The sequence below is a fragment of the Stegodyphus dumicola genome, chromosome 1, assembly GCF_044657685.1.
Source record: "Stegodyphus dumicola isolate Sdum_Otavi_A_Nest chromosome 1, ASM4465768v1".
NCBI lineage: Eukaryota > Metazoa > Arthropoda > Arachnida > Araneae > Eresidae > Stegodyphus > Stegodyphus dumicola.
This window is the reverse complement of record NC_140768.1, coordinates 84,940,008-85,059,263: the sequence shown is the minus strand read 5'-3', so window position 1 is coordinate 85,059,263 and position 119,256 is coordinate 84,940,008. Positions and strand designations below refer to the sequence as shown.

The 119,256-nt window shown below is 32.2% G+C and overlaps 2 protein-coding genes across 5 annotated transcripts; both read left to right on the top strand.

The window, feature by feature from the left end:
• The first annotated feature begins 1,513 nt into the window (after positions 1–1,513).
• LOC118196440 (N-acetylglucosamine transporter UNC93A-like) lies at positions 1,514–117,586 on the top strand. 4 transcript variants are annotated; one of them, XM_035367893.2, is made up of 3 exons: positions 1,514–3,059; positions 100,878–101,145; positions 112,167–117,586. In XM_035367893.2, the coding sequence occupies exons 1-3, from the start codon at positions 2,061–2,063 to the stop codon at positions 112,397–112,399; spliced, it is 1,500 nt and encodes a 499-aa protein (XP_035223784.1). In that variant the 5' UTR covers positions 1,514–2,060; the 3' UTR covers positions 112,400–117,586. The 4 variants fall into 4 exon arrangements, with proteins under 4 accessions (XP_035223784.1, XP_035223801.1, XP_035223793.1 ...); XM_035367910.2 differs by lacking the exon at positions 1,514–3,059 and adding an exon at positions 29,308–30,488; XM_035367902.2 differs by lacking the exon at positions 1,514–3,059 and adding an exon at positions 34,952–36,182.
• LOC146999131 (UNC93-like protein) lies at positions 41,496–42,531 on the top strand. Its single transcript, XM_085812099.1, has one exon. It carries the CDS (start codon positions 41,632–41,634, stop codon positions 42,529–42,531), a length of 900 nt encoding a protein of 299 aa, XP_085668225.1. The 5' UTR covers positions 41,496–41,631.
• Positions 117,587–119,256: the final 1,670 nt, after the last annotated feature.

Here is a 119,256-nt window from a genome sequence, read left to right as displayed (position 1 = left end):
CAGATATCTTGAGGCAGTCAGATATCCAGTCATCCAGTTCAAGTATACGAATACGGTTATTACAAACATAATCGACAGACAATATAAATAACAATATAAGTAAAAGTCTGGACGTAGGAATTCCCTCTGGAGAGACTAGGATCGAAGAGGGACATCCAGGTATTTGAAAGTTGGTTGGTTAATTTGGTTTATGGCAAAGTGCTCGAAGGCTATATACCTAAGGAAGGGATGCATTCATGAAAGACATTTTAAGGGAAACTGGCTCATATCCACGTTATACAAAACCACAAAAACGCCCCTGCAGTCAGCCCGTTCGTTTAGAATGAAACCCAAGTCGATCTACCAGTGTTCAATTACTTTACCGCTCGGCCGCTAGTGGGCATTACCGAAAAGGAAGTTTTTCTATTCAACGAGATATAGCACCTGTCAAGAAGAGCGTTTCTGAACTCTGTACAACGCCAGTAAGAATGCAGTCCAACACCTTGAAGTGTCTGCAATTAAAGTTTTAAAAAATATTAAGTATTAAAAATAATATGAAAGGTCATATGATTGAGAAAAAGTCTTATCGTAGACAGATTTCAGCTTACCTGAAAAAATTTTAAGCTAAGCAGTTATGACAGCTCTAATAATTTTTGAATTAGTCTTTGAATTTGTAGAACAATTAGTCTTTAAAAAATTGTAAGACGTAGACCATAAAATTACATGTCTAAACTAAACTGTTCAAAGTGACAAAACAAAACAATAAATAAGTAAATAAATTGCTATGATATTAATTTATCTTAACTTACCACCACATGCAGATATGAGCACTATTTAAAAAAGGTACCTAATTGTTCAAAATGGCAACATTATTAATTATGCTTTACTCAATCATTAATTATTTTTTACTTAATTTTCTAAGACATAGATGCGACTTTATTTCACGTAAATGATTCAGTGAAAAATCCTTTTTGCAATCATAAGAGCAATGTTTTCTGTTTAGCTAGAACACGAAATCCGCGAACTGGAAGCAATAAACACCTCAATGAGAAGCTTTTACAAGATGTTTTTTTGTTCTTTCTTTTCTTAAAAAACTTTTTTCCGAAAAATAAGAATATTTGTCTATTTCTGATTTTAAAAAGAATCGTCTTGCATGTAAATTCTTGAATTTATCTTCTAAATTTAAGACTTTTTAAATTAAAAGGAAATCTGAAATCTTGCACTTTACTGCTCACATTTACCCACTTTCTTGCAGAAGATATTCACGTCAACAGGAAGAAAAAAAAAATAAACTAACATTTTCTTCTGATATCAGTTCTTAAGAAGAAAAATAAATAAATAAAAGAAAAAGTGATAAATAATTCATGCCCCAAACAAGTATTAAAAGCACATTGCACGTGACAAAGAAAGAAAGTCCTTCTAAAAATTCAACATATTTCGCGCGGAAAACCACTTTTTAGTTGCTTCGAAGCGTTTCTATGACGTCATGAATGAATGATCGTACGGTCTGAACGAATTTTGGCGATATGCCAAAACGCTTCACCTGCGTGAAAGAGAGGTGGAGAAATCCCTTTTGACCGTCACTATTCAGAAGCAGAGTATTTCTTGACGAGCCTAGTGGCTGAGTTTCTTGGCTTGCAGTGGTGTAATACCTGTGATAACTAAGTTTCATTTGCTGGAATTTTATACCGGTTAAACCAGAAGCCTTTACAATTCATTTAAAAAACAGATGTTTCGATGATCGCTATTCTCTGAGAGATGCATGTGCTCTTAAAGATCTGCTAGAACAATTTTCCTTTACAGATGATCAATAAGCATATAGTGGGGAATTTGCTGAAAATCGTGATAAATTTAAACGGTTTTTCAAAAGCGAGTTTAATATGCTGATTACCTCTTTTGTTGCTTCTGTGTATCATTCTGAAGTTAAAAGTGCATACTAGGAACAGAAATAAATTCCCTTTGTGTTGCATATTTCCTAACCACGTTAAAAATTATCCATTTAAATTAATTGTTGAAGCCTGACTATTGCGGACATTACTTGCTATGAGAAACGTTAAGTACATTTTATTCCATTTCCGAAGATGATGGAAGAAGTATTTGAACCTTCACCATGTAATGAGGAAGAACAAGCTCATCATCCTTTGCTACAAAGCACATCCAGCATTAATTACGATCCTCCTCAATCTTCAGAGCTGAAACTTTACAGAATGAGGCCGAGAATACCTAAAAATATAAGCAAATGCCGTATCATCAAGAACTTAACTGTTATGAGTTTTTCCCTGTTCATTTTCTTTCTGGGATTTCAGGCACTTGCGAATTTACAGAGTACTATGAATTCAGCGAAAGGTTTAGGCATGGATTCTCAAGCTGCTATCTACGCTTCGTCCATGATATCTGCTCTTCTGCTACCAGATCTGATGATTAAGCGTTTCGGATGCAAAAGGACTCTCGTTTCCATGATCATCTGCAGCATTCCTTTTATTGCTGCTAACTTTTATCCAACTTGGGAGACTCTCATGCCAAGTTCTGTTCTGATCGGTTTTGCTGCTGGTCCTCTTAGCACATCTCAAGCTCTCTATATAAATGAAATGTCTTTGCATTATCATAAACAGTCTTTATCCGCAAGTTTGGAATCTGTGATGGCCAGATTCTATGGGACATTTTATTTCTTTTCTGAAAATACTCAAATATGGGGGAATTTGATATCTTACTATGTTCTCCGCCCTGGGATGGTACCGATTCGGAACCATAGCATAATACCATGTGGCATAGATTTCCATAAATATGGTTCAGGAAACAATACTAATCCGAACCTTCAACCTCCAACAGAAGAAAAAAGGTTCCTGTTGGTCGGCATATACGTGGCTTGTGGACTTCTTTCTTGCCTTCTTTTAGGATATTTTGTGGACCCGTTAGATAACGATAAAGATACTGATGAAACAAGCAACAAATGCGAGTATGTAATTGACCGATTACTTTCTGCTGTTAAACAGACAACAGTGCCAGACCAAATGCTCTTGTTGCCTTTGACTGTATTTTGCGGCATGCAAACAGCATTTTATACCAGTGATTTTACCCAGGTATGTGCATTTTGTTATTTAAAATTTTTAGTTAGAAAATATGAGAACTAAATAAAGCTCCAATTACCGAATTTTTATAAAAGAATTATAACCATTACTATATAACATAGTAAACTATATGCGGTTATTTAAAAAAATAGCCGTTTAAATTAGATATATGTTTGCTATATGGTCTTGCTTTGTATTTCTAGGTATGCATAGTTCATCGCGTTTAAAACTGCACCCTCTAAGTCGAAACAAAAAGTTTTTTCTAAGATGGACTGTTCTCATTTTGCCGAAAAGTTAAAAATTAAAAAATTAATTTTACATGGCTTTAAGGAGCTATTTTTAAATTAATTTTCTGATCTATATTTTTTGTTTCAGAAATTAAATCAAAATAAAATTTGGATTGTAAGTGTTCATGTTAAAAATTTTAGCTCTACTACTAAATTTTAGCGGAAATTTAGAGTTACTACAGATTTAGTAAAATCCTAGTATACGGTGCAGCCTTGGCGCGATTTTGAAAATTATCGCCAACACCAAACATGATCCAAAGAACGTCTAGGTTTAATCCTAGTATCCGGTGCACACAAGATTTGGCTACTTTTGGCGACTTTTATGATGAGCAGTAAAAACGGGACATATACGTCCCGTTTTTACTGCTCATCATAAAGTCGCCAAAAGTAGCCAAATTCCGTGTGCACCGGATACTAGGATTAAACCCAGATTTATGCTTTTTAAATCAATGACTTGAAATAAATTATTGAAAAGTTAATATAAATATATATTGAAATGTTCAGAATTTTATGTATTATTTTAGAGAGAAAGAATCATGAAAATTACTTATTCAGGGCGATTAATATTTGAGTTCAAGGTTTTTGTCTTATTTGCCTTAAGGCAATGCTTAATATTAATTAATGAAACTAATAACTTTACATTTAGAGACTACTGTGCTCTCAAGAGCCAGAATTATGAAAAATGATTTGTGAACTCAAACACGGACCTTCTTGTTACCAGCTGGATGAACCAACCGCTTGTACCACCAAGCTTGTAAGAGGAAATGCGATAACTCCTTACATTCTCCCCCACGTAACACGCTACGAGAATAATCGCAGTTGGCAAACTTCATTTACTTGTCAGCTACGGGATAACTCGTATTGATCACATTACCTAACGACTGATTACGAGCATTGTTGTAGTAAATGCATGCAATGCTTTGGTGTTTTACATACAGGAAGGGTCTAATTAATACACTTGGCTTACTGCAATAGATCATTTATTTCTCAGAACTATAATTAAATGTTTAGAGGACAAAATCTTTTTTTTTATTCTTTACTTGGGAAATGTTATAAGCCAGTTGCTCAAATTCTTGTTTGACAACTCTTGTAATACTAATGGAAAATAACATATCGTACTTGAGGAGTTTTAGAAAGGAGCACATGAGGAGTGTATTGCTTATCTAGTTATTAAATTTTTCCGAGTTATCTCAAAGTTGCCGCTGAGAGCAAAAATGTTAGTTCATATACCAACTAAGAATGTACTCATGTGAATTCAGCAAAAGAAATCTGTTAAGTTAATAAATAATAAAACAAGACAAAATGACAAGTTCCTTTGCGTATAGGAACGGATGCACTTAATCAACTTTGACAACGAATGTGTTAATAAAGGACGACTGAGAATAGGTGCGAAATCCATCAGAACAAATCTAAATGATGAATTATCATCCAAATCATAGTTTGCATTCCACTGTAGAGAGACTATTAGGCTTTTTGGAGAGAGAAATGTAAAAAATCATTTGCATCTTTGCCGAGACTCAAACCCCAGATTTTCCAGCATCTACCTGTATGTACTAATCACTTACATCACAAGGAATTACTGAAAATTTAACAATTCCTTACAATCTTATCTGTTTACATATATCAAAGAAAATTTCACTTAACAAAATATCATATTGGAATAATTTTTTCCACAGTGGTCACGGGAAAAGAAAAATATGTGATGTAAAATAAAGAAATCTGGTCACTTCAGCCATTATCTAAAAACATAAGTCTGTCTGTTGGAAATCTGGCGCATGTTATTGACCAAAACCTTATTATACCCACATTTTTTTCAACAAATTTAACCGATATCCGCTTTTCGAAACTGAATTAAATCTAGTTCAAGTCGAATATTTATGATAATAATTGTTTTATTATAAGTTCATGAACTTATAATTCCACTGTATGTTTTGCCCTGTTTATTGGCCGCAAAGAAGCTTTTAATTGGCCGCAAAGAAGCTTTTAATCTTTGTTGCGCATTTCACTGTCACTGCTTTCAGCACGCGGAATAGCAAATAGAATAGGATTACTGGAGTAAATAAGCATATCAGATAGACGATGACCTGAAGTCATTTCGAACTAAAATTTGTTTATTACTTCCTTGTAAGAAGTAAAGAAGGATTCTAACCGCGAACATTTTAGGCTATCATATTTCAACGAAAATATTCATCCATTTTGACCTCTCTTGAATCCATTTGAACAATGTTTTTGCGTGACATCTGTACGTGTATGGACAGAAAAAAGGACTTTTTTTCCCAAAACGAATTGTAAAATAGATTCAAAATGGAATCAGTAGAGATTTTTTTCGTGACGGCCGGGAGTTCGTGTGGTGTACCTCGTATAACTCAGAAACGAGTCGTCCTAGAACGTTGAAATTTTGTATATGGGACTGCTATAACATGTGGTTGTGTACCTCCATTTTTGGTTGCAATCATCGGCCGTATGGTGGGTTGTGTATATATATATATATATATTAATAAATATGTATATACGTAAAAAAGCAAAATTAAAGTTAAAATAATGTGCAAAAAAATAAAAGATTTAATTTGCGAACTAATCTACAATATCATTTAAATTCAGATAGCATAAGTAAATCAAGTGCAAAACCAAAACATGAAAATAAATTCACCAATTTAGCAAATTAAAATTAATCTATTTTTTTTTTTTAAATGCATAAGTGAATGACCGTTGAGCAAGCAGGAGACAGACTTATCAAGGGGAAATTGCCTTCAAACCTAACTCTTCAATCATTCAATTCGTGTTTCGTCATTCGTGCAAGCAAGGGTAAAAGTCAAAACCAAAAGTAGTGAAGAATGTCCAAAAAGAAATACCAACTAAGTGGTAATTAGCAATTAAAAATTAAAAATTGAAGGTCTAAAGGAAAATACCAATAATGAAGTATTTTGAGAAATAAGCAATGTGAAGCTTAGTATTAAATTAAACTTTTTAAAAAATTAAATTTTCCAGAAAAATTAATTTAGAAAACAATGCATTTTAGAAACCCTTGTTTACAGAAACCTCCCCGACACGAATATGCATATTAATCAAAAAGAAACTAAAAAGGAACTAGACAAATTAATATAAACCAAAAAGAAACTAAAAATTAATTCATAATTTATAAAAAACAAATATATACTTAAAAATATAATTAAATATAATTACATATCTAGAAAATACTTATATACTACATAAAAAATACTTAAAAGCAAGTAAATAGTAAGTTTTAATTCTAACTTACCTACCATATAAGCGTTGGGGTCTGCAAAAGTATTTCCTAAGTGATGTAAGTGTGTTCTGCATATTGTATGCTAATGTAAGTAAAGTTGAGTGCCAAGTTGTTATCTTTAATTAAATTATTTAAATATTATAAATCTAGAAAAAATTAAAGAATATCCTAAAAGTATGTAATTTAAGTTTTAATTTTAACTGACCTATTATTTATGGTAGGGAGTTTAGTAGCCAATCAAGTGGTTATTGTGAATTAATAAATGTAAACCTGTTTGTAATGCTAAATGTGTGTTCTGTTGCAAAATTGTGTAAATAATGCAAATAATAACGTTAAGTGAAAAAATTATTTTTTGTGAAAATTGCAAATTAAAAAGTAATAATTAAGTAAAACTAAAATGTTTTAAAATTTTAAAAATGTTTTAAAGTAAAATTTAAATTTAAAAAGTCTTAAAAAATGCCCCTAATTTTTTCAAGTAAAATTTAAATTTTGAAAAGAAATCCTTAAAATTTTTTTTTTTAATTTAAAGAAAGAAAAAGTAAGTTAAAAAAGAAAATTACCAGAAATTTCCTAGAAATTTCCCAAAATTTTTTTAAAAAATGTTTATTAAAAGCTAAATTTAAAGAAAGAAAATATTGAAAGTTTTAATTAACTTGATTACAACTGGTATATCAAAACTTGGCTAAATACTGGCTAAAGTATAGAAAATTAGAAGAAGATTAAAATCTTCACTCAATTCGGGCTATAATTGAGACTTTTGAAAAGAGTTGGCCCTTTATTAGTAAAAGGAAAGAATCCAGTATTGATTAAATATACATATTTACAAATTTCTGTGAGCTCATTTTTTTTATTCTTAATAATGTATTTTTTGCTTTTTTTGCTTTAAAAGAGATTGAATTATATTCCGGTTAAGGTTTCTATGCCTTTAGTTAATCTTTATGGAATAGTTGTAGAATTATCAACTATTTAAAAAGTTGTTTAAGTGAGCTAACGAAGGCTCCATTTGTTTACATTTGGAACTCTTTGTAGAACAGTGAATTAAGTCAGTTTGGGCTACAACTTTAATCTCATTTTGCCGAGTGGGATCAATTGTAAACTTTTCAGTTTTGTGTTCCGAAAACGCTGTCTTCCTGCCCGCTGGCCGAATTGCTTGTTTTTGCATAAGCACTCCAATTTTAAATGTAAAAACATTTTTAACTGTGGTCGGTATTTTATGTACTTTACAATTTTTAATAAAGATGTTTTGTGTTTTTATGTATTTTTTTCTTGCCGCGAAGTGCAAAATGAATTAATTGAATGAGAAGTATATCTCTACTGAAATTCAAGGGAAAAAGTGTAAATGATAATAATATATATATATATGTATTAAGAGCGTCTGTTCAAGAACACCGCTTTCGGGATGAAATTTATTCTAGGATAACTAGAAGTTATCCTAGAATAAATTCTTGTAGTCTAATTCAATGGAATAAACTGACTTGGTGCGTTATCGAATATTGGACACACAAGTTTAGACGCTTTCTAGCCATTTGCGACAATCTTTACTGCCTTTCAAGTGGAACCAAACCAAAGACCTTACGATTTCTTAATGTTTTTGATCCGCCTCTTTACTAATAAAGCAGATTTTCGATTACCTAAAAATCGATGATCCAGAAGATTGTTTATCTGAATTCTTTAAAACTCGCTTAGATAGATTCAGCAAAAATTTCGGAAAATAATGGACGTACAGATGTAGACAACGAAATTCCTTGAAATGTTCTCGTCAATCTTCTCCTAATATTCGATAATTTAGACTTGTTTAACTCTGAAACATGCTGGTATTCAGTTACTTTATCTCGATCTCATTATTATTTAATTCAGATCTCCATAATCGTTTGAGCTGTAGAAGAAAATCTCTTTTATCCAAATACCGCATTTAAGTGGGAAAAGAATTGTGTTTAAATGAAAGAAGAGCTAAAATTAACATTTTTTTTTATAAATAGATGAAATAGTAATAGTGTTATCTGCGGTTGGATATTTAATTATTAAAATAAAGACTACAAACGAATCTATCTACAAAACGAAAAGGAAGTTTTAATGGATAATTTTCCAGGCGAAACTGTCTCGTACGTTGTACAAACGGAAATTCGTGAAAACACCTGTACAGCCATCAAGATGTGAACAAAGATCGAATTACTAGAATTCACTGTTATTATCCATTTGCCCACTGATAGACGCGTTAGCTACTGGTCATAAAGTGGAAAAATGAGTATTCGCGCAATTTACTGCGATTGTTTGCTGATAAATAAGATTTTTTTATGCCTAAATAAAATTACTAATAGATTGAAATTAAATTAGTTGAAATAAATGAAATTAAATTAGTTGAAATAAATCGTGTGTTATTATAGAATAAATACTTTACTTGAAATAATAATTTTTTAAAAAAAGCTGATAGTCGATTATCCTATTATGCTGATTATATGAACTCATTATGGATTCCCTAAATTGCAGTAATACGAGGCTTTACTGTATTCTCTTGAAAACAGTTAGGGATAATCGAGGATCTACTGTGCTGTCATTCAAAACCTTATGGAAAATGTGGGGGTGGAGTACAATTTTTTTTTTCTTTCATACCGAATTTCAGAGCCTCGATATGGATAATCAAGGTTTTGATGCGCTGCGCTGTCTTTCAACAATGCATTAATCAAAGTTTCAGTATCCTGGTATCTCAAAATATTACTTAGGAAATCATGCTTTGTAGTTACATGAAATAACTCAAATCCACTTCATTGCTTTAAAATATCATTTACAGAATATTACAGGTATCTAGGGATTTCTCGACCGCACTTGCAGTTACTTAGTAGCCGTAGCATTTGCCCAGACATCGAAGTGATTCGATAGAAGGAATTTTAAATTAAAAAGAGTCTTGTAAAATGGATCAGGATGCAATAAACTGTCTATATTAACAATCGAATATGTTAGAAATACGTAAAAGTAATTTCTAGCATTTAACTTTCATTTTGCCTGTTAACACTTACGGATTAATTTGAGTGCCAAATGCTGTAACTTAAGTTCTTATAGAGGGTTTTGCTTTATAAGTCATATACTATTGTATAAATCATGTACGACTTTTCTCTGCTCGTCTTTTCCCATACTTTGAAAATCTGGGAGATGTAAATGTTTTAGTAATCACGAACTACGCCGTCGTGTATATATTGTTGAAATTATATATTGTTGAAAAAGCCGTTATTGTTTTATTGTTCAGTTAATGATTATGAATAAAAAATAATGAAAATATTCGTAGAAATGAAGAAACTTTCAGCAGCATTACAGTCCAACAAACTGAAACCATTAAATCCGTTTGATTGTCAAATGGATCAGGATGCAACCTCGGTTTAATGATTAAACTAAAACCATTAAACCATTAATACCGTTTGAAGGTAAAAAATGAACCACTGTATAAGTCATCATTTCAATGTAAATATGGATGAACTAGAAATACATAAAAATATTTGCAGAGTTAAGAACAAATCTTTTCTATTTTACTTCTATTACTTAATTGAGATCAAGCTAGAAATATATTCGTGTTGTGGGAAATTTTTATGAATTTCAGTGAACATAATTACTTTACATGATAAAGAAACTATTAATCGTTTTTATTTTTCTGTTAATTATTTATACTATTTTATTTACGGTCTCATCTGGCTTCACTAATTACGCATTAGTGTATCTCTAAGCCAGTATGATTAATTTTTAGCACCTCGAAAAAGGAGTTGTAAGGTATTTTCACCCTCCTTTCCACATGCCTTCGTGTTGTAACGATAGTATACTTGATGCGTATTCGAGTGCCGGATAGGACATTGCACATTTTTCACATCTCCTGCTTGAAAATAACCTAATAACTCTACACAGTATATCGACTGGAAAAACATATTGCCTTAACTTTTCTTGCGGGACATGTTTATTACAAGCTTCATGAGCAAGTGAGCTGGTAAGAAATATGCATAGTGCATCTAAAATGACTAAAAACTATCGTTTGCGCAGCCAGTCGCTTAAAATAGCGTATACGTAATGATTTTAGTGAGTTCAACTAGTATAATTTCGCCGGTAAATGTAACTGATGATAACAGAAATGAACTGATTTTACTGCTTTTAAATCGCTTACTTTAGTTTACTAATCAATAACCATAGATATAATAATATTATTTTTAGCTCAATAACAGAGAAATTAAATTTGAAAAAAAAATTAAATATCTTACGCTTTGCCGAGTTACAATATACTGGTACGTGGAAGATACAAATAAATACATTTTCTTTCAGACAATGTCAACTGTTAAATCATTGTGTTTCTTGATTAAGTTTGAAAGATAAATATTATATATACTTGGACGATTGCTTTTAAATAACCGAGTTTGTTAATTAAAATTTTATCAAGTTCATAAAAAATACGAAATAAATAAAAGAACAATAAAAATTAAAAATTCTGCCTTTGAGGTGCACATGTTCGGCTCAAGACTGCAGTCTTGCTACAGTGCGTTCAAAATTGGTGGCTCTAGGTGCTGCATTTTTCCACAGTACGAGGAACATACATGCAGGTTCTTCATTGTTCAACAACAAAGACAATTTGAACATTTTTCATTGTTTAAATAATAAAGATAAATTCTAATGGGGTAATGCTATTTTGAATAGTTCATTTTAAATATATGATTTTTTGTTCCGCATCTTGAATTTCCGACGGTTAATCCTTGAATTAGTAAGCGTATCGTAACCAGCCTAAGGCTATCTCAGGTATTAAGTAGGCATTTGAATATGAAGATTAGTACGTAATTTAAATTTTTTAATGATTATTTCCGTTTCATTTGAGTAAAATTTTGAAGTGAACAGAAATCTCTTAATTGCAGAAGCTTAAGAATCGTAATCTTTAAAATTACGTTGATTTGAAAGTTTCCAAGTTACTCTAAGTTTAACTTTTATTTGTCAACATGCAAGGAACTCCTTTAAGCATAGCGATTGCGCCACGGATAATGATAACAAAATTAGCGAGTCATTTCCATCCCGTTCAATGTCCTTGATTATAGACATATAGAGTATACTTCCTCATCCTGTATCGAGAAAGCGCTCCTTACTTAAATTCTTTTTATCGCTTGAATAGCTGGTATGTAACGGCATGCTTGGGCTACCGAAATTGCTTTAAAAATTTTCTTAATTACAAAAAACACTGCTGGTTAATCACTATAATACCTCCGACTTAATGCTTACGGTTTTATGCTTTGTAATTATTTTAGGCTTTGTAAAACTAGTTTAAACTTCTCAATTACTTGTTTTCGTAATATAGCAAAAATTTATATAATACGTTATTATATTATTGATATATATCTTAATGTGGTATCGTGTTTAATATATGTTATTATCTATTTGAATAAAAATTATTAAATTAATTTAAAAGCAAAAAGCTGCTATTTTAAATAACTGCAAATAAATGTTTTCTAAATTCACCTAAAACGTACACTTCGCTGAAAATTTAATTTTAGATAATTTCATATCGCGCATCATTTAGCCTTGTATATACTAAATTCTGACATTATAAACCTTTTATATAACCGATTAGAATAGAAAGGCAAAAGTGCTATTAAAAGATACTTCACGTGTCATCTGACGTCACTTTCGCCTGACAGTTATCTTGGCTTACTAAACATGATTGTCTCATAGACCATTCCAGCTGTCATGTTGTTTAGAATACATAATGTTCTATTTCAACTAACCATTTACAATTTGAGGAAATGGCCTCAATAATTCAAATGACAATGCCTTTGATGCTTCTGTTTCTCAGACATGTCGGCTTTCTCCAAAAAATTCAGATTAAATTATATTTTGTTACTTTAGAATCAGAATTTTAAGGCCATTTCTCCCTCTAAATTACACCTCACAACTATAGGAACGACTGCTGCTGAAAAAAGGTTGATTTCTCTAATTTGCTAAAATCTCGTAATCCCTTTGTGAGATGATGACGACACATATGCTACGATCGTAAATGAGGGGAAAGTCGCTGCGACCTTGAAACGCCTATTTTAAAGTAACAGATTACAGAATAAGCACATTGATAATAAATATGGCAAATATGACAGCCATTATTCTTGCCTCAAGCACCATTTTAGCTGATCAATAGCTCATTGTATAAGATCTTTGAACGCTAATAATTAACCTCGTCATCAGCTGCCTGTGACGAAATACACTCGTTACACGGAGTTTATATCAATTGAGTTATAAGACAGTTTATAATAATTAGATTTAAAATGTGAGTTAACTACAAATCTATCTAATTTACAGGAATTTAAATGAAATTTTCGAATAACTACTGATATTTATATTGATGATTTTTGCTATCAGTAGAGCTTCTTGTGTATGTAAGCATAGGCATTACATATGCATTACAATTTATGTGCACGTAGTTACTAAACAATGTCATAAGCGCCTCTTCGCAACTCTCCTGCTCTCAAGATAAGTCATTTTTCAAATTAGTCTCAACTGTCTTGTTTATACCATGTACTTGCCCTCCTTGTTCCAGTCCTTCTTTCAGTATTTTTGACTTAGAGTATTTTTAGTATTTTTGACATAAGCAAGTCTTAGAGGACATAGCACTATGCGGGATCCAGCATGCTTAAGAGCACCTAATCCAACAGACCAGCTGTTCTATCAATGGGGGGGGGGAAACTCCTAGGATTCAAAGGAGATACACTGGAATATACTTTTTTTTTTAAATTGACTTGTGCGATGTGACATTTGTTTTGTTTATGTAGTGACCATGTGTTTCTTATTTCAAGGAATAAAGGACTGCTGTGCCTAGAACAGGAGTTCTCCCACGGAAAGAAATGTTACGGTTTATGTTGGAATGCAGTCATGTTATTCACCTGTTAACAACTGAATTTTAACTTAGCAATATAAAAACTACTTACATTTGAGTTTTGGTAGTTATCAACATTTTAGCATTTTCTATGCTTGTGTAATATTAAATTAAATATATTAATTAATATTAAATATATTAAAATATAACCTAAATTTAAATAATTGTATATGTATTTTTTGAGTTCTAGAAAGGAATAGAGGGGAGGTTGATTGTCTAGCAATGATGAAAGGGGTACATGGGGCGTAAAAAACGCTTAAGAACCATTTGTCTACAACCGTTTCTGTTATTATCCCTAAATTTACGAGTGAACGGAATGGGTTCCTCCTGATCGTTATATTATTTTCCAAATATGTTTTACTGATAACTTTTTAGTTATTGTACATAAATATTATCGCCGATTACTGTAAAAAAATAAATTGCGTAAAGGGATACCTGTCGGTTTAATGGTGAGCATTTCATTATTTTTTAAGGCAGTGATGGTTGCCTGCGTTGGGTACGTGACGTGAGCGCTCGTGGTACTATTTATTATGACTAGTCCCATTTAGATTTTTTATGTGCCAAATCTATCGTTTGGATTTGAGACGCGGATCGTTTGCTATAGGGTACTTACGTATTTAAACTGTCAGATCAAACGCGCACTTGAGTTTTAGGATGTGCTGTTGAGTTTCGATTATGGCAAAAAAAAAAAAAAAAAAAAAAAAAAACATTAGGGATATGTTGTTTGCCATAAGTTAGTTCTTATAACCAATAATAATAATGCCAAATAATGCGTACATGCATAAATAACTGAAAATAACTAAACTTAGTTTACATTAGCAAGTATTTATATTTATTTCAAGATATTTATACTTTATTGCAGGATATTTACTATCATAAAATTTCAGTGATGTTAATATTTAAATACGAGATGAATGTAAAGCAAAGCTTTAAAATAACAGACATTTATACTTTTTCATTTACCTGCGTATCTATATTTTGCCACATCCATTCTTTTTTCCTTCCTTCCTCCTACATTATACATCTTATACACCTCTATCATATATTTTACATCCTCATATATTAGATCATTCATGCATTCCATCGTACATATATCCTCACATATAAACATACATAAATACAGCGAAAAACATTAAATTCCAGATTTCTAGAAACGGAGCTTGAAAAGTTTACAGATTAAAATTTAACTAATGATTTATTTATATTTCTGTATTGCATTTCTGCTTAGGCAGTGAAAACTGTAGATGCCTTTAAAATATAAGACATACAGCATAATGACAAAAAGAAGTATTTTCTTTTAGACTGAGTAAATATTTTATATCCAGTGCTTTATTTCAATATTAAATATGTATTTTAAAATTTAGTAGTAATTTGGTTCTTAAACTGCTGAAATTCTTGAACATATATAACATATAAACTTATCTTTAAGATAAGCCATTTGATTCCCTCTTTGGGGTTAGTGTACTCTCCTGATAGTGCCTGTTTACTGTACGACTTGTTCTCAATGCTTCATTATGCTTGCATTGCCATTCGACTTCAGCATTCGGGCATGCGCTTATCCTTTCTTTAGGTAGTCAAAGTGTAGTTTCTTCTCTGATTTTCATTTCTTCAAGCACTGAAGTTTCGTAGAACCTTTTTCGACAAAGCATCATTATGTATATGTACTGTTCATAATAAAAGATCAAGTATAGTCGATTTTACCTTAAATCGGTGGTGAATTAATGACATATAAGATAACTGTTCTTAAGAAAGCAATTTAAAAAATGGTTCTTATACTGAATAATCAAGAATTTTCTATTCAGAGTAATGCTTATAATACCTTATCAGATGGTACCACCAATACAGTGCTTACTCAATGGAGCTTAAACCAAGTGCCGGGAAGTCAAGATACATCTGAAATATGTTCATCAACTATGAGCAAGGGAAGAATTTTGAAGAATCTCTTTGTTATGAGCGTATCTTATTTCTTGTTCTTCACTGGGTTCTGGGCGCTGTCTGATCTCCAGACCACTATGAATGCAGACCAAGGTATAGGCCCTTATTCTTTGGCAGTAATTTACGCATTTTCCATGATTTCTTGTTTGTTCATGTCAGACATTCTCATAGCAAAAATTGGTTCTCACAAAACGTACATTTTATCTATGCTCGTGAGTCTTCCGTATATTGCATGTAACCTCAGCTTGAAATGGGGCACGATGATGACTGCTGCCGCACTTTTTGGATTAGTAGCTGGTCCTCTAAATACATCTCAGTCCTCATACACGGAACAGCTTGCAGTTCTGTATGAAATTACGACAAGTCATAAACTGGAGAGCGTGATGGCATACTTTTTTGGTATTTTTACCTTTTTTGGAGAAAGTACTCTAATCTCAGGAAATCTAATATCCTACGTTGTCTTAAAGAGAGGAAAGCATGCCATACCTTCAAGCAATTCCTCCATCCAAACCCACTGTGGAATTCAATTCGTCAACGGCAATGATATGAATACAAACTTAGAATCGCCATCTGATGATGACAGATTTCTTTTGATTGTCATTTTTTTGGTTATGGCTGTTGTAGGAGTGGTTTTGGCAGGTTCGTTTATGGATTCTTTAAATATCTATGAGAAAAGGGAAAGTAGTTGGCAAGATGTGAAAAACCATGTCATGAGTGCTTTAAATCTTCTAAAAAATCCGCATCAACTGTTGCTGTTACCTCTCAGTATTTTCTGCGGGCTTCAGTGCTCCTTTTATTCAAGTGATTTCACACAGGTAAGTTTAATTTTAAAAAAATTAAAAAGTTGACATAATGTTAACTTATCTCTTTTAATGAAACATAATATTTTATACAATGCGTGATGGCTAAACTATGACTGCAGTAAATAACAAGATGTTTTTTATCATGTTCTCATGTAAAGTTATCTCACACAATGCTAACCGAAACTCAAATAAGTTTCAGTTAGTAATCTGTGAAACTTTCATAATTTCATGTGTAATTATGAAATTTATATCATAATGAATATTGCTATGCATAGCAATAATCATTTACATATATCTGTATATGCAGAAAATTTTAGAATAATAGATAAGTGATGAAAATACGAAAGTGATTCGCGATTATAAATTTATATGAAAGAATATAAAAAAATATGAACCTAGAATAATAATTATTATTCAATAAACTTTAATGTTTAGGGAAATTAGATGAAAAACGAAGTATAATCGATACAGAGTGAATTCGAAATTCGAATTTTTGTACATTTTCTGTCATTTAAATCTTTCGAATATAAATTATCTGTAAAATATCTTAATTCAAAGTTTTTGAAAAATTAATATTATTGACTTTCAGCCGAAACCTTTACCAAAAAATAGAATTACATTGCTTTAAGTTAGGTTAGACTCAATCGCTAATTCCACTTCTTAGCGATTCTGTATACACTCTGAAATTTTTAGTATGTCAAATCTTGAAATAATTTTCTTCCTTTTACATTTACTACTTAAAAAGATTTTGGGACAATGAGAAAGCTTTGAGTTGTTACTCAAATATGTCAAATTAAATTGAGAAAATAAATATGACAATTCAAGAGTTTTAACTATGTAAATCGGTTACTGGATTTTATTTTTTATTCTTATTAAATAGAACTTTACTTCTAAAATCTTTATTCTTAAATTCGTTTTTGATTAATTGTATAATCGAAATTATACTTCTTTTAAAAACTCTAACTATTAAACATTTTCCCCCTTCTTTTTCTTATTTTTATTAAACGTAATAAAAATAAGGATTCGAGAGACCTGAGAAATTTTTTAAATTCGCATTTGAGAATATTTAGATCTCGTCCCATCTTCATATTTTATTCAATGTAATTGAATAAAATTGTCAACATAACTATTGTTGAATAATTAAAAAAAATTGAGGAGAAAGAATGTAATAAATAGACGCAGCACAAAACAGGTCTCAGTAACAAAATGCATGATGATATGGTTTTATACTTATTATAATTATAATATATTATATTATATTATAATTAGTGATCGTGTTTTAGCTGTGGCCTTTTCTAAGTCGAATTCTTAATAAAGAAATACATAAATAAGTGAGTAAATATATAAATAAATATATTTAGAAGGATATTTAATTTTCAATCGAATGCATTTTCAGTGTAAAACAATTCCATATATAATTTTGTTGAATATTTTTTATTGATTATTTATGTTTCAAATACCGAGAAACTTCCCCAAGATGTTTTCTTATGATTTCAGATAGCTTTTATCTTCTATACAGAGAGTGAGCTACGAGAAAGTACTGTCTGTAATATTTTGCATTATTATTTGTATTTTTAGAAATGCTGGTCACTTTTAGAGAAAGTGGTTCTTAGGAAGATGGTCGCCATGAGAAGTTTGACTTAAGAATTTATGAAAAATGAATTTAAATAGTGACCACATTTTTCATGTAATTATGATCTAATTGCCTTGACTGGGATTCAATTGTGTGGCCTCTCCCAACTAGCTAAGAACAAAATAAGATTTGGGACAAAATATGAATTCAAGACTTCACGATTTTAAGAGGTTTCTAATAACTTTCAAACTTGTATTTTTTTTATAAATATGGTTGAAGGCAGTAGTTGTAACTGCTTAGCTCTCGTCTGCAAATTTTGATTATGTAATATATCATTTGTATACACACGTCGCACAAAGTGCAAAGATGTCATGGATACATATTCTTTAATTTTTGTAACAATTTACTTTGGCTGATACAAAATAAGAATCGCTGATCTGGCAGTCCAACTAGTTATGGTGGCTGCTGGCAGTACAAGTACATTTTATCTCCGCTCGGAAGCCTGTTCGGCGGCGAACGAATTGTTTTTTAATCAACAACGGGATTTTTCTTCAATTAGAAATAGTGTGTGGTTATTGACTGTTGTTATCAGTCTAAATTGAGGAACGCTTGTTTTCAGCGATGGAAAGCACACCAGCTTTAACTTCTGTTACTCACGCTTGTTTTCTTCCTTCTGATTACCGATGTAGTTGATCTTGAATCAGATTTACGATAATCTGAGGATTACTTTGAACAAGTTATTCATCTTGCAAATAATGTGCAGAATTTGTTTTAGAGATTCTCTGATAATTTCAGTTAATAGTTCTGTAGTAAAAATGTTCTTATTCGAAGGGCGGAAAAATGGCGTCCATAACCTAGATCAAAATATATATAGTGCGGAAAAGGTTTTAGAAAACATAATCATGAAGTTACATTCTTTATTAAGTTAAACAATTATTCAGTGGACAGTGATCTGCCTATCAGTAGTGGTTGCTCGACTTGGTTTCGAATCCTGGTGAAAAGGCTATCTGCATGACACTTCGTAATTTTCCTCAAACGTAATGTAGATACGAGCTTTTTCTTTTGCGGATAGTCAAACAAATAATTTTCTCCCCTGAGACTGAGACTCAGCTTCTTCAAATATGCACCTCGATCCTGCGCCATATCCATAATTTTCTTACCTAAGTTATCCTCAATGTGGAGGCGTTGCGTGCAGCTGGAAAATCATATTTTGCTGCCCTAGTTTCAACTAACAGAAAAGCACAATTAAGTTTTACTGATGAAAGCTTTTACACCCTGAGGACATGGGTTAATCGTAGTGGCATACGATTCCTGTGGGGAAGGAGGTACTAACACTGTAGATTCACTAGGTTATTTCGAAGCAGGACACATGAAAAATGAGCAATGCCCTCGCCGGGACTCGAACCACAAACCTCTCGAATACGCGTCGAGCGTGCTGACCACTACAACATGAAGGCGTGCCAAGAAGACGGGAGAAATATCTTATATACTCCCATTTTTAAACGGCGACTGAGGTTTAGGCGACTCAGTCGTCAAATCCTGGTGGTGAAGAATCATCATTCAACGCCTTTTTTAATAAGGGCGCCACTGTAGGGTCATTAGGTTATTCGAAACGGATAAAATATTTATGCTTTCTTCTATGTGTTCATTTACGTAGAAGAACTTTAAATTCTGCGTTCTTATTGTGCTTGTCAGCAATTTTTCTGCACTGTAACTTTCTTTAATTATATATATATATATTGTTGTTTTTACTGCTGTTAAATGGTGTAAATACACTTATTTGCACACTCAAAAAAGTAATCTTTCCTTACCTTGTAAGTAGGTATTTATTTCACGAAAATAATTATGAAATGGTGAATGACACATTCTATATTTGCCTTACTGTACGCATCCTCTAAGGGATGTAAGCTGTTATTTTAATTTTAATTAAAGAGTTATACGTTTAATTAATTAAAGAGTTATACGTTGTGAAATCAATGCTATACTTTTTTTCGTCTCCGAAACTCACCCACTTTCTTCTGAAAATGAAAGAAGACTTACGCTTATAAGAAGGAAAATATGCTAAAAATATAGAGTACAGCAGTGACGGAGTGTTTTTAACTTTATATCTCCATAGCTAGATTTACAATGAATTACAGCCACTATCTGCGTAGATTAAGTTTTAGGAGCGAGCCTATTGTCTTAAGTTCGCTGAATTATTGTTAAATGAGAAGTTGTTTTCGAGAGCTAAAATTAAACTTGAGAACTTATAGTCCTTTCACTGCAACAGTAACTACTTGATCTTTCAAGCAGTTTTCAGGCATTTAGTTTCCCTGCCTGATCTTTTATTCTTAACATTTCTCAAATATCTAAAATCTATATCGCGTTTTATAGCCCAATTCATGTAAAAAACTGATAAAGTTTCTGCATCGATTTGCTAGAGATCCGGTATTAATACATTGTTTATCTAATATGAAGTGAATAGTGTTACCTTAATGCCACAGTAAATACTTTAAAAAATAAGGTTTCATAAAAAAGATATATATATATATATATAATGCAGTATGTTTACAAAATGTAAGAAAAGAAGCTTTTATACTCCAGCGAACAGGTATCTGAAACTAGCTACTTTGAGAGAAGTCGATGATCTATGAACTACAAAAGTTTTTGTGAAATTAATCATAATGTTTTTTTTCCAGAATTTAGTGCTGAAACACAGCAATAATTTAATTTTTTTCTGTCAGCTCTTTTCATACGAAGTATTTTCTTGTACGTACCTTTTCTAATATGAAAAGAGCAGAGAAAGGTGTCTATCAGCTCAGGTTTTTCTATCAGCTCTTTTCATACCAAGTGTTTTCTTGTACATTTCTTTCTATCAGCTCTTCTTTCCATAGAGCTTCATATGAAAAGATTCGATAAAAAAGTTTTTTTTTTCTTTTTTTTTCTATAAACTTTTTTCACATAGAGTGCTTTCTTGTACGTATATTTCTCTCATATTTTTTTCTGTCAGCTCTTTTCATATGAAGTGTTTTCTTGTACCTACCTTAGCTGTAGTACAGTAAGTAATTAAGAAAAAATCTCTAACACACTGCCAGTTTTTATTTGCTACGTTACAATAAAAAGTATTTACCTAATTATAGGTTACATTAAGTTTTATCGTCGGTGATTTCCCACACGGAATCTTAGAAACCAGATGGAAAGAAAGTATTTTGTTTGGCTTAATATTTTTTGTGAAAGGTTATGTCATTACTGAGGTCATTCTTTGGAACTGTGTGTTTTATGCTGCAGTTTGTATTTGGATTTGAATTTTTGTTACTTGCAGGTTAAGCTTCTTTTAAAGTTTCTTCTACTTTAGAAATGAATTATTTGGCTTATCATGGATATTCTGTATGTTGATGTCATGTAGTAGATTTTGAGCGTTGAAAGTGAAATCATCTGTTTAACTTCAGGAAAATCATAAAATCCTATAAATGTAAAAAATAATTTAATAAATGTTAAAACTAAAATACTTCAAACAAGTAATACCGTACTTAAAAAAATCAATGAAATTTAAAGAGTAAAGAATATAAAAGAAGGGGAATTGAATCAACTTCAATGCCACTTCGTCAGGAGGAGGAACATTAAAATCAATTGAAATCTGTCTTCCATAAAATTCCTTGCCATTCTATGTCCGAAATTAGCCGATGAACCGTTCCCATGTATTTTAATTATAATAGTTTACCCGGAAATTCTGGCCCTACCCCAAAGCAAGGAAAACCAAAGTCAGTTCTACCTTTAAACAAAGAGAATTCTATCCAAAGAATTGAAAACGTAAGTGAATTTATAATTTTATTTTATTTTAAGTATTTTAGTTTATTAAAATCTTTTTTACATTTATAGTATTTTGTGAAATTTATTACTTATAAATTTCAATTTTTGGTTTCTTTGAATAAAAATGTCAGCTGTTTAACGCGCGAAAACACTATGCATGATTATATTATGTATTTTTTAAACTTGTTTTGTCAATATATATATATCCAATTTTCGATATATTAATACAATTTGTTATTTATTTGCACCCATATTTGTGGAGACAGAAACACATTACCATTACCTACTCCTGCGCTCACTTGGTCTCTTATATATACTTTTCTACGTCCTCTACAGGCATCTTTTGAAGCAGTACTATATATTGGGAGGTTACAACATTTTCTTGCTGGGTGTACTATAAAATAGTAGCAGGACCTAAGATCAAATCAGTGTTAGTTGTCTGAAGATTTATAATGTATCTCAATATATGATTAAGTTATTATTAACTACTCCCTTTTGTAGAAAAAGTTAAAAGTACTGTCGTTGAAGAGAACGTATCATTGTTATGATAGTGTGAATAAACGTTTATTAGTAATCATCACAGCGATTGGTTTAATTAAGCACATTGTTTATTATTTAACGCTGAAATAACATTCTAAAAGTCTCTATACTGTAATTTATGTGAAGTGTTTTTATCTTTGATCATTTTAATTACATTCACTACCATATTATAATGTTTAACAAAATAATTATTTTTCAACAATTCACCCGAATATTCATTGCATTTTAATTTATGGAGACTGTTTGATGCTGAAGACTGTGCTATAATTTGATGCTGAAGAATTGTAACTGGAAAATTTGTCTCAATGCCCATTTTCAAAAATATTGCAATTATGAGTATTACACGCCTTGTGAAAAGCTGTAGCCTTTCTAAGCAATTATACCTAATTCTAATTTTAAAAATAATAAAACCAAGTTTTGATCACTGATAAATTAAATCTCTAACAGATTTTTCTCACTAAAAAACTCGTTAAAAATATGCTAAGTTTTTTTTGAAGACATTTTATGTTATAAAAACATTTTATGGCATGTTATGGAATGAAATTTTACTTAAAAAAGAATGTAATGAATTATATGGATCTTGCTAGGGCTAACTACCCTTAAATTTATGAAAAAAAGACTTCATAGCAGTTTACAAAATTTCTGAATGTACTTCCTCAGTAAATAATCCCTATGTTTTTTAGTGTGTCTTATGTGTTCTTGAGAAAAGGTAATTTTAAACGAGTGCAGTAGTTAAGAAAACTTTAGAGGACATCTGTTACGTTGATCCATTTTAAACGTTTAAAATAAAATATGCAATGAATTAATTCCTTTAATTCTGATGTTACAAAAGTGGCAAACAGAATAAACTTAAAAAAAAAAAAAAAAAAGTTTGCAAAGTCGAAAGAAAGGGAATACTTTTTTATTATAAATATTAAAAATAATTATTTATTAATTTATTAAAAAAGAATACTACTTTACTTCTAGCCTACCAGCGGCCGAGTGATAAAGTCTCTGAACACTGGTAGTTCGGTCCGAGGTTAAAAATCTGCGAACAGACTGGCTTCAGGGGCGTTTTCGTGTTTTCCCCATGTGTGACGTGTTAATACGAGCCAGTTTTCCTTATAAAATCCTCCACGAAGGCATCCCTCCCCTCCGTGTAGTGACTTAGGGCGGAACACGTGAATAATAATAATAAAATAATAATACTTTAATTCTAAGGAAAGGAATTTTTTTTGATGGCATTATCTAAATTTAATAACAAGTATAGATTGTGTCTTTTATTTCTATATTACAATTCAATTTCTTTCTTTAATATGTGAAAACATATGAAACTGATCTTATTTCGTTTTCAGCTTTACTTTTTGTTTAATAAAATGAAACAAAATTAGAAAAAACAGTAAAGTATTACTCGTAACTAAATAAGTCTAATATATTTCGAAGTACTCATTGTAAATATCATTCTTCATGCACTGCTTTATCTATAAAAGTTACTGGAAAAAGTTTTCAAAAGGTATAATTTTTGTTTCTTTTATGACGAAATGCACCTATAAAGCTTTTATTCATGATTTCGGGGCGATTCCGTTTTTTTTTCTCCCGCTTTCTCTATTTTATTAATATTACATGTGTTTAATTTTCCCACAAAATTACTGTTTCTCTTGTCGAATCCCGAAAGTCCGGGAAGAATTACTTTTGATAAAATTGTACGTATTATCGCTGCTTAGACATCTTGGGCACCAATACGGATAGTTAGATATCTGCTCAGTAAAATCCACCTTGTGCAATACCTTGGAGATCGAGACTATCCAAGATATAGTACCTGAAAGATTGGCTCCTTGTATTCTACAACCAACCGCAGAAAAGGAGTTTAAATCCATGCAGTTTATCCGCCCTTAAGTTCGAGGTTGCACTGCTAGACAAGGTAAACACAAGCATCGAAGTTGCTTATCAATTAGAAGTGGTGCACCATCAGAATACCTAGCACGACAGTTTGCCTCCATCGAAGAATAGTCCTTCCGAACCTATTACTTAATTCGAACTCAAGTGCAAAATTTGGGAGTTCTTTCTTAGAATCACTATGCTAGTCAAGCAGCTTTCAATAGCATAATTCTTTAGAACAGTTGTGAGGAAAAACACAATATGAATATAGTAGTACTTCATTAGTAACAAAATGCTCCAAATGTTCATAAAAATTATCAGTTGTATGTAATGACATTTAAGTATATTAATAAAAATAAATTAACTATATATGTTATCAAGAAGCACACGTCTCTGTCGCTTAATGTGTTCGCATTTGCAGTTATATCATAATTTGACAGCATGCGACTTGCGACATTATGGGAACTGACTATTTGAATACTGCCTGGATCGTTTTTGGTATATGAAAATCGTTATCAAATAGCGCGGATGAATGAATGGCTTGGCAGCGTGATGTAGCGTACAGTAATGGCCTATAAAAGACTCTGACAGGGACGTTTATATATCAGAATAACTATATAGAAAGTATGCGGATGAAATTAATTTTTGCTACACTAGTAAATAACGCTTGCAAAAGTAAGCTATAAAAGTTACTGGATAAAAAAAAAGTAAAAGTAAGCTAAAGTAAGCTATAAAAGTTACTGCAGTTAAAAAAAAAACATGTTTGTATCTATCAGTTATTTTTTTATTTATTTATTTTATTTATTTTTTTATTTTTATTTTTATTTATTTATTTATTTATTTATTTTTGCGATATAATACTTACTGTAGCAACTTCTTATCGTTATCTTCGTGAGCATATGAAAGTAAATATGATAATTTGATTTATTAGTTTACCTTCATCTGTTATGTAAAGACTTGATTAATTCACTATTTGGTGCTTAAAATAAGTGAACTATTACAAGCATAAGTGGAATTTGAATTTAATACTAAATGAAAGTAAGATTAGCCGTCTTATTATTAAGGTATCCTAATTAGAAGCTTAATTAGAGCTGTTGCTATTGATTTGTAAATAAACATTTTTGTTTGTACTAGCAAAGTAGGTGAAATTACCTGACTTAACTTTATACCCATAATTAGAAAGAAAAATATATTAGTTTGCAAACCGGTTAATCTAAGCGAAGACATTAAATACAGTTATGATCAAGAGGGATCTCAAAGCGAAAGCACAAGTATTACGGAAAACGGCAAATTTATTTACAACGTACAGTAAAATACCATGTTGTTTAACTCTTAAATGTGTAATTTCTTAAAATGTATTAAAGTAAAGATTTAGTGTTGAGTCATAGATTGGCGGAACTGTATAAAATACCATATCACACTTTTAATATATAATACTTTTGGGTAGTACAAGTATATGAGATACGAAAAACAGAAAATTTCTTTAGTTGCTCGGTAAAATGCATATTTTAACTTTTAAAATGTTTTTCAAATTACATCTTAAATGTGTAAGTTTCTAAAGTTAAGTATATTTAGACATTGATTCAGTCAGAGACAGATGGAAAATTTTATTAAATACCATATCATAATTTTAATGTAGATTACCTCTGGTTCCACAAATAATATTGTCATTTAATTCTCACATTTAGTAGAGCGGAAAAATAAGCACTTATTCAGTGCAAAAGTTTTATTATAAATAATCGCCAGGTTACAGTTGATCTGAAATTTAATCAATTTGTTAAAAATTAATTTACTGGTTTAGGAGAGTGTTTAGAATTATAATGGAAATGTTTCAATAAACAGTTAGCTTGAAGTTATCGTGTTTAAAGATAAAGCTAAATTCAGTAACGCAAAGCATTAGTGAAAATAGCTGCAGTGTTATTCCGGGCAATGTGTATCGAAGCTGCGTCTTATTAATGAGAACTCATAATCTAAATAGAACGCTGCAACCGTTTCTGATCAAAAACTGCGGATATATATGTGCTTGCTTGTTTATATGTATTGGTCGTTCAGTAATGATTCGCACTAAGAAGAGTAAAGTGAGAAAACAGGCTTTAAAAGTTGGAATACATTACAGGAGATTGCTACCCAAATGGAAGAAAGGTTTTAATTTCTCAGGAAGTTTTCGAATATATCCAATAAACCATTCCTTAGAAGTACTACGGAACCACTCATGCATAAGCTGTTGCAGCTAGTCGTTTGCTGGCAGATGGTCAGTCATAGAGATTTCCCTCCATCTTATCGAAAGGGGCGTAGTCAAATGCAACACTGTCCTGGGACATTATCAGACATTACTGTCTCTGTAGGTCAGTGAACCTCTGGGACAACTCTCAACACAAATGTCATGCAATTTCAAAACTTTATACACTGTCGTTTATAGAGTTCCTCGGCCAATGCCTCTATTTCAAGTTGTACCTTATCGAAGGTTATGCTTCGATTTGTCAGTATGAAGTTGGACACCTGCTGTACCCCTCATTAGTGATTTATCAGTACTCATTCGTTTCACTGTATTTTTATTTCCCTTGCTGGATTTCCTAATCCAGTTAAATACAGAGGAATTTCGTGCGGAAACTTACTCACCACATACAGCCACCAATAGCTTGTTCTGCTAACTGCACCTCTTTTCAAAGAAACCCTGTTCTCATTTTAACCCTTTGCGGCACAGTGGTCTGGACACACCTAAAAATTTCTTTCTGTACGCACAGAAAAATTGAATGAAAAAGGATTTATAGGTTACTCTGAACCTTGTTTATTTATAGTAGATGGCAGCTTTAAACAAACCAGTCCATATATTTTAGCCATGTTTAGTTTTTAAGACCTTCATTTTTTAAAGAAAACTTCCAGATTGTTTTAGGGTATAAAACGAATTGCTTGAAAAGAAATTTCTATGTTATTTTTTTGGCTGTATGCTAATCTCCTTATTCTATATTATTACCTTGAAATTTTTACCTTGAAATCTTGCCTAAAATCAAACGGCGAACCCTAGGTTTCCCCAGACCGGGCTCACCGATAATTATTTGTTTATTATTTGTTTCTCCGCATCTCATCGGTCAGTTCATTGACAACAATGCTCGTTTCAGCACTCTTTTCGAAGCTATATTCAATCAGTGTGCCACTTTGGGCACACCCACAGAATTAAAACGATAAGTGCTATCTTCACAAAATTTTACTTGTGTACTCCTTTAGGCCTAATTATACTGCCTACCTTTTTTTTTTTTTCATCAAAACTCCGACTTTAAAAGGTAGCGTGCCGGAAAGGGTTAACCATATGCATTATCTTTCACTGAACCTCATATAAACTTGTCTTCGGTCGTCTTCCCCCCCTCCCCCATTTTACGTTACGTCTCGTAAGTGCTTCTGTACTGGGAATAAGCGAGCCATTTTATGGTAGAATTTTGAACTCATACCACGATCTGAAACAAACATCTACCCGATGTTTAATAATGTTTGTTATACTAGAACAGCAGCATGAGTCTAGATCATTATAGAACAAACTAATGCATTAAAGAAAGCTACCAATTAATGCAGTACTATTTTTCTTTAAAACCTCCTTTCATACCCTTAATGAATTTAATGTTATATCAAAGCATCAACTAATTTGACTCGCTCTGCAGTTAAAATACCACAAAATATAATTCTGTCCATCGCTCAAAAATCTGTAATATATTTTATCAGTGTTAAGAGTTTTGCACTTTAGCGATTTCTCGCTGCCTTCTCATAATGTTCCACTATCATCTCGACATTAAAATATCAGCATGTGCACTGTCTTCCTGCTCCTCTAGGTGCAAGTTCTATTTTAATGATATCTGGACTATCTGTAGGAGAAATATTGCATGAAATTTCTGTATCTTTTATATGTACTGCTCACGTTAAAAAAATAGTGAATTATAACCAAGTGTTACAGATTCCCTTCGGATGATGCAAAATCTAGAAAGATTGTAATTTGGATGATCTAAAAGACAAGAGATATGGTGAAAGAATTTTTAAATTCGTTTGGTCTGTTTTTGTTTCTGGTATTTGATTATTGGATCCATTTAAAGCTTTTAATTTTTATTCTTTTATTCAGTATTCTACCTGTTGACGATGTGCCTTATTCTGGACTCGTTTCTTTTTATTCATTTGGCACAAACGAAACAAAGTGGTTTTGTAAATATACTACTCGTTATTGTGACATCAACAATAAAAGAAGTGCGCTTTCAGTAAAAGACAGAATTATCCATTGCTTTTTAAGAAAAGAAAAAATCCTAGTTCAAAAGCTGCGAATCATACCGTGAGAAAATTAACATATAAGGATTTTTTAATGGCTGTCAGATTTTTTTCTATTCTTTTTGGCAAAAAATAAAGCTTAATGCTAAAGTAAACTACTTAACATAGGGAAATAAATTTTTGTTCAATTACAGAAAATGACGCTATGTCCAAGTATGCGGTTTATTTATAATAAACAGTTTCCAAAAATAAAAATTGATTATCCAACCCATTGTGGACACATTTAAGTCAGGTAGCGGGACTCTATTGCATTTATTTATCTGTTTATATGCGTTTAATAGCATGATATAAAAAGAAATATTTTCATTTCCTACACTAATGAAATTATCATTTCCCGAATACTTTTCATGCTACTTAAAAGTGATGTCGTTAAAAATATTTTTTGTGGATGCAATAAAATATAGGAAACTAATCATTTTTTAGTTTTCAGCAGGTGTGCTTGTGAGAAATTACTGTAAAGATAATGTTTTCTCATATCCATCAGTGATTTAAAATGGCTTTTCCTGTAGTATAAGTCACACGGTTAAGATAAAGGTACTTATTCTAGGGAACGAAGATACTACAATTTTCTGCCATAAAATTCTCGTTTGGATACCTCTTTTCCCAGTATCATAAAGTTTGAAGTTAAATTAGAAAATTAATTACTTTTATTTTAATATTCTGTAGATGCCTCGTTGGAAATGAAAACGGGAATGTATGGTAACTAATATCAAATATAGTGAAAAATCAAGTGCAAAGTAAGAATCGCTTTTGAAAAATGACATTTTTGTTGCATTTTTTGCGTGATTACGATATCGTTTAAGATCGGTGACGAAATGTCATAACTTTTATCTTTTTAATCCTTTTGTTACTTGAACAAGTAATCATTTAAATAAAATATGAAATTAAATTTATCTCTCAGATAGCAGTACCTCGATTCTTTTCAAGGTCAAACTCTATTGCCCCGATAGTGCTCTGTAACTACAATCGCAGCATCATACGAGTTTGATCCCGTGATTGTAGTTACAGTGTGATTTGATTAAATTATATCTTTTAGAATTTAAGAATTCTGCTTCAGCACGTTCACTTCAGCATAGTTTTAATGCGCTTGGTAATAGAATAAGATGCAATATTTTGAGTAACCTGTTAGATTTTAGCAAATTTGTTTTAGGATTTTGGCGGGCTGATTGAATTGGATTAAAACTATTTTTAATGTTTTCCACAAGAAATATATTAAGTTACTGGTGAACCAACTGAAGACTGGAAAACGTCTTTAAGTGAAATTTTGAGATATGGCACTTATGGAGAAAGAGAACTGCCTGTCGGTTGTAGCAGGCGACAGTCTTCTTGTTGACCCCTGCATAAATCAATCATCACCGTCTGAAAATGTTGCGTTCCCACTGAAGATGAACAAAACAAAAATTTTGAAGAACTTTATAATACTGAGTTTGAGTTATTTTTTATTCTTCACAGGATTTTGGGCACTCACCAATCTAGAGAGCACCATGAATGCAGAAAAAGGTTTGGGTCCCGACTCCCAAGCGGTAATTTATGGTTTCTCAATGATTTCTTCTTTACTGTTGCCGGATGTTCTCATAGGAAGAATTGGTAGCAAAAGAACATATATCTTAGCTATGTTCCTGTGTAGTCCATACATAGCATCCAATCTTAGTTTGCGCTGGGACACTATGATGATTGGCGCTGCTTTGTTTGGATTGGCATCTGGTCCACTGAACACAGCTGCATCAGTGTACATTAATGAAATGGCGATTCGCTATAAAGATATCACAAAATCTAAACAGGAAACCGTCACAGCTTGCTTCTTTGGCATCTATCTTTTCTTTGGGGAGAATACTCAGGTCTGGGGAAATGTGGTATCTTACTTTGTGCTTAGCTTAGGAAAACATGCTCCTTCTTCCAGTAACTTCTCTCTTGAGACTCATTGTGGGATTCGTTTTGCATCCAAAGATGATAATGATACAAATACGAATTTAGAGCCGCCATCTGATCATGACAGATATCTTTTGATCGGTACTTTTTTGGTCATGGGTGTTATAGCTCTTATTTTAACTGGGTTGTTTATGGAGCCTTTGAAGAACGACGTCAGAAAAGAAAATAATTGCTACGCTATAAAATCTCGCCTTATAGCAGCCGTAAAACTCTTAAGAAATCCTCATCTTTTACTGCTGTTGCCCATTAGTATATTTTGTGGACTAGAAAGTTCATTTTATTCGAATGATTTTACAGAGGTAAGTGTCTTTTAATTCCGCTTTTTTTAAGGATTATTTATAGGTTCAGATAAAATTTAATCTTTGATAATATTTAACAGTATTTATGTAATCCCTTTTTGTACAGTGAGATAAGTAATAAAGCAGTGCTCTTATAATTAAATGTAATCAGTTAAATTAGTGGTGACCAAGCTGCAACACTCAGAATTCACTATTATTTTAGTGATTGTAGATTTTCAGATGTATATATGTGTTCATGCTTTTAAATTTTTTCAAAAGTTGTTGAAATATCAGCATCTCTAAAAACTGACTATGTTGAATTTATCCTTCGCCAGAAGCCGAACATTCTTTTTAACTTCTATAATATTTAAATCTTAAAATCTAATACATGAATGTGTTTTCGAAAATATGATCGGATGGCATTTGAATTTTCTTGTATATCTTACCTTACGCTATATTTGTGTGTGGTGTTACCTCCGAAACTTTGAAGATAATTTAAAAAGTATATCTATTACCTTTGAATCTATTTATTTTTTCAAGACATAATGATAATAATTTTTGCCTCAACAAAGCAAATTTTTTAGACCATATGCCAGTATATATATTAAATACTAGTGTGCTCTATGTGTGTGCAGAATTTGAACACCATTAACTTAAATTAACTTTTTCGGCAATTATTTAATACTTTGGAGAATTACTTATATATTTGTGATCCATAAATGTAATAATAACCACTGAGTATATGGCCACCGGTGCTTGAGGTATAAATCTGTGTACGTTGCTAGTCTGTTCGTAAGTCCGATTTTCAGGGAAAAAATGGGCTGAAAAATCGGTGTTTTGTGGAGATATAAATTCTAGTCGTTTCTCTGAAAAACATCATATGTCAGCAAATCAACATATCATTGATGATGTGAATAGTTAATCTATTTAAAACTAAATGACCTGCTTACACAAAATTCCAAATTTCATGCTTACATGGTGTATATTTCTCAGCCATCGTATGTGTAAAGCATTTACTAATTTTTTTATTTAATCGGAGAACTCTTAACCAATATCTTAATATTCGATTAGTTGAATACTGGAGTATACGATCTGCTCGTTAATTTCATAAATATAATAACTTTAGAAATAATTAAATGATTAATTTCATTACTGGTCTAGTATTGCATCTGGGTCGAGGCTACAAAGCTTTCTCTCTAAGCTTAAATTCATTATTGAAACTAATTTAATTTACATTTTCTGGTAGAGCAGACGAAAGAGTATAAGTGAAGGAAAGATTCAGCATAAAAATGTTTTAATTAAAATAAATCTAACATAGTTAATTATTGATTTTTGAGCTGTTTTTGCGTCCTGAATAAGAATGAGAAAAATATATTCAAGTGTGAGCCAATAAAGATTAAATATGAAAATACTTCAAGTTGACGTAACAGAGATTCATTTTCTTCAACAAAACAGTAATTTAATGCTAAAATCCTTTAAAAATGGCATTTCATTTAACGAAAGTTATATTAACGAAATAGCTAGTTTTTATAATTGTAATGCCAAAAAAAGCAAAATTGTTAGTATGAAACATTATAAAAATAGTCGACTATTTAAAACAATTATTTCCCGGTTTTAAAGCAATATGGAAAACAAAACAGTCGAACAAACATATGAAACAAAATATTAGGAAAGTGGTCCGTAAAATAAAATGCGTGAATATGGTTAAACGAAAGTTCATAGAAAACTTGAAATTGCTAACTGTCAGTTTGCTTGAAAATTGAATTAAATTAGGGTAGATCTCACCTTAAAATCTAATATCTAAAAGATAATTCCGAAGTACATAAATGGTCAGGAAATCTAAGTAAAGTAAATTACCGAAAGATTTATGATTTAATTCCATTCGGAAGTAGGTGGAAACATATAATAGATGATGAATCCAATAATATTTGATGTTTGATCATTACTTCAATAGTGGCACTAAATTTTGCGTTCCCTAACTTCGTTCCTATGGATTTCAGAATAAAGCCTTAAAAAATCGTACGAAATGTAATGGTATGTGCGAAGGCTCCATAGACAAAGTGAATAATGTTTTAAAACCAGTATTTTTTCGGAGAACTATAAATGTCTTCATTTAAAGCAGTGAATTAAAAAGATTTTATTCCTTTCATGAAACATCAAAACGAAAATAGTTTGTTTTGGCCGGCCACAACTACCAGTATTTATATGAAAGATATTAACAAATGAAGAAGTGGTAAAGATGAGAATCCAAATTCTGAAAGCGAAGCTGTCAAAAATGTTAGTGTATTTAGAGAAGATTCTCAATAAATTGAGTAGCTTATTATATTTATATAATACGTATTTAAGTAAATAAAAATGTTTTTCATTTTCTAATAGCTGTTATAACAATATTAGCCTAAAACGCGTCAACCCAGAAGGGCTATTAATTTCGTTTTGCCATTTTGCGTCGAAAACTTTAAAACTTTGAATCACTTTTCAAATTGTTGCCGCCAAATATTATCGACCTGTATTATATTTAAAGAAATTAAATAGTGAAGAATCTGTATAAATGTATGAATGTTTTTCGCATTGTGATAAAACAACGGTACTTAGAGTCATCAGATTTTGAATAATGTAATCCTCCTGCGAATTTGCATCTGGAATCTGGAATTTGTTTTATTATCTGTTTCATATTTCATTATTAAATATATTTACCATTATGTTATGTATTTACCTTTATGTTCTTGTATTTACTATGTGTGTTCTGTATTTATGTACCTTTATGTTCATGATGTCCTATACTTACCATTATGTATTCGAGTATCAAAAGCACCATATGTCATAATTACATTGTAAATATGTCAAAATTCTCCAAAAAAGTAATAATGTTCAGATAAAGATAAATAGTTCAGTTGGACAATACCCACATTACCAATCGTTAACCAATGGTAGTCCTCTGCACAACAGCCTAAACCTAAAGCATTTATGAGTTTTTAATTAAGAAAATCAACGATTTCAAAGCGAGAAATGGCAACACTGTACGAAAAAAACACACTTTTATCTCCAGCGCACGAGACTGTGTATCGGAAATTCTAATATGCTCTTTTTAAATTACTTTGCGATATTGCTGTTGAATTGAATTTTATGGTTTATTTTTCCAGTTTTCTAAATTTAAACGGAGGCTTAAATTCAAGTTTGCTATTATTAGTCCAAACGGGCCATCAGTCTCGAAACGATATTTTGCGTCGGCCATTATAAACGGCTGTATCACTTTTCAAATTGTTGCCATCAAATATTATGGCCCTGTTTTACTCTAAAAAAATAAGTAATGAAACGTTTGCATGTACGTTCCTGGAACTGTGATAAAACGACGGTATTTAGGGTCATCAAATTTCGAATAACGCAGCCCTACATCCGAATATGTGCACCTAGAAGCCATGATTTTGAACTTTATGTTTCATATTTTGTAAACCTTTAATGAATTTTTGATTAACAAACTCAACTTTTGAAAGCGAGTAATGGCAACATTATTTGAAATAAAATATTTTATATCCAGCGGTCGAAACTGCCTATCGGAAGTTTAAGATATGCTGTTTTTAAATATTTTGCGATTTTGCTATAAAATTGCATAAAGTTTCCCAAACCATCTGTCTAAGAAAACGCAATATTCATATGATGAACTGAGTAAAGACTGAAAAAAATTGCAACTATACTGCTTTTAAAATATTTGTAATTTAATGTTGGATTGTATTTGGCGTAAGTGCGAAGAAATGGGTATGCTAAAAAGACAAAAAGAAATAGGAATAAGTGCAGCAGCAGACTGGTAGACCCCCGAGTCTCAGCGAGAGCATAGCAAAAGCCTTAAAATTTTTTTTTGGGTGACCATTAAAAATTTGAACCTTTTCAGATTTTTCTTTTTTAATATACTCTGAAAATATCCGGAAATCGCATATTTCTGATAAAGGGTTTCAGAGAAAATTCTAGCGATACACAACACATCTGAAAAAGCCATTTATATTTAATTAAAAATAAAACCAAGTGCTTTGTGCGTTAAAAAGTGAATGCAAACTGGAAACTGAAGCAAAATATAGAAGTGTGCCATGACCAACTATGCCTATTTACTATTTTTTTCCAATTTTAAAATCCTACTGTAGTCTAAATTTCGGGTAGTACGGTAATAACGAATGCAGTGAAAGAGGATACTTACATACAAAAAGAAGTCTTAAAAATAATAGTTTCTTTAATTATATTTTTTGCGTGATTAGAATATCATTCACGAATAATGACTTAGTATTTTAATTTTTTTTTATTTTGTTCTTTTGTTACTCGGTTTTGTAATAATCTAAAATAAATAAATGAAAAAAAAAACATTAAAAAAGTTTATCGCTCAGATAACGGTATCTCGATTAAATATAGAAGGTTAATCCTTTGCTTCGATAATAATATGCTTACATGACGTTCGCAGTTTTGCGCGTTTCAACAATATGATTAAATTATTCTATTCATTCGAATTCAGGAGTACTGCTTCTTTCTTAGCGTACAACAACGTTTGCTTCATTTATCATTTTTATTATGTGTGACCAATATAAGCGATGCAATATTTTTACTAATAATTGCGGCTGATATATTTTTTTTTGTAAGATACTGACGATCTTACTGAAGATTGATTAAAACCATCTTTAATATTTCGGGCAAAATTATGGTTAACATCTTATTTTAAAATACTGGTGAATTAGTTCGAGAACTCATGAAAAATTGTCCTTAATTGAAATTTGAAAAATGATGCCTGCAGATAAAAGCAACTGCCTGACGGATGTGGCAGCTGATAATATTATTGTTGACCACAGCATAAACCAATCAACACCAACTACAAACGATGTATTTCCGTTGAAGATGAGCAGGGGAAGAATCATGAAGAATCTTATACTTCTGTGCTTCTGCTATTTTTTATTCTTTACAGGATTTTGGGCACTCACCAATTTAGAGAGCACCATGAATGCAGAAAAGGGTTTGGGTCCCGAATCCCAAGCGGTTATTTATGGTTTCTCAATGATTTCTTCTTTACTGCTACCTGATGTTCTGATAGGAAGACTTGGTAGCAAGAGAACATACATATTAGCTATGCTCCTGAGTGGCCCATACATAGCATCCAATCTTAGTTTGCGCTGGGACACTATGATGATTGGCGCTGCTTTATTTGGATTGGCATCTGGTCCTTTGAGCACAGCTGCATCGGTGTACATTGATGAAATGGCCATTCGGTATAAAGATATCACAAAATATAAACAGGAAACGATCACAGCTTGCTTCTTTGGCATCTATCTTTTCTTTGGGGAGAATACTCAGGTCTGGGGTAATGTGATATCTTACTTTGCACTCAGCCTAGGTAAACATGTTCCTCCTCCCAATAACTTTTCTCTTGAGACTCACTGCGGAATTAATTTTGCTTCGAAAAAGGATAATATTACAAATACTAATCTAGAACCGCCACCTGATCGTGACAGACATATTTTGATCGGTACCTTTTTGGCCATGGGTGTAGTAGCTCTTATTTTAACAGGGTTTTTTGTGGATCCTTTGAACAACGATGTCAGAAGAGAGAACGATTGCCAGGCTGTGAAAAGTCGTCTTATAGCAGCTGTGAAACTCTTAAAAAACCCTAATTTGTTACTACTGATACCCTGCAGTGCGTTTTGTGGGTTACAGAGCTCTTTCTATTCGAATGATTTTACTAAGGTAAGTGTGTTTGAATTCTTCTTTCTACTTAAGTGGGTACAAAACCATAATTTGAGGTAATGTTTAGAAACATATACATTATCATTTTTCTCATAATTGTAGAAGCAACTGGAACAATGCAACTAAAGGTATTTGGAACTATGCCCTATATATGAGATGGTCAAATAGGGACTCTCGTGCCTATGTACCTTACGCTAGGTTAACATCATTCATGTTACTGACAGTGTGATGATGTACTTGTTCGCAATATCAAAAGCGTCACTGATGCTGATTTTATTATACTTAGAATAAGGGCGAAAAATGTTCTCATTAATTTTTCTGCGTTTTGAGCCTTAAAATTTAAGGACATAAATATGCTTTTGACACATATATCCAAAATGGCATTCAAAATTTATTTATAAATCTCATTATTCGTTTATGTGTTGTTTTACTATAAAACTTTGCGCACCTGGAAGAATCTGCATGCATCTATCTATATACGTTCCTGGAAAGTTTAGCCTTAAACTAAATATAAGTTTAGCCTTGAAAAAATTTTGTTTATTATTCCTAAACATAAATATTTTAGTAACAACATTAAATATGTTTTGCAGCCGATTCTACCATTATGTGTCTTAAATGGTTCCTTGTTTATGCAGAAGCTGGGATCATTGACTGAAATAATTCTTTTTGCATACTTAATTGATAAATTGGAGAACCGACGAGATATTTATAATTCATAAATCTTGCAAATAAAAATAAAATAAGCAGTATGCGCCTTTTTGTACCTGACCCTAAGGAATAAATACTGTTAAATTCTTTATAGATTCCATTCCCGCTGAGCTAACAGATGGATATTTTAATAATTTTGCCCTTCATAAAGTGAACGCTGGCCGATTTCTCTGAGAAAAACTTCCACGAAATCATCACTCTCCAGCAAATAATTTATGCGCATGTTGCTATAACTAATTAATCTGACTTGATTATTAAAATGATTTGCTCATGTAATTTAAATAACGTTATCTTTGTAGCGTTTGTCAGTTAAATAAGTATTCTGAGATTTCTTAATAATGTTTTGAACATATGAGCTTAATTTCGTATCCTGCTTTAATTTTCCATAAAAATAAGAATTTTAAATTGTCAGGACTGCTGTTCTTTCTAATTGCCTTTGGAAACATTTACTAATCCTGAATGGAAGCAGAAAGCTTCCTCATACTACGCTCGTGTATGTGGAGGAGATACAACACCACTAAGAAGGGTTAGCTTTACCCTTTATTTCTCACATTGTACAGTCGTTTCCATACTTCGAGATGCAGAGACCAGCAATTATGGTCTAAAACGTAGAAAATAAGAAATAAACTAACTTAACTAAATAAGAACTAAACTTAGATGCTTTACAGAGAGAGACTAGAAACGCGAAGACTGGCCTTTGACACTACGTATATAGTGAGCGAAATGCAAAAACTACTCTACGTCTTCAAATATCAGCAGAAACTATGTTCTGGCCTTAAAGGCAGACATAAACTGACTGAAAAGCACGCGCGTGGTAATGCAGCAAGAAGACTCTCTCTTCTCTTGGCTAAAAGCCATTTCTTAAATACCTATACAATTTGCAACCTGATTAACATAAACAATTCCCACTCGCGCTTATTCTGGCCGAAAATAGAAAATAAGAGAGTATAGCAAAGTTTTAAAATAAAATAAACGTTAGTAAAACTTAAAATCCTTACAAAATGACACAATGATTCACTTCTCAAATTGCTTGAACACCATATTTAATTAATATCAGTTAAATCAGAAATTGTATTTGCCGACAAGTAACTTAATATTAGATAAATTGCCTAGAGAAATAATGATTATCACTCTGAAAGTCATTAAAGTCATTGACCCATATTTTTGTTTTATATATTTTTCGCAATTAACTTTCAACTAATTATTTGAATTTTGAGCTGTATTTTTCTTGAAAAAGCGACACTGAAGCTCTTCGTATATTGATTCACGGGTGCTCAAACTACAAAATATTTATATAGTTGTAATGACACATATGTTTTCCTCTTTTTTTCTTATCACGCTGTAATACTTTTATTCATTTCTTTAAATTCAGAAATTCAGATAATTGTATCTGAGATTAACATAAATAATTTCAATAGCGTAATAGTATTTTTATGTATCCATGTTATGTTGTAAGATGAGCGATCTTTATCGCATGCATCTGTCTCGATAAAGAGACAATTCTAATTTAACTTCAAATGACGGAATGAACGATATGACGATTTACAAAAGAAATGCATGAGGCTATGATGCTAAGAGCACAAGGACTAGAGAGATCAGCACGATTCTAGAGCTTTCTACGGATGAGAAATGATTTAGTTACTGTAGCTTTTAGAAACTTGAAAATATCTAGAATCTTTATTACAGCATCGTCCAGAGACCCTGGTTTGGAAGTGGCAGAATCATTGTTTGAGCAGGCTTATAATGCTTGGTCCCATATGGAGGTCCGCATCTTTTTAAAAAATTTAGTCACCGATGACCGCAGATGCGCCAATATTCTCTTTTGTCATGTGCATCTTCTACCAGGAGCAGTTTCCTCTCTTCATGGACGACTGTATTGCACCTATCACAGAGCGTCTGTCATTGAGCTGTTGGAAACTGAGGATATTCATCGATGAATTTGACCGCACAGCCCCTGAATTAAAATTCAATCGAAGATGTTTACAGCATTCTCAAAAAATGCCTACTAACACGTTACCTGCCACCAGCAACGATTCGCGATTGCTATTGGTACTATAAATAGAAGAAATTAGCTACGATGCTTGAATCGATGATTTTAGTACTGAGGATGAACAGATGTGCGCATCCGGCATCGAAGTTGAGGGTGAAAAAATTTTAGTGAAATTATATGGAAATTGTAGTATCTTTTGATAACGTAACATGAAAGCCCTCAAGATTGTCAAGCCTCGCTGGAAAAACAAAGTTACAGGGGTAAGTCGATTTAACTTGAGGGAATGGATATAGTGCCAAGATGGCAATGGTTTTGGCGGCTAATTTTTGTCAATAATTTAGAGATAATAAATAAATAATTTTTTGTCAATAAATTAGAGGGAATAGATATAGCGCCAAGATGGTGATGGCTTTGGCGGTTAATTTTTGTCAATAAATTTGGCGAGAAGTCGTCAATAGACACCAAGCTTGGCGACCATTTGGCTGTGTATGATCTGATTCCTGTGTAACTGTGACTGTATGTGGCCCTATAAAACTGAAACATAATATGCCATCCAGAAATTTTGAGAAATCGAAGACCGGAAAATTGAAAATTTCTTGGCGGTGGCGGGAAATCTGTACAAGACCGGAGACAGCACAATTCTCAGTTAACTCAGAGTATTAAGAGATTACTGTGCAAGCTTATGTTTTTGAGGCTCTTAGCATTGCCTTGTGTTCAACGTTCTTAGTGGTTTGAAATGGTAGTCACTCATTGTACCTTGTCTTACTGAGAAGAGCTGTAAGTATACATTTATATGAAAAGTTCCAGAATTGTAAAACGTGTATATGAGCCAGTTTCCCTTAGAAAGTCCTCCACGAAGGCATCCCTCCCCTTAGGCAGATAGCCCTCGAGGCTTTGCCGTAATTAAATTAAATAACCTGAACCAGAATTGTAAAGCGTTTTTGGAGAAATAAATTTTATCAAGGTTTTACCGTTTCAGTGTGCATTCAATCCATTACAAACCCGTATGTAGGAAACAATATCTTTAATTGAGGACTGCATTTTTTTACTTGCTTGAATGTTTCTGTCTTTTATCCTGGTATACTTGTTATTCATTTTTGAATAAAGGTTTTTTAGAAAAATAAAGATCTTCTCATTTTCGAAAAAGTTTAATGAAAAACTAACATGAACGTTGTTTAAAAAGAGAATCGGAGAAAAATTCAAGCTTCTAAACAAAAAATGCTAAAGAAAGTTTTCAGTACGTATTTAAATGTAGTATACCTACGAAATAAGTTAATATTTTTAATAGAATTTCAATTTTAACGCATATCTGCATCCGAATATCGTTATGTGTTTAAAAATATATTGATTTTACGTATCTCTAAATTCCATTTTGCCAGCACTCACGTTAATTAAGCTAGCATGAATCGCTGACTTTTCCAACTCCTTAAAGCAAAATATTTTCGGCTTTCCGAATTGTCCACCTTCTGCATTTAAGAAGTTTTAATTTTTTTTTCTTTTAAAATTATTTTTCGCTGTAAAATTTTGTAACAACTTTTTAAAAAAGTATCATTTTTCTCGGTATTAACTGAAGTACTAGATTCAATTTTGGGTAGTTAAGTACAGTTTGAGTTTTTTGAATTAGTTATTACGACGGCACTATGTTGGGCTTAGCTCTAATCAAACATTAAGTTGGTGGCTTTAAGCTGATTGAGGAGCATGCAGAATTATTTTTAAACTATATAAATTACGAATGCTTATGGTTATTTCGCAGATTTGTACTTTAGAATGTTTCCGGATTTACTATTAAAACTCTTCTCATTTTCAAAAAAGTTTAATGAAAAACTAACATATATAAATATATCTTAATATTTTCTTTATAATAATGAGATTATTGTGTTCTTTAATTAAACAAAAGCTATTCTTTTAATTAAACACGAACTATTCTTTGATTCACCTGCATGTTTTTTTCCTAACATTTATTTATTTATTTATTTTTCCAAAATTCCTCTGGTTCTTGATTTGAGGAAATGAGATCTTTAAGCTAAGATGACTTTTAAAATTCATGAGATGAAACGCCAAGATATCCTCATTAATTCTGTGTAAGGTTTTGTACTTCTTAAAAATTCTTAAATAATAGAAAAAAGGTAATTTTTAATTCTTGGATTTGTTTTATATTACGCAGAAAATTAAGTTCATATTCGCAAAATCTTAGAATCCTCTAAAGTTCTCAAGAATAATTGTGGAAATTCGCTCCATGTTAGAACTTTTATCCTATACATGATAGATAGAACAATAAGATGTATATATGTGTGTTCTGACCGATATGTATAAACAAAAGAATTACATCATAATACTTATATCGAAGAAATATATCAAGAACTATCTAATTTCGTGATGGAAGAGGCTCTCGAATCTTGAACTTTGAAAGTTGACAGGTGCGTGAAATAAAATAAGAAAACATTTATCTCACAGAATCAACAGCTACATTACAAAGTTTGTGTACTCTGCCGATAGCATACGGTCCTTCTGCTTACTATTATTTTGCATTCTAAACATTTTAATATCATTTACACTTCATTTAGGAATTATTCTGCTACTTTTCGCTTTTCATATGCGCATAAAATCTTTTGCTTTCAATATATATATATTATGCTAAAAGAAAACATTAGATGAAATATAGCATGGGCGAAACATTCATCGCTTTCCTGAGACGCTGGCTGAATTACTAATGATCTATCTATAAAAGAAATTTTAACGTAAGTTTCTAAAATGGACCTTCAAGTGAAAAATATCTGCTTGTCAGATGTATCGCACATGACAAGAGGAAGAATCGTTAAAAACTTCCTAATAATGAACATCTGTTATTTATTCTTCTTCACTGGATTTTGGGCATTATCCGATCTCCAAAGCACCATGAATGCAGCTAAAGGCATGGGGCCTGATTCTCAAGCTGTTATCTATGCATTCTCTATGATATCTTGCTTATTTTTGCCAGAGATCTTCATAATGAAAATTGGTAGCAAGAAGACGTATATCATCGCAATGCTCCTGAGTGTTCCCTACATTGCATCCAATCTCAGTTTGCGTTGGGACACAATGATGACTACTGCTGCATTATTTGGATTAGCGTCTGGTCCTTTGAATACGTCACAATCTGTGTATACAGACGAAATGGCTCAGCGTTTTAAAAGGACAGTTAACGTTAAACTGGAAAATGTTATGGCATGCTTTTTTGGCGTCTTTGTGTTTTTTGTGGAAGGTGCTCTAGTTTGTGGGAACACAATATCGTACTTAATACTCAGCATGGGAAAACAGGCTGTCATTCCTAGCAACTTTTCCATTCAGAATCACTGCGGGATTAATTTTATTGTCAAAGATGGAAACGGAATAAATGGAAACTTGAATCCGCCGTCTGATGAAAGCAGATTTCTTTTGGTTGGTATCTTTTTAATGATGGGGATGATAGCCGTAGGTTTAGGAGGACTGTTTATGAATCCACTGGAAAACGACATCAAAAAAGGAAATGGATGTGAAGAGATGAAACACCGTGTCACGGCTGCTGTAAAGCACTTAAAAAACCCTCATCAGCTATTGCTGTTGCCTATCAGCGTCTTCTGTGGTCTGCAAAGTTCTTTCTATTCGAGCGATTTCAACAGGGTAAGAGCTTAACTATATATACTTAATGTTTTTAATGTGTGTTGCCTAGTATTTAACAGTAAGTCAAACCATATAACATTTTTACCATTTACCCTTGTGGTTAAATAAGCGTTTTTATGTTCTCATTGTGTTAAGTGTTAAAGCATTAAATGTTATTTCTCTTTAATAAATCACACGTAAAAATTAATTAAAAGCCTGTTCTGTATTGCCGTTTTTTTGTATTTGTACGTTGTGCAAATAACGGTAAAGATTGATTATGGGATTTTTCTTAAGTATTATTAAAAGATATATGTTTCCATTCACGAAGTTCTAGTCACTTAAAGTAAGGTCAATACAGGATGTGGAGAGAGTGTAGTAAAAAGAAAATAATTTTTTCTATGACTTCTGTAGAATAAAAATTTAATTAGTGTATAAGGTATTTCTCCCGCCTTCTTAGCAGCCTTCGTGTAGTGGTCAGCACGCTCGGCGCGTATTCGAGAGGTTCAAGTCTCGCCCAGAGCATTTGCTCCTTTTTCATCTCTCCTGCTTCAAAAATAACCTAATGCCTATACAAGTGAAACATTATAATGCATAAATTAATTAAAAACGAAAATATATGCCATGCATCTGCTTACAAAATTCACAGCAAAGCGCTCAGTAAGCATTTTTACCAGGAAGAAAAGCTAGTTATATATATATATTCATAAATATTATTTTATTCAGTATGAGTCTTTAAGGGCCAACATAAGTAGCTTTCAGTTTGTAAATAGCGTCTAAATTTTTTCCTTCAAGAATCGGGAATATAGGTTTGTAATAAGCACTGAAAACTAATTTATGTTTAAAAATTCATTCAGGAATATCTTCCCATATTTTTCGCGTAAAAATACGGAATTTATTCTTTCCACTAATAGAAATAAAACAAACATTTAGTAAACTGGAAGTTTTACTTTGAGCACCATGTAAAAATTAGATATTATTTTTACAGAAGGCATCTTATGTACAGTGTAGAGACTATTCTCATAAAATTTTGCATCCTAAGAAACTTTTACCTGGAACTAAGCACCTATGATTAATATATTTAATGGAATGACAGGAACAAAATTCATAGTCATCATTTTGGAAATACATTCCATATATCTATGTAACGTTTACACTAAGTAAATATTATAGAAACGCATATTAATGAATATTATAAATAAATGAGTAAAACGAAAAGTCTTTCTCATTAGAACACTGATGAAATGCTATAAAAGCAAGAATTAAACATACTTTAGAGAACTACGCGAGTTGTATACGGTCTGAAGGTTTCAAGATATAATATTTTTGTAACGTGAAAAAAGTATTGGACTTCGATTGCTCGAACAGCGGTAAATCGAAACTTTGGAGAAACCAAAGTGCATCGGAAATCAATGTTCACATTTCTATCGAATAAGTCAAATTTTCGAACGCTCGATTTTTTTTCCTGCTGTCTAGTTTTAGCGTATTGAAGCTCAGTTATAATTATTGAACTATACTGGAAAAAATCTTATAGCAGAGCAATTTAAAAACTGATATGGCGTAAGAAATGTCTTATAAATCTTATCAAGAAGTACGTATATTGTTTCGAAATTGCTGAATATGCTATAAGCAACGTACCACCATAATGAATTTTAACAATCCATCACATTAATCAGGTAGAGTTTTTATAAATAAATACAATGATAGTGAAAAACCCAGGCATTAACGCAACGACTAGAACTATGCCTAGGATTTAGAAAAAGCATTAGGAGAGAAAATATAGCTAGGAAAAGTCAAAAATTAACAAACGCGGAAGTCTCAGGCTAGATCTCTACTGGTCATCAGAAACGTAAAGTATTATTACTTGGAAAATGTGATGATCATCTATTGTTAACCTGGATCTAAGTGTTTATCTTTATATATTAAGACGACTAAATTATACTTGCAACAATGAAATTTAGCTTGAGTTCGTTAGAATGGTTTTTCGAGAAACAGATTGTATTTCGTTAGTTTCTGAATTCGATTAAAAGTTGAATTTTTACAATCGCTTTAAAGCATTTGTGTGAAATGTTAACGAAATGAAATTTGTATTTATGAATACTAACGCTGTGGTAGATTATAATAAAGTGCATCAGCGTATTATAAACATATGTTGTATTGGAAGTGCCGTTATTTGTTGTTTAACGTATGTTTTCATCCATGCAATGAATACAAGATTTACAACAGCGAGACGTGGCGATATATTTAAATTTAAATCTTACTGTTTATTAAACACTTGCATTTCGATAATACATCATATAGTAGTACTTCTTTCTCTAAAAAAAATAATAGTAAAGTAGTTGATAAAATATATGGTTTTTATAAAGAAATTCCATCAAGACATTTTTTATTATCATATGTCAGAGTATTTTATTAACAGATTAAAAACAAAATAATATAAACTCTTTATGTGTTTTGTGTAATTTTGCTGTTTACTTCACTTTTATTGGATCATTTTTAAGCGCTGTTGCCCGTACTATGAATGTAATGCTGTTTATAATGTATTTAAGTTTTTATAAAAATATAGTAATTTTCCAATACTCATCTATTACGACGGCTGAAACGCTAAATGTCGAGTGGGGAAAGCTATACTCTATATCTGTATTGGTTATACTGGTTATTATATTGGAAAAAAGGCTTCCGAAAATTACATATACAAAGTTATTAAAATTACAAAACTTCATATATTATTAGAAAGGTATTAATCAGTAAGTTTCAAAATTATTGATTCATTTATTAAAATAATCCAGTTGTTTAACTAAAGCTTATTGCATTAAGAACTCTCATGATTAATGAAAAGGATATTTTCATGTATCTACTTAAAATATCTTCGGTCTATCAAAAATGAAGAAACCCAGTAATCTACAGTATTTTAAAAAGTATTATGCCAATGGAAAATGAATTATTTTAATTTTACTGAAGTATCCATTGATGAAACTCTGAGATCGGATTTTGATGAATTTCAATAAATAACTGTTTCATCTTTTTAAAAAAATCTTAACTTTTCCAGAAATATTTAAAAATAAGTTATAATTTTCTGTCATCTGCAAATTTTTAATCTGACTACTTTAACTTAAGCTTGTCATAAAATCCTTAAATCTCAAAATGAAAGTTTTATAAAATCTTGTCACAATATGACGATAGTTTAGAGAAAATGAAAGCAAAAAGTAAAGTATATATTTCTCACTTCTGTATTTTTTGTCATAAGTGTTTTAATTTCTTCATTTGTATTGGCAACCATCATGAAATAACAGTCATCAAAAATATTCAGAAACGTATTTGGTAGCATATTAAATACTTTAATTAAATTTTATGCATTCTGAATTTATTTAAATAGCCAATTTAATTTAGAACCTTATTGATAGATCTAACAAGTTTAAATCTAAGCAGGATTAAAATACCTTTCATTTATTGAGACAAAAGCATTAATATGCCGGATAAAAAATGAAATTTACTGTAATAAATAAAAAAATATATATCTATACATAGTTTTGAATGCATTTTGAAAATGCAACACTTGATAGTATGAAAAATAAAGAAATTGCAGGGTACGCTAAAAGATATCGGTAATTCGTATTTATTAATTATCAAATTCTTAAAAACTAATGAAATGATCATAAAACAAAACACCATAGTTCACCCATAGTTCTGAATGTAGCTTGAGATTGCAAAGTTAAGACTGGTGTTTGGAAAAAAATTTTTTAAAAAATTCATTAAAAGGTTCTAGAATTTTGTCTTTTGCATAAAAAATTATATGCTGTTTGCCAGATAAACATATATCATTTCTAAATATATATATAAAGACTTAAGTTAGATTACTCAAGTTGAAAGATAGTAATGTAGAAAACAGACAATAGACAAATAATAATAGATAGTAGATAATAGATAAAATAGAATAATAACATAACCAAAAAAAAAAAAATGCAGATGTGAATGTTGCAGTAAACGTCAAATTCACCAAGCAAATGAATATGAAATTGAATTTAAAACGGTTCCCTGTTATTAATCTCTTTATTCCCATTTTGTCTTGTATTTTAATTTTTATTTGCATGTTTATATTTTATTACTCCTTTCCTAATTATTACATTTTTATTCATTTTCACTTTTCTATGAATTCTATTCTATGCCTGTGACTGACAAGAACTCTCATGACCTAAATGACTTTCCACTTATATAAGTAAACCTAAATCTTTATTAATTACTTTACATTTATGTGTGCTTTGTGGTGGATTGTGTATTAAAATTTGTTCATCTAGTTTTGTTTTTGTTAACTATGTAAGATAAAAACTTTTATTGTAATTGCTAACACCCCTTAAAGCCTTCTTCAATTTAGCTATTTCCTTTTTCCTCTCTAAATATAGCAAAACTTTCTGTAATCTTTTAAAATTAATTCCTGTTTCATAATTCTTATTTAATGCTCAAATTTCACATATAATATGCGATGGTAAAAAAGCAAAAATTTTTAGCCGGTTGTAATTATGCGTTCATTTAACAACTCTAGGCCAAAATAAAGAACTGAAATATCCGGTCATGACTGTATCTTTACGCACTGGCATCATTATTATAACACGCCCAGAATTTCATCACATACACACAAACACTCACACACCCCGTATATACATAGTATGTGTGTGAGTGAGTGCATATGTGTACAGTTTTAACAGGATCTTGAAACTGTAATGTATCTTAAAAGAGTTGGGGAAAAATATTCATAAAATATTTCAAATTTTCATTTTCTTCAAGGAAATATGTTATTTAGCATTGATCAAGTAAATATTTTTCCTGCAATAAGTAAACATTTGTACGTATTAACTTTTCTGAGAGGATCTCGAAACTGCACCATATTGTAAAAACTATTTGTGAAAGAAAATACAATAAAAGTGTATATGCTTTCAAATATAAAATTAAATGTGTCAAGAATATGTATGTACATGTTGCGCAGTTTCACTCTGGTTTTATTTTTTATCGCAATGATAATTCTTTCCGAAACATTAGATAACTGTTTTGTGACTCGAATGATATCTTTCGTTAAACTAAATTTTCTTAGCTTTTGATCATTACTCTTTGTTCATCAATAAAATGCTCTAGGTTTTGCTTTATTTTCGGAATTAAATATAATAATTTCTCTACTACCCAGTAAGCGAGAGGGAATAATATTCCACAATCCGAATCCTGTCAGGCGCAGAGTGAATTGCATTTCTCAAGGTCGAAAAAGTGTGCACTTGCGATAGCGCTTTGTCGTTCTTTCACCGCATTACGTCACTTGGAGTTTTTTTGTTTGTTCGTTTTGAAGTCGAGTTTACTGCAGTCTGGCAAGCCGTTTCTGTTAGGATTCCACGTATGCTTTCATAAATGGCTTCGCTTTCGACGCCTGAGTGAATGCTGTTTTATTGATTGTTAACTTAGCTACTAAATAGAAATTATGCTTTATATGGAGTAGCTTTGGTATTGTGATATTTTATCAAATTTTTGGTTGTGCGATTTCGAGTGTATATTCTGAACCGCTGACTCATAATTAAAAATAATCCAGAATGGCTCACAAAATTAAGGAAGATTATGTATCAGATGAAGAAGGTTTGATTGTCAATCCCAGTATTAATCAAGAATCCCCATGCCTAGAACCAGCGGTTCTGCCCTCGGTAAATATGAGCAAAAAGAGAATAATTAAGAATTTCCTAGTCATGAATTTCACTTTCTTCTTGTCCTTAACCGGATTTTTTATTCTTGCAAATCTGCAGAGTACTATGAACGCTGCTAAAGGCATGGGACCTGACTCTCAACTTGTCGTGTATGGCTTTTCAATGCTCTCGTGTATAGTTCTACCCGATATTCTCATAGCGAAATTTGGTGCCAAAAAAACGTACGTCTTGGCTATGCTAGTAAGTGTTCCATATATTGCATCAAATTTCATTTTACGTTGGGACACAATGTTGTCCGCCGCTGCATTGTTGGGACTGACTTCTGGTCCTATGAACGCTGCTCAGTCTGTATATACTGACGAAATGGCAGTGCGCTTCAAACATACCGTGAAAGAAAAACTGGAGACCGTAAGGGCTTTCTTTTTCGGCATTTTTGTTTTTTTCTCAGAGAATATACAAGTCTGGGGAAATGCAATATCATATTTCGTCCTCAGCTTGGATAAACATGTACCACCTTCAAAAAACTTTTCACTCTTGACTCATTGTGGAATAAAATTTAGGTCTAATGAAACCAATACGAATCTAATTCCACCTTCTGATCACGAAAGATTCCTTTTAATCAGTATTTTTTCAGTAATGGGGATTGTGGCAGTAATTTTAGGAGCGTTTTTCATGGACCCGTTAGAGAATGACATCAGAGAAGAAGATGGATGTCAAGAAGTGAAAAATCGCGTACTAGCAGCGGTGAAACTTCTGAAAAATCCTTACCAATTGCTGCTGTTGCCTATCAGTATTTTTTGCGGATTGGAAAACGGCTTTTATGTGAACGATTTTACTCAGGTAAGTTTTATATGTTTTCAAAATCTTGAAGGTTTCAGATTATAGATTGACTAATGGTTTAATGCAAATAACAGATAGTGTAAAGAAAAAATAAAGTAGACAGTGAGTGAACTTGTGCGAAATGCTACAAATGTTTTAGTGCATCAAAATGTATGAAGATGTTCATGTGATTTAAAAAAAAAAAAAAAAAAAGAGGAAATTTTTATTTTTCAAATATTTAATTTATTTCGCACTGTTTAGAGAATAGGAAATTTTATTTTCCAAATATTTAATTTATTTCGCACTGTTTAGAGAATATGTAATTTTTGTGTGTGGCGTATGCATTATTATTGTCAACATTCGCTTATCTCTTATGCCTTAAAATATAATACATCCCAAGCTCATAGGGAGTACGATTCAAATCATATAGCTTTTAAAATAATTCAAAATAAAAATAAATATAATTCTTTCGTTTTTATTTACTTATGTGTCAAATGATGACTGAAGAAAAGTTTTATTTAAATTTTCTCGAAGATACTTAGTAGTAATAATAACAACAGTTTTTAATTCTGCATTCTGAAAAAATATAACACGTTGAAGCTCAAAGTAGTCAGAGAATAGATGAATGTAGATTATGTAAGTAACACAAACAGCGCAGAAAAGTAAATTCGCAGCTGGACCTCAGCTAAGATTCAGTTTTATAGGTTGTTGACGTAAGAGAAGAGAGTAATTGAAAAGGACATTTCTCGAAATGTCGGTAAGCTTTATACTCAAGGACATACATTCTTTGTTTTGGTAATAGCGGGTGCTGTTCCTCTTTAAAAAAAATTAATATTAGATTTACTGCTTTCAGTAGATAGCCCTAGTGTGATTCATTGTTATGACTTATCTAATTAATTAACTTCGAAATGTGAACGAATATTATTAATTTCGAAATTACTCGAAGTGGTATGAGTGAAAATTTCGCTTTGAACTTATTAATTGTATAAAACGTTGATGTTGGTTGCTAATTATGTTTCAATTTGATCGATTGCTTGACCAGTGTGAATATTGTGTTTAGTGGATTTCCTGAAAATTCTCTATTTCCCATAGTTACTACTACATCAAATATTCAAAACACTGTTGGTGGCTTATTAGCATTTGATTTTTTATCGTTTAAAGAAAATTGAGTAATATGAAAGAATTAAAAACATTTGTACATTAATTAGCTCTTTGTATGGAGTAAAGGAACTATTGTAATCACGAAAAATTTCGGGCACCATATTTCAACCGCTCTCGAAACCATTTGGACGATGTTTTTGCGTGACATCTGTACGTGCAGACAGCATAAAAGACTGTTTCTTCAAAAAAGCACTGTAAAATAGGTTTAAAATGGGTTCAGAAAATATTTTTTCTTTTCGTCTGTGCGCACTTACGTACAGACGTCAAGGAAAAAAAATATCTTTACGTACGTTATGTATATATCTCGCATAACTCAAGAACGATTGTGCGCTTTCCTTTTTCTTTGCAATCGACTACGCCATGTACATTCCCTCTCTGTTACCTGGCTCTGTGAACTTAATTTTTTTGTTCATATATCTTGCTAAATTGTGCATTTTTTGCTTTAAAAGTGATGGAATTATATGGTTTTTGTGTTCCGGTTAAGGTTTTTATGTCTTTTGTCAATGTACGTGCAATAGTTCTGCAATAGTTATCAACAATATAAAAGTTTTAAGTGGGGAGGTAAGCCTAACGAACAGCCATTTGTTTACATTTGAAACTCAGTAGAATAGTGAATTAAGTCAGTTTTTTTGTACCTTTGGTATTTTTTTGCCGACTGGAACTAAAAGTAAACTTTCAATTTAGTGTACCGAAAAATCTGCCTTCTTGACCTCTAGCCGAATTGCTTGTTTTTATGTACAAACTCTAATTTTAATTGTTAAAAAAATTAACTCTCTTAACTGTCTTTGGTATTTTATGTTTTTCTGTATTTTATAATTTTTAATGAAGATGTTTTGAGTTTTATGTATTTTTGCTTTGCCGCGAAGTGAGAATGGAATTAATTGAATGAGAAATATATTGCTAATGAAATTCGAGGAAATAAGTTTAAATGAAATGCAGCAAAAAATTTGTATAACTTAACAGACCATAAAAGTCTTTCGAAGAGTTCAAAAATGAAGTTATTAAAGTTATTAAACTTCAAATATTATTAAAAAGGCACTAATCAGTAAGTTTTAAAATTATGTTTTTATCTATTAAGATAATCCAGTTATTTAAATAAAGCTTAATTCAACGTTATATTTACAAAATTTTCACAGGACTAGTTTCGATGGTTTTACCGAACCACCATCTTCAGCTGCAAAACCGCAAATGAACCAGATAGGAAATAATGATTAGATAAGATAAGAAAGCTTGAATTAGTATTTATTCGGCGTGTTATTGTGTCTTAATTATAGAAGCCCCAAACAGGCTTATTTTTTGCTTTCTTTTTTGCACGTGGTGTGGCCGCCATTTTGTGATTGCGTGAGTTTCGGTAAGTACTTTTTTGCAATTTTCAAGTTATGTTTATATTTTGTATATTTGGATATTTTGCTTTGCTTGTCTGATTTCATGCATTTTGCTTACAAACGTTTTGTTTTCTATTAATTTCAGTGAGGGATTTTTCTGCTGTTTTGTGTGTGCTTTATTATTGTTTAGTTAATTTAGTTTGATTTTCCGTATTGTTTATCATGCCTTCATCCGTTAATCGTTTCACTAAATTACGCCTGAAACGGCAAAATTTCCTGAATCATCTTGACATTTTACTTAAATGTAAATGTAAAAAATTGATCCCCAATTTTATTCAAATCAAATCTAATCAAAAACCTTCGAGTCGCGTTTCAAGAATTCTGTTAAATTGCAAGCTTGCTTTACTTCGGTCCGTCATAAGGGATACACGTCAACAATTGTCCAAAATTGAACGTGAACTCTATAAGCTTCATCTGGAACTCGCTAAATCATATCCAAAATTCACTGCCCTTGAACAGAAGTTTTGGTCTAGAACGGAGAATGCAGTTAACCGTCATAAAAACACCCTTGCAGTTAAATTCGAAAAACTTGTTTTACAATCTTCCAGTTCAAGTAGTTCAAAAAATCTTCCGATTGTAAACATCAAGCCAATAGTTAATATTTCTAATATTAGTCTTTCAGAAGAACAAGAGAGAATTCTAAAATATAATGTTAACTTCTCACAAACCTGTAAACCCTCGATTCCAAAGATTTTGGCTCTTATCGAAAAAGCTTTCAAGTTCAGTAAAGTTTCAGATTCACAGAAAGAAATGATTATGCATCTTATCGCTCATAATGTGAAATTCAATAATAAACCTTTGAAACCAAATCTAACTGCGAGAGAAAGAGCTACATTGCGTGAAATTCATTCTAACCCGGATATTATTATTTCAAAGGCCGACAAAGGTGGCCAGATAGTCGTCATGGATAGGAACACTTACATCGATGGTGTCACTAAACTCTTAAACAAAGGACCATATAATCCGATCCCTAAAGATCCTTCACCTTCGGACTTGTCAAAAACAAAAACTGCGACTGTTGCGAATTGTGCCAGATTATATGCTCTTCCCAAAATTCATAAAATTCCTTTCCGCCCTATTGTATCAAATTTAGGTACTGCCTCGTATCCATTAGCTAAATATTTAGTTTCTAGATTTTCAACTCTATTAGACAATAACATTTACACCATAAAAAATTCAATAGAGTTTGTAAAAAAAGTTAAAAACATTTCTCCTAGTAATTTACTCATGGTTTCTTTTGATGTAAAATCATTATTCACCAATGTCCCAGTGGAGGGTGCATTAAGATGTCTAGAAACCAGACTTCGCGAATTTCATTTCTCTTGCATCGAAATTGATGAGCTAATTTCTCTCACTCAACTCTGTTTGAAACAAACACATTTTGTTTTCCAAAATAAATATTACAAGCAAACTGAGGGATTAGCCATGGGAAGCCCCCTCAGTCCCATCCTGGCTGATATCTACATGCATTATTATGAATCAAAATTGTTTGAAACTTTAAACTTCCCGGCATGGTTCCGCTACGTAGACGATACTTTTACTCTGTTTGAAGGTAATAAAGATGATTTAAATAAAGTTCTTTCAACAATGAATTCTATTGATCCTGCTATTCAGTTCACTTTTGAACTTGAGACTTGCAATTCTCTTCCGTTTCTCGACATTCTGGTCACACGTAACACATCCAACTTCAGTACTACGGTTTACCGTAAACCTTCATCGGTTTGCCTTCCACCGCACTTTAAATCATGTCATCCGACTAAACAAAAGTTAGCTTCATTTTATTCCTATGTTTTCCGTGCTCTTCAAGTTTGCTCCTCCAAACTAGCGCTTGATGAAGAACTAAATTATTTAAAAGCAATAGCTATTGACAGGAGCTTTCCACCCAACATTATTAATCAAGCAGTTAAAAAATTCTCATCTCAACACACTAAAAGGCACACTCTTGTTTTAGGAGATTATAAAAATTCTGTTGTCATTCCCTTCTTTCCATCAATTAGCTATAAAGTTGCACATATTTTGCAGAAATTTAACTTTTGGGTTGTTTATTCTCCCATCAATAAAATTCCGAGTTCCATACTCAAGGACCCCATTCCGGATATGAATTCCTGGGGTAATTATAGGATTCCTTGCCAGTGTGGTTTAATTTACATTGGCCAAACTAAGAGAGCCTTAAAATTTCGCGTCAAGGAACATGAGGCATATGTTAGAAAAAAGGAAACACAGAAGTCTTCTGTTGCTCAACATTGTTGGTCCGAAAACCACACTTTCAGTTTTTCTGCTGCCAAAATTATTCAAAAAACATCTTCCATTGGAGAACTGGATTTTCTAGAGGCATTTCACATTCATAAAAATCTTTCTGTTCTAGTTAACGATCCTAATTCCAATCCAAATTTGCCTTCGGCCTTTAAAGAAATTATTTTTTAGTTCTGGTTTCACCAACAGATGGCGCCACTTGCTTATTCTTGTCCAGGCTTTCTTATCTTATCTAATCATTATTTCCTATCTGGTTCATTTGCGGTTTTGCAGCTGAAGATGGTGGTTCGGTGAAACCATCGAAACTAGTCCTGTGAATATTTTGTAAATATAACGCTGATTTTTGTTGTTTGACTTCTGAATTAGTATTTATTCGGCGTGTTATTGTGTCTTAATTAAATAAAGCTTATTACATTAAGAACTCTCATGATTAACGAAAAGGATATTTTCATATATCTACTTAAAATATCAACGGCATATCAAAAATTAGAAAACCTAGTAATCTACAATATATTAAAATGTATTGTGCCAACGGAAAAAAAAATTATTTTAATTTTAATGAAGTATCCAATAATGAAGTTCTGATATCGGAAATTGATGAATTTGAATATATAAATGTTTCACCTTTAAAAAAAAATTTTAACTTTTGCAGAAATACTCGTATTTAAAAATTAGTTATAATTTTCTGTCTTCTGCAGTTTTTTAAATCTGACTACTTTAACTTAAGCTTTTCATAAAATCCTTAAATCTCAAAATGAAAGTTTTATAAAATCTTATCAAAATATGACGATAGTTTAGAGAAAAATGAAAGGAAAAAAAAGTATATGTTTCTCACTTCTGCATTTTTTGTCATAAGTGTTTTAATTTCTTCTTTTATTTTGCGCACCATAGTGAAGTAATAGTCATCAAAAACATTCAGAACCGTATTTGATAGCTTATTAAATATTTTATTTAAATTTTATGCATTCTGAATTGATTTAAATAACTAATTTAACTTGGAATGTTATTGATAGATCTAAAGCGTTTAAATTTGAGCAGGATTAAAATACCTTTCATTTGAGGCAAAACAATTATATGTCGCTTAAAATATCTTTTACTGTAATCAATAAAAAATATATCTATAACATAGTTTTGAATGAATTTCGAAATGCAACACATTATAGCAAGAAAAATGAAGAATTTGCAGGGTACACTAAAAGATTTCGGTAATTGTTGAAAATTAATGAAATAATCATAAAACAAAACACGTGCGTACAGCCATAGATTGATTTCGCACTATTTAGAGAACATGTAATTTTTATCTGTGGCGTATGCACTATTATTGCCGACATTTGCTAATCTCTTAGAGGTGGGCCTTAAAACTGAATTATATAATACATTGAAGGCTCATAAAGAATACAATTCAAATCATATAGCCTTTAAAATTATTGGAAAGAGGAATAAATATAATTCTTCCGCTTTTATTTATTTATGTGTCGAATGATGACTCAAAAATAAATTTGATTTATATATTCTCGAAGATACTTAATCATAATAATAATAGTAATAATAACAATTTTTAGTTTTGCATTTTGTAAAAAAACACGTTAAGCCTTAAAGTAGTTAAGGAATTGATAAATATTGATTATATAAATAACCGAAACAGCGTAGGAAAGTAAAATCAGTTGGAACTCAGCTAAGATTCAGCTGTAGAAGCTCTTGACGTAAAGAGAAGAGAGTATTAAGGTGGGCAATTCTCAAAATGTCGGTAACTTTTGTACTCAAGGGGGTCATACATTCCTTGTTTTGGTAATAGTTCCTCTTAAAAACTTTAAAAAAATGACGACGTACATTAAATATTCTGTAACACGAAAAACATTTGCGCATAAAGTCACAGAAATATTTGCGAATAATTGCATAATTTTAAGCAATCTATCGGGCTGAATATTAAATGTGCTACTCTCAGTAAATAACCCTACTACTCTCAGTAGATAGCCCTAGTGTGCTTTACTGGTATGATTTAATCTAATTAATTAACGAATCTAATTAATTAGTCTAATTAATTAAAGTTCACATAATTAGATTAGGGAACGAATATTATTAATTTCAGAATTACTCGAAATGGTATGAATGAATATGGCTTCGCTCTGAACTTACGTATAAAACGTTGATGTTGGTTGCTAATTACGTTTCGAGCTGATCGATTGCTTAACCAGTGTGATAGTTAAATTAGTGGGAGTATTGTGTTCAGTGGGTATCATGAAAGTTTTGGATTTCCGCTAATTACTGCTCACTGTACACCAAATATTCAAAACAGTGTTAAAAGGTGGCTTATTAGCATTTGAGTTTTTCCTAATCGTTTAAAGATAACTGAGTAATAGGAAAGAATTAAAAAAATCATCTTCGTTAATTTTTAGTGAAGAAAATGATTTTCTTTTAACGAATGATTTTTTAAAATTCTATTATAATATAATATAATGCTAAACACTATCTGGTCTTGCGTTAGAGAGCATTAATATTGTCTATCAATATGGATAATAAATTTCTTATGTTGACATAGATCTGTATATTATATTGACTATGTTTGCATAGAAATCTTGGCTGAACTCAATTTTTTGATTTGTTTGATTCTAATTAAAATAGTTTGAGAAAATTCCAAAAATTTGCTTTTAAAAGTTTATTACCGGAGTAAGTTTCATTTATATAATATTTAGCAACAGTTTGATGGAGAGAATTTAAATTCCAGTTCTTATTATACTTATACTGTTATTATACATTACTTAGGTCAGTACCGTTATACATTTATCCATTGGTCATATTTAATACAAATTATGTTTATTTACGTATTTTAATTATATGTTTTTATTGGTTATGATATGAACTTCTTGTTTTTGTACTCTTATTGCTTTATATATTTGACTTTTCAAAAAGTCCTCTGTTTATTCACTTTATTTTATTCCATGTAATTAAACTGTATCCCAAATTTTCTGTCACAAAAAATTGTGGCAGTGTTTAGAAACTAATTTCAATTGTGAAGAATAAAATTTGATTAGCCCAACCGAGAGAAAATCGTAATTTTAATTTGAAAGAAAGAAATTAATGTATGTATATATATTCCTGAATCTTGTATAACATGTAAAGTTTCGTACTGAAAGCATAAAGTTAATAAATTTTATTGAGTTAAAAATAAAATGTATTTAACCTATTTAAATGAAGAATTAAACCGGTTACTGATGTGCTTGTCTTACAGGATAGAAATTTTGTAGTAATTTCCTAAGTTAATATTACTAGGGTTTTTAAGACTCATTGTGACGTTGAAAACGTTCACAAATTTCTTTAAACTTATCAAAATTATTGATTGTTTAAAGAATTGATTGCTTTATAAAACTTCATTGGTTATCTGCAAATTCCATTTCTTTTAAAATTTTCCCAAATAGCTGATAAAAAACTTACTTTTCATTTTCAATGCTTTATAAAGCCTAGCAGATGTTCAAAATTCCATTTTGTTTAGAAGTTTCAACGGATTATTATAAGCATATCGAAGATTTGTTTTTTAATTGTTTTACAAAGTATAATCAGGTATTCATAAATCCCACTTTGTTTAAAATATTTACAAATTTTCTAGAAGCTAATACGAGTATTTTTATTTTTTCCTTGGTAAAATTTCTTTATGAAACTTCTAAATAAATTAAAATCATTACTATAATTAACAGTAAATCTTATTCACAATTAGCACCCTGAAGAGTATAAATAGATACAAATAAAAACGCACTATTAATGCTAACCTTGACGCTACGGAATCGGCTTCAGACTAATTGATATGATAAGAATTATGATACAATATGCAAAGTCTAGTTGATATGTCAAAAATCTATTTAAAATTATTTTTAGAAATTTCATATCATAAAACTGATATCCGCAATTCAATTATACAGATAAATATTTCCCTTTTAAAATAGAGAAAAAAAATGTAGATGAGATAGAACATTAAAAATCCGATATTATTGCATTTTAATTTATTTGCAAGCAAAGCCACTTGCACGATACAAACAGTGCAAGTGGTCAAGTATTTTTTAATTCGACTCCAACTGAAACTGTGAGTGATTTGGTGGTGAAAGTACTGTGGACAACACCGTTACAATAATAAGCTTTTTAAACTGAAGTGTGTAATATGTGGAATTAAATATATGGTAATATATGGAATTTCTCATTTAGATATACTGACGGTAAAAACGTTAATAATGTTATTAAGAAAGACGCATATTGTTTTTGACCGCTGTTTTTGCTATAAAAAATGTTAATTTGAAAGAGGGGAAATTTATGCTGCGTGGAATGTTAACAGATCGCGAAATTTGAAATTGGTCAGACTGCGTTAGATTAAATCAGCGTGGTCCAACCCGCGGCCCTCTTATTCATTTTGTTGGCACTAGCACTTCTTACTGGAAAAAGAAAATGTTAATTAAATATTTAGAAAACAAAAGACCCTTCTTACTGCTTTGAATAATAATAAACAGAATAAATTGTAAAGTAAAAAGTAATTATAAAGTAAAAGGTCTCCAAGGGATGGTGAGTTTACTAAAAGATGTACTATAAAAATGACATCTTCATTTAGACATAATAAGATAGCTAGAAATTTTGAAACAGTGTCCTTGTCCCAAAGTAGAAGAATTAACGATGTGGGTAATGAAGTTTCAGATACTCTCAAGGGCATTTCTCTAGCTCTAGATGTCAGCATAGATATAGCTGACACCAGCCAGCTTTTTATCTTTGTGAAAAAAATAAATGAAAAATTGGAAATTCATGAAGAACTGTTGGAATTAAAATCACTAGAAACTAGCACCAAAGGTATTGATATATTCAACGCACTGGATAATGTCATTTCTAAATATGGGGGTTTCGGGAAGTGCTCTGGCGTTGTAACAGATGGAGCTGAAGCAATGGTTGGTCAAAGAACTGGGTGAGTAGGACTATGTAAAGAAAAAGGAATAGTTTGTTTGTTTTTCCACTGCATTATTCACTAGCAGGCTCTCTGTGGAAAACTTATAAGGCTCAGGGAGGCAATGAAAACCGTTGTATATATTGTAAATTTAATAAAGGGAGGCAAAGCCCAGAGACACAGAACATTCGTTGCATTTGTGGACAATTTGGATGCTGAATATGGTGACTTTCATTGTACTGTCAAGTGCGCTGGCTAAGTGCTGGAAATTGTCTGCAACAGTGTTTTGGGTTGAAGAATAAAATTTTTGCTTTCCTCAAAAAAGAAAATATCTGGCATGAGTATGAAGAACAATTGGAAGAAATCCAGTTTTTAAATAATCTTGTTTTTCTGACAGATTTAACATCCCATCTAAATGCTGCAAACTTGAAACTACAAGGCAGAAAACAAAATATATCATAACTTTATGGACGGATTGAAGGCTTTCGCAAAAAACTTAATGTAATGCAAATTGCACTGAAGGCAATTAAAACGGCACATTTCCCATTTTGTCAGCAGCTGAAAGAAGAAAATGACACAAATTTTAGTATGTTTCATGACGTAATTACTGATATCAAGAGAGAGTTCCAGGACAGATTCCAGGATTTTGACTCTCTAAAAACAAAACTTTCATTGTTAAACAACCCCATGGAGATTGAAGTAAGCGCGACTTTCAAATGGAAATTTGTGAACTTCATGCAGATGCATTCTACGAGATTAAAAGGTGTGATGTCACTAAACATTTCTAAAAACTGATTTCTAAAAAAAGTTTTCCCAAACTGCATAAATTCTCTTTGCAAATGTTATGGCTGTTTGGCAGTACATATGTGTGTGAAAGCGCTTTTTCTGCTGTCAAACAAATTAAATCAAAAAAGCAGAAATCGCATTGAAAGTGCTTCACTGGAATCGAGCTTGAAACTTTGCCTTATTGAAATTACAGTGGACATTGATAAACTTGTACCAAAAAAAGCAGTGCCAATCAACACATTGAGTTCTAGACTGTAAAGCAAAGTGACATATTAAACTAGTGATTTATATGTAATTCATTTTCTTTCTTTAATGTCTCTGGCCCTCACTTTCGTATACTAAGGTTTTATTGGCCCTCGGGTAACTAAAGGTTGGACCACACTGGATTAAATGATGAATGGTAGTCTGATAACGTAACCTAATATGGCCTAAAAATAGAAAGGTTTGGGCTGTAGATGTTTCTAATGCATACAAAATGAAGATATAAGAGATAAATGCATAAATAGTATATTAAAACTCCCAGCTCGTTATAATGACAGTGCTTTTTTGTAATTTGAAAGATAAAGATCTTCAGAATGGCAACAGTTCTCAAGAACAACAGACTGCAAAGTAGTGTGAAATATTAATATTGCGGCAGCATAAATTAGAACACGAAAAATGAAATGACTAAAAATGAAGAATGTATATCAATGTATATCAGTGTTTTAATTTTTGTGGAATTCTTCAAATGATATTCATGTCTTAAAAACCCGTTCATTAACATTTATATATAATTAGGTTATTCAAGACTACTTTTTCTCGGAACTTCTCGCAATTTCTCTGGGAACCCTATTAAGGAACTCTGGTTTTTAACATCAGAATGTAACGTAGGACCTTATAATTAAGAATAATTGTTTTTATCATTTGCTGTCACACATAACTATTTCTAAAATGCATTTGGGATTGTTAATGATACTTGTACGTATCCAAATGATCAGAAGGTTGTTGATGCTTGTTCCTTGATCTATTGCACCAAGATATTTTACTGTACATTTATTTACAATTTATTTACAAGTCGTATGCCACCTGGCATTATTTACAAGCGTTATGCCTCCTGGCATGTACATGATAGACATATTCTGCCACCTGGCATGTGAATTGATACATCATACTAGTTTTCTGCCACCTGACAGATACGATGCAATTACCTCAATTAGCGGTACTACGCCCGACATTTTGGCGTGTCCGCTTCCCTTACGTTCTGTAACGCAACTAACTTTTTGTGCGGTGCGCCCTCTGGGCACAAATCACCGCAATCACCGAGGAGGCCAAAACATCCTCCCCCCCCTCGATGAATTACATTCATCTTAATACAATCTTCAATATATGCAAACAAGTAATTGAAAAATATAGAAACTGAAAACATACAAAAACCTTCAAAAAGTATAAAATTACATGTTACACTTACCAATCTACACTTACCATCTTATATCTTACTATATTGAAACGTTAACTATGAGGGTTAAACTAGAACAAACAAATATAATTATTAGTACAATAAGAAATGAAAATAATAAAACATATTCAATATAAACCAAACACTTAAGTTAATGTTCTTCAACTGGTAAAAGACACAGTTTGGTAATAGGACGTTTAATGTCCCCGTGCACAGTTTTTAGTCTAACTACTCGGACATTATTGTCTCTTCCAGGAAACACTTCTATTACTCGCCCGAGTTTCCAACGTAATGAAGGCATATTATCTTCTTTAATGAGAACCAAGTCATTTAGACGAATATTTCTGCTAGGCTGTCTCCATTTGCTACGCTGCTGTAGTTGGCACAGGTACTCTTTAGACCACCGTTTCCAAAACCCTTGGAACATCTGCTGTGTTAGTTGCCATCTTTGCAATGGAGACACTCGTACTTCGGTTAAATCTTGTTCCAGAACAGCTGTTAAAGAAGTCCCTATAATAAAGTGTCCAGGAGTCAAAGCTGTCAAATCATTGGGATCACTGGAGACCGGTGTTATTGGCCTCGAATTTAAGCATGCTTCAATTTGTGCAATTAGAGTTAGAAACTCTTCATAAGTCAAAATTTGAGTTCCAACACATTTCTTTAGATGCAGCTTCATAGATCTAACAGCTGCCTCCCATATACCACCATGATGTGGAGCAGCTGGCGGGTTGAATATCCACCTTATGTTTTCATTTGCTAACCACCTTTGAAATTCTGAGGTTGACTGGACAGATGAAACTGCTTCCTTGAGGATTTTATTTGAACCTATAAAATTAGTTCCACAATCACTTCTTATTTCTTGAGGTTTTCCTCTCCTCGAAGCAAATCGTTTTAGAGCAGCTAGGAATGCTTCACTTGATAAGTCGCTAGCAATCTCTAAATGGATAGCCTTTGTAGCTAAACAAACTAAAATACACACATAACATTTAATTGGTCTTATACCTCTTCCCCTTTTCATTTTCACAGAAAATGGGCCGGCATAATCAACGCCAACCTTTGAAAAGGTTCTACTTGGAATCACTCTACTTGCAGGTAGTTCTCCCATTAATTGAATAGATGTTACTGCTCGTACTCTGCAACATTTTATGCATTTCCAAATGCATTTTTTAATTTCATTCTTTGCACTTATTATCCAGTATTTCTGTCTTATTGCGGATAACATTAAATGCAACCCTCCGTGTAAATGTTTTTCGTGATAATGCTGTATCATTAATTTTGTGAAGTGATTATTATTTGGCAATATAATGGGATGTTTACTTTCTCTGGTAATTACTGCGTTTCTTAATCTACCTCCTACTCTTAAAATTTCGTTTTCATCTAGAAATGGATTAAGTGAAATGATTTTGCTTTTAGTTTTAATCGGTTGTTCTGTCTTTAAAGCCTTAATTTCTTCTGAAAATTCATTAAGTTGAACAATTCTTATAATAAATTCTGAAGCCTTCCGTAACTCATAGGCGGTAAGCACACCAGATTGCTTTTCACGAGCGGATTTACAGTTGTTCACGAAGCGCAGAACATAAGCCATTATTCCCAGTATTTTGTTTAAATTTCCGTACAGTTCAAGATTTAGTAACGGTTCTGTAGATTCCACAAGTGTTTTCAAAGTAACACATTTACGTTCTTCACTAACGTTTTGCAAGTCAGCTTCGGTATTCATTTCGTTTATGTGATGTCGAATATCTACTTCTAAAAGCCAGGGTGGCCCAGAAAACCAATCACTATCATTAATTAGAGCTTCAGCATCCATCCCCCTCGTAAGTTTATCAGCAGGGTTTGTCTTCCCACTGCAAAAGTAGCAGTTGTTTAAAATTGTTTTCTCCTTGATTTCTACCACACGATTTCTAACAAATTGTTTCCACTCGTTGGCAGATCCCTTGATCCAGTGAATGCAAATTTGGGAATCAGTCCAGTAAAATATATTTCCCTTATCCAACTGCGGAAATATCGATTGCAAATACGAACCTAATCTAGCAGAAATTAATGTTCCCAAAAGTTCAAGCCTAGGGAGTGTTACCCTTTTTAATGGAGCCAAACGGGATTTCGACACTATGAAACTTGTTTTACATTTATTTTTCTTCTTAAATCTAAAATATGCTACGGCACCATAACACTTGGGACTGGCATCAGAAAATATGTGAACTTCTATTAATTTCCAACACATATCACTGAAGTACTGTCTGGGAATTTCGAAAAACTTTATTTTTTCAACTTCTTTTAACCATTCCTGAAATATGAATTCTGTATCAAGGGGAACACTTTCGTCCCATTGAATACCCTTTTCCCACATAGTTTGCATTAAGAGTTTAATTCGAACAGTAAATGGATTCATAATTCCTAAGGGATCAAAGAGCATACCACATGCTGCTAAAATGATGCGTTTAGTTACTTTGAGATTTTGTAACTTCTCAAACTGAGATACATCTATTTTCAAATTATCATTGACATTGTCCCAGATAAGACCTAAAACTTTCAACGGTACCAAAGAGTCTTCAGATGTTTCACGAGAGTCAATTGCAAGTTTCCATAGTTCATTCAGCTCAGGTGAGTTTGAAACCCATCTACGTAAATTCATACTGGCCTCGCTAAGAATGAAAATCATGTCCTTGCTTAAATGTAAGGCCTTTGCTACATTAACTGTCCCAGAAATTAAATCATATACGTAAAGCTCTTTTAACATACTGCATGCCTCTTCGTAGGCATCTTCATACTTTTTTAAATGCAGTCTTACTGTAGCTGTTAATAAATAAGGTGAGCACTTGACCCCGAAAGAAACTCGATTGTGTTGAAGAACTTGTAAGTTGGAATTACTGTGATCGAGATTTGACCCTTCTTCATTTATCCACAAAAACTTTAAAAAAACCCTATCTTCTTTAGCTAAGCCTACCTCTAAAAATGCACGCTGAATGTCGGCACAAAACGCAATTGAATGTACCCTGAATTTAATGATAATCTTTAGCAAATCAGGATTTAAATTAGGTCCGCTTTCCAAACAATCATTAAGTGATAAATTTCCCTTACTTTTAGAAGAAGCGTCAAAAACTATTCGAACCTTTGTAGAATCCTTCTGCTCGCGCACTACCGCGTGATGAGGCATGTAATACCCCGTTTTCAAACTACTATTTAAATACGTATCTACCCGTTCCACTATACCATCTCTCAAGTGTTCATTAATTATCTCATTATATTTTAAATATAGCTCGCTATTTTTCTGAAACTTATTATTTAAAAATTGTAAACGCTGTTTCGCGATTTCATAATTGTTATTTAAACCTTCAACACCCTCTTTCCACAATAATCGAGTTTCATACCTTTTATTCTTGTAAGTTGTATTTCGTTCAAATGACTCTAAAATTTCTTTATCTGATAGAGATATTTCTTTATCCGAACTTATCCCAATTGCTTCTAATTCACATAATTTTTTAACTCTTTCATAATCTAAGTCCTCATTTACAACGGTTATATGATTAACTCTTACGTCCTTACACTTTGATCCTTCGTCCTTGCCTTGAATCACAAAACCGAAAGTGCTTTCTGTTGCGACTAATTTTTTACAAATCTTCACGTTTCGTTCTCCTAAAATTTCCCAAATATAATCCGAACCTATTAATACTTGAATTTCGTCACTCGTACCAGCATCTGCTAATTCTATTCCCTTCTCAAACGCTATCTGTCGTATCCACCGAGAAGGAACTTTTACTTGCCCTAGTGTTATAGAATCAATGACTATTGCGTTAATTTTTATCTTTTTATTGGGATGGTTTACATTTTGCAGTACGATTTCTACGATGTCATACAAGCGCTCTTTTGCATCTTTGCATCCAAATGTGAAAATGATAAGCGCTTCTTTATTAATAATTTTCAACCCCAGTGAATCAACCACTTCTCGTAAGATGAATGACTTTGTTGACCCTGAATCTAGCATACAACGTAATACCTTTTCGTTCCCCCCTTTACACCTAACTGCTGCCGAAAACGTCTGTAAAAGAACGGAAGTCGGTAGTTTAATTTTGTTATTATTTTCATTACATAAGAGCGAAAGAGAAGCTTCAGGGATTGGCGTTTGTTTTGTCTGATTGGAAGTATCCGTCTCTAAATCTTTCGATGCGGCGTCACATATTAACGAATTATGTAAACCTTGGACATTGCACAGTCTGCATTTTTCATCTTTATGAGCACAGAAACGCCTTGGATGCCCTTTCGAAAAGCAAATAAAACATAAACCTTGATCCATTAATGCCTTTCGGCGAGCCTTTAAATCAAGTGCGCAATCATGATTCATATGACAAGCAGATAAACAAAATATACAGACATTTTGATTCTCTTTCTTAGGCGGGGTAGAGAACTTTCGATTTGGATTAAAATGTGAATTTTGAAAGTATTTAGAGGGAGTTTCACTTTGACTAGTTAATACCGAAGCACCTTGCTTATTCGTACTGTAATCATTTCTTTTAGAATGCATGTAAGATTTATTTTGATAACCTTGATGGGAACTTTTGTTTCGTATTGATGTTTCATTTACATCAAAATTCTTAGAACGCGCTAACATCATTGATGTTTCCCTACATTCCACTTCAGTTTTCAAGAACGTTAGTAGTTCATTAACATCGAAATTTTGTTTATCACTTCTTTTCCTAGTGAATTCTAGAGTTAAATTCTCGGGTATTAACTTTAACAAAATAGGGGATAATAAATGTCCATAAGAACCACTAGTAACATTTAAAGAATTTAAATTCCTTATTTGTATTTCTATATCGTCATAAAGCTTCCTCAAAGAAGCCGTATTTCCGGAATATTTTACAGGTTCTAAACTCAACAATTTATTCATATGCGCATTAATTAGCAGGTCATCTCTGCCGAAACGGTTTTTTAGTATATCAACAGCCACCGTATAGCTTTCACTAGTAAATGTTAATCCACTAATAGCATTTAAATCTAAACCTCCCAAAAGCGATTTTAAATAACAAAACTTGTCAACCGAACTGAGACTTTCGTTTTGGTGAATGGAATTACTAAACTGATTCCAGAATTCAAGCCAAGAACAAGGATCACCGTAATATTTTGTAATCGTTAATTTTGGCAATTTTAAAGTATTAACTTCACAAGTTTTCAACTTCGGGGATATAGTTTCCTCACTAGAATTTCTAGATTCAACTTTACACGCGTTTTTTCTTAATTTTTCCTGAATTTTACATTTAAAACTTATAATTCTTTCCTGATATTCCTGCGCGGAAATTACTTCTGTTTCTAACTCCTGTTCCGTAATTATAAGTTTTTCAATCTCAGAATCGTATTGTTTCAACAACTGCGATTTTTCAAGTAACATTTCGAGTAATTCTTTTAATTTCTCATCCGCGGTTTCACCCTCTTCTAACAATGCAGAATCTATTTTACTCATCAACTTAGTAGTTAAGCTACGCGTCACCGTACGCAACTTCTTTGCCTTATTCATAGCCTCCGTTTTACCATTAGAGTCTATCAACTATAATAATCACCAAGATTTTTATTCAACAATTCTATTCAAAACTGGAAAAATGAAAAAGGGCCTACCTCGAATTTCTTCGCGTTAAATCCTGGCTTTTCAGTCATGAACTCACTAATTTTCTTCGTCCATTCTTCATCTCCACAAATCAAGTCCGGTGTCACCAGAAAAAATGTACGTATCCAAATGATCAGAAGGTTGTTGATGCTTGTTCCTTGATCTATTGCACCAAGATATTTTACTGTACATTTATTTACAATTTATTTACAAGTCGTATGCCACCTGGACATGATAGACATATTCTGCCACCTGGCATGTGAATTGATACATCATACTAGTTTTCTGCCACCTGACAGATACGATGCAATTACCTCAATTAGCGGTACTACGCCCGACATTTTGGCGTGTCCGCTTCCCTTACGTTCTGTAACGCAACTAACTTTTTGTGCGGTGCGCCCTCTGGGCACAAATCACCGCAATCACCGAGGAGGCCAAAACAATACTTGTTTATTGATTTTACAGGTAACTAATTACAAAAAAAATTATTCATTCTATTATAAATTTTACATCGTTTATGTTTGAAAATGTAACTCGAAAGTTTATAAATTAGGAATTAAAAATAGATTGTTTTAAATAAATCAAATATTTTTCATGAAAAATCAATAATTTCCTGGCCGGGATTCGAATTCTGGATCTTCCGACTGCTGGCCAGACGTATTTTTCAATTACTCCACTAAGGCATGCGGTAAGGGCGCGGAAAAGACTTTTCACAGTCACTCCAAATTAACATCGTTTCCTGCGTGTATTTGATTTTCCGGGCGGATAATTCGAAACTCAAATATACTGTAAAACTGAGTTGTTTTATTGCAAAACAAATATGTGAGTTTTTAAAAATTTACAAAAGGTCAATCATGTTAAGTTAAATTTTAAGAATTAAATTGAAGGTGCTTCATTCACGAATTTTAAAACAGTAATATATCCAAAATGGTTCGAAAACCTCATTTGTTATAAGAAGCTTTTTGCATTATTAAAATAAACGAATTGAGGAAATATAAAATATATGATAATATAGAAAAACACTTTTATTGTTTATTGATAATTAGTATAATTACTGCAATGCTATACATACTAAAATAGCTTCTAATACACATTTGTAAAATTAATTATGTTAATAAAAATAACGCTTCTACAATTAATCCGAGAAAAGAAACTTTTATGAATATTGAGTCAGAAGGAATTACAGAAAATACTTATAAACAATATCTGAGTACTGTGCTGCTAAATTATGAGCAACGTGTGTGCATTATTTTATTGGTTATCCAAGGCCTTTTGAACAAGTCTGTTTCAACATAACTCTAGCGAAACAGGCATACAATTCAGTGACTCAGAGACATTCCAAATTATGAATGTTTGATATGATATTCTGTTTCATGTTAAATTGTTTTGTTATTCAGTTAAAACTTTTACTCAGAACTAATGTTACATCTTTTTTAATATAAAATTAGATCAAGAGTTAGTAATGAGTTAAGTTTAATGTGATTTATGTTGGCATAGATAAGTCTAATTTCTGCTTTCTGAAATGAGTATTAACAGTGTCTTAAAACAGTTTGACTTTTAATAATAAAATAAAATATAATATGATTTTTGTTTCATTGCAATAGCCCTGTATCTGATTTATATGATCACATAAGATAACTGCAAAATTTTTGTAAATGCATTTAAAAACAATTCTTCTTCGTACCAAATTTTACACATTTATTTCTACAATTCCTTGTACTGTGGCTTTCATTTATATCTTCTGAAATGTACACTTATAGAGTCACCAAGTTTATTTTGGAGTCGGAAGCATGATAAATCTACGATGCCATCGCCGGGATTCAAACTGCGAATTTCCTGTTTGCTAAATGGATGTGCTCCGAATTGCTCCCACGAAGAGAGTAAGGAGAAATAAAATACTTTAGGCACTTTGTGAAATTCTTTCTAACTTAATAATGCAACTCTTTCAAAATTTAAAATATAGAGGTGTTGAATACTGTGAGATTTATATAAAGCCATTATCATACAGAGGTGTAATAAACCCGATTGTAAACCCACTAACCAAGAATATATTTCTGACTTTTTTCACTTTTTTCAAATATATCACTGTATCTTCGGTATAAACAAATTTATTGCTATGAACGACGCGTTCAAAAATATATACCCAGACTTGCATAAAAATATAAGGAGGACTTGTGTTAACACAATTGATAACTGTTCACCTTTTCCGAAATTATTTCTGAATTAAATGCTAACAGCAATGATTAACTGCAAGCAACTCAGATGAACCTTTTAATATTACGTCCTCTGGTTTCGTAAATGTTAGCTTGATGGATTAAAAAGTCGGGTTGTAGACCAAGTCCGCAGTTCGAACCGATTTGTTAGAATTTTTATTATTTTTGCATTTAACATAATTTTTGCTTATTATACTCGCTGCAAGTATTATTTTTCTCCTAGAGTTCTCTGTTATTTTTTATTTTTTTCCATCCCTTTTATTTTATTTTCGGTTTTTTATTTTTTATTCAAAGTCAAGTATGAGTGCTTGTCCAACCTAATTTAACATCTGTGCTAATCCAGAGTATTATTATGTTAACTCTTTACTCTCAGCCAATAGGTCCTGCTCTTGACGTCATAGCCACGCCACAGCAGCATTCAAAATCAAATATGGCTCTTTAACTAGTCCAACCCAATTTAACTTTTGCTCTAATCCAGAGTATTATTATGTTGACTCCTTACTCTCAACCAATAGCTCCTGCTCCTAACTTCGCAGCTAAGACACCACAACTCATCTCATTTCATTTACGCAGCAGTTGAATGGCCGGAGCTCTTCATCATTAAATTTCTCACTTCGATCTGTTGGTTTGACTTGGTGTTTCTTTCCTCATCTGGAGTAAATTTTTTATTCTGTCGTCACCACCATCATTATGCTGGCGGCAATAATGGCTATCGTTTTTCTGCGATTGCTACACGCAGGATCAGACTGATGCCCAGGTGCTTGCAACAAGTAATCCAGTCATTACCATACAGAGGTGTTCAGGCAGCGAAATGTGTGATACAATCTTGTAACCCTTTCTTGGAAGATAGATACATGCAAATCTTTTATATCCTATTTGAGGAGATAGAAAAAGTATAATGTCTTTGATTCTTAATTAATAAGTTCTCAAGGTTTCGCTAACAACTTCAATTGTGTTAACTTCTATGGATATCGCAAAGTACTTAGGGTAACCTTTTGTAATGATAAAAACTAGGATACCCTTATAAAGAATGTTAAGAAAAGTTATGGTTCAGCGCAGTACGTTTTATTTTCTTTGTATAAATTTTCTGCAGCTGTATAGGAAACCTATGTAATGCGCTATATAACGAAAAGAGCACGTTTCTTGCTGGAGACTGAGAAAAAGATTCGAACAAAGTTATAGGAGACTGCTGAATAATAATGCCGGCACCTTTGAAGAGTCTGCTTTGCATATATCAAGACAACGACTTATACTACGACACTTTGTCATAAAATGCTTTATGGAGTTTAGTTTCTAATTTTAAATTTGGAAGCCTTCATTAAGATGACAACCTCGTTTTGTTGCAGTACTTTTATGCAAGAAAAATGCTCTAATTTGTTTTCCTTCTTAATTTATTAAGCAGGGAATCATAGAAAAACGCTTATTAAATCGTATATTATTAAGATGCTCTTAACACGGGTTAAAATCATAAATTAATAATTTGTATGTTTATAAAATAGTTGCAAAGAGAGGCAGCTTATGGTGTGACAGGAATGATTAGTACTAATTTTACGACACTCAATAATTTTGAAATGAACTTTAGCTATCTAAAAGAAGCTGCATGACTCTTATATTTATTTCTATCCTGTGCAAAAAGGGCATTAATTTCACTAAAATTATCTTACTGGGCAATGCCTAGTAGCACTAAATAAGTACTATATTATATATAAGTATTATATTATATTACTAGTACTAAAATAAATAAATAAAATTAACGGTACTATACTTTGCAATATAGTATCGCCTTGATCGATGATTTTATTTCGTCTGTTGCATTTTTGATAACTATTTGAGAATTAAGTGCAGTTTGAAACCGAAGATTAGCTAATCTTAATCATTAAAAAACAATGAGAGGCTGTTTAGACTTGTGTAAAAAGCACATGCCATTTTTGTTTTATCTGTTTTGCTTTTTCTTGATAGAAAGATTCCAAGAATCGTTTATTATTTACAGCATAATGCAAACAATGAAAATAACCATATGTTGAAACCATTTTCAGGTAAAAAAGATAAGCACATCCCGTGAGAGATCGAGTGTGCTGTCCAGAGAGAAGTGGTACAGAAATATAGGCTAAAAAGATAAAACAATTTACTTAATTTTTTTTTCTGTTTGGATGAATAAATACTAAGCGAAATACATGTAACAGGTTTTTAATGAATTAAAGCAAAAGTTCTGAGAATCATATACTTACTGTATTTATTCAGTAGGCAGGTTCTTCCAGACATTTTTGTTGTGATTAATTGTATTGTTAAGTGATTATGGCAAAGCACGTGCGGAGTCTATCAGCCTTAAGAGGAATGATTTCATAAAGGATTTTCTAAGAGAAATGAACGCATTTATGTTGCTCATGAGATGGGGAAAAACACAAAAATCCTATAGAAATTTCGTAGGGAATCCAAACTTTGGACAAACTATCCTTGCTCAACGATTTTACCCTCTTATCTACTGTTGAACCATTATTGCAACTGTGTTTTAATTTCCTTTTGTGATTATGTTCACATATTTTCCATAAGTTATACAATTTCGGTTACCAGCAGTATGATGTATAATAGCTAGTTACTTTCTTTGGATGTCATTTTGTCACTAATCTATGCCTGCGATATACGATCATTGAATCATTTATGTTAAGTTTTCAACTCTTGCCCTTAATAAGCGCTGCTATTACTTCTGGCAAGATGATCTTTAATTAGCGAGAGTTTTCACGTCAACAGGGATTAATTCACTTAGGGATCGGACAATAATAAAAATAACTTTTATTTGATAACTAAGATATAGCTAAGACACAATAACACGCCGAATAAATACTAATTCAGAAGTCAAACAACAAAAATCAGCGTTATACCTACAAAATTTTCACAGGACTAGTTTCGATGGTTTTACCGAACCATCATCTTCAGCTGCAAAACCGCAAATGGTTTGCGGTTTGCAAACCGCAAACCATTCATTTGCCAATGAATACCATTGGCATTTACCAATTCATTTGCGGTTTTGCAGCTGAAGATGATGGTTCGGTAAAACCATCGAAACTAGTCCTGTGAAAATTTTGTAGGTATAACGCTGATTTTTGTTGTTTGACTTCTGAATTAGTAAGATATAGCTGTTGCTCAAATTAAAAAGCAATTACAAAGTAAACTTCAGGTACTTTCCTAATAGCCTTTACCAGAAACTTCGAAGGCGCCAAATTTAATTTGGCGGCATTCTGAGTATGAGGCACTTAGAGTTAACGATTTCGAGTACAGGAAACGAGTCTGTTACACAGGAAATCTCCTTGAAGACAATTTTTCCAGTGTATGACTGTTTTATCCATCCAGTTCTTCTTGGAAAAGTTTGATACTTGTCAACAATTTACACCAAAAACAAAAATCCATTATAAGTATTCACATGCAAATTAATTTTTTTCTTCATTCTTCCGTTTATGCTCACTTTTCAACAGTATAGTATCGTAAAGCGTTTTGTTTCGTGATGTATAATTTCATTTTTGGAAGTAGAATATTCCAAACCGTTCAGCAAAATTCTATGTGAATTAAAGCAGATGACTTAAGTTTCAGTCGTTTCCAAATACTAGAAATCCATGAACAAATTAGAAACACGTCATCGTGTTTACAAGACTTTAACGTGGATAGCGATGATTAGGCCATGCTTGCAACAGATTGGCAGACAATTAACAAGTCAATGCTATACCTTGGCCCTAAACGAAGTATAAGGTAATGGATAATACTCAAATACCAAACTTCTGCAAGTTTTGTAAATGCTCTCCATTCAAGATTATTTACGACGATAATTCATAACGATCATAACGTCTATTTGCAAAGCTAAACAACGCTCATGTATAAAGAAACACCTATCAACCCATACGAAATTAGTTAAGTGATATCTGATTTAACTTTGCTTAATGTCGGTACCTTATTTAGTTTTTGCCAGCTAATTTCTAAATCGTCATGCACAAAAGCAGGGAGATAGCAAAAAGTTTGAAAGACTGTTAAATTTTAAATTCTTCAATGGGTAATCGTCGTCCTAATATTCAGGAAAAACAGCAGCTATTCAAACAAATACTATTTGCTACAATTCTAACGCGCTACTTCTTCGCAAAGTTAATTTGACTTTCCTAGAGAGAGTATGTAAATTTTAGAAGTGAAATACTTATCGGATAGATAATTAAATTAACAGAGAGATTAACTAATTTTAATTTGAACTGATGCCTTAAAAAGTGAAACAATTTAAATTTTTCTGTGTCCTGAAACAACCATTTGGTGAAAGTTATGAGAATTGTAAGTTTTTTTTTTTTTTTTTTTTTTTTTTTTTTTTTTTTTTTTAGATTTGGTTCATTAACTATAAAAAAGCAAATTTTACAAGCAACTCCTGTAATGCTTACCGGGTTTTGCTTTCAAATAATCTCCGACGTGTACACTATCTGAAAACAACAAAATTTTAAATCCTAATTAAAATTTATTTTTAAAAAATTAAAATGCATAACATAAGAACAGCTTTCTTTTAGAGATTACGACTATCATCTGACACTTCTAACAACTAAAGATCATTACCAAGTACAACTCTATTTACCAGTGTTACATTTATCCATGTCAGTTATCTGGAAATCTAATTATCAAAACCCTCTTTTTTGTTTCTTCGCCGATTAAGTTTCTAATTAATTCATTGATACGTTTTTAAGTTTTTTTTTTATAATTTGAATAATACATGAAGTTAACAATCAGACCATATATTTTTTAAAACGTTGATTGGTGGGAACTTAAACATGTAGACGGGTCTGCAATATGCATTGAATATGTAGCTTTTGATAATACAAAATCAACTTGAGCTACTGTTTTGCATTTACTTGTGTATTACATCTCCATTAGTTGGTTCATTCTAATATCTGGATGAGCTATGATTTTTTTAATACTCTAGGAATCAATAAGTGCAGCGAACTAAATATAGAAATAAATAAAACTTTAAAGCTGATTGTTGGAATGATATTTAACATATAATTTTGCACATTATGATGGCAGTTATTTAATAGCGAATAAGTATGTATGATTCAAGAATCCTTAGATGATTTTCATTCAGGTAAGGGTGTGTAAAATGCGTTCTTAGATCACTAACCAAGGAAATAAAATTCTGTTTAATCAACTTCTAAAGTATTTGACATAAAATAAAAATTTTCTTAAAAGTTCTAAATTTTCGAATATACAGATTATTACACCTTTGAAAGTTAAATGCGGTATAGCTTTTAAAAGGCAGAAAAACAATTCCTCAGTTACTAATCTGTGATGGTAATTTTGGCATTAAATTATTAGTCTTAATCTGAAACCCGCCTATCCCTTGGGGGAGAAAGAAGGGAAAAGATCTTGCGAAAAAAGATCACTCCTGTCCACAGAGATATTGTTCCTTGTAAAGCTTGATAAAAGTTATCAAATAGCTGTTATAAGAACATTCCAGTGTTTGACACTTTTGTTGCTAGGCAGCGAAACGGGGTTAAACTTCAATTCGCTGTTTAACGTTTTTTGTTAAAAAAAAAATATATATGTTTACTCTGTTTTTTTTTTTTTTTTTTTTTTTTTTATTTTTTTTTATTTAATTTTCTCATATATGTATTAAGCTTTTTCTAATAGTGTAAAAGTATTGTTTTGAATTTTGCACGCATGTAAATAATTTTACTGAAATTGTAGTATTTGTTTGCATAATGTGACAAGAAATGTTTGAAAAAGACGTTGCTGTACCGGAAAAACAATATAACGGGAAGAAAATCTATTTAATATTGAGTAAATACCTATCTCGCTAAATTGGCGAGATAGTATATCGCCAAGCTGAGATGGCTTTCGAGTCTTATTTTTGTTGCCAAATTTGGCGATAAGTCTCCAAAATTCCCTAAAATTTTTTTTGTTTGGTGATTGTTTGGCGACATTTGGTCCAGTCCCTCTATAACCGTAATGGGTGGTGTAACTGAATAACTTTAACTCATCATATATATAACTGTAACCGTATCCGGCCGTCATATGCCTTCCACCAATTTAGATAGGTGAAAGGCACTGAAATTTCTAGGCGGCCCGGGGGGGGGAGCTACATGGGACAATAGAAAGCATCAGTTTCTAGCTGTTAGTTCCGAGAGACTTCGGAGTATTGAGATCCCCATGAGAGCTTCGCCTGTAGATGCGCTATACAGTACGTTGTATTAAACTTATTCAGTAGTTTGAAGTGTAATTATTGATTGTGCTCTGTGATGCTGTGAAGAGCTGTAGGAGTGCTTTTGAGAAAAGTTCAAGAACTGTGTGTATAAAAGTGTTTCCTTTGGTAAAAATAAATTTTTTTCAAACTATTATTGCGTGCGAATGAGCTCGTAATAGATTGAATGCGTACAGACCCGATGATAGTTTGATAAAATTTATTTTATCAAAAGAAGCACTTCACAATTCTGAAACATTCCGCAAAATAATTGTACAGCTCTTCACAGTATCACTGAGTACAGTCAGTAGTACTTCAAACTAGTAAGAACGTTAAACACAGTACAATACAAAGCGCGTCTAAATGGCGAAGCTCTCACGGATATCTCTCGCCAAGTTTGATGACTTTTGGCGATTCATCTCCAAATTTGGCGACAAAAGTTAGTCTCAAAAACCAGCGCCAGCTTGTCAATTTCTCGCCAATTGAGCGAGATAGCCATTTACTCAATGTTAAATAGACTTGCCCCTGTATTCTAACTGTTCTGGCAAAACATCGCCTCTTTAGAGTTTCATATTACATTATACCAAAAAATACAGCAATTTCACCTGTAATTTCGCTAAAACTATTTATGTATATACAGAATTCACAATACTGTCCCTGCATCTGCGTGCATTCAGTGTATTATGAACCCGTACGTACACAAGAATATTTATCAAAAATTCGTTCATTTTCTTATTTCTTAGAACAACATTCTGAGTATGCAGCATTCTCCTAGTGTGATCGAAATCTGTGTTCCAAAATTTTTAAAATTATAAATGCTTCACATGTTATCAAATTTTAAAATATGCAGAGACAATCAGATATTTTTAGAACAGGAAACATGAAAAGTAAACTGTGGCTTCGTCAGGAATTAAACCTGATTCTTCAAATTGTTTAACTGGATGTGCTAGCCACATAAAGCCTCCCAGACCACGCGTGAGGGAATGTGATAATTCCTTGTATTTTCCATCAGTTTAGGGAGAGATAGGATGGGATATTGGGGAGAGACAAGACTCTGCTGACCGAATCTAGGCGATGACGAGTCATGGTTTACCACGTTTTAGTTTGGTCACTATTGCAGAGTTTATTAGGTTATTCGAATCAGATAACGTTAAAATTAAATTATATCCTTGCAGAGACTCGAATCCCAGATTTCCGAATTGTTAGCTGGACGTGTTAATCACTTACAATACGGAAACACGCACGTCAGGAGTGCGATAATTCCTTATAAACTAATATTAATTATCATCTACGCTCTGAAAGTATACACTGAGTGGCCAAAATATTACAGATACCCCTAATAATGCATTGATCGACTTTGTTCAATGCCGATATTCTTCCGAGCATGGATTCAAGATGGTGCTGATGTTGTTCCAGTTAAGCTGTGGTGCCGATAGCTGTTTTCTTATATATCAAATGCCAACTGTATTACAGGAAAATATTCCTCAGATAATAATTCGTTGGCTACCATCTTGAAGAATTGTCATTAGGCAACAGGGATTCATCAATACGTTCTGTTTGCGCCATATTTTTACCCTGTCGAAATGTACAGGCGCGGTAAGATGGCTTCCCAGCGAAGCAGTTTTAGGGTTGCCATAAAATGGGCAAAGGAAGGCAAAGCTGCCATATTTGGCGAGAAATCGTCCATTTGGCGATATTTGGCGACAAAATTAGCGATATACCATGGACGAATGGAGAACCTTCTGGAACGAATTCTTACCGGTTTAGCCCAGAATGTTTTCGAACACAAGCCGAAAGCTATGTAAACCCTGCTGGTCCGCAGTCAGAGTGTGTGCCTCGCCTAACGAGCGGAGTGTGTGTGCCTCGTCTAAAGTGCGAGTTAGTATCCAGTTGGTGTCTCGTCTAGCGAGTCAATCCCTGCGGAGTCGATCGAGTTGACAGCAGGCCAGCGATTACCGAATGGGTCATCGAGTGCACCGAAAGAATCTCGTAGTGTATTGCGGTTAGTGCATCGTCGAGAGAGTGTGTTGAGCTCCGGGAACGACTGAACCGAAGAGTCGGGAGCCGTGCTCTGTGTGTCGCCGAGTGCATCGCGAGTTGTAGCGCGGAGAGTCTCGAGAGTACGTGGAGTTCCGAGAACGACCAAGCAGAGTCGGGAGCTGTACTCTAGTGCTTTGCCGTGAAGCTGTCGGAAGAACAGAAAAACGTAACAATATGTATAGAGCAGGAAAAGAGAATCATTGAACCAAATAACTTTTTCCAGTTTTCAAGGATCCAGGTTTGCTCCTGAACCTACAGCAAACACGATTTTTTGTTTATCAGTAATATCAGTAATAGACATCCGAGATGGGTTTTTACTTAAAACTCTTCCGTTACAAAGTAAACTTTATTGAACTTATTTAACTATATTTGTTGAATCACTGATCCACCAAAATATAACTAAACAGGCATTACTAATTTTTTTCGTATATATAAGCTGTTTATATGAGTATGAAATATAATATTTTTGACGCTGAAATGATCATATTTAGATGAATATTTCAAGATTAATCAGACCAAAAGTTTCAACTCGAAAACGTTATTGTTTCTCTAATTTTACAAAATACAATATGCGTCCTTAATGTGATCACTGTTAGTAATCATTCGGCTATTGTTACCGAAATGCCGAAGTCCCATCCATTTATATACCAAAACTTGAAAAATACATGGCTTATTGTGATAATAAAAGTCTGTTAATGTTAGCAAATGGTTAGAGAATGAATTTTTTTTAAATTGAAGTAAACTGACCAAACAGAATATGCAATCGCTGAATAACGTCGAAGTAAAGTATAAGTATAGAAATAAGTATAGAAATTGTCAAATAGCAGAAACAGTAATTGGACCCTTATATTGCTATCCGGTAATTTTCGAGATGCAGAAAGTACTAGAAATAGCTCGACGGCCAGTTAAGACTATATGAGGCCAGAAAGAGCATCTTCTATCAGTATTGTTGTTACGATTTGTTAGTTCAGCGTGAACTGAGAAATATCCGAGTTAGCTTTCTCTTTAGATGCGCTTTGCATTGCGTTGTGTTTAACGTGCTTCGTAGTTTTGAAATGTAAATACTGATTGTACTCTGTTATACTGTGAATACCTCTACGAGGATTTCTGTGGAAAATTCCAGAACTTTGAGGTGTTTCATTGGATAAAAATAAACTTTATTAACCTATCATCGAACCTGTGTACATTCAATCCATTACGAACCATACCTATTTAAAAATTTTAAAACCATACTTATTTTAAAATTTCGAAAGGATGTAATAGAAAGATAGAGTAATTGTTTTATACTTCATAAATAATGTATGGGTAAAAAAATAATCCCCTTAGTTGACTGCTTGGATGACGTCAGTAATTTTTAACAATGGAGGTCCATGTTTTTAACTAACGGCTTTTGAAATGGATTAACCGAATATAAAAATGATATCCTTCTTCTTATTAACAATTGCATAGCACGCAACATAAATGTCGCTTTCAAATGTAATGAAAATGCATATTTGTTAGCAAATATAACAAGCATTATTCAGCCATTTGATCAAGGAATTATTAGAGCTACGAAAGACCATTTACACTGAGAACTGAGTGTCCGAGTCCTAAATAACATAAATTATATAGATGCAAATTCAAATGAATTAAGTGAGGAAAATTAACCTTCTTTATACCCTGTTTTGCTGAATATGTTTTGGAGCCCTGTCTCGAAAAAGACAATAAAGATCTGTTTTAAACATAGTAATATTTTAATAACTAATGAAATAGAGGATGTTGAAGAACAAAAAAAAACAACATACCCAGCTAACATGATTTGCGAGGAATTTAATGGTTCGATATCTAGTGATGAAAAACCTGAAGATGCAGCCGCAGTGACCAGAGGATGATATTTACCAATCGCTTTCTAAAAGAAACCCAGCACATCACATGATAAATATTTTAAAGGCGAAAAGAATGAAATCGGGGAATTCCCTACAAATGCTGGGGATGAGGTAGGCCGTACGAGTATTAAGAATGCAGCATTCGTCGAATAGTTCCCAAAAGCATTATGATTATGAACAGTTCATTGTTGAACATCTGCGTAACAGATGCAAACAAGCAACTATGAATGACTTTTTGCCTAATTAAAATTCTGTAAAAGTATTCATATATTTATAATTATATTTATAATATATTTATAATACATTAGTTAAGCTCCATTCATATTTTGAAGTATATTTGTTTCATCGCTTAATGCTATCATTCAGTTAAGAGAAATGTTGTATATTTAGTTTCTCATTTTTTTATCAGATTTCATCAAACTATGTATTACCTTCTCGCACGGATTTCTAAAATTACTGTTCCAGACAAGAGAGAAAAATAGCAGACTTCATAATTTTTAGGTAACTTTTGTGGTTTAACCATAGTTCATTCGTTACATATACTATGAGATTTCTGATGATTTTAGAAAATACATAACAGTTATTGTTGTTTGTTCTCATCTGGCAGATTGTAAATGTGCATTTGCGAGGAAATATCTTTTTTCCCCTTAGCAGTTAGTTTGCAAATTGTCTTTAGGAAACAAAATTTTGGACTATCTGGTTCTCACCTCGAAAGATAAAGTTGTGCTGGGCAGCAATAAGTTGAAGGGAATTTTGTTCATAGTTAAAACACAGAAACTAGTTTCATTTGAGGATTGTATATTTTTATTTCATAATTAATGTTTATTATTATTTTTGCATCATAATTTATATTTTTTTCTAGCTTGTTTATTTGTGTGAAGAATCCTATCAGAATGCAAGGTATTGAGTTTCCTTTGCATCACCAATATTTATAAATTTATCAACACAACAATATTAGAATATATTTTCCTTCCGAATGCTGTTTAATTTGTTTCAGTTTTACTGAGTCAAACGTTTTGTAGCTTCATACTTCATTATACGAAGTAAAGGATATTTTTATCGCGAAAACGAAAATATATACTTCTACCGCTCTCCAATCCATTTGAACGATGTTTTTGCGTGACATCTGTATGTATGGACAAAATAAAGGACTCTTTTTTTTCCATAACGGATTGCAAAATTTATTTAAAATGGATTCAGAAGAGAGTTTTTCGTGATGTTTCTGCGTACGTACGTGTGTATATACTCGTATATCGCATAAGTCAAAAACGAGTAGCCGTAATATGTAATTGTGCACCACCCGTTTTCCCGTTATGACTCTTACATAATCCTGATGATGTAAACAGAACCAAAACTTAAACAGCCAATAATAATTTTAAAGAAATATTAACTATCCAATTAAAATGCATTAAGAACCAAAAGTAACTCAATCTAAATTAACATTTCCCCCTGAATATAACGCACTTGCTTTCTACGCTTTATCTTAGCTGGACTGCTATCTGTCTACTCCTTCTTTCTTACTGCAAATTTATCTAAAATGTAAAGTTTTTTGGAATAGGCACAATTAATGTGCCAACTTGATTGTGGCCACAACATGTTTGATGAAATAAAAAATGAAGATTTAATTTGCCTGCGCCTCCAATTTCCTATTCATTATGGATCAACACTTCTACGCCATCAAAATTCATTACGTCTGAGTTTGAGTTTTTCACACACACACACACACACACACACACACATATATATATATATATACATATTGCCACTCTGTTACCTGGCTTGATGAAATCAGTTTTTTATTCTTATATGTTGGCAAATTGCATATGTTTTTCTTGAGTTATGTTGTTCTTATGTTCCGGTGCAATAGTTGTAGAATTATCAACAGTTTAAAAGTTAAAGTGATGCTAAGACTAACGAGCTCCCTATTAACTTGAAAATATTTTTAACAGGAAAATTTGTGTCATCTAAAACACTTTTTAAAGACAGAACTGCATGTATACAACCAGCGGTTGCGAAAACAAAGACCATATAAAGATTCTGGTAGACACGGTAAAAATTTCTTCATGACAAGTTTTCTCATAGCTGAAAATATGCGAACTGCAACTTAAAACAACAACTACTTCTTTCATACGAAATCTTCATCTCTTGGCTAAACTTCCTAATTGTTAAAAAAATCTTAATTGTCAATTATTGAAATTCTTTTATGTTAGTCATCTTTCGTTAGGACTCATTTATCACTGTCACTATTTATTTTTATTTTCTTAAAATGGATGAACGGTACTTATATTGTGTCGCATTTCGTCGACTTTCGTGTATGCAGTTGACAACAGCAATTAATCCAATACAGTTACGCTTCATCAAAGCGAATAATACGGGGGTAGAGCTCGTCTAGATTCTTACCCATTGACCTTCAAATGTATCACGTGCATAAACCTGTCGAAAGTTTTTTTCGCTTTCAACGCACGTAGTAGGTCTTTCCCGCAAGGCAGTATTTTACATGTGGGTATTTCTTGCGAACATTCTGACGACAAGAAAATTTATTAAATGGCTGAAATTGTTAAGAACTCTTTTAACACCATCTGGAGTCACGGCAATTTGATGGGAAATCGTCATATAATAGTATAGCTGGCAGCTTTGCGATTTACATGCAAATGTATCCTATGCGTGATTTCACAAATAATTAAATATTTTCCTAAGTATCATCCTCGAGATGATACTTAGAAAGATCTTCAGATCTGTGAAATGAATGACTGATATTGTCATTGTCAATGCGAATTAAATTACTGATAACTATTAAGTACTCATCACGCACAAACGCCACCGCACAAACGTCATTTAAACTTTTAATATTGATAGTCAGTTCTGACAAACTATTTTAACTGAGTATATGATACATATTTCAATTAGAAACATGACACACGACGTTTCAGTCAAAATGTGAAATATTAATAACAAAATATTACACTGAAGGTCTATAAATTTTCTGCAATTTATTTTACAGTATCCACATGAATAAAAAAAGAAATACGTAGTATAGAGATATTTTTAAAAAAAGTACATTTCTGTCCCACTTTTTTTGAAGATACTTCAATGTATTTTTTTATTAAAATTTAGAATCCCAAGTTTCGTTCTATAATTAGTAGTAAAATGAGGAAATAAAATTACCCTTAAATGTTGGGAAAATAGTCATATTTATTTATCCCTGAGGTTTTAGTTGAGCGAATCTGCATTCCAGTCGGAAGGAAAACACAACTTTTCAAACAGTAGAGGAAAAGTAATTGCGTAAAGCTAGCATACATCACGTGTACCATCGGCATTTCTGTTTCTCGGAATCATTAAATCTTTCTGTTTGAAAATCACGAGTTCCAAGCGGGTGACATCACTGAAAGAAGAGTTTGCGAAATTTGTGACGTCATATAAATTTGGATCGTATTATTGAAAGAGCAAAACAGCCTGCAAAGATTAAGTCTAAATTTTAAACAGACCGAAGTTTTCTGTATTATCAAAAGCATGTCTAGTAAACAGTAAAATATCTATTTATTTTTTTAATTTATTAGATTAGAGTCGCAGTTAGCTTAAGATCCATTTTAGAATCGCGATCTATTTTCAAAATAATGAAACACTGCATCTTGCATAATTTAAACTGGCATAAATATGTTTAAATGGGTATTCTTGTAGCACTATTGATAAATTTAGCAATAATTTAGACTTGCTTGTATTTCCTGTTTTTAGACTCATATTTATTACACTGAAAGATATTCCTTAATCAGATTATGGAAATGTGAAGGTATGGCAATTGACGAAGAAACTTCGCAAGGACATCTACTGAACTAAAATATGCATATGCGCATGCACTTAAAAAACAATGAAATGCAATGATATTCGCCCAAATATACAGTGTTATCCATAATTATGTTCCCTCTTATTGTTTAATTTAGTTCTTTTATGAATCTTAATAATTTGATTATTACATGAGCACTCATTTCTATATCACTGTATGATAGAAATTATTACCTGCTATAGGAGTGAATACGAACAGTCGAAATAGTGACACGAAGTATCTGCTTCTGACCGCAACTAGTTTCGAGATGATGAAAATGTGGCAGCTGCTAATAAATAATACAGCAAAAATGGCAGAGACGGGAGAGGGAGCCACGTGATACTGTTTTGATCCAGTGTATCTTTTCTATTGTGTCCACCATCACCGTGTAGTTGTGCAGTGTTCCAGAAAGGCCCATCACTGGGCCCGCCATCTTGACTGTTCGTTGTTAGTCTCACGATAGACAAATAACTTGTAAAGATTATTTATAAACTGTTACAGAGAAGATTACAGTATAATTGTAAAAATTCTGATCTCACGATGGTATTGCACGATGTACCACAATAAGTAAACTGTAGATCCTTTGAAAACCTGCAATTGCTCATTTCCTGAACCTTTCTTTGTAAACTCTTATAAAACTTGCAATTTTTTTTTTAGTTAGTATGGATAGGCATTACCAGTTGACCCATGCTACATCGGTGGGGTCCCCCTTACTTTTACTTCTACCCCTACCTGTACCCAGCAGGTACAATGTTTAGTGACGCTGACTGCTGTACCGATAGACCCGGGCTTGGATCAGGAGAAAGCATGGATGTTCATAAATATATAGTGTTAAGGAGGCACTCAAACATCGCAAGCCGAACGTACTGTTGAGTTCTTTTGGTAGGTCAAGAATAATAGACCCTCAAATCTCCTCCCGGATTGTTCACCATTTAAACGTTGGGTGGACCTTAAATGTTACCACAATCTGGCGGTACCTAATGTACCTTCGGGGGCTCGCAAGTGCCGGTCTTTCTTCAACCTGTACCTGTGTACTATTACAAAAACATTTAACTTTTCGTGTTTAATATTTGTAATTATTATCGGCATGCTTGTTAGGAGAATACATTACTATAGGCGTTACATTCAATTAACGAGATTAACATATTGTAACAGCCCGTTGCCCAGTCACTAAAAAGGTACGTTTTAAATTAAATGACAGAATTGTATTATTGTCTTTAATTATGCATAAATATCACGTGTCATCTTGTAATCGAGAGTAAGAGCTTGAATCGCATAAATTTGTATTCTTTGAGTAATAAAAAATATGGATTTAAAAGAAAATTCTGATAGTACTTTGAATACTATTAACGCATTATGCCGCTGAAAAGCTGTTCATATAATTTATTAAAATAATTATTAGGTATACTTATAAAAGTCTAATAATGATAATAACAACTTTTATGCTCGTGAAAACTACATCATACACATAATTTTGTCGTTTGCAAATAAAATCATTACACCTCTCTCTGATTCTTGAGATTGTCACTCAGCAGTAATATAATCTTTGAAATTTTTTTGGCTTTTATCTTCTGCCAGAATATTTTCAATTTTTTTAACAACAAAAGGAATTTAATAGCGAAGTCAGCAGAAAGATGTTGTGTTATTTCTATGTAATGCAAAAATATCGCATCATTGATTTCGTCGAGCTAAAGCTTCTGTTTCCGTGAACATCACATCATGATAATTGCGAAAATATTTTTTTAAATTCAGTGATGCTTAAAATATTTTATTTCGCGTAGTGTCCTTTCAACTTTCCTTCAAAGCATAGCTGCAACTCTTAAAATTTCTCCCTATCTGTTCTTGTTTAATCCGCGGATACCTATAGAAAAAAAAAAAAAAAAAACTTCTAGTGATCTATTAATTGAGGTTTGTGCGACTAAATAACAAACAAGACAAATTTTTATTTCTGTGTATAATTAGGATTCAAAAGTAACGAATTAGTAATTGAAGTTTTTTTTTTTTTTTATAGTTTGTTTCCAAGTTTTGTGTATATTTCTTTTTTGGAACCCTCAAAATCACCTTCAATATTGTTTAAAACTATACTATGACATATGCTTTATGTATTTCAGCAGATTTATTATTTTAAGAAACTCATACATATATATTGGGTCAGTAAAAAGTAGCGAGATTTTTAATTATGTCCGTAACAAAATAAAATCAGTAAATTTCCGAATGTGTTATTGTATGAAAAATGCGTGTTTTATGCTTTATCGCATATCATAATATAGTTCTTGTAAACAAAGAGATCATGATTCCGTCAGTATAATGTAAACAGGCTATTCACACTTATACAATTACTGCCTTTCTTTGCTAATGATAATTTTTTTCCCATGAGTGTTTTAAAATAGTAGTGAAGACATTTCTCAGTCACTTTTCTTACATTTATGCTTGTCGTATAATGTTTACTTATACTTAGATTAATAAAATTTCCTCTTCCTTATTTCTAAGGAAATTTTATTGCTGAAACTTCTAAGAGCATAGAATCTTGTCGACCTTGAATAACTGCCTTTCTGACAGATGAAATTGGATTTGTTATACAGATACCTTTCGATATATTAATAGTCGTTAAGAGTAGATTGCTTATGAAATTCGTAAATGGTTTTATTATTCATGTGAAAAATATATACGTATATAAGTATATCATTAAAGTTTCAGTATCTGTAGTTGTATTAAATTATATAGTAAGTGTTCCAGGTTTGTATTTAGTGCTGAGTATGACTGAAATATAAAATGATATCTTTCTCAGAATTTTGTTTCTTAAATTAAACGATTCTTCAATACTTTACAGTGCGAAATATTTTAGAACTATAAAGACGATAAAGACAATTAAAACAAAAACTGTTTATTAACACGTTAATTTGCCGGTCATGTAAAGTTAAATAAGATAAAAGACACAAACTTCGATGCTTGCCGGTAATTCTGAGTACACATTCAAGTCAAAAGGAATATGAAATGCAAATTAACATGTCTATTAAACCTTGACTCGGCTCTAAGTATTCGCGAAGCAAAAGCGGCTTGTCGAAGCTGAAGCCGATAGTCAAATTCAGTCAGGAAGGGAGCAAATCAAAATGACGGTCAGCCAGTTTTGCCAAAAGCTGTATCCCTAAATTCAAGAATTCGGCTCTTTTCATGCTTTACTAATTTGCATTGTGGTGGAAGCTGACAAAAGTACATATGGAAGTGCAAAGCTAATTGGATTAATTAACAATAATACTTATAAAATGAATGAAATTTCATCACTGGCAGTTATACAATTTGAGATTTTATAAGGCTCAAGAATTTGCGGTCTTAAACTGTATGTAAAGGGCATTTGGATATTAGAAATTTATAAGAGATATTGTTGATTGAAAATATGTAATTTTATTGGTTCCTTGAAGAGCATTTTATCACACAATGAATGTACAATGGGCTCTTTTTGCGTAATAATAATTCATCACTTCTAGTGATGAATCCTTGAAACAGTCCATTCTGCCTTTCGAAAGTTATTTTGTATGAATGTGTGGAATAGCAATATGCGTTCGATATTGTTTACTGTAACTTAAAATGGGCAAATTGTGCTTTTTTGTGTTAAATAGAGTAGGATCTCATCTGTTAAGGTTACTATTATTTGTACATTACATTCTCTTTTTTGAATGAGATTGAATTGCATAATTTACTTTAACCAAAGCGCACGAGTGCTATTTGTTATGAGCTACAGTTCAGTTTTAACCATGCTCATCCAGAAGACGGAGTCCTAAGTTCTTATACTCCTCTTCTCTATCACCAGTCTTTTGAGAAAACGTCGGATAGATTGTGAGCACTTCCTCCGAAAATACACTGCATTAAAAACATCATTGCTTTGGATATACAGTGTTACTTTCGATTATCTGGTAGTGGATTATCCGTTTGCGGTTATCTGTGCACACTCAACGCTGTGTGAAAGATTGTGTAAAAAGGGAGCACAAGTCCGAGTATGGGGAAAAATATTTTTTTTTAACATTTCTATACAGAAACTGAAAAAGAATCATTATAAAATGTAGTGGTGGTACTAAAGTTTTTCAATTTTTGTTTAGGTGGTACGCATTAGTCAAAAGGTTGAGAACCGCTGCACTAGACCTTTCCATTTGGGAATTCACATTAAACAAACGATTCATAGTTCTTTGTTTGATTTCCACTCTGTCAAATCCAATATCGTTAAAGTGGAAACATAATATTTCTAAATGGTTTTTAAGCCCTATTTAATTTCTATTCGACTGAGATTTCCTATTGTTATAGATAAAAATGCAAGGCCAGTTATTTTATACTTCATTCCTTTTGGGTTATTATCTTTATTTTATTTTAGCTAAAGTTCGTGCTGGTATTGTTATATAAACGAACTGAAGATACCGATTCTTCATTTTTATCTATAAGCGCCAGTCATCAGATGTTACAGCGAAATTTTGAACTGAAATAGGAAACAATTCACAATAGAAGAATTCTAAACGAATGAAATACTAGTGGATAGGATTTGACCCCGAATGAGTAATTGTTGGAAGATGATAAGGCTGTTTTTTCATTTCTTCCTTTTTCTTTTGAAATTCCGCTAAAACTTGTATACCTTATCAACTCATAGTATTATGCGCCGAGAAGTTTTTACATCCGATATTTAGAAGAAATTCCATTCTTTTATGTGAGTGACTTTCAAAAACTGAAGCTTCATGAAAACAAAGCAATAAGTCATACTTTGAAACGCACCACTGCATTCCTGAAACAAATGAAGACTTATACAAGTATTGCATATCTTATATATATGCAGCTTAAGTGTTTGTCGCCTATAGTGTATTGGTTGTTTGCGTAACTGTAAATAGTTTTATTCCCCGTGCAGTGCAGCGCGTGACGAATATTATGAGAAAGCTAAGCCGGAAAAATTAAAAATACAAGAGCACTTGCATTTAACATTTATTAAATAAAATTAACATCTATATGCAAGAGAATTCAGAATTGTGCAACCGGCACGATGAAAAAACAAATGAAATAAATAAATATCTTTATTATATGCGGCTTAAGTGTCTGTTTGTCGCCCATAGTTTATTGCTTGCGTAACTGTACTAGCAATGGGGTGAAGTTGCCACAGCACAGGGTTGCCGTTTTAATTGAGACGTAGACAATTTCCTGTAAAACTTGCCTTTGCTATGACCATCAATAAGTCTACCTGAGCCTGCATTTGGACACGGTCGACTTTAGGTTAGATCTTTGACAGTTCGTGAAAGAACGGGTGTAAAATTAAAAATAATGGATGGTCCTCTGCAAGGCGAGCTTAAAAATGATGGAAAGATCTACACAAAAAATGTTGTGTACAAAGAGATCTTTGACATGTGAATTAACATTTTATTATTTAAATCACCTTTATTTATTGAGCTAGCGGTGGCTCTTAAGAAATGTACCGCCAGTGGTTTCCTTCATTGCACTCTACTTTAAGCAATTAAACAAGTAGAAGGGGGAAACCCCGTGGGGCAGTAAGCAAAGGGGCAGCCTTGCAGCCTGCCCTGGGTCAATTCAGTTTGAATTAGCAGACACCTTTGCAAAAATCATTTTAATTACAATTTATAATACCTAGAACAGCGGTCATTTCGTATGACCGCCAGGCTTTTCTAGTATGTATATAAAACTTTTCAGTGTATTCTTGCGAAGTCTCTTGATGTTTCACGAATGGACTATTGTGCCTCTGGTCTGTTGTTGCTGTTTTTAAGCGTAAACCCACTTCGACTGATGGAATCTGGAAAGTGGTGGAAAAGAGGTAGAAATCATTACCCCTGGAAATTTTTTGAAAAGCCATTCTGTCATTGAGACCATAATGCAGATTTATAGTCCAGAAAAAAGGCTATCGGATCAAATATTTTAAAAAAATACTCTTTACATTTTAAACATTAATTGAAAGGCTAAAAATAAACAACCTCTGTCGCTCCTAAAATCCATTTTATTAATTTGATTGTTTCTTCTTTTTTTTTTATTTTATAGAAAGAGGAAATAATCAAATTGTAAAAAGCTTATAATAAATCTTTATAAAGAATCAAAGTGACCGCAAATACTAAAGTGACGAAAATGAAGCAAAAATAAATAAAAAGGTATCAAGCCTGTGAATGTAAAAAAAAAATGAATTGAAAATTAAAAATAAAAATATAGCCACAGCAACAAAATTCTTCACAAGCTTGTCTTAAAACTTCATTAATGTTGTATTTTTTTGTAAGGTAAATGCGAAAAGTGTATAAGGTATTTTCTTCCTCCTTTCCGCATGCCTTTGTGTAATAATTGGAAGCATACTCGACGCGTATTCGAGAGGTCTAGGGTTCGAGTTCCGGCGAGGGCATTGCATATTTGTCACGTCTCCTGCTTAAATAACCTAATGCTTCTGCAAGTGCGCAAACATTTTAACAATATTTCTTGGTAAAATATATATTAAATAAGATCTCATTAACAATGAGAATATATTTTGAACATGAAAATAAAAAGCGTGATCAGTATTTCGATTAAACATCCACTCTAAGCTTGAAATTTTGTATGACTCGCCGTGAAATGCAAAAGATCTGCAAGAAGTAAGCGGTCAAAGCAAAAGGATGTGCAGTGTGAATATATACAGCTCAAAAACAAATACAAAAATGTATTCTAATAATTTAGATCTTAATTAGAAGGAAAGCTAAAGGGATTAATGAAATACAAATCTGCTGTAAAATGAAGAAGAAATAATTACTAATCATAATAAAACGAAATATATATACTGGCGAAGCTGTTGTAGAATTAATTTTAAGATCTAGAGACATTACGTATTTTTTGGGAAGCAGGCAAGATGAAAAATTAGCAACACCTTCGCCGGGAATCGAACCGCGGACTTCTAAATTACGCGCTGAGTGTGCAGACCACTACACCACAAAGGCTCTTTAAGAAAGCGGAAGAAATACCTTATAAAGAAATAACTTTGTGAAAACTTGAGATTACAATCTAACTTTCAGAAAAAATATTTTTTAAAGTTTCAAAAAAGTTTAAATAGTATTTAAGAAATTTTAAGATAAATAAAAATTGAAGCTTATAAAAAGAAATTACATTTCAAGCTTGACAGGTTTTAGTTTTAGTACCTGAAGCAGCAGTTACGATGGATATAATTTTTTAAGATAATAATTTTTCTTTATTTCTCCTACTTTCCGTGCTGATTGCATGAACAGTCTTTCAACATCTCCTGTGATATGTTTTTATCCTCAACAACTGTTTGAAATGCTGATCAGTTCATCTTTAAAAAACACATGCAACGTCGATCATCTTTGTCATCGGTATCTGTCTGTTGTCATTATTGTTTAGAGTGTCAGTTATCGTTTTCATTAATATACCATTATCTGTTGGCTAAGCCATCAATTCTGTTATCAGAATTTTGTATTAAAAAAAATGTGGCTAAGCAAGACAAAGCAGATGTTGGACACTGTACACGGTCCCAAAACTTGTTTAGTAAAGGAACGTTTAATATTGATTACTAAAATGCCATCTGTTGAAGATGTGGAGAATCTTTCAGCATGTGCTGATTTATTTAAGTGGGAGATAAGCCATATTTATTAATTTTTAAGCATAAGAAACTTCCTTAATGGAAACTTCTTATAGTTTTGGACCGTTTCATTTATTAAATCTTGCTATTATGCATATCTCATCCATTTGGTCTTAGTGTGTGTTGCTATTTCACATGAAATCTATGCATACGGCCTCCTGATTAATATGTTACATGCGACTTTGCGATTTTTCATGTCAAGGTTTGCATATGGAATTATATATGTCGTATTTTACTAAGTACTTTTTGCGGTATACTTTTGGTAGTATAATGGTGGGTGTATCAACGCCGTCGCTTCTCATCTGGTAGTTGTCATTAGGCGTGAAAAAGGTCTTTTAAATTGAATCAGTCTTTAATTGCTTAACAAATTGAGAGATTTTTAAAGCAACAAATGCTGTTATTTACATATTTTTTATTTTTAATAACGTATCTAATTAATGTAAATTCAAACACATTTAATTTACACTGTAGCCAAATAAAAAATTTATGAACTTTAGCATTGTTATAGTAAGATATCTGTAACGTTAAGTATATTATTCTAAACGCAAATATTTTTTTTCCAAGCTAATTAAGCTTAAACCTATATATACATCAAATAGTACAGAAACACGCCAATTAAAATTTAAAATTAGGCAAAAAAAAGCAATCTTAGTTTGACCTAGATCTTGTTGCTTGTGAAGAGGGACCTGTATCTGATCGCCCTCGAAGTCGATAGAGTTTTATTCAAAATCTACGCCAAACAAAGGTTGTCTTTTTTACCTAGTTTTACACTCCATATATCCAAGCACCGTGTCCATAAAAGTCTTTATGTAGGCTTTATATTTGCGACCGCTGGTCGAAGACATATACGTCTATTTAAGACAAGGTTTCGAATGTGCAAATATTCTTTTTTCCAATCATAATTAGTTTTGCTTATAAGGTATTTCTTCCGCCTTCGTGGTGTGGTCAGTACACTCGGCGCGTATTCGAGAGGTCCGAGATTCGAGTTCCAGCGAGAGCATTGCTCATTTTTCACATCTCCTGCTTTCAAAAAATGCCTAATGTCTCTACAATGGCGCCAGGACTGAAAAAAAGGGGGTGGATGATGCTTCTTCACCAGCAGGATTTGGCGATTAGGTCTCCTAAACTTCAGTCTCCGTTTAAAAGGGGGAGTATGTAAGGTATTTCTCCCGCCTTCTTAGCATGCCTTCGTTGTGTAGTGGTCACCACACTCGGCGCGTATTCGAGAGTTCCGAGGTTCGCGTACCAGCGTTGGCATTGCTCATTTTTCAGCTCTCCTGCTTTAAAAAAAATACCTTATGTCTCTATATGCTTAGGAAAAATATCATCTCCATCTTTCAACAAACAACTGACTTTTGAAACCACACTGCCATTTAAACTCCAAGTGCTATATTATTTGCAACAGTATTGGGATGTTATCTATTCAAATAATTTGGAATTAATATTTATTTTGTAATTCCACAATTTTTGAAAATTTCTATACGGTAGACTCCCGATTATCCGCGCCTGCCGCAAAAAAGTTTTTTTTCTTTTCTTTTCTTTTCTTTCTTCCCCCCCCAAGCGTAAAGCAAAGAAATTAAAAATGTTCACAAAACGTTAAATTTGCTAACATCGTGCTTATTTATAGCAAAAATATCTCAGGCCTTCTCGGAACCTTTCCCTCGGCCCTTCTGATGAGCAAGTGATTTCTTACTCACCCTTGCAGTGCCCGCTCCACCGCCCTTTCTCGTCTTAATCTTACTGACACGTCCACTTCTTCCCACTCGCCATTGTTAGTTTAAGCCTAATAGTGTTTGCGAACCGGTCCGAGTTAATTTCTTATCTTTTTATTGTGTTCAGTGTTTGTGCTTTTTGGTTTTGTGTTTTTGTTACCCATTTAAAATGTCAGGACAACGAAAGAAGGTTTCGTTGACGATTGCGCAAAAACTAGAATTAATTTCCAAAGTAGCAAATAGCGCTACAAAGCAGCAGATGGAATTGGATTACGGAATCGCGGAACAACAGTGCGTGACATTCTAAAGCAAAAATACAAACTGGTGAACTTTGCATCAATGTCGGAGAGTGCTTCCGCAATGAAAACGCGAAAAACTGTGAAAGGGTCTACCTTTGATGAGCGAGACACGGCATTGACAGAGTTGTTAGCTCAAGTTGGAAAAGAGGGTACTCCTGTAAATGGTCCTATCATTGCGGCGAAGGCAAAAATCTTTTTTTCAGTTATTAGGCCTGAAAGGAAACTTTGATGCGTCTTCTGGCTGGTTGACTCGTTTTAAGCAGCGACGTGAAATTCGAGAAATTGAACTTCATGGGGAGAAACTTAGTGGTGACCAACAAGCAGCGGACGATTTCCACCATGAATTTGAAGAATTTGTTTTAAAATAAAGAGCTATCTTTTGAACAAATTTACAATGCCGGCGAATCGGGACTTTTGTAGAAATGTTTTCCCACTCGCACTTTAGCATTTGAAAATGAAAGTAAAGCGGCGGGTCATAAAAGCAGCAAGCAAAGGATCACTCTCGTGTTACTATCATGAAGAAGGTTATGATCTGAAAGAGTTTTGGAAACACTACACAATCTTGGACAGTATCTACGATATTGCATCTGCATGGGACTCGGTGAAACCGTCAACCCTCATAAAATCATGGAGAAAACTCATGCCTAATGTTGAAGCCAACAACAACCTAATCCCTTTGAGTTGTAAAAGAAGAGAATGAAGATGTAGAGACACCCACGGCAACTCTTGCTGATATGGTAAAAACAGTTCCGGGTGGTGAGAACTTCGATGCTGAAAACATTAACGAGTGGTTGGAGTGTGACGTCAACGAACCTGGCTTCGAACGCTTGACAGATGACGAAATTGTGAAGAAAGCAAGGGGAGAAACCGAGAATGAAGGACAGCGAAGTGAAGGCGAAGAAGAGCCCATTGTGCAGATGCGGAAGACTCACGAAGCGGCTTTGCACAAGTCGACGGACTGCTGAGCTATTTATGAAACTTATGCTACGAAAAATGCAATCTCGGATCAAGAGAAAATACTTCCAAAGCAAGAAGCAAACACAAATGACTGATTTCTTCAAAAAGGTGTAGTTTTACAATTATGCTTTTGTAATTACATAATACATTACAGTATTAAAACAGTACATATGTATTAATTTTTCTGTGTATCCTTGACGCCTCTCGTAAGTATACAAAGCACTTTTCTATTTTCATTAACAAAATGCATTTTAGGTTAGTTTTGAGTGATATACTAAAATATTAAGCATTAGTTAAACATTTTCTGCTGTTTATTTTACGTTTTATATTATATAAAACGATTTTTCAAAGTTGGAATGTCTGTTTTTTCTTTTGCTATACTCGTTTTTAGCTTTTTTTCGGATTATCCGCGACTTTTGTTATCCGCGGCGGCCGCGCCACCCAATTCCACGGATAATCGAGAGTGTACTGTATGCGCCAATTTTGGGCCGTTTTATCTCACATCGCCCACTAGCGGCCGAGTGGATAAAACCACTAAACACAGAGGTTTGATTTTTAATGACCAGGTTGGTTACATAAGTTGTTTCATGGTTTATTTTATATGTAACATCAATACGGCTCTATGTCGTTCAGAGAAGGCATGCCTTCTAAAGCAGGTATGTTTTCAGCTTCTTTGTCCTTTAATTTAACTTAGAATTTACAACCGCGTTCAACTGAAGTAGTGTGTTCAGTTTCCAGCAATGCGGAGGTTGGCGGGGGGGGCTTTCGTTTCAACCTATAAAAAAGTTGGGGAATAAAAGAATGTGTAGATAAGTAATTGCATAATTCTAATCACATCTGCGCGTTTAAGAGTTAAAACGCAGTTCAAGAACACCTACCGTTAGGAAGCGGATAATTCCGCTTAGTGGCGTTATTCACAATTCTTTTCTTTGTCACGACGCATCACGGGACTGCTTCCATCACGTGCTTTTTTAATGATATCAAAACACGTTCGAGGCTAACATTTTTGCCAACTCCATTTCAAGGTCGTTTCCATCTTTAATAACTGCTCTCTTCAGTTTGGAAGCAGAAATGCTCGAGAAATTGTGATTTATTTTTATATATTAGATGTATTTTGCTTAAGAAAAAGTAGTCTCTCAAGTAATTTTTCATAAATTTTTATCACTTGATTGCGATCAAACACGAATCAACGTCCTTGAAAGCACTGTATGCTTCTTTTGACAAAAATATTGACTAAGTTGTATATTTATTACAAAAATAATTATAATTTGAATAATTAAGTTGTAGAGACATTAGCTTAATTGGAAAAGCCGGAGAGATGAAAAATTAGCAAACGCCTTCGCCGGGAATCGAACCACGGATCTCTGGATACCGGCCCGGTGTGCAGAACCACTACACCACGAAGGCACGCTAGGAAAGCGGGAGAAATACCTTATATACCCCTCTCTTTAAAGGGCGACTGGGGGTTTCAGGGGACCCAATCGCCAAATCCTAGTTGTGGAGAATCGTCATCCAACACCCTTTTAGTTCGGGCGACACTGTAGAAACATTGGGTTAATTTGAAAAGCTGGAGAGATAAAAAAATGAATAAATGCCTTCGCCGGGAATCGAACCACGGACCTCTGGAATACCGGCCCAGCGTGCAAAGGCACCATAAGAAAGTGGAAGAAATACCTTATAAAGTAAGACATTATATACTATTATTATCTTCTGTGAGAAATGCCGACAATTCCATCTTCAAAGTGTCTTATAAATTCTATATTAGTGGCTATTTACAATAATGTTTTGGTGTATCTATTTTACAAAATGGGAGAGAGAGTAATTGTTTAAAAACAGTTTGTCTTCAAGAAGGAAAATTTTTTGCTCGAAGTTAAACCCTGATGTTCCTCGAGTGCTTTACTGATGTAATCGTCGAATTACTTGAATGATTAAAAGAACAGTTTTGTTTCGCGTAAGGAATGTATTGGTATTTAGAACTATTTAAATGCTGTTTAATCCATTTATAAGTTTTTGCATAAAAAAGTATTAGTAAACGAAATGATTTTGCATGAACTTTCGGTTGATCCTCACACCGACTTACATCGTGATCGCTGCCTTTTTAATGACACTTACTTTTAAGACGATTGATTAACTTGGTAAATAATATTTTTGGCGAGAAATAAAATTGCAACATTCTTGTAGGCATATCGTGATGAATTCTGAAATTTCGTAATATATCTTGGCTTAAGATACCTAATATCAGGGGAGGGCTTATTTCAGAAATTCGGTAGACACTGCGGGGCAACTACAATAACAATAGAATTAAATATAACAATATTATATATATATAGAGAGAGAGAGAGAGAAAGCAAGTAATTTAGAACCCATTCTGCACAAAGACCCAAAACAAGTGAAATTAAATACAGATAAACTTCGAAATAACCAATAAACACAAAAGAATGTATATTTTTAATACTAAATAATATTAAACGATCTTTCATTTTCATTTCTATAACTGATTGTTTGAATCTATGGAATGATTACCTCTTGTTAACTGATATCAATGTAAGTAACTTTATGTACAAACAAAGTAATTGAATAATGGCTGTTTAATCTGTTGTATAAAAGATATTTAGGTATTTTAAAAAATCGTTTTTTAATCTTATCTTTAAACTTTCGAAACCGATTCTTTTTGAAAGGCAACGACATTGCGTCAACAGAATTATTTTTGGATATCTTAATTTTTTTCACCTTATCTGGTGTGTATGGTGTATTTAAATATGGCAAAGCACACGAGGGCTATCTGCCTAAAGGGAGGGATGCCTTTCGTGGAGGACTTTCTAAGGGAAACTGGCTCGTATACACGTTACACATGGGGAAAACCACGAAAACGCCCATGCAGCCAGCCCGTTCGCGGGATTCGAACCTCAGACCGAACTACCAGTGTTTAGCGTCTTTACCGCTCGGCCGCTTCACCTTATCTGGAGATATTGTAAAAGATTTTTTTAAATTTTTTTAATCGGTTGCAGTTTTTTTAAATAACATTTATGGTCGAATTTAATAAAAAAAAAAAAAAACATTAGCGAGTGAAATTTAAAATAATATGTAACAGTTAAAATTTTAAATTCTATTCTACGATTTCAAGGAAATAATTTAAAGTTCGATTTTAAGGCTTTTTATAAGCGAAATTCGTTATCAGTTGTTTTTATTTCACGAATGAAATTGCATCTGTTTTCTATATGGGAACAAAGTCGCGAGCTGACATAAGCAAAATCTTTTTCAGCTAGGTTAGAACAGGAGGAGGAATCAATTGGAAATGAAAATCCATGCTAACAAACGGAGGAATTTTTTCTTAGTTAACATATGTCTGGAACTTGGCGAAATGTGTTAAATTCTGTGATGTTATATTAATAATAGATTTAAAAGTAATAACTTAATGAATTTATTATGAAACACACTGGTGAGTTAACTGAAAGTTTCTTCATCCACGCATTTGAAGATTAGCATTTTTTACACTCGTCTTACTTATTGGCTCTTAAAGCTTTAATTTCTATCAACCATAAGAGCTACGAGAACGTAAACATTGCCTCTGATATTCGTTCTTAAGCAGGATGCAAACGGTTGTTCTGCATTCAAGTTCATAAATAAATGACCATCTTAAAACATCTTTTATTAATTACAAGTTCAACTGTTCTTAGAGTGTATTAATTCTGTGTAGTAAAGTGATATAAATTACCAACTTTTCATGTTTGACTAGGAGCTCCAGATTTTTAATCACATCTCCCGGTTTTTTTTAAATTTTAGCTTAAAGAAAATTGCTAAAGAAATGGTTTCCAATCAATGGGTAAAATTTATTGAAATAATGAAACCTAAATTGTGCAATTTTTACGCTCGTCTTAAGCTACGATAGAAATCTGTACAATTTTTTATGCAAATTCGACTAATGTTTTATTAGTTAATTAAAGTAAGAAATTTACTGTAATAGTCTTAATTTATTAAAACTAAATTTCAACAGGTTTAACAACTACCCCTTGATAAGTCAGTCTCCTGCTTGCTGAACAGTTATTCACTTATGCATTTTTATAAATTTTTAGAATTAAAAAAATTTATTGGAATAATATTTTCATAGATTTTGATACTTGCACTTGATTTATATATGTTCTCAAAATTTGAATGATATTGTAGATTAGTTCGCAGCACTAATGAATCATTTATTTGTAATTCAATTTCATTTAAAATTTCATTAACTTAAAATTTGCTTTTTACAAATAGGGAATGTTTGTTAAATTCAAATTTCATTCTTTGCAGCAATGGTGCACGAGAATTATTTAAATTTAATTTAACTTTACTATGTTCTTTTGAAGTAATTAAATATTTATGTATTTCACATCAGAATCATATTATAATAGTTAAATAATGTGAATTATATATTATAAAGGGAATTTAGTTCAGTTTGGAGTATCCGCGAAATGTAATCTCAGTTTTTCATATTTCAGCTTTGGCAGCTATGGTTTTAATTTAAAAAGTAAATGACAGCTGCTATGGAAATTGAATGGCGATGCCATTTAACTATCTAAGTATCTATCTAAGTATAACCATTTCTAACATCATTAGGTAACATTTTTTATGGACTTTGATGTGTCCCATTCTATTTATAGTATACTGCTGAAATCGGAAACATCAAATTATAAGTTTATTATTACTAATTTGACGCTTACATTTTGAAAATAATTACTTTGATATATAGTCAAAAGTCATGAAAAGGCGAAGTAATTATAAAAAGTAAAGTCCAGTTAGCAATAAAAATAAAACAAGTAAATCTATTTAAAAAACTTTATTTGATGAATGTACACACATATTTCGAAACAGATTCAGTATAGCCCATCTTCAAAGTCTGGCGAATTTTTTTTTTTTTTTTTTGGCTCCAAAGCGCGTGAAATATGTTGTTCTGAAAAATGGTTACCATCGAGATTTTCGACAAAACTCCGTGTTTCAAAAATGGCGGCCATCTTGATTTACCAGAAATTGTAGATAATACAAATAAATTTTCGGCTATTATACACAATTTTAAAAGAAAAAAATATTAAGGAATGATTAATGAAAATGATTGATGTAATTTTAAAAACAATGCCGGAAAATCTCACCTTTGCTTGGCTTTCTCAAATGTAAAATAGCTTTGCATGGTATATTACGTTTTTCACAACAAACTTTATCTTTCAATAATCCACAATAGGTTTAAATCCATCCGTCACTAAATGCAAAAATCTTTTCTCCAAAACAGTATTCTGCACAATATCTGAGCGTTAAACAATCGCCGAAAATAGCGTTAAGAATTTTGTATTTAGATAGTTAATTTTAGTAGAATTCTAATTAAAAATGTTGTATTTCCCCGTGCAATGTAGCGCGAGACCAATTCTACGAGAAAGTTATGCCGGAAAAGTAAGAATACAGGGGAATGTGCATTTAACTCTGAGTAAATGGAAATCTCGGTGTTTCGCATTGAAATTGAAAAATTGTAATTGACCACTATGTTAGCTGTAACCATAATACCTATCCTCTTTAGAAATCATAAATTTACGGTTGTTTACATTGCGTTTGCCTAATAGCATGGGTTACCACATGCTTGTTAACCGGTGTGGGTTGCCACATCACATCATTTATCGCCATTCTTGGCGATATTTTTTGGTTAAAATTCTGGGTGGGCTATACTAAAGCTGTTCCCATTTTTCTATTTCTCTATAAACTTTTCTTATCGGTTTAAAACTTAAGGTAAAAAAAAAAAACGGGGTTTTTATACCTTCTTCATAGAACTCTGCAGTTGTGATGATAGCTAGTTATTGATGGTCATTTTTACTTCTCTATTAGTGTTTTTATCTTGCTTAATCAATTTAATCCATTTTCGTATTATACTGTCATTCATAATAGTATTATTGTTGTACATTTCATATAACTGGACATAAATTTCGTCACTTTTCATATTTCTTACTGAACCGGATGACAGGCCATGTTTTATAGTCGGTAGAACGCGCGATTTTTCTCAAATATTTTTACTTCACACTACGAAACGTATAGTTGAACCTACAAATGTAAATGTCATCTGAATCTGCGTAACGGAGCCCTCTCATTATGTCGTACGTGCGAAATTTCACAAACGGGCTTTATTTAACAAAATTCTCTGCGTGAAAGAGTAGCATCATATTTATATGGGACGAACTATTCGTTTAAAATTTTTAATTAATTTACATTCCTTCAAAATGATTTCATTTCTTCCAATACTTATATTTTTGCCACTGAATATTTCTTATTGGCCCTGCAAGGCACTTTTTGTCACTGTTAAAGGCATTTTTGGCGATTTCAACACATAGGGGTGTCCATGAGCGGTGGTTGAGCATGCTTGTTCTTGTATGAAGCCGCTTCCCTCTCAGTTTTGGAAAGCGATGAAAGTCACATATGTTTATATCTGGAGGAATACGATGAATGTTTAAGTATTCTTCGAGTGCTCCATTAAAAATTAACAATTTCTCAATGAGTAGCAATATGAGATTGAGGGTTTTTGAACAAGAGAACAGGTGGATTGAGTTCGAAGGTTCAGTCACTTAATATTTCGTCAGGACATGTTCCAGAAAGTGTCGTTATATTCTTTGTTAACCGTATATACTGAAGAATCGCATGATGAAGTGGGAACATTACACCCAAATTTACCGGCTGGTGGCGCAATCTTTTAATATCCTCAAATGAAATATTATTGTTTTCACATCGCGACAAGTGAAAATCCATGTCCCAGAAAAACAAAAGTTGCAACTAATCGAAAAGAAGTTATAGATCTTTTATTTGACATTCATATTTATTTTCTTTTATTTAACTTTCGAAACTGCCTCACTCATTAGCGTAACAAAGTGAATTCTTTAAAAACAATCAGTTCTTATTGATATTTTGAATTCTTCTTTGCATTTTTATCCTTTGAGTATAATTAATAAAACTGAGTCTGCTATATAATATGCATCGAAATTGCAAAATTTTTAATTCTGCTTATTTAATATTAAAAAAAATCATATCTATGGAAAATTTATTATTTTCTAGACAAACTGAAAATACCGGACTTCGTAAAGAACATTTTTAGATTCATTCAACGTAATTTACTGAAAAGTTATTTTGGGGCTCGAATATAATATCCCAATGAATTCTTTAATTTTATTATTTGAAAATTCTGTTCTAAAACAAATGGTTCTGCCTGACATGGTTGCAAATGAGGTAGTTGTACCATGTTTTAACGAAGGAATAAAGATTGCGGGTCATAAAAAATTTGGGTGATAATGCAAGGCAACATGCTTTATCAAATAAAACTGATTTACAGCGTATTCATAGAAACTGAAAAAAGGATTGTAGAGTTTCAATCATATACTTGATACCTTAAAATATTATTCAGGAGAACAAATTCTCTCAACTAAAACGCATTTTGGTGTTTGATTTCGCCATAAACAGCTCTGCTAGTGGTATCCTGCATCCTTTAAAGTTTCGCCCATAAATTAAATAAAAATAACAATGTCAATAATAATCCTGATTTCATATGTCAGTATTTGCCTTTCCTAAACACTGCAGTGTTTTTTCTTCTAATTGTTTACTCTGCTTTAAAGGTCGGTTACATTAAGATCAATATTAATTGAGTTCTTTTTGTTTCTTTTCAGGCTTACATTGCATGTTCATGGGGCATACATCATGTAGGCTTTGTAACAATCTGTTTCGGAGTGTGCGGAGCCATCATGGCCGTCCTTGTCGGGCCTCTGGTCAGGTGTATCTCGCAGATGTCTGTGCTGATACTGGCGGCTTGCATCAATGTAACTACATGCGGGCTTTTATATGTTTGGGAACCCACCCCTGATAATGTAACAACTTACTTCGTGTTCGCCGGTGTCTGGGGCATGGCAGATGCAATATGGTGGTCTCAAATTACAGGTAAGAAGATGCAGGCCTAGTGTGAAGAATATATATGAAGCATTTTATTTATTTTAAATTGTCTTTGCTTTAACTTACTTAGATAAATTAAAATGAATGGTATGGCCTAAATCTAGTTCATTTTTAGGTTAACATCAGTAGTATAGTGTAAATGTCAAAGGAATAAAACTTCATTATAGGACAGACTACAAATATAGCTAAAAACAAATAAAGCATTTTTTTTTAAATACCAGAAAAAGAATAATGAAAGAATGAAATTGCTATGAGAAATTGAAATAATGAAAGAATAAAATTGCTATAAGAAATTGAAATAATGAAAGAATGAAATTGCTATCTTAGATTTATTACTTTTTATGGTACTCAGATGGACAATTTTAGTCATAAAATGACACATTGCTGTCGGGTAAATGATTTGCAGTATGAAGTAGTCCAAATCAAGCCAGGTTCACAAGATGAAACACAACTTAGATTGTATTCAAATGAGATTAATAGGGAACCAAAGACATTCAATTCCAAATTTCATTTCATTATCTTAAAAAAACTGCTACTTTATTTCTCGGCATGAAAAATGTAAGAACAAAGAGATGGATTGAATAGTTCACTTTATTTTAAGTAATCCAATGGATGGTTAAACATTCATGAAGAATTATGGCAGAATCCATCCATCAAATTTAGCTGTCTCGTCACCATAAACACTGCTCGAGGTTCACAACAGGGGCGACCGATATTAAATCCATCAGAACGGGAGGAAGACGACATACATATAGAGAAACTCTGCAGGGGAATCGAATTTGTACTCTAGCAGTCAACCTTTGCTAACCTTCATACTATCAGAACAGCATAATCCACTTTGTGGGAAAAGGACCAGTCACTTCATTGACCATTTCTACTGAAATAGTTAAATAATGAGTAGGCGGTTTGTTATGATAATAGTTATATGATGTTATGATATTATAGTTTTATAATGTTACATGCATTCACGCACTATTTGTCTCATACATTTGATTCCGAATATTATTGTAATGCATTTCTTCATCTACGTCAAGTTATCATTTTCTCATTTACGCACTATGCAGCTGTCAGTACTGCATAAGCTAATTGCAGCTGTACTTAATAAATGCGCTCGTTATTTTAGCTCTTTGTATTCCATCACTTGTTGTAAGCGATAAATGCCTTCCCGACCACTTCCCGTATTTTGGCAGATGGTTGATTTTCTCCTCTTGCTGGATTTAAAATATGAGACAGCCGTTCAGTCCTTGGCGAAATGAAAAAGAAAATTAGGCCCTCACATCAGAATGTTAAATTACTGATGAAAAAGCCTAATTTTTTAAACCATAGTAATGAAAAGTCATAATTTTCATAAAGATGAAAGATGTTACTTTTTATTCTCATGAACATCTGCTGTTATACAAGTATACTACTTTTTATGTAATGGTTCTTAAAAAATAATCATTTCATTTCACTATCACACAACACCTTTGAGTGAAAAAAGTCGCTTTATATTATACGTCTTCCCATTTAATGTGCTTCAAAAACCCTCTTCTCTCTACTGAAAAGGATCTAACCGATCCTAAATTCTAATACATTAACTGTCTATAATCACTCAGATATCGTTGATATTCCTTTTCATTTAATTTCAAATGCCATCTTCATGACCTTGACAGCAAAGATTGGTATTCTTCTTTAATGATTTGAATCAAATTAGAACCCACTACATTTCTTGAGGCAATTTTCATTCATCATTATGACGATAGCCGGTTATTTCTAATGACATGACAAGGGCATGTCGTTTTAATATATGTTAATCATTTTCTTCCACCACCGTTTGATTTATACGTTTGGAAACGTTATACGGGGTCTAACACAAATTATACCTGTAATGATCGACAACTGATTTTGCCACGTGAAATCAAATGTAACAATAAAGGGGAAAATTCAGTGTAGATCGTAATTCCAGTGTAATTCGATAACTAAACTGTATTGAAAACTGCAGTTTTTCGTAAAATTCGCGGAAAGTTGCTAACATAAAGCATTTTTGAAAAATGTTTTTGGAAGTCAGCCCCGAAGTTAATATGTATGATGCATGTATGTGCGTGTTTTCCTCAATGTCCGGATGCTTGTTAGGTAAGCATTTTTTTTATAAAGTGGCGAAATCTATTAATTTAGTTACACATCGAGAACTCTGTCTAAAGTGCACCGCAGAGAGAGAATACACTGATATTACAACCGCAGTAAAGGAGATAAAAAATTACAAGCATTTTTTTGTCTTTTTCCGGTATATATTAATATTAATTATAATTACGTGCAGTCTACAGATAACAGCGAACCTCAATCACTCCGTTTTCCTAATTATTGGCAGTAAAATATTTGATAGCTGATCTTAGGTTTCGGCATTGACCATCGAAACGAGCTACCACATACCGAAGAATAAGCTTATAAGGTATTTCTCCCAATTACCTAGCGTGCCTTCGTGGTGTAGTGATTCTGCACGCTGGACCGGTATTCCAGAGGTCCGTGGTTCGATTCCCGGCGAAGGCGGTTGCATATTTTGCATCTTTCCTACTTCCAATTAACCTAATGACTCTACAAGCTGAAGACTCGAAAACCATGCACATCTTTGGGCTTGCCTTTCTTAAGATCCTGGAGTGAAGAACTGATTTTAACACATTTTAAACTGCTGTTTCAAATATATATATATATATATATTAAACTGCTGTTTCAAATATATATATATATATAAAGTAAGAAATTTAAAACCAGTTTTTCACGAAGGCCAAAAATGTAAATTCGTAAGTAATACATTTTATAAAATCCTATAAATGTAAAAAAGAATTTAATAAATATGTAGAATCATTAGGTTATTTCGAAGCAGGAAACATGAAAAATGTGCAATGCCCTTGCCGGAATTCGAACCGCTGACCCGTCGAATACGCGCCGAGTATGCTAACCATTACACCACGAAGAAATACCTTATGTACTCCGCCTTTTAAAGGGAGACTGGGGATACAGGGGACCCAAACGCCAACTCCTGGTGGTCCATCATCGTTTTTAGTTCGGGTGCCACAGTAGAGTTATTAGGTTTCTTTTTATGCGGGAGACATGAAAAAATGAGAAATGCCCTCGCCGGGGCTCGAACCATGGACCTCTCGAATACGCGCCGAGTGTGCTGACCATTACACCACGAAGGCATGCTAAGAAGGCGGGAGAAATATCTTATAAATGCTAAAAATAAAATACTTCAAAAGAGTAATACAATTAAAAAAATCAATGAAATTTAAGGAATAAAGAATATTAAAGGAAAGGAATTCAATCAACTTCAATGGCACTTCGTCAGGAGGAGGAACATTGAAATCGTTTGAAATCTCCCTTTTATTAAAAAAAAAAAAAAAAAAAAAAAAAAAAAAAAAAAAAAAAACTTGAATTAGCCGATGAAGCATTCTAATGTATTTTAATTATAATTTCACCAGAAAATTCCCAAAGCAAGCAAAAAACAAATTCTACCTTTAAACAAACAGATCCAAAGAATTGAAAACGTAAATGAAATAATAAATTACTTTAGAGAAAAGTTCAAATCAAAATTTTACCTTTAAGAAAAGAGAACTTTATTCAAATAATTGAATTGTAAGTGAAAATATAAAACTTTAGTGAAAAGACTTAATCCAAACGGAATTAAAAAACAAACACACAAGAATTATATTATATTTTTAAATAATTTTGTAATTATATATATACAGTGGCTCCCAAAAGTGTTCGTACACTTATGATTTTCATTGAAATAGGGCTCTATCCATTAATTAAAAGTAAACTTTCTGAATGAGATTTTAATAATAAGATCTATAATCTATTCGTAACAAAATTACATGAAATATTTCTATATTTTTTAAATATAGAGAAACCTAATTTTTAAGAAATTAATAAACAAAAAATGACAAACATTTTATCTCACAAAAGTCTTCGTACACTGAAATATTTTTGGATAAAATCAAAATTAGAATTATCGTTTGCCGCTTTTTTAAATTTTTGCTTTGGGGTGGCATTTAAAAAAATCGTTTGCTTTAATTTTTTATTGTTTACTTCATAATATTGTATTTATTATTGAAAAATGGGTCGCAGTCGTAAAGAAATTACAAACAGCATTCGAAAATTGATAATTTTTCACCATAGCAGTGGTAAATCAATTCGAAATATCGCTAAATTAGTTAATTTATCCCATTCTACAGTGCAGTATGTGATAAAACGCTTTAAAGAAGAAAATGGGATTGAAAACAAGGTAAGAAAAGGTCGACAGAGAAAGTTAACTAAACGGGGTAAAAGATTTAGTACGTATTAAAAAAACTGTGAAAAACCCACGTTTGAGTGCTGTAAAAGTTTCTGCAGAATTTAATGCAAAGTTTTCTACTTCAATTTCACCTGAAACTGTTCGACGAGCTCTCAGAGAAGCTGGATTACATGGGCGTTCTGCCCGTAAAAAATTGTTTGTTAGTGAGAAAAACAGATAGCTTAAGCTTTCATTCGCAAAATCAATGATAAAACACCCGAAACGTACTGTAATAATGTCCTATTTGTTGAGGAAAGCAAATTTAACATTTTTGGTTCCGATGGTGGAATAACTATATGGAGAAGAAAAAATGAGGAACTTCATTCTAAGAACTTAGTTGGAAAAGTTAAGCATGGCGGTGGAAGTGTTCTTGTGTGGGGGTGCATGGCAGCATCAGGACTAGGTAATTTGGTATTTATTGATGGCATAATGAATCATTCTCTTTATTTAAATATTTTAAGAGACGATTTAAAATTATCAGCCCAAAATTTGGGTACTGGAAACAACTTTATTTTTAATTATGATAACGATCCTAAGCATACGGCTCTCAACGTTCGCCTGTGGAGTCTCTATAACTGTCCACAGGTTTTGAAAACACCACCTCAGTCGCCAGATTTAAGCCCCATAGAACACATTTGGAAAGATCTGGAGGTTAGAGTACGAAAATACGACATCGAACCGAAAAGCGAACTCAAAAAGAGTCATGATGGAAGAATGGGTACAGAAATTACAAAAAACTAGTAAAATCTATTCCCAGACGTTTAAAAGCTGTTGCGGATGCTAAAAGATATCCTTTTAAATATTAATTTAACGAAAAATGAAAATAATTACTAATATGTCAAGATTTTTTGAAGTGTACAAAGACTTTTGTGAGGTAAAATGTTTGTCAGTTTTTGATTATTAATTTCTTAAAAATAAAGTTTCGCTATATTTTAAACATATTTCATGTAATTTTGTTACGAATAGGTTATAGATCTTATTATTAAAATCTCATTCAGAAAGTTTACTTTTAATTAATGGATAGAGCCCTATTTCAATGAAAATCATAAGTGTACGAACACTTTCGGGAGCCACTGTATACATATTTATTTGCATTTAATCTGTGCTGACATATTATCAACAAGTGCTTTCCAGTGTTTTGATTTCAGAGTTACGATTTTAAGCGCTTTTTTTTTTTTTTTTTTTTTTTTTGGACAAACAGCAAAAAATTTATTCTTACATTTAAAAATCTGCCAAATGTCAGGGGAAAAAATGCAGAAGACTGATAAAATATTATAATAAGTAATTTCACGGTGGAACGGTTTTTTCGAAATTCAACATTGTATTTTCCGCATTGTAATCATATTTTAAATACATGATAAGTAGTAAAGTCCGTGTTTTAAACACAAAATAAACTTTGTTCAATTAATAAGTGTTAATTTTTAATGCATAGTTTTTTTTAACATGAAACAATCATGTCACCAAATGTCGGTAAATAACTCGGGCTATGTTACATGTCATTACGAAGAAGGATATTTGTATTGTGAAATTATAAGTTTTTGCAAGTCAAAAATACTTAGCGAGCGTAAATTTAGAAATACTCCTTTTAGTCAGACTTAAAAGCGAGAGAAGACTTGTCATCTATTAAGAAATAACTGATTAAAATTCCTTACCGGAAGAAAATGCGTAATCCTACCAAAAATATTCAAAATTTTCTTAAAAATTTCCATTTCACAGAATATTGTAACCCAGAAAACATAGTGACAAAGGTATTAAAAGCATACTAAAGTTAATTCTTTAAAATGATTTGATTTGAATTGACTTTGATAGCCGTCGTTGAACCCAAAATGCGAAAATAATAATAATAATAATAACTGGGTAAGTAAACAAACTACATCGTGACCTTCAATTAGCTTTCAAAGGCTACATACATAACAAGAAAAACGCCAAATTAAGAGAATATCAGATTACAAATATCTTAATATTTATTATTAGAAATATATTTTAATTTGATTCAAATAGAAAAATATAGTTGTGCTAGATGAAACTTGTCTTTATTTTCCAAACTGTAACAGGGAAAGAAAACGCAATTAATTGAAATCAAAAGTAGGTAAATAACTATCAAAAGAGGTTTGGGCAAGGTTGAGGAAAGCTTATGGCATTAGAAAAGTTTGGTCAACTTACACAGACAAACACTCACATACACAAAATATTTATTCGAATGTAAAATTAATTCTACCTAATATTAACTAATATCTTAATGTCTGTATTTCGTCATGAAATTTCTGCTTTGTGTGGTAATGCTGGAAAACACATCTGGCATCATCACTGACTATTTAGCACGCAGCTTCAATTTGTACAGCCAGAGAAAATCGTATTATATAATGTTTTATTTAGCCATAATCTTGTTTAGTATCTGGACGCTTCGCTTTGGATGTTTCGGTTTTTCAATTGTTGGAAAGAAGCCTTGATTATACGGTAGCTCGAAAAGGTACAAATTCACGGCTGGCCATTAAAATTGTTTCAGTAAGAAAATGATATTTATTTTACAAAAATATATCTAGGAAGGATGACATAAAGAAAATTTCAGATATCTTTGAATTATAAAAGATGCAAAAATCGGTACCTCTAGCATCCGCAATTAGCTGCTCTTAGACGGCTGAGTATGGCGTCAAATAGAGTTAAAACAGTTACCAGTATTGCAATTCGTGTGGCTTCAGGTTTACGCCAGAGTTCATCTATCTGGTGGTAGGCGGATGTTGTTGGTCCAGTATCTTTCCAACAACTGATCAGACTTTTTCAGTTGGCAAGAGATTTGGAAGATGCATCGGCTAAGGCAGGATTCTAACATCCTTGTATATTGAGGAAACGCAGTACTGTGTTACTCTCACTGTCCTGTTGAAAGGCAGGACGACGGAAGCTCGAAGATATGGCTCATCCACGGCCATTAAATCTTCGGTCATGTAACGGTGGCTGGTCAATATACAGGATATTGAAACTAGAAACGAATGGTATGTGTAGTGAAACTTCATATTCTGTATCCAGTAGCTGGCCGTTATGATGGTGAAGAACGCAAGCTTCCGAAGATCTTTCTGCTCGATGCCTCTCTACGCGGATGCCGTTATACCGTTGACACTTCCATGTGCGTCGCTGAGCAGAGGGTGGGAGGGATGCCTTCCTGAAGGATTTTTTAAGCGAAACTGTCTGGAATCCAAGTTACATATGTGTGTCTCCGGAAATTCGATACGCATCTGTTGTTAGTAATAAGCGCTTTTAATAAACGTTTTTGATATGGTCTTAAAAATAAAATAAATTCTTAAGAAATTATTATTAAATGTCATCAATCTTATGTAGACCTATCTCAGTAGTGGCCAACCTTTGGTCTCTCGCGAGCACATTTTGGCCTATCGCGAGCACATTTCCAAAACGTCAAAATTTTTGTTAAACATATTTCCAATCTTATGTAATACATCTGAAATATTAATTTCGGCAAGTGGGTTTGAGATTAATAATAATATTGGTTGAACTTTATGGAAATCAGAGAAGCAGAGTTCAAAAATATTTTTCAGTGCATTTAGGTTTTCCGAGTATTTTTCTGTTTCAGTTGCCTTGTGGTTATTACGTAATACGGCTTGATAAATTATGAAAAACGGGTGAAATTTTTTTTCTTTCATCTGATTTATCCACAAATTTAACTTTATCTGAAAAGCAGTTACAGTCCCAGTCAATTGAAAAAGGATTTTTCGTTTCCCTGGAGATCTTCGTTCAGTTTGTTCAGTTTAGCTGTTATATCCGTGAGAAATCGAATAACCAATTATTATCGTCCAATTCTTTATAACTTTCGTTTCCGGATTTCAAAAACTACTTTATTGGCGAAAGAACTTCTACAAACCGTTGAAGTACTTTTACCCTGCTGAGCCATCTAAACATCGGAATGGAGCAATAATATTCCATGTTCGCTGTCAAGTCCATCAGTCAGCAATCAGTTATTTTATAACGTCTTGCAAGATATCTCTTATGACTGTAAATGCTTACCATATTTTAGCAATTAAGAAATATAAATGAATGATTATTTTTTTAATATTTTTTTATTCGTAGTACCTAATCGGGCTGGCGAGCACAAGGTTGGGCACCGCTGACCTATTTGAATTCACTGTTTACTGGTTGCTTGGATTAAATGAGCTAAACTGTATTTGTGAATTATAGCAGAGCATATGAGCTGCCAAAGATGACTTACCTTCTTGTAGAACTTTCTACCCATGAAGTCAGCCAGTTGCGCTTACGAGAAAAGAGCTTGGTGCGAACGAGTGACGCGACCATCGGTGAATTTTAATTTATTGTGTAGTAGTAAGATTTAATAAAAATCAATTTTTTAGAGCCATTCTAATAATTATTCGAGTTATCACATATATCTAAACGCAACAAATATTACAATTTGTTACTAAGAATCTATTTAGTACATACAGAGAGGATGTTTCGAACACATTTTTAGCAATACTTTTCCTGAAATAACGGCTGTAAGCTTTAAAAAATGAAGCTGATTTCATTTATGATTGAAAAAGTAGGAACATTATGAAATGAATGCAAGAGATTATGCAGTGTTGGTAAACAAAAAACAGAGCTTCATTTTTGTGCTATGTTTTAGCGATGATCATTTGAAATAGAAAATTTCGTCATGTTTCACTGAAAACCTTGACATATTTTCTTAGGCCGTTAGAGCAAACCTTGACTTGAGAGAAAGTTACTTATATCGTGTCACTTGAGAATGGGAACGTCCTAAATGAATCTCGGTTGTGGCGCACTATCTTACATCAGTCTCTGTTTACAAACAGTGTTTATAAGATTTGCTTTCATCTTCGCTTGAAAGACTGAAGGGCTCGTCTATAAAAATCATTATTATTATTGGCCCAAAGAGACAATTTGCCCAGAAGGGCTATTAATTTCGTTTTGGTATTTTGCATCGCCCACTAAAAAACGGAATTTCACTTTGCAAATTCTTGCCACCAAATTTTACAGCCCTGAATTATATTTAAAGAAAATAAATGATGAAGAATCTGCATAAATGTATGTTCTTTGCATTGCAAATAAACAACGATTCCTAGAGCCATCAAATTTTGAATAACGTAATCCTCTACCCGAACATGGGCACTTGGACCCCCGAATTTTGAATTTCGAAGTTGTTTTATTATCTATTTCATATTTTGTTAAACTTTAACGAATTTTTTATTAACAAACTAAACGATTTCAAAGTGAACAAGGGCAACGTTATATGAAAAAGGAAATTTTATCTTCAGCGCATGAGACTGTGTATCGGAAATTCTGTAGCTAAGCTTTTTTTAAATGTTTTGTGATATTACTGTTGAATTGAATTTTACGATTAAGTGCGAAGAACAAGATATTTAATAAATAAAGGTAACACATAAACGTTAAACAAGTAATAGTTTAGTAATTAATTACAATCAAACAAATTTAGATACAGTTTGTGTGACAATATCATCATTCGATTATTCAAACATCATTAATTCAAAATTTTTGAAAAATCGAATTAAGTATTTTCCGACATCTAAATATATTTAAAAAATTAATGTTTACTTTTATCGATAAATCGAAATCTTGTATTCAGTTCAGGATAAATTATTGTGAAATATTGTTATTGATTTTAACTTGCTTAATTAAGCCATTTACTGCTTCAGTTTGGAAAATTTTATCGTATGTCAACACTTTTGAAAAATGCCAATTTGCCTTTTCCCGTTGATAGTAAATGAAAAATCGAAAATCGTAAGTCTCCTGCAGAGATAGCACTTGCCAAATCGTGACGATAATAAAAGTCTTGGTACTAATAACGTAACGTACAGCTCAAGAATTTTAAAGACTGAATTGCAGACGTTTTTGACACAAAATGATAAAATTAATAAAAAGAAAACTAAGTAAAACAAACTAAATAATATGAGTATATAAGTAAATTTTAAGAACTGTGTTTACTTTTATTATATTGTATAGTTTGTTCAAGTTATAGTTTGAGGGATTACATAAGGATCTTACATAATGTATAATAAATAACACATAAGATTTTAAATCTCGTAGAATGAAAACACTTGCCAGGCCCACGTCTGGTAACATAATGTAACGACTCGAAAAATTAGACAGATATTACGCTAGGCATTTTTGGTTATAGGTGTATATTTTTATAATTCCATTTTCATGTAAAACATTAAAAAATGAAAGGTTACAAAAAGAAATCACTTTCTGAAACATTTTATTTATTTGAGCTTAAAATGTCTGCTTGAGATTGTTGAGAGAATTTTATAGGAGTTCTTAACTTTTTACCAACACTTATACTGTCTCTGTGATGCTAAATATTCAAAATTTTTTATTTTGGATTGGTTGGCAGATCATATGTACTAGGAAACATTTGTAGATCTCTTATGCACTAATTTCTGTTTAATAATGATAAAGCTTTTATAATTACAAGAAAAGTACTGTATTAAACTTATTGATTCATCGTGGGAAATGCCTAATTGTAGTTCATAAAATCTTGAGAAATAAGGATTTTGCTATACCTTAAATGGAAATAAATTGTTAAAATAAATTACTCTTTAAATGATAATGACTTACTTTTAATAATTACCTAGAAATAAATCTTTATTAATGAGTTCTTTTTTTAAGAATTTTGAAATGTTGATGAATCATATGCAATTTTCATGCATCTTTCTTTATTTTACAGCTCTCTATGGTTTGATGTTCCCCAACGACAGAGAAGCAGCTTTCTCAAACTTTTTCTTTTGGAGCTTTCTTGGATTTTTTCTGTGTTACTCCTATGCAAATTACTTCTCCGTAGCTTTGAAACTCGGCATTTTATTGTTTTTTCTTGTCACCGGGATAATCTGTTATTTAATTGGCCAAATCAAGATCAAGCGGTCACCTAGACGAGAATACATCGTTATTGAGGATGAATGAAGAAACTATAAGTGATCAGTTTTATTATGTATGTTGTGTTTATTATTGGAAGTCGATTTGAAAACAATCATTGATCATGAGCTACATGAGCATTTTAAAAAATGAGTTATAGGATGTATGCTTTTATGATGAAATAATGGTTCCCTCTTAGCAAATTAAAAAGAAAAAAACTTTTGTTAAACAGCGTTAACTACATCTGCTTTAAAAAATAGTTTTCCTTTGTTTCAGTTATTAACCTTTTCACAAGATATAACACTGACCTCCTGCGGTAATTCTGACTATAAACAAGCCTGCGCGATTCAGACTTATGTAATCATAAAATTAAGTAAATGGTTGGGTTAGTAAAGTAGGAACATTTTACTTTTTCCAGCTAAAATAATAAAATCAAATCTTTACAGTTTTATTAAATTAGCAGGTTTACGTTTTTATAGCTTATTATTTAGTTATAAAAAAGAGATACATAAATGAGAATATTACAACATACATCACTAAATTAACTAGTAAAAGCGAAGTTTCGTATTAGCATTGATCAGACAGTACTAATGCAGATTTTATTCGACTGAAATGTCCATAAAAAATCTGAGTTATAATAATATTATTAAAATTTATGCGCATATATTTCATATGAACTTCTTCCTCTTCTCAAATGACAGAGATTTTTACGAATTTTCTCTTGGTTGTCTTTGTTGAATCAATATTTAGATAATAATTAAAGAATTAACACCTTTCGTTCCTTTCATGACTTACAGACATTGCAGCTCAGTGATATATTAAAAGTACAAATTTTCAACTTAGAGGTGATTTGGAAATTGTTGACAATAATTTCCTCTACTGATGAAACTGCTCTTGGATAATTATAGTGCGACTTCGTACTTTCTTTGTCATGTTGATTATGAACGAAGATTTATCATACTGTGATGGCTTGTAACTGATTATGGCTCTGTGATATTTTGTATATGCAGATAAAGAACATTCTTATGCTTTAACTGAAGTATAGCTCACTGCCACGGTTTCTGTTTTCAGTAGATGTTAAATAATAGAATTTAATTTGCTTGACTGCTGATTCAGATCTGAAATTATGTAACTTAAAAAATAAATAAAGTAAATGAATATAAGGGATGCTATGGTAATAAGAGAGTCCTTTAAATATTGTGATGTGAAATATTTATATTATTTATAAAATTCCTATATGTGTTAAAATATTTGTGATTGTTATGTTTCTGTGTTGTAACCAATATCTGACAATCAGTACTCAAGAAATGTCCTATCTTTATGGAAAAGAATAAAAATTATTTCCTGCAACTCATGTCTGAATCCTAAGTTTTATAACTAAATGTAAATAATTTTAATCAATGGCCGAAAATGGATGATTTGTTTTTATAACTTCTCAAAGGTTTTAATAAAATGCCCTCATAAGGACATTTTAGAACATTGAAAAGTTCTAGATCTGAATTAAAGCTTCTGTTACTTATTTTAAAGTTGACTTTGGATGAATGGTTATTTAGTATATAAAATAGACTCTTAACTGTTTATATTATAGACTAAATAATTAACTTTTAAATATGTATGGTTTTAATTCTTCGGTAATTGATTAAGTAGGCTGTTTAACTTCTGTTATATTTTATATGTCATGATTTACAGTTGAACTTTTTAAAAAAGTTTTACAAATACTGGTTAGGTTCTTTGTATTTCTGTAGTATGTATATAAATGCGTAAACTTTGAATAGTGTACTTTCTCTCACATTAGAATAAATCCCTTGCAAATAATATTTCAGTGTGCTTTCATTGGTGCTCAGTGCTTATACGTAGGTAAAATAATGTAAACTATTACGTTTCGTGTTAAATAATGGCCAAGACGTAGGCTCTCTTTCCTTACTAATATATTCAGTTATTTTAATATGAAATATCATGAGATTTAAAGATATCCATATTTTTCATTTTTGTTTTATTGCCTCAAAAATGCATACATGGCTATTTATTTGCTTTTGGAATTTTAAAGTGTACAACCTTGTACCAAAAAAAAAAGGGGGGGGACAATTCTGTGTCTTCCGTTCGATTGACTCCCTGGACCTACTGACGCAATTTAACTTGCAATTTTCATGTCTCGAAATCGCGACTTAGGATATATATTAGATTTATATATAGCATTATTCTAACATAGATATTCTGACCCCAAATCGGGCTTTTTCTGAAATGACATACCTATTTTTTTCATATTTCGATTCTACGACTCAAATTATGTCAAAGTGCCAATTTTGTAAAAATTATTATGAGCACCACAATTTTACCTTCTCAATGTTATATTAATATCTCTTTTTTTATTACTTACTTGGGTTTCTTCTTTCGCAATTCGAAATTTAGGTCCAATCTAAATAAATTTCATGTGTATTTTCTTATTTGTTTTTAGAATTTTTATTTTTTAGTAATTTTTATAAATTTTTCGAAAAACATTTTGAATTATAAGCCATCAAATTTTTACCATCATCTTAAAGGACATGTATTCCTAGGCATACCTGCAAAAAATTAGTTTTGCATTCAAATTTTCCAAAGATATAAGTGATTTTATATATTTGCGCGCTTTGAAATTTGGCATATTTGTTATAAGCGATAAAATTGCCAAATGCGCTTTTTTAAAACTATTTGAAAGTATGAAAGATGCACCATTTTTCCACTCGTGTACATAGAAAAAAGGAAAAGGAAAGTAGGTTGCTGTAAATTAAGAATTTCGCTAAGTGAATTATTCTTGGCGCAAACTGAAAATAGCGCGCCAAGATAAATTTTTAAATTTATCTGTAAGTTTCTCAACAAATTTTACAAAATTTAATATTTGAGCATAATTGAGAATCGAAATGTGTGGGTGTGTGCGGGGGGGGGAAAGCGGCATTTCCGGAAAAGTCCGATTTTTTGTCAAAATACCTATGTTACAACAAAGCTATGTATAAATGTGATATATATCATAAGTCGCGCCTTCGCGATATAAAAAACCCAAGTTAAATTTTGTCAATGCGCCCATTAGAACGGGAGATATAAAATTGTCTCTTTTGTGCAAGGTGTATATATGATGTGTTCGAAATTTCTGATTTATCTATTAAATGTTCAGAGATTATTTCTGTTTTAATTCTTTTTTTTTTATATTCATTTATTATTTTTGAAAGGGAAAAATTAGTAAATATTTAGAGATTAAATGAAGATTATAATGTCATCATTTAGAGTCGTTAGTTTTTATTTTTTATTATTATGTATATTATTGCACTGTTGATTCAAATATGCTACATCCTGCTCATAAGAGTTTATATTCCGATGTAACTATATTTGTAATCTTCTCGTACGTTTGCTATACTTTTAAATTTTACTTATCTAGTTTAAAAATTCGCAGCCTTTTGAAGGAGAAGCATTCGAATATACTACACTGACTACCAATAAGTATTTGGATACCTGGTGATAGAAAAAAAAACTAACTTTATTCAAAATCAATAGTTGGTAGGACCTCCACGAGAGGTAATTACAGCGTAGACCCTCCGGGGCATACTTTCCACAAGTCTTTGTATAACAGCTAGTGGTATTTTCTTCCACTCGGCTTGGAGAAGACATAGAAGTTCCTTCACTGATTTTGCACGGGTAGTGCACCCCTGAATTCGGCGATGCAACTCGTACCAAAGGTTCTCGATAGGGTTCAGGTCTGGACTCTGGCCAGGCCAGTCCATTCGATGAACTCCATTGGCACCATACCAAGCCTTGGTTAACGTCGAAACATGACAACTGGCATTGTCGTCCTGAAAGTAACAGGGGTCCAACCAACGAGATAATATACTGGTAGAGAGCGTATTGCAACCCTCAACCGGTTCCAACATTAGTGTCACGTAACTGCTGCGCGAATTCCGAAAGTGCGAAAATACTTTACATTGCTTTCTATGGGACGAAAGACTGCTGCTCTGCTTGGTCACATAAAATTTAAGTAAAAATGGTTATTCGCTGCAGCGCCTACGGATGTAAAGAAAGTTTCGTGAAAGGAGGACTTGTAACCTTTCATAGGTAAGTTAAAACTGCATGATATATTATTTTATTTTCAGTATTTTTGTCATTTTACTATCTCTGTTGTATTGGTTGGAAAGTGCGACTACAGCCGATGCTGTTTCCTACACGATATATACCGGCGGAGTCTGTGGCGTACCTTGGGACCGCAGATATCGTCATTTGCATAGGTGTCCAAATACTTATTGATAGTCAGTGTATATATAATACATACACTCCAATTTCCAGTTCATTTTCTGTTTTTCGATGTGAATGCTTACATTTTTAAATGCAGTTTATGAATTATTAATATATTGTGAGTTAATTATGTAAGTCATATAATTTCTAACCGTTATGTGAGGTTTAGTGGCTAATAAACTATAATTTTTCTCTGGGAATAATGTGATAATTATCGCCTAATTTCTAGATTGTTTGTTATTTTTCTGTTTTAATTTATAATTCAATTATACCTGGAATTAACTGCACATACGGTTTTCAACTTTTCTGCTATCAAACTGTTTTATGAGCTCTCAATCTTAAGTACTGTCTTTTCGTATCGTCTTTTCGAAGTTGCTGAAAAATAAATTGCAGCTCTTGGTTTATAAATAATCGTAACTTATAGTAAATCACAAATTCCCGCTTTCAAAATAAATTTGCAGTTATAATCTTTTTAAAATGTATATTTAGATGATACGTTAAGCCCGTATAAGTACTGTGCGCAATAAATTCTGAAACATTTAATGAAAAAAAGTAAGGGATAAAATCGTTTAACTATGAAAGAAAACGTTACTGCAAGTAAGTCCTACTTCGATGACAGAAATTCTAAGGAATTAATGTCTTTAATGAATTAGACGAAGAGTTGGAGATATCAGCAGTTATAAGTTTCCATCTTTTCTAAAGATGCCAGTATAATGTAGATCGATGCTGTCATTCCATTATAATGGATAATATGTATAGTTATTGTGGATCATTAAAATTATGTGTTTTCAAATGCTCTTGCATAGCTAGAAATTAATATACAACAGACTCAGATATGTAGAAAACATATATGCAGGATATAACTAATTAAGAGAAAGTGTAGTGCATCAAACCTATGCAAATATTGTATATATGTAAATAAATTGGCCAAAAATACTATGGTGCTTGTTGTTTTTCAATAAAATGTTTGCCATCAAAGCGTTGTTGTTCATTCTTGATTATCTGTTTACCAGTTTGAGAGACAAACATGGATTTACGTAATTTTCATCTAAGGTTTTTTTTAAATAATAAATATTAGTTAAGTAGGTATAATGTTAAAATGGCTGTCAATAAATTTAGGCCTAACATTTTACCTTATAAATATTTTAATATAATACATTTTTCCTTCAAATTAGTGGGCATAAATTGTGTTATTGAACAGGTTGATACGAAAATTGTCATTAAAATTGAAATGTGTACTTGAACCTTTTTCAAAATATTTGAGGCACGTAACAGAAATAAATTTATTATTTAGTAAATTAGACTATATAGTATAGATGTATTTTAAATGCATTGTTATTAGAGCAAATGCGTAACTTTCATTAAATACTAAAACCCTTTTTACTTTCTTATAAGAAGTAAAGGAAGTGTTATAACCGCGAAAAATTTCGGGTATCATATTTCAATGAAAATATACATTTTGATCGCTCTCGAATCCATCTGAACGATGTTTTGCGTGGCATCTTGTATGAATGGACAGAATATAGGTTACCTTTCTCGAAAACGGATTAAATAATGGATTCAGAACAGAATTTGATCTATTCCATTATACGGATAAATAGCTTTCATGATTATACATAAACAGCTTAATTATAATATCATAACATGTTAGTATGCGTATTTTTCCAGTACATATTCGCAAGACATGCAGCGAATAATTAACTTTTTGAGGCTTAATTTCTACATTGTAGTTAGGAAAAATTAATATGTGCTTCTTTATATATTTCTTTACTTAAAAATAAAATAACATTAAAATTTCACAATATCTAAGAATGCATTCTTAAATGTGTAATATATGTGCCTTGCTTTATTGCATATTTAAAAGAAATCTGGTTTAAATATACATAAATTATTTACTTAGTCGTTGAATGAAAGTCGCTATTTTGCCTTGCTGTATTGTATAAAAATTTATTATATTTTTTAAATGGATTTTTATGTTCAGAATTTCTAATCTATATATAAATTTACCACAATCATAAGATGTTTTGAAAAATATATTGCGGCCGTACTAAATTTGAAGTTTGGTCACAAATTTTTATCCTGTGAGACTTTTTCAAATTTTCATATGAGTTCTCATAAAACTGTTGCAGTACCTTCATAAAACACACTGGTTATCATAAATTAAGAAAAAAATCACGAAAATTATGATTGCTCAAAACGTTACGCACAAAATTTAATGAAACTAACCCACAGTATGCAACAAATAGTAGTACGGTATAAAATAACATGAAAAGGAATAACCAGACAATTATGTTGTTATAGAAATTAGCATATGTATAAAATCAACAAATCGGGTGTGTCACTTTGGTATAGAAAAATTACCATCAATATAGAGTATGATCTTCCCTAGAAGTAATACAACACATACTGCGATATGTTAATGTTCTCAATTATGCGGTCTATCAGTTGCGTAGGAAGTGTGAGCCGTTGCTCTTGCAAAGCAGTTGCAAGCGTTTCAAGAGTCTGAAGAGAAGGACTGAGAACAGCTATGTGTCTTTCTAACGCATGCCAAACAAGCACGATATTGTTTAGGCCCCCGATGATCGAGTTAGCCACTCCATGCGCTGAATTGTTTGTTGCTGAGAATAATCATTTACGATGCGAGCCCT

Coding starts and splice junctions, on each gene's coding strand:
- LOC118196440 (XM_035367893.2), top strand. CDS start 2,061: ATGATGGAAGAAGTATTTGAACCTTCACCATGTAATGAGGAAGAACAA. Junction 3,060..100,877: donor ATACCAGTGATTTTACCCAG/GTATGTGCATTT, acceptor GTTTCTTTTCAG/GCTTACATTGCATGTTCATG. Junction 101,146..112,166: donor ATGGTGGTCTCAAATTACAG/GTAAGAAGATGC, acceptor TTTATTTTACAG/CTCTCTATGGTTTGATGTTC.
- LOC146999131 (XM_085812099.1), top strand. CDS start 41,632: ATGGACCTTCAAGTGAAAAATATCTGCTTGTCAGATGTATCGCACATG.